Consider the following 144,179-nt stretch of genomic DNA (forward strand, 5'->3'; position numbering starts at 1 on the left):
GTGGCGATGGATTGTACATGTACGAAGTTATATTGATATCCGACCATGTCTTTCGGGTGCTTCACTTTTTAATCAGGCTGTGAATATATATATATATATATATATAGGCTTATCACTTTTTTATCCCTATAGCACATACCAATTTTTCTTAACATATCAAACGTTTCGTATCACTTCTGCACTGTCGAACACTTTCCTTCAATCAACAGATATAATGAAATTATGTGCATATTTTAGCCTAACATAAACGCGGTGGTATAGACGTTTCATCTACGTGGATGCCTTATGCACTTCCTCTGTGATGGTCGGTTTAGCTAAGAGCAACTCCATGTCGAGCAGCATTTACACTGTATGTCTTGAATTTGGATTGACATTTATTACTCATCATATTTTTATTTAGACTTGATTGCGGCATTTGTAAAACAAACAAAACTATTCGGAATGTCGGTCATAAGAAAGCAGTTATATTGCCACAAATATTTATTTTCTCAGCATAAAGCGTCTTAGGCTGTGGATATAATCGTTTCAGGAATCAGTGCTACAAAATGCTAGACCTCTTTATAGGAAGCAATGCTCCCAATAACAATACAATGGCTCTCAGGTCCATTACCAACGTTTATATTTATGATTCTAAGAGAAAAACTACACTACCAGGTGGAATTTGACGAAGTGCTGTTTTAGTGCATTTACAGGACTGCTGGCAGCGCGCCAGAAAGCCCGCTGGGGTCAGTTGGCAGAATCTCATCTCAGGGCAGCGAACATATGCAGCGGGCGTTGAGCGTCATTCGGCAGCGGCAAGAGTTGGATTTCCGGCGTGAGTGGCAGTGTTGCTCAGGTGCTGAGTCAAATGGTTCAAATGGCTCTGAGCACTTCTAAGGTCATCAGTCCCCTAGAACTTAGAAATACTTAAACCTAACTAACCTAAGGACATCACACACATCCATGCCCGAGGCAGGATTCGAACCTGCGACTGCAGCGGTCGCGCGGTTCCAGACTGTAGCGCCTAGAACGCTGAGTCAAAACAAGGCCTCATCGATGGCTTTCCTTCGCTGATTCGTACTCAAGTCTCCCACACAAGGTCCATCTCTCCTACAGCGTCCTCTACAGGTCTCTTTGTGTGTGACCATGCCAGCTCTTGTACCCTTCTGGTGTATGGGTTACATGTGAGCATTTATCCCAAATGATTCATCATGCTTGTTGACGTGTGATTTCAATGTTTTAAGAATGGATCCGCTACCGCTTACTGGTTTGACAGGCAGGTACACGGAGGGTGGGGAGTGAGTCATTGGCTTGTCCTTGAACGCCCTCTGACAGGAAACTGCGTTTTCTTTATTCAGTTTGTTGTGGCAGCTGGTTGAGTGCGGGTCTGTTAGGGCTTGTTCCCGGATTCTGTCTGCGTGAAAATGAAGGTAAGAACGGAGCGCCGGCCAGAGTGGCCAAGTGGGTCTAGGAGATACAGTCTGGAACCGCGCGACCGCTATGGTCGTAGATTCGAATCCTGCCTCAGGCATGGATGTGTGTGGTGTCCTTAGGTTAGTTAGGTTTAAGTAGTTCTAAGTTCTAGGGGACTGATGACCATAGCAGTTACGTCTCATAGTGCTCAGAGTCATTTAAAAACGGAGCGACGAGTTTGTCTGAATTTTTTTTTTTTAAACTGGGAAATCAGCTTCTGATATTTACTGTAGAAAACAGCTTTTCAAGATAATTGTACCAGCCAGTCAAATGTATTTGTCTGGTTCAACAGATTTAAAAATGGCCGGGAGTCATTTGAAGATGAACCACGTCCTAACTGTCCTTCCATCTCAAAAAGGAATGAAAATGTTGTGGAAGTTCGTCATTTAGTGCGCTCTGATCGTAGCCTTACAATTATGGAGATTGCTGATGATCTTAATTTAAGTTTCTGTGCAATTCAGTCAATTTTAACTGAAGATCAGAACATGCGTTGGCTGTCCGCAAAAGTCATTCCAACACTGTTGTTAAGTGACTAGAGACAATACTGACTTGAAGTATGCCATGAACTGATTAATCGGACTAAAAATGACCCAGATTTGTTAAATGGGGTAATTAAAGGTGATGAATCGTGGGTGTATGGATATGACCCTGAAACCAAAGTGCAGTCTTAGCAGTGGAAGACTCCAGGTTTACCACGACCGAAAACAGCACGGCAATGTCGGTCTAAGGTGAAGACAATGTTGCTTATCTCTTTTTTTTTTCAATTCTGCCGGTATTGTGCATCATGATTTTACCCCTGGAGGACAGACAATTAACCAGGAATAAATGAAACAACAAGTTCACTGTTACCAGTCACCGTTTTATTTATTTCCACGACGCGTTTCGAAGGTTTAAACCTCCATCATCGGGTGGATTTACATTAGTAAGTATTACATTTGTGTGTGTGTTGTGTTACGATTTTTGGAGGAACTTGTGGCACTGCCTAGTGGAGAAACGAAACGCTATTTCAGAATATGGTTTAGGATTACTTTTGACGAAAAATTAAACTGATATCTAATGGTAAACATTGAATAAGTAAACTACAGTACCTTCAGTGATCACAGGTTCCTTTTGCTGTCGTAACACATCACATGTATACTGCCACATTTGTAAACAAATATGGCGTCTGGAATCAGCTGGGTGCAAGGTTCGTATAGCAGAAGTGAAGACATAATCGCAAAGTGCAAAGAATATACATCATAACAATATTATTACAGAATAATTGCTTTAAGCATTTAGCGGTGTTTGTTTACGTGTGTGTACTTCAGGTGGTATATAAATCCAATTCTGACAACTTAAAACAGCAAACATTCGTACTCGTTTATACAATCACGTGAAATGTTAAAATGGCTTAAACTTCATACTTATTGATAACAATTAGGTGAAATGTTACAGACTATAATTACAATGATCATATTGGCTACAACAGTAAAATCATACATACATTACACTCTTTGATTGGGGTTAATAACAGATGTGAAGTGAGGGGCTGGAGGCAGAAGGAGAGGTAGAGAGACAGAAAAAGTGTGTGTGTGTGTGTGTGTGTGTGTGTGTGTGTGTGTGAGAGAGAGAGTGAAAGGGAGAGGGAGAGAGAGAGAGGGAGAGAGAGGGAGAGAGAGGGAGAGAGGAAAGAGTGATTATATGACAGGAAACATTTACATACTTATTGATAACAATTAGGTGAAATGTTACAGACTATAATTACAATGATCATATTGGCTACAACAGTAAAATCATACATACATTACACTCTTTGATTGGGGTTAATAAACAGATGTGAAGTGAGGGGCTGGAGGCAGAAGGAGAGGTAGAGAGACAGAAAAAGTGTGTGTGTGTGTGTGTGTGTGTGTGTGTGAGTGAAAGGGAGAGGGAGAGAGAGAGAGGGAGAGAGAGGGAGAGAGGAAAGAGTGATTATATGACAGGAAACATTTACATGGCAAGGAGTCTTAAGATTGCATGTTGCATATATTAGCTGCCTAAAGGTTGGGGTAATACATTGGTTAATGCTATAAAATATGCAGTTAGATATACATTTGTGCCAGTAGTTGGTGTACATACAGTTTTAAGCTGACAAGGGGCACAAGCTGTTGTTGTGATGAATTATCTGTGAATGAGGTCAATCTCTTGTAGTCTTGGCAGCTGTCAAAATTTATGGTAAATATTAGGTGTGTGTGTGTGTGTGTGTATAAGTCTGTGTGTCTGTCTGTGTTTGTGTGTGTGTGTGTGTGTGTGTGTGTGTGTGTGTGTGTGTGTGTGTGTGCATTTTTATGAGTGTAGGCAGTTGCTGAAAACGGAGATGATACTATTGTAAATATTGTCATTTTTGTCATTTAAGATAGATTCTGGTTGTTCCATTTGATGTTTGTATATTTGGAGTGTTTCAAGGATGTCTAGTTTTCTGCCTTTTGGTTGGATGTGTAAGATGCTAATACTTGTGTTGTCAACATGGTGTTTTGTTTCATGCAGGTGGGTAGCTATTGCTGATGTGTGATATTTTTTGTTTTTTAGTGCTGCCATGTGTTCCTTGAACCTAATCTCAAATGATCTGCCTCTCTGGCCTATGTAGAAGCAGTCACAGTCCAAACATTCAATTTTGTACACACCTGTGTGATGAAGTGGGTGTCGTGTGCCGATGTTGTGGGGTAGCTTCTGTCCAATCTTATTGTCTGTTGTAAAGGATATGCTTATGCCTTTCCATTTGAAGACATTGGCAGTCTGGTATGAAATGTTACCCAGAAAGGGGATTGTATGGAAGATGTTATTTTCTTTTTGTTTTTTGTGTTGTGATTCCTTTGCCATTATTGAGTGTTTTAGGGTGTCTACTATGGAGCTGTTATAACCTCTCCCTTTCACTCACACACACACACACACACACACACTTTTTCTGTCTCTCTACCTCTCCTTCTGCCTCCAGCCCCTCACTTCACATCTGTTTATTAACCCCAATCAAAGAGTGTAATGTATGTATGATTTTACTGTTTTAGCCAATATGATCATTGTAATTATAGTCTGTAACATTTCACCTAATTGTTATCAATAAGTATGTAAATGTTTCCTGTCATATAATCACTCTTTCCTCTCTCCCTCTCTCTCTCTCCCTCTCCCTTTCACTCTCTTACACACACACACACACACACACACACACACACACTTTTTCTGTCTCTCTACCTCTCCTTCTGCCTCCAGCCCCTCACTTCACATCTATTATTAACCCCAATCAAAGAGTGTAATGTATGTATGATTTTACTGTTGTAGCCAATATGATCATTGTAATTATAGTCTGTAACATTTCACCTAATTGTTATCAATAAGTATGAAGTTTAAGCCATTTTAACATTTCACGTGATTGTATAAACGAGTACGAATGTTTGCTGTTTTAAGTTGTCAGAATTGGATTTATATACCACCTGAAGTACACACACGTAAACAAACACCGCTAAATGCTTAAAGCAATTATTCTGTAATAATATTGTTATGATGTATATTCTTTGCACTTTGCGATTATGTCTTCACTTCTGCTATACGAACCTTGCACCCAGCTGATTCCAGACGCCATATTTGTTTACAAATGTGGCAGTATACATGTGATGTGTTACGACAGCAAAAGGAACCTGTGATCACTGAAGGTACTGTAGTTTACTTATTCAATGTTTACCATTAGATATCAGTTTAATTTTTCGTCAAAAGTAATCCTAAACCATATTCTGAAATAGCGTTTCGTTTCTCCACTAGGCAGTGCCACAAGTTCCTCCAAAAATCGTAACACAACACACACACAAATGTAATACTTACTAATGTAAATCCACCCGATGATGGAGGTTTAAACCTTCGAAACGCGTCGTGGAAATAAATAAAACGGTGACTGGTAACAGTGAACTTGTTGTTTCATTTAATGTCAGTAACAGTCACGGTAAAGCCTAACCTAAAAATGTTCGCATTTAAAGTTAACCAGGAATACTACAAATGTGTCCTTGAGCCTTTGCGCGAAAAGGTGCGGAAGAAAAGGCTCGCAGTGCGGAAAGACAGGAGTTACCTGCTACAACATTACAATGCTCCGACTCGTTGTGCCTTCTCCATCGTTGAAGTTTTGACCAAATTCAAAATTCCTGTGCTTCCCCAACCGCCATATTCCCTTGATTTGGCCCCTGTGGACTTCTACCTGTTTGCTAAACTAAACTTTTCACTGAAATGGAAGCGATTTGACTCGACTGAAGACATCCAGGCAAATACGTAGAGCGTCATTTACACACTTCAGGAAAAAATTTCCAGAAATGTTTCCAAAAGTGGAAATACCGTTGGAGTCAGGGTTTTCAGTCATAAGGGAACTGTTGTGAAGGAGATGCATCACAGTAGCATTTAAGTACCAACATTGTACAATTACAAGCCCATTCTTAAAAATTTCCAATCACATCTCGCACATAGAAGGGGGCGCTGGAAGGGTCCTGCGAAGAATTGTCTGGTGAAGTTCCCGTGTTTTTGTTCAGAGTGTAGTTCTCAGGTATATTTTCTGTAGCTAACCGCTAGAGACGTAATTATCCACAGGAATTAAGAGAACACTACATCATTATGTTCGTAATTAAACATACAAGACGTAATATTTTTCGTGAAAACTATACGAGCACTGGTGTAATTATTACTCAGATAACTGGCCTCACATGCAGCTAATTAGCATATTTTATCTGTAAATAAACAGCTCCAGTCTGCTCTCATACAGCCCCATAGTGTGTAGTTCTACTGTGACGTGTGTCCTGCTGCCCAAACTACGTGAGATTAGTGACTTGCAGTTTGTCTCCTGTCTTGTATTAGATTGTGTTCGGAACATGTACCTTCCGTTTGAAACCTAATTCAGCACCTCATTTGTATGATAATAGTAGTAATGTCATTCAGAAGAAACGATAAGGTCTATTGATTAGGAAGGTAGTGTATGTTCTCAGGAAAAACGATGATACATTAATTATCAGCAGTTTTTAACCAGTGGTGTCGTATTACAGTAAAGCAAACTGCACGTCATATTTCACCGATGACAGAATCAGTACTTCCTTATCTCCAAGGTCATATCAGAACTCGTGACATCCTGCCACATACTCACGTAGAGCAGAGTAGACTAGAGTAGTGTAGCGTAGAGGCGGGACGAGACGAGACCTACCCACTAGCAAATTTTCCATGAAGTATCCCACACTTCCGTTGTGCAACAATGTTTGCCTTAGTGACCACCAAACATTCGTTTCAGGATTATCTCACCAGTCTGCAGATTGGTAACTTTGATTAGAAGTTGCGTATCATTTGCCATGCAATACTGGAAAGAGTAGATAACATTTTTCTCAAAAATAATTAAATATCATTTTCTCTTAAAAGGTAGATAAGTAGGAATTCTTAATTGTCAATGAGTTGTTTACCTTAAATATTGTCACACAAGATTAGAAAAAGTAAATAAAAGTAAGTCCACTTTTAGATCCTGCTTGCTCCTGTTGCCAACAGATGGCAACAATGGAGATAACGAGTACATCCTGTCAGTAGCACATTGCTGCGCTGCAAAACCGATGATGTTCGACTGTCGTGAGAGAGGTTCTTACTGCCACCAGTAGATGGCTGCGCCGTTACAAAACGCAGCAGGGTCGCAAATTAATTTTTTTCAGCATCTAAGACACTAAAAAATTCTAAAACGTCTGTAAAATATGTAGGCAGCGCAACAAACTGCGTAGTTTGACACTGATTATGCAGCACCTGATACAGGTTAATGTATTAAAAAAAAAACGCTATGATACTCAAATCAAGTACTGTGACGCTATAATATTGGGAAGAAAGGCCACACCATAAGATAAAGCGTAACTTAATTTGCAATTATACGATTATTCGCCAGACCAGTGCCCAAAATATTTGGTATGTACCCCAGCACTAACAACCGCAGATATATGAGAATGTTGGCTCAATAAATCGATGTTGTAAAACTAATCTAACCAGGCTTATTACAGCAAAGAACATACACGTTAGCTAAAACAAAATTCGACGCTAAGCAGGTAAACAACCTAGATTTAGATGATTAGGTCTACTCTAGATGTAAGTCACAACACAATATTTCTGCACTGAAATTGTTCTGAAGGTACCCTTTAGGACTGATAAAGATAATACGTCATTTTATTCGCCACAAAAAAGGGCTTATAACAGAAGAAAACATACATGTTAGCTAAAAGCAGATAAATAAACCAAATTTACCGGCTGGGGTAGTCGGAACCTCGCGACCGCTACGGTCGCAGGTTCGAATCCTGCCTCGGGCATGGATGTGTGTGATGTCCTTAGGTTAGTTACGTTTAAGTAGTTCTAAGTTCTAGGGGACTGATGACCTCAGAAGTTAAATCCCATAGCGCTCAGAACCATTTTGAAACTAAATTTAGGTGATTTGGTCTGCTATTGATGTAAGTAACAATACAATATTTCTGCACTGAAATTGTTATGAAGCACCTCTTTAGAACTAATAAAGATAATACGTCATTTTATTCGCTACAAAAATATAAACGACGCTGTTGTTGTTGTGGGCTTCAGTCCAGAGACTGGTCTGATGCAGCTCTCCATGCTACTCTATCCTGTGCAAGCTTTTTCATCTCCCAGTACCTATTGCAACCTACATCCTTCTGAATCGGTTCAGTGTATTCATCTCTTGGTCTCCCTCTACGATATTTACTCTCCACGCTGCCCTCCAATACTAAATTGGTGATCCCTTGATGCCTCAGAATACGTACTACCAACCGATCCCTTCTTCTAGTCAAGTTGTGCCACAAATTTCTCTTCTCTCCAATTCTATTCAATACCTTGTCATTAGTTATGTGATCTACCCATGTAATCTTCAGCATTCATCTGTAGCACCGCATTTCGAAAGCATTTATCGTCCACGTTTCACTTCCACACCCAGCTACACTCCATACAATACTTTCAGAAACGAATTCCTGAAACTTAAATCTATACTCGATGTTAACAAATTTCTGTTCTTCAGAAACTCTTTCCTTGCCATTGCCAGTCTACATTTTATATCCTCTCTACTTCGACCATCGTCAGTTATTTTGCTTCCAAAAATAGCGAAACTCGTTTACTACTTTAAGTGTCTCATTTCATAATCTAATTCTCCCGATTTAATTGGACTACACTCCATTTTCCTCGTTTTGCTTTTGTTGACGTGCATCGTATCCAACTTTCAAGGCACTGTCCATCCCGTTTAGCTGCTCTTCCAGGTCCTTTGATGTCTGTGACAGAATTATAATCTCATCGGCGAACCTCAAAGTTTTTACTTCATCTCCGTAGATTTTAATTCCTACTCCGAATTTTTCCTTTGATTCCTTTACTGCTTGCTCACTATACAGATTGAATAACATCGGAGATAGGCTACAACCCCGTTTCACTCCCTTCTCAACCACTGCTTCCCTTTCATGCCCTTCGATTCTTATAACTGTCATTTTGTTTCTGTACAAATTGTAAATAGCCTTTCGCTCCCTGTATTTTACCCCTGCCACCTTCCGAATTTGAAAGAGAATATTCCAGTCCACATTATCAAAAGATTTCTCTAAGTCTACAAATGCTAGAATCATAGGTTTGCCTTTCCTTAATCTATTTTCTTAGATAAGTCGTAAGGTCAGTATTGCCTCAGCATTTCTACGGAACCCAAACTGATCTTCCTCGAAGTTGGCTTCTACCTGTTTTTCCATTCGTCTGTAAAGAATTCGTATTAGTATTTTGCAGCTGTGGCTTATTAAACTGATTTTCACGTCTATCAACACCTGCTTTCTTTGGGATTGGAATTTTTACATTCTTCTTGAAGTCTGAGTGTATTTCGCCTGTCTCATTCATCTTGCTCACTAGACGGTTGAGTTTTGTTAGGCCTGGCTCTCCCAAGGCTGTCAGTAGTTCTAATGGACTGTTGTCTACTCCCCGGGCCTTGTTTCCACTTAGGTCTCTCAGTGCTCTGTCAAACACTTCACGCACTATCATATCCCCTATTTCATCTTCACCTACATTTTCCTCCATTTCTATAATATTGTCCTCAAGTACACCGCCCTTGCATACACCCTCTATATACTCCTTCCACCTTTCTGCTTTCCCTTCTTTGCTTAGAACTGGGTTTCCATCTGAGCTCTTGATATTCATGCAAGTGATACTCTTTTCTCCAAAGGTCTCCTTAATTTTCCTGTAGGCAGTATCTATCTTACCCCTAGTGGTATGCGCCTCTACATCCTTACATTTGTCCTCTAGCCATCCCTGCTTAGCCAATTTGCACTCCCTGTCGATCTCATTTTTGACACGTTTGTATTCATTTTTGACTGTTTCATTTACTGCATCTTTATATTTTCTCCCTTCATCAATTACATTCAATCTCTCGTCTGTTACCCAAGGATTTCTATTAGCTCCCGTCTTTTTAGCTACTTGATCCTCTGCTACCTTCACTATTTCATCTCTCAAAGCTACCCAATCTTCTTCTACTGTATTTCCCCATTCTTGTCAATCGTTCCCTAATGCTCTCCCTGAAGCTCTCTACAATCTCTGTTTTTTTCAGTTTATCCAGGTCCCATCTCCTCAAATTCCCATCTTGTTGCAGTTTCTTCAGTTTTAATCTACAGTTCATAACTAACTGTACAGTAATGCTGCACGCCCTTGGGAAAAATTACGGCTGTAGTTTCCCCTTCGTTTCAGCCGTTTGCAGTACCAGCACAGCATGGCCGATTTGGTTAGTGTCACAAGGCCTGATCAGTCAATCACCCAGACTGTTGCCTCTGCAAGTACTGAAAAGGCTGTTGCACCTCTTCAGGAACCACACGTTTGTCTGGCCTCTCAACAGATACCCCTCCGTTGTGGTTGTACCTACGGTACGGCTCTCTGCATCGCTAAGGTACGCAAGCCTCCCTACCAACGGCAAGGTCCACGGCTCGTGGGGGGGGGGGGGTGGACGGTATTGGATGTCAAGTACTGGTATGGCTAGCTACAAATGAAGCAGACCCACTAGGGCCGTGCGGGGTAGCCGCGCAGTCTTCGGCGCCTTCCCACTGTTCGCGCAGCTCCGCCCGTCGGAGGTTCAAGTCCTTCCTCGGGCATGGGTGTATATGTTCTCCTTAGTGTAAGTTAGTTTAAGTTAGATTAAGTAGCGCTTAAGCCTAGGGATCGATGACCTCAGCAACTTGGCCCAATAGAACTTACCACAAATATCCAAATTTCCAGACCCACTAGAGGCTATGTGTAATAACAGCAGTCCGCAGTCAAACGTATGATGATAAAACACAAAAAAGTAGTAATTAATTATTTTCCACAGTATTCTAAAATGTCCGTGAACTACACAGGCAACACGAAAACTATGAAGTTTATGTACCCACTTTATGTACCCACCTTGGCCAAATTAGTGCTGAAAATTCTAAAGTATGTACCCAAATACTGATAACACCTGACATTTGAAAATACAGCTCCTAATAATTCGATGACATAAAGCGAAAATGACCACGCCTATAACAGCAAAAAGAATACGTCGCTCAGCAGGTATATACAGGGTGTTTAAAAAATGACCGGTATATTTGAAACGGCAATAAAAACTAAACGAGCAGCGATAGAAATACACTGTTTGTTGCTATATGCTTGGGACAACAGTACATTTTCAGGTGGACAAACTTTCGAAATTACAGTAGTTACAATTTTCAACAACAGATGGCGCTGCAAGTGATGTGAAAGATATAGAAGACAATGCAGTCTGTGGGTGCGCCATTCTATGCGTCGTCTTTCTGCTGTAAGCGTGTGCTGTTCACAACGTGCAAGTGTGCTGTGGACAACATGGTTTATTTCTTAGAACAGAGGATTTTTCTGGTGTTGGAATTCCACCGCCTAGAACACAGTGTTGTTGCAACAAGACGAAGTTTTCAACGGAGGTTTAATGTAACCAAAGGACCGAAAAGCGGTGCAATAAAGGATCTGTTGGAAAAATTTCAACGGACTGGGAACGTGACGGATGAACGTGCTGGAAAGGTAGGGCGACCACGTACGGCAACCACAGAGGGCAACGCGCAGCTAGTGCAGCAGGTGATCCAACAGCGGCCTCGGGTTTCCGTCCGCCGTGTTGCAGCTGCGGTCCAAATGAGGCCAACGTCCACGTATCGTCTCATGCGCCAGAGTTTACACCTCTATCCATACAAAATTCAAACGCGGCAAACCCTCAGCGCCGTGACCATTGCTGCACGAGAGACATTCGCTAACGATATAGTGCACAGGATTGATGACGGCGATATGCATGTGGGCAGCATTTGGTTTACTGACGAAGCTTATTTTTACCTGGACGGCTTCGTCAATAAACAGAACTGGCGCATATGGGGAACCGAAAAGCCCCATGTTGCAGTCCCCTCGTCCCTGCATCCTCAAAAAGTACTGGTCTGGGCCGCCATTTCTTCCAAAGGAATCATTGGCCCATTTTTCAGATCCGAAACGATTACTGCATCACGCTATCTGGACATTCTTTGTCAATTTGTGGCGGTACAAACTGCCTTAGATGACACTGCGAACACCTCGTGGTTTATGCAAGATGGTGCCCGGCCACATCGCACGGCCAACGTCTTTAATTTCCTGAATGAATATTTCGATGATCGTGTGATTGCTTTGGGCTATCCGAAACATACAGGAAGCGGCGTGGATTGGCCTCCCTATTCGCCAGACATGAACCCCTGTGACTTCTTTCTGTGGGGACACTTGAAAGACCAGGTGTACCGCCAGAATCCACAAACAAATGAACAGCTGAAGCAGTACATCTTATCTGCATGTGAAGCCATTCCGCCAGACACGTTGTCAAAGGTTTCGGGTAATTTCATTCAGAGACTACGCCATATTATTGCTACGCATGGTGGATATGTGGAAAATATCGTACTATAGAGTTTCCCAGACCGCAGCGCCATCTGTTGTTGACATTGTAACTACTGTAATTTCGAAAGTTTGTCCACCTGAAAATGTACTGTTGTCCCAAGCATATAGCAACAAACAGTGTATTTCTATCGCTGCTCGTTTAGTTTTTATTGCCGTTTCAAATATACCGGTCATTTTTGAAACACCCTGTACATAGATTGAATGTAATCTATTAGGCCTAATTCTAGTGAGTCACAACATAATATTTGCACACTAAAATTGTTCTGAAGCACCACTTTTGGAGGAGGAGAGTTAATGCATCGTGTTGATCACTAGAAAAATTATTCACGGCGTTATTGATCGAAGTAATAGCAATTGTAGCAAATGACACAAATGTACATTAGGGTGAGTAGAATAACAGAGTTTGCAATCGGAACTACGGTGGCATGGTTCTCCAAAACCTTTACGCTCGTTGTTTACTACATTGTTTTACAAATATAAGTGGTTGCATTATTCTAAAATGCGTCCTATTCACTTGCAGTTGTGAAATGCATTGCATGTGTACTCAATCCGAGCAGCAGCATTTCGGGAAACCATAGATTGCGAAAGTAATATATAATCAGGCACACCACTCCACGACAAAAACAACACAACTGACCATATTACAGAAGGAAGAAACCAGGATGTTTATTACGAAATATCAGTTAAACTGGACTGAACGAGTATATAAACAAGCAGGAAAGACGACCAAAGACGGTAGGTAGCAGAGAGATGTGACATTTCCAAAGACAACATCAAATTCGATACCTCGGGCAACAAGTATTAAGGTCTTGATGTAACGTAAAGGAGGGTAAATATGTTCTAAATCTTACAAGGGAAACTCCACATCGCATCCCCCTCAGACTTTGTGGTAAGAGGGCTCAGTGAATAGCCCGTCAGAAACTGAACACAGAGCAAGCATGAAAACAGGAAGAAGGTGTATTGGACTGTGAAAAAATTCAAAAATAGAGACAATGAACGGCCCAAGAAGAAGAACTCCAATATAGTGACGTCGTGGTGAAGTCGTTAGCATGCTGGACTGCCACAAGAGGAACGACGTCGTGGTGAAGTGGTTATCTTGTTTGGACTGCTACACGGGTGCCGGCACGGTAGCTCAGTATGTTCGGTCAGAGGGTTAGCTACCGTCTGTAATAAAAGACTGAGTGAATGGATCGACAACGAACTTGACTGGGCGCCTTCGGACGTCCACGAAGAAAAAATTCAACGAACGATAAAGCACCAAATACGATTTAAAAAAAGGAAGGGCGAGCTGGGTTCAAACATACCTCGTGCTCATTCTTCGCCCCCCCCCCCAATCCCCCCTCCCCCCACAGCTGTTCGCTTTATTCAAGTTTGTGTCCGCGTCGTTGTGTAACATCCGCGGTGTGAGGTAGGTATCTAAATGACTACTCTATTAGCAGCCGAAAGGGAGTGGCTTTCGAATGGCAAACGCAAGCATTATATGACAAGACGACAAGTCAACCGAATCCTCTACCAGAAAACACATGTAGTGTGTCATACACGGCGTTACTAACAGCACGTGAGTCATATGATGGGAATCTCTTGTCAACGCACCTAACTTGTACGGCTGGTAAGTGAGAGAGATATGCCTCCTTGCCCGATATAGGTGTTCGTATGAACGTTAATGTGATCAATCCCATGGAAATGATGGAAACATAATATTTTGTGACATAAGCTGCAACCTATGGGCGCAAAACACGTTTTTAACAAGTTGCGTTCCGTTTCGTGAGTCTTGACTCTTGAATTACGAGGGTTGACTGAAAAGTAATGCCTCCACCTTCGTAAATTTTCAACAGTTGGCAACATTGTAATGCTGCAGGTACTGGCTTGTTCCATAGCCTCTTCTCTACAGCTCGAGTTGGCGGGAAGTCTTAGTATTCAACGGTTGTGTTGTTACAGTGTAATGTATGGGACCCAGCGCAGACGGTCGGTCAATGCGATTTAACCAACGAGCAGTCATTGAACTCTTGACAGCAAAAGGTGTCACCCCAAAGGAGATTCATCACTCTGTACTGTGTAGAATTTCGAGCAATTAAATTCCGACTGGAGGTATCACTGTGAGTTGGATGGTTATTCTGTGTTTTTCGGCAACTTTTGGTTAGCGGGCGTATTAAAGTAGACCGAAGGTTGTTGGACGAGCTTGGACGTGCGTAATTCCGTCGCCATATGCTGATCCTCTGTATTTTCCTTGAGCATTCCCGTTGCGATTTTCGTATTCTTTGATTGACTTCGTGGCTGCCATTGTGCAATTTGAGTGGTTTTAAGAAATGGGCTCCTGGTGGGCGTAAGTACAAATAATTACTATTTGAATCTGGCTATGCAGGACAGAACTGATCAGTCTATAGTTGTAGAAAGGGGCCCGAATCAGTTACTGTCAGTTGCACAAAACATACAAACTTTATTTCCCTAAAACACTTAATAACATAGGCCCTTAAAAGCATTCAAATCAATACGGCTGAAGGCCCGAACACAAGTTATTAAAATTGCCTTAAGAAATGCACAAGGCTGAAGACATTAAATAAAGAAAAATTTTACGTAAGTACTCGGCTGAAGGCCACACCTTAGACATAAGAAAACTGAGGCATAAAACCTGAATAACAAGAATTTCCAATAGAGAAGAAAATTCAAAAAGTTTTTAACTTAAGACGGCTGAAGACCTTATCTTAAAAATATTTGACATGGAAGCTCGGCTGAAGGCCCCATACTGAACATAGAACAACTCAAGGCTTAAGGTCTGGATAAAAGGGATTTGCAATAGAGCAAAATATCCCCATTTTTTAAAAAACAAAATTAGTTGAAGCGAGAATCTTCAGTGTTTTAACTTAAGACTGTTAGAGGCCTTATTTTAAAATTAAAACAAACGAAATTAATAGGCGGCTGAAGGCCTTGCATAGTACTCGAGACAAAACCACAATTTAAAACAAACAGAGCAAGTGGTGCTCAGAAGTGTTCCAAGGGTCGGCCTGGGAAGGTAGCTCAAACGTAAGGTGACGTGAGACAGGCAGCAAAGAGCTGAAGTTAGGTAATCGGATGGCAACCCAAACTAGGGACCGACCAACAATTGCCTTACGTCCGACCAAAGGCACAACGAAGGAAAATATCGGCCGAGGACGAGAATAATACGAACAGCACTACGCCTCCAAAAATTGGCGTCTAAAAACAGCCAAGGGAACAATAACCACTCTAAGCAAAATATGAACCTAACAACTTAAAAGGCTGTCGAACTACAGGCCGTGCTGGCCTGGGCTCGAGCCTCGGAGACTTGCTTGCTGCTCCGTTCAAACTGACCGACTCAATCCAGCACGCAGACAGCATTAAAATAACAGCTCAGTGAAAACCACACAAGCTACACACGGTTCCGCGAAACACTTTCACAAACAGCTCGAACAAAAGTAAAACCCGTCACGTGAAACAACTAAGACGACACACAGGTCGACACACACAGGGAACCCGGAAGCGGTCGGAAGACCAGATACACGTCGCCCCATGCGACGATCGACCGAACGACCAACCAACGGTTGTACCTGCTCAAGTCTCCTTCCGTCGGACAGTGCATATGTGTTAACAGCGGTCGGGCGAGTACAGGCTGTGCACATCTCACTGGAGCTAAATCCCGACTGAACTCACCGCACACCACGAGACGGAAATACCAGCGGTCGCTCCAAAGATAGTGCTCTTATCGATAGCGCTGCTGCTTCCACTCACGGGCAGGCAGGCCAGCAACTTAGTGACGCCAGTAAGTCGAATAAGAAATGGAATGGCGGTACCGCCAAGACAAGATGTCAAGTAATGAATGGCACGAAAACATGCGGAGGACGGCTCAACTATATTTGTCCATGTTGCTTATTTTGCGGACATGTTCATATTTATGAAGTTGAACAACGAACGGATTCGTTTTCGTCGCGACTCACTTTCCTCAGTGGCACTCTTAATGTTTCATCTGCAACCTCCAACACGGGGAACTGTTCTTATTCCACAGCGATTAGACGAAGACAATATGTATCATAATGACTACCACTGTTTGGCTAGTTTTACTGTTAGATTAAGTCTGTTTAGTTATTAGGGGTTAAGTCACCGCCTTCAACTAAAGGCCTAGTTTAAGCTACGGCTAGTGCCGATCATAGTCACAGATTGTCATAATGGCCTTCTGATACACTTATAGGTGACGCCAAGCTGCGTAAAGTTGACTAAATGTGAGCGCTTAATGAATGCCCACTTCTTACCGATTGTGATTATTGTTTCTAGGTTTGATATTTATGGATGTCACAAACTTAGTTTTTATCATTGTTTTACGACAAAGCTCAATGGTTTGTTTTTTTTTCCTGGATTTAAACGTCATCAGAGAGTGGTGCTGTCGCTTACAAGGGAACCTCCCCATCGCACCCCCCTCAGATTTAGTTATAAGTTGGCACAGTGGATAAGCCTTGAAAAACTGAACACAGATCAATCGAGAAAACAGGAAGAAGTTGTGTGGAACTATGAAAAAAATAAGCAAAATATACAAACTGAGTAGTGCATGTGCAAGATAGGCAACATCAAGGATAATTTCAGCTCAGGAGCGCCGTGCTCCCGTGGTTCGCGTTAGCAGCTGAGGGGTCCTTGATTCAAGTCTTTCCTCGAGTGAAAATTTTAATTCCTTTATTCGCAAAGTTATTATCTGTCCGTTCGTTGAATGACGTCTCTGTTCACTGTAATAAGTTTAGTGGCTGTGTTTTGCGACCGCACCGCAAAACCGTGCGATTAGTAGACGAAAGGACGTGTCTCTCCAATGGGAACCGAAAACATTTGATCGCAAGGTCATAGGTCAACCGATTCCTCCACAGGAAAACAGGTCTGATATATTCTATAAGACACTGGTGACGGCATGTGCGTCACATGACAGGAATATGTTGTCGGCCCACCTAACTTGTAGACTTGGCGAATGGCTAAAAAGATTCTTCTACCTTTCCCGATTTAGGTTTTCTTGTGGATGTGATAATCACTCCCAAAAAAGTGATGAAAACATAAGGGTTTGTCACATAAACTGCAACAAATGAATGCAACAGTTTCACAGTCGCACAGTTTTCCCTGTGCTCTGTCTAAACATATGTTTTGAACGTTTTCAAATTTTTCCGTGTGTAGACCGTCAAATCCTGCATATGTCCAAGCAAACCTGAACAACTCCTGGAATTTTGGAGAGCGAAGTTGATTATGTGTGAGTGCCTGAACTTTGATAATTGTCTGAAAACAAAAAACTTAACTTCTCACTCGAGGATGGACTTGACCCAAGGACCTATCGTTTGGTAGCTGCTAACGCCAACCACGGGACCACGGCGCTTCTAAGCTCACATTATCCTTGATGTTGCCTATCCTGCGCATGGACTACTCAGTTTGTATATTTTGCTTATTTTTTTCATAGTTCCACACAATTTCTTCCTGTTTTCTCGATTGATCTGTGTTCAGTTTTTCAAGGCCTATCCACTGTGCCAACTTATAACTAAATCTGATGGGGGTGCGATGGGGAGGTTCCCTTGTTAGAACGAGACCTGGCTGTGTCGTGGCTGGACCAGTGTGTTCCGCTTTCCGTGCATGTTGCTCTCTGGTAGATGCTGGGGTGCCTGACCTCGTTGCCACACACGCCACGACAGTCCTGCCGGAACGGGTCCTCTCTTCTGGAATATGACTCGTTCAAGGAACGCAGGTCATTTCAAAAGGGCGCCGCTTATGGGATATTCTTGATGTAATTTGAGAAAAGAGGAAAGAAAATTAAAAAAGAACTGAAAAATGAGAAAGTCCCCACAAAGGAAACTCAGTGACAAGGACCCAGAGCTCCATTCCCCGTCACATACCCCCCGCCGTTTCAAATTCTTTCGGTCCATTGCTCTTGTAAGCTGCAGCACACGCGCATCGACCAGTGTGTATTCTATAAAGCACAGCAGATGAAGCGTCAACATATACCTTTCGCTATAAATTGTTTCACATAGCGCACACCATGATCCGAGGATACTTCAGTCCTGTTGAAAACCTACCAGAGCAGTCCCCATTGTCTGTTGACGTTTCTAGCCGGTACATATAAGTGACATCTAGTTTAATGGGTTTGCAGCTAAACCAAGTAGGAAATAGTCAATGGTCCTTAATGTCCTGTCAAAAGCTTTTACGACTTTTTTGTCCACTTTTTCTTAATACCAGATAAATCAAAATAGCCTACTTGAGTGGCAATACACAGAAGAAAATTCCTAAATTGACTCGCAACAGCTGTGCTTTCTTTCCTTCACGCGGGGCATCTGCGGTACTGGCAACCGCGGTATCACCTCAGCCTTGCAAGAATCTAAGTTTTGACCAGCAATACTTAAAAGCGAAGAAACCGTGTGAGACCTTAAACATCTGATTTCATGTGATATCTAGTACGTACTCGGAGCTAGTTTTTAGCATGTGGGTAATGTGTGACGTTAATTAACAGCGAACTAAAAATGAGGTTCGAATCAGGTTAAGATATGACAAAATTACAAATAACAGCTTGGTTCTCTTCGTAATGACGCGGATACGGGTCTGAGGTTCCTCGTGTCTTTCACAGATTTCTGTGTTGTGTGCTTCAATCAGCGTTATATCTGGTGTTGTGGAATTTGGGAAACTAGTTCAAATGGTTCAAATGGCTCTTAGCACTATGGGACTTAACATCTGAGGTCATCAGTCCCCTAGAACTTAGAACTACTTAAACCTAACTAACCTAAGGACATCACACACATCCATGCCCGAGGCAGGTTTCGAACCTGCGACCGTAGCAGTCGCGCGGTTCCGGACTGAAGCGCCTAGAAACGCTCGGCCACCGCGGCCGGCTTGGAGAAACTGCCTGAGCGCTGGCCACACAAGAAAATCATACAATACTAGATCAACAATAGTCGCAAATCATTTACAAAATTACACTAATAGGGTGTGTGACAAATTGAAGTGTTCTGCCATTCGGATGAATTAATAGTAAACATATTTTCGATCGAGCCCACACAAATACTCTCCTCACGAATACACAGACTTGATTCCCATCTGAGACACACGTTCAAGGCGTGAAACTTTCAGCAACTTTGCGATGGAAATTGAGAAAATAACTATGCTTGAGACATAAGCTCGCTGTGAACGATCGATAAAAGCGCAATGCGGACATCTTACCACGAAACCGTACAGCAAACAGCAACCTCGCCAGCAGACGGAAAACAAAACTCCAAGCACGCCAGGACACAAAATGCTTATTCAGTGCTTATTCAGACTCGCGACCCAACATTCCAAGCTAAGCGGGTCATGACGTGATACGTCAGCAAAACCGGAACTCAAAGAATACTTCTTGAGCACCTCATTGACTGGTCCAGAGTTGACTTAATTTCTTCGCAAACGGCAAACTAGGTACAGAATTGCATCTTTGTAGAACACCTACGATAACTAATACGCGGAAGTATTGATTAGTGAAAGTAGAGAAATACGGAACGTTTGCAAACATAAGAGCTGACGTTCGAGGTTTATTAACACAAAATCTGATGTAGTAGTAGACCTGATAAAGATTATTAAAATAGTAATGCAGGTAAGATACTGTGAGCAACATTACTGCAGCGAAAGTAGATGCAAAGACAAAGTTTACAGTAGTAGGTGTTTATGTATCGACTTGCTCTGCAGATCCAGAAGGGATTGAAGGAATCTAAGATGAGGTACAAGACGTTATTCAGATTGTTAAGTGTATGAAAACTTTCTACGGGGACTGGAATTCGATAGCAACGAAAGACGTGAACGAGAAATACTAGGAGAAAAAGGACTTGTGGAAAGAATGAAAGGGAGAACCACAGAATTTTGAATAGAACAGAATTTAATCATGATTAACATAAGGATTAAGAATCTTACAAGAATGTTATTCACGTGGACGAGACCTGCATACACAGGAAGATTTCCAATAGATTACATAATTGTAAGACCAGAATTTTAAATTGCTAAATGTTTCTAGGGTCTGTTGGGACTCTGACCACAATTGATTGGTTACGAACTGCAGATTAAACCTGAAGAAACCACTGAAAGGTTGGCAGTTAAGCATATTGGACCTTGATAAATTTAAAAGTGCCAAGGTTTTTGAGATTGTCAAAGGTAGCATCAGGCACGAGAACGTATGGTGTATAAGATGAACTGGTAGCTTTGAGAGATGAAATAGTGAAAGTAATAGAGCATCAAAGTCCAAAAAGTTAAGGCTAAAAGATGTCCCTGGAATAACACATGAGTTATTTAGTCGAGCTGTCGAAAGAAGAATAAATAAAAATGCAGCAAATGAAATAGGCTGAAGGGAATATAGACGCTTAAAAGCTGAGATTCCCAGGAAAACAAGACGGTAAAGCCAATAACTGCTAAATGAGAATTAAAACCTCCTGGCAGCTTAAAACTTGTGTGATGGACCGAGACTCGAATTCGGGAGCTTGGTCTTTCGCAGTGACGTGATCTTCCAAATGAGCTACCCAAGCACAACTTGCGACCCGTCCCCAGAATTCTAATTCCTCCAGTACCTCCTCTCCTACCTTACATGCTTGCGTAGTTCAGTTGGTAGAGCACGTGCCCGTGAAATGCGAAGCTCTCCAGTTCGAGTCTCGGGCCGGCACAGGAAGTTTCATAGCAGCGCCAATGTCGCTGCAGAGTGAAAATATCATTTTAGATGAGAATTGCTGATCTATAGATGCATGCGTGAGTAAATGAAAGACAGATGCTGCCTACAGGAAAATTAAAGAGAATATTACAGAAAGAGAAGCACGAGTTTATGAAGGACTGAGATTGCAAGCCCATACTAAACAAGGCAGGGAAGGACAATTTAGAGGATCTAAGTAACAGGAACAAAAAATGGCTCTGAGCAATACGGGACTTAATATCTGAGGTCATCAGTCCCCTAGAACTTAGAACTACTTAAACATAACTAACCTAAGGACGTCACACACATCCATGCCCGAGGCAGGATTCGAACCTGCGACCATAGTGGTCGCGCGGTTCCAGGCTGAAGCGCCTAGAACCGTTCGGCCACAACAGAAACAAACTTGAAGTTAATTTTGTAGATAGAGACGAGGAAGTAGCTAAAGAAGAGAGTTGAGATGAGATGCAGTAAACTGCTTTGAATAGAGCACTGAAAGATCTGTGTCAAAACAAGGCACCTGGAATAGACGACCTACCTTTAGATTCTAGGATGTGCCGTCCCTGGGAGAACTACTATATTAGGTTTTTAAGACTTTTCAGAGGCGAAATACCTTCAAAATTCAAGAAGAATGTATTAATTTTGATTCCTTAGAAGACAGACGCTAGCAGGTGTGCATACTCCCAAACCTTAATTCTAATAGGCCATCGCTGCAAAATACTGACAGGATATATTTACACGAAAATGGAAAAACTCGAAGAAATCGATTTCGGTGAAGATTCCGGAGAAATGTAAGAACATTTGAGGCAATACAGATGTGACGATTTTTTTTACATTCACAACTTTTGTAGATGTAGGAAACGCTTTTAACATTGTTGACTGGAACCGAATGTTTGGAATTCTTATGGGATAAGACACAGGGACAGAAAAGTTATGTATTATCAGTCTGCAGTAATAGGAGTCGAATGGCAGAAGCGAAGCGGTTGTTCAGAAGGAATGAGACAGTGTTGTAGTACCTCCTCTATGTTATTCAGTTGATCAAACAATGAAGGATATAAATTTGGAAAATTAGTCAATGTTTAGGAACAAAAAATAAAAACTTTAAGTTATGGAGGTGGCGCACTGTATTTCTGCCGTAGAAGCAAAGGACTTGAAAGATTTGTTGAACGGATCATACCGTATCTTTCAAAAGTAAAACTAGCGTAAGGGATTCTAATCGATTTCATCAGACGATACTGACATAACTGGATTCGGAAACGAGTGACTGAGTCAATGAGTTTTGTTATTTTGCCAGCAAATAGGTGGTGACGGCCTACGCAGAATGGAATATGTACAATGTAAACAAGCAGTAGCATGCCACACATTTCGAGAAAAAAGAAATTTTTCAACATCGAAAGTAAATCTACACGAACGGAAAAATGTCTCAACATCACGAAGGAGTGGTACAAGGTAAACGAAAACTGTAGTCAGGTTTCCACATCTGAAGATGACGCCTGCTCAGATTTCGCTGCAGTCGCCTAATAGCGGCGCTAGTAGCAGCACTATGAGGATGCAGACCAGTTTTGTTTAAATACGTACCGAAGCGGTCGTGAGCGTCACTTACGTTTGAGATTATACATAGGACGTAGGGCGTTCGTCTTAGTGAATAATTCTTTTAAGACGATGAACACGACGAAGACACCATTGTGTTCACCTCACTGAGTTTGAGTGAGGTCATGTAACGATGCTGCGAGAAGCTAAACGTTCCTGCCGGGGTATTGCAGAAAAACTTGGGAGGAATGTAAATGGCTCCTCTCAATGGTGGGCACGGGAAGGTACGGTCGCAAGAAGACTTTGCTCCGGACTGCCATGTGACACAGCCGAGAGGCAAAACCATCTTCTTCGGCGCATGGCTCTTGCGCATCGTACGGAATCTACAGCAGAAATCTGAACAGCGGTTGGCACCGCAGCGACACAACGAACTGTTACAAATCGGTTGCTTCACTGACAGCTCCGAGACAGACGCCCTGTACGTACATTCCACTGACCCCAAGACATTTGCGACTTCAAGTTTGTCGAGCGAGGGCTCACTGGAGGCTAGGGTGGAGGTCCGTTGTGTTTTCTGTTGAGAGCTAGTTCTGATTCGGTGCCAGTGTTGGTTGGAATATGGCAAAGTGAGCGCATGCAACCAGCCTATCTGCGGTTTAGACGCATTAGACAAACATCTGGAGTTATGGTCCGGAGTGTGATTTCCTTTTACAGCAGGGGCAATCTAGGGGTTACTCCACACACCTCGAATGCAGGTTTGTTCTTCAGTTTGGTGATTCGACCTGCTGTGTTGCCATTCACGAACAGCTTTTCAGGGTGTGTTTTCCAACAGGGCCGGCATGTGTGGCCGAGCAGTTCTAGGCGCTTCAGTCTGAATCCGCGCGACCGCTACGGTCGCTGTTCGAATCCTGCCTAGGCCATGGATGTGTGTGATGTCCTTAGGTTAGTTAGGTTTAAGTAGCTGTACGTTCTAGGGGACTGATGACCTCAGATGTTAGGTCCTATAGCGCTCAGAGCCATTTGAACCATTTTCCAACAGGATAACGCTCGCCGTTATACCGCAATTGTAGCCCAACATGGTCTACCAAGTGTCGACATGTTTCACTGGTCTGCTTGAGCACCAGATCTGTCTCCAATCGAGCACATGGTTGACATCATAGGACGACAACTATAGCGTCATCCGCAACCAGAAATACCCGTCCCTATATCGACCGACCAAGTACAACATAAATGGAACACCAATCGACAAACTGGCATCTGCTACCTATACGACATAGCGCATGCATGTTTGGCATTCAACGTTCTGCCAGTTACACCAGTTATTAATGTACCATCATTTCATATTTCCAATGGATTTCCTCGCGCTTACGTGACGTTGCAATGCTAATCACTTAAATATGCTATTCTGCTTTGGTTTTTTCTTGGTGTTGGAATTTTCTTCCCGTTAGTGCAATTGTCAGTGAGTGTATCCTGAAGGTATTTGTACGTAGTGTAGCATTGTGCGGAAGCGAAACATGATCAGTATACAGTTAAAAAAAAGTAGAGAAGCATTTGTAATGCTTTGTCACAGACGAATACAGCATATTACATGTGTAAATTGAATATCTAATGAGGGAGCAGTTAATCGAATTGGGAAAATATAAATTGATGATACAACCAACATAAAAGAAGGGATCTCTTGCAATACAGATCATCAGCCATCAGAATATGGTCAGTTTGTCAATGGACTGAAGTGCAGTGGGCAAAAGTTGTAGACGTTAACTAATGATTTAATACAGTAAGCAAGTTCGAATGACTGTAGTTGGCAGTAGTTTCGCAAAGACGAAGTAGCTTGTGCACAGGAGAGGCTAGCTACTAAACTGATGTTCGCACTGATGACTACAACACCAATGAGTGCTGGCTATTTTACATTGGCATTTGTAGGTTGTTCATCAACTGCAACTGTGCTGATGTAATATACGGAATAAAAACAGCCGTCAGTTGCGGAAGGTAGTAGTCAACAACTCTTGACCCAGGACTCAACCCGTATAAATGGGCCTTGTTGTGAAGTCTTACTACGTTTCACATGCTGATCATGATATGCCTCCAGTAGGAGTAGTCATAATTAAATCTATCTGTCGTAAAAAAAAATCCATCTGGCTTTGTCATACATACTAGATGTGGCGTGTGTGGCCAATAACGGATAAACATGCTTGTTTTTAAGACTAAGCCTATAGGCGGCACGTCATGGTCGACATGTAAAACGCAATAAAACTTCTGAAGAAGACCCTTTTATATGGGCTGAAACCTAGGCCAAGAGCGTATGACTACTGCCTTCCGCAACTGTTGACTGTTTTTATTTCATATAATGTCATTTGTATTTGCTTTCAGCTTAAATCTCACCGTTGATGAAATATTCGGACCCTCTTCTCTTCTTCTGAGATCTCTTCTGAGTTCGTTTCCTGTGCTTACAATGCATAAACGAGCTCACTTTGACCTTTTACGCGTTCGTTTCTGTTACGCGGCAAATCTTGCGATTACTTTCTTCGGACATCAGTTTTGAGAATCAGCAACGGCGTGTGGCCACCGCCGAGCTGCGTCATGAAAACCTTCACGACGGGCACTATAAAAGAAGCCCCGTTCTGCGGCGGCGCTCATCCAAGTGCCCAGCGAACACTCGTCCACACCTCGCGCAGATCATGAGCGCCGCAACGGTATGTTTTTTTCTCTCCTCACAGTCCTTGTTGCGTAAACGTGGTACCCCGCGCAGCTGAAGACTATCCGAGCTGCAGCCCGTGCCACAAAGCACGGCACATACATTTGCTTCATTTATTCTGTAGAAATTTTCAGTGGACAGCTGAAATAAGCTAGCATTCAGCACTCAAAATCGCACTCACTCTTGTAATTTCTCCGGTGGTGCCCGGTCAAAAGGTTAGCATTTATGTTCGTAATATCACTAAGATTCTTAACACAACAGCTAGCAAAATTCTTACAGCTTGAAAATATATTATAACTCGTTTTCGTTAGTTCTGAGCGCAGGTGAAAACAAAACTGAAAGTGTGATATTTTAATGCATGTTTGGGAGAGCATTGTACTTTAATTAAATATGACTAATATTTTTCCTCTTTGTTAAAATCTTTTGGTTTGTTCAGTTTGCCTAACAAACATGTTCCTTTATGTTTACAATTGTAAATCTTGAAACAGAAATACCGTTTCTTGCATCGACGTGACTTGAAAATTCTTGTTCGCTTTATGAAAATATACTTGTTGATAGCTGTCTTAATAAACCATATTGATTACCTTAACGATTTCAATTATTTTCATAAACTATAGTCACCAATTTATTAAACTAAAAATTGAATAGTTATTACTATAATTAAATAACATATCTTACATTTTTAAACATGATTGTTTCTCAGCAACCGTGTATTACATCCATTACAGGATTATACAACCAGCCGATTGCAAATAACTGTTTGGTACAGTGACCTAGGTTACGACACGTACTAAGGGTGTCTTCATACCAATGAAATTTTTAAGAATCTTTAAAATAATACATAGAAGACACCCTTAGTAAGCGTCGAAACCGACACCAATTTACCAAACAGTTATTTGCGACCGGCTGGCTGTTTAGTCCCATGTTGAAAAATATCGCAAGTGCCGTGTATGAGGGACTGAATTTGAAAATTGTTATGAAATGCTTTCTTTCTGGATTAGATATCACAGAAGTTCCCCTTCTAGTGTTCTCACCACAGGTTCAGCCGAGAGATCTGGAGATCCGAAACACGATCTTGATAGCACACACCTATGTAACCAATTTATGTCCCCTCCTAAGAAAGATGTTTAAGACTCTATGCCGAACCTGGGACCATGCATTTCATGGACACTTGCCCTAGCTTCTCAGCTATCTTTGTTTTCCTTTTTAACTTTATTTCCGAAAAATTTACGCTGTGTGACGGTGGCACTTCTCCTTTCAGTCAATAGTCTGTTAGCTTTTAGAAGTAAAAGCTATAATGGTAACTGAATATTGTAGCATATGTATATATCCCATATACAAACTGTCTTTCAAAATCGTAAACCTAACATATCTTTTGCCGAAGATGAAACTTTCTAACATTAGCAACCAGTTGGAAAGTGGTTTCCTTCAGAATTTTTGGATTACCACTGATGCAATTATGTCTACGTTCGTGATGCTACACAGCTATGTTTACATGTTATTTGTATTTTGCTCCCGATATCGAATTTGTTAGTATTGTCCACCTCTTTTTACTTATTTATTTCTTTTTGAGTGGTCTTGAAAACTTTTGAATGCTGTTTCACTATTTGTTATTAGATAGAATATCTAACTAAAATTTAACCTTGTTGCTGATCTCCATTTCGAACATGGAAAGGCTCGAATGTCTAAGAAAATCAACTTCCTGTGTGATAGGTATTGTGGTTGCTCGTGTAGCATACTTGCACATTACGTCTTCCTCCATTTCCCTACCTCTGTGGTTATCAAACATTCAACCGTCCTGTGTATGGCGGTACTTTTCATGTGGGGGTGCTGTCAGCATGATTCTGCTCAAGGTGGTTGCTGTGACGTCACTATGTGACAAGGAAAATATATAAACATCACTGTTTACATCCGAAGCTACACATCAATAGGAGAGCTTTTTCTCTATATTCTTCCTGTGAACATCCTGTATTTCAAATTACGTATGCGGTGTCACTGGTTTATTTGAAAATTAAATTTCAGTAAAGCCCGTTGTATGATGATTGCTTTCCATACCCAGATTACGTACAACACACCAGTCACACTTAGTAGGGGGGTAAATATCCATCGGTTTTGTAATAGGTGAGTTTCTCCAAGCTGCTCCATGCTTCCCTGAAGAGCTTTCTTCTATCTTTCTGTATGTGAAGTATGTTTGTCACAATTGTATGCGAAGTCTACCAGGTGTAGCCCCATACTTCCATTGGGGGCGTTAGCTATTCGCTGGTCATGCTATCGTAGCACGACTGGCAACACGCCCTCAAAGCAGTATATCCGCCAGTATCTCTCGCTCTCCTACTCTCTCTCTCTCTCTCTCTCTCTCTCTCTCTCACTGTCTCTCTCTCTCACTCTCTCTCTCTCTCTCTCTCTCTCTCTCTCTCTTACCTTTCAAACCTCTCAGAATTTCTCCTGCATAACTTTCACGACCAACACTTGTGAAAGAAAGGATTTTTCAGAGACCTGGCCTAGCCACAGAGTAGGGATACAGGTCGGGAATGAATTATCACTCTGTAATTAAGTGTGTGCTGATTTGAAACTTTCTGGAAGAGTAAAGCTGTACGCCGGATCGGAACTCCTCTGGGAACTTTTCTTTCTTTTTGGAGTGCTAGTCGCGGAAGGTATGCAGGAGATGTGAGAAGTTTCGAAGACAGCGGCGGAGCTACAGCTGTGGCAGAGATGGAGAGATGGGAGGGAAAGGGAAGCTGCGAGTCAAAGGCAAAGGTCTCAGGTTAGAGCGTTTAAAAAGTTTAAAAAGAGTGCACATTCCGTTCAAGAGTGAAAATTCATTCTGGAAACGAGTTTTTAACTTTACATTTGTTATTTTCACATTACACTTTCAACTGCCAACGTCCTTTGGCTCTTTTCTTCGCTCTTAGTTTTCAGTCCTGTCACGTCTCGAAAAACAAAGTAGCCAGTTCTACCTTAGTGGTAGTCTTGTCCTATCCTGTAGAACAGGGCTATCAACTTTTTATATTACATGTGCCATATTAGAAGAAGGCTAATCAGATCAGATAATATACTTACCATTTTACATTTCATATACGAGATTTCATAAATAATTTTATATACAAATAATTAAAAAAACTTAAATGAATGAGACATATGACTTTGAATTTAGGAAACTAGTGTATGAATATCATTCTCAAGGATTTCATCTGAGATTTTGATTCTATTTTTACTCTTTATGTGCTTTACTCCTGAAAATAATATTTCACAAACATAGATGGTTCCAAACAAAGATGAGACACGTAACGCACAACTGTGCAGCAAAGGATATTCTTCTCTATGCAGCTGTGAAATGTATGACGAGATAAAAGAAATAATTCAGGTAGTGAAGGGAGACGAAAATTTAATAGTCATGGGTGACTGGAATTCGTCAGTAGGAAAAGGGAGAGAAGGAAACATAGTAGGTGAATATGGATTGGGGGGAAGGAATGAAAGAGGAAGCCGCCTTGTAGAATTTTGCACAGAGCATAACTTAATCATAGCCAACACTTGGTTCAAGAATCATAAAAGAAGGTTGTATACCTGGAAGAATCCTGGAGATACTAAAAGGTATCAGATAGATTATATAATGGTAAGACGGAGATTTAGGAACCAGTTTTTAAATTGTAAGACATTTCCTGGGGCAAATGTGGATTCTGACCACAATCTATTGGTTATGAACTGCAGATTGAAACTGAAGAAACTGCAAAAAGGTGGGAATTTAAGGAGATGGGACCTGGATAAACTGAAAGAACCAGAGGTTGTAGAGAGTTTCAGGGAGAGCATAAGGGAACAATTGACAGGAATGGGGGAAAGAAATACAGTAGAAGAAGAATGGGTAGCTCTGAGGGATGAAGTAGTGAAGGCAGCAGAGGATCAAGTAGGTAAAAAGACGAGGGCTAATAGAAATCCTTGGGTAACAGAAGAAATATTGAATTTAATTGAAGAAAGGAGAAAATATAAAAATGCAGTAAATGAAGCAGGCAAAAAGGAATACAAACGTCTCAAAAATGATATCGACAGGAAGTGCAAAATGGCTAAGCAGGGATGGCTAGAGGACAAATGTAAGGACGTAGAGGCTTGTCTCACTAGGGGTAAGATAGATACTGCCTACAGGAAAATTAAAGAGACCTTTGGAGAGAAGAGAACCACTTGTATGAATATCAAGAGCTCAGATGGCAACCCAGTTCTAAGCAAAGAAGGGAAGGCAGAAAGGTGGAAGGAGTATATAGAGGGTTTATACAAGGGCGATGTACTTGAGGACAATATTATGGAAATGGAAGAGGATGTAGATGAAGACGAAATGGGAGATAAGATACTGCGTGAAGGGTTTGGCAGAGCACTGAAAGACCTGAGTCGAAACAAGGCCCCGGGAGTAGACAACATTCCATTTGAACTACTGATGGCCTCGGGAGAGCCAGTCATGACTAAACTCTACCATCTGGCGGACACGATGTATGAGACAGGCGAAATACCCTCAGACTTCAAGAAGAATATAATAATTCCAATCCCAAAGAAAGCAGGTGTTGACAGATGTGAAAATTACCGAACTATCAGTTTAATAAGTCACAGCTGCAAAATACTAACGCGAATTCTTTACAGACGAATGGAAAAACTGGTAGAAGCCGACCTCGGGGAAGATCAGTTTGGATTCCGTAGAAATGTTGGAACACGTGAGGCAATACTGACCTTACGACTTATCTTAGAAGAAAGATTAAGAAAAGGCAAACCTACGTTTCTAGCATTTGTAGACTTAGAGAAAGCTTTTGACAATGTTAACTGGAATACCCTCTTTCAAATTCTGTAGGTGGCAGGGGTAAAATACAGGGAGCGAAAGGCTATTTACAGTTTGTACAGAAACCAGATGGCAGTTATAAGAGTCGAGGGACATGAAAGGGAAGCAGTGGTTAAGAAGGGAGTAAGACAGGGTTGTAGCCTCTCCCCGATGTTATTCAATCTGTATATTGAGCAAGCAGTAAAGGAAACAAAAGAAAAATTCGGAGTAGGTATTAAAATTCATGGAGAAGAAGTAAAAACTTTGAGGTTCGCCGATGACATTGTAATTCTGTCAGAGACAGCAAAGGACTTGGAAGAGCAGTTGAACGGATTGGACAGTGTCTTGAAAGGAGGATATAAGATGAACATCAACAAAAGCAAAACGAGGATAATGGAATGTAGTCAAATTAAGTCGGGTGATGCTGAGGGAATTAGATTAGGAAATGAGACACTTAAAGTAGTAAAGGAGTTTTGCTATTTAGGGAGTAAAATAACCGATGATGGTCGAAGTAGAGAGGATATAAAATGTAGACTGGCAATGGCAAGGAAAGCGTTTCTCAAGAAGAGGAATTTGTTAACATCGAGTATAGATTTAGGTGTCAGGAAGTCGTTTCTGAAAGTATATGTATGGAGTGTAGCCATGTATGGAAGTGAAACATGGACGATAACTAGTTTGGACAGGAAGAGAATAGAAGCTTTCGAAATGTGGTGCTACAGAAGAATGCTGAAGATAAGGTGGGTAGATCACGTAACTAATGAGGAGGTATTGAATGGGATTGGGGAGAAGAGACGTTTGTGGCACAACTTGACTAGAAGAAGGGATCGGTTGGTAGGACATGTTTTGAGGCATCAAGGGATCACAAATTTAGCATTGGAGGGCAGTGTGGAGGGTAAAAATCGTAGAGGGAGACCAAGAGATGAATACACTAAGCAGATTCAGAAGGATGTAAGTTGCAGTAGATACTGGGAGATGAAGAAGCTTGCACAGGATAGAGTAGCATGGAGAGCTGCATCAAACCAGTCTCAGGACTGAAGACCACAACAACATGCAGCTGTGATTTGTAAAAGTCCAAGATACGTGATTAAACGGTTATTTTGTTGGATGTGGGACTGTAACTCTGTGCATTCGATCTGAAAATTTTCTGGCAACCTGGTCTCTCACCTTTATTTAAATATAAACACGTTGGGAATAATGCAGCACTATCTACTGCTTGTTAGCATCGGTTGAGTGTAGTTAGAAGACGATGACTTCCAACTTTACCGAAGATACTGACTAGAGATGGGGGCAAAGTTGTTGCGGCCAGACAGTACAGTACGACCACGCTGTTAGTATTGTACTTGCGAACAACGCATAGTTCACGAGTAAATAGAGAATACACGTCCACAAATTTCGTACATTACTAATAAGCTATAACAAAATGGAATGAAACTGCGACTGATTGAGTGATGTCTGCTATCTACTGTGGGTGGACTGGAAGGGGAAAGAGCATAGTGACCGCAGCGGTCCGCCATTAAGTGCAGCACCAACACGTTTCGATTTGTACTTAATTCCTCCTTTGTTAGAAATTTCATACGAAAGTTAAAAGATTTTGTGAAAGCCCATTATACACTGAGGGAGCAAAGAAACTGGTATAGGCATGCATATTAAAATACAGAGATGTGTAAAAAGGCAGAATACGGCGCTGCGGTCGGCAACGCTTCAATTGGATGTTATCAAGATTTAAATGAGTTTCAACGGTGTTACAATCGGCGCACAAGCGATGGGACACAGCATCTCCAAGGTAGCGATGAAGTGAGGATTTTCCCGTTCGACCATTTCTCGAGAGTATCGTGAAAATCATGAATCCGGTAAAATGTTACATCTCCGACATTTCTGCGGCCGGAAAAGTTTCTAAAAGAAAGAGACCAACGATGACTGAAGAGAATCTTTCAGAGTGACAGAAGTGCAACCCTTCCGCAAATTGCAGGAGATTTCAATGCTGGGCCATCAACATGCGTCAGCGTGCAAGCCATTCAACGAAACAACATCGATATGGGCTTTCGGAGCCGCAGGCCCACTCGTGTACCCTTGGTGACCGCACGACACAAAGTTTTACGCCTCGCCAGGGCCCTTCAATATCGACATGGACTGTTGATGTCTGGAAACATGTTGCCCGGTCGGACGAGTCTCGTTTCAAATTGTGTCCAGTGGATGGCGCGAACGGACAACCTCAAGAATACATGGACCCTGCATGTCAGCAGAAGACTGATCAAGCTGGTGAAAGCTCTGTAAAGGTGTGGTGCGTGTGCAGTTGGAGTGATTTGGGACCCCTGATACGTCTAGATACGACTTTGACACGTGACACGTGACACTGCAGCCTGTCATGTCCATTGTGCATTCCGACGGATGTGGTCATTTCCAGCAGGGCTATGCGACATCCCACACGTCCAGAATTACTACAGAATGGCTCCAGGAACACTCTTCTGAGTTTAAACACTTCCACAGGCCACCTAACTCCTCAGACATGAAGATTATTGAGCATATCTGGGATGCCTTACAGCGTGCTCTTCAGAAGAGGTCTCCATTCGCATTCCATAGATATATATATGGACTGCCATGAAGGTTTCATGGTGTCCGTTCCTTCCAGAACTACTTCACACGTTAGTCGAGTCCATACCACTTCGTGTTACGACACTTCTGACTGCTCGCGGGGACCATACACGATATTAGGCAGTTTTATCAGGTTCTTTGGCTCTTCAGTGTAGAAATGTTCATGTTCACATGTAGCAATGTATATGATGTCAAATTAAACCTGTCCTAACAGAATTACACTACTGTCAGATACGTACCGTTGGCAATAAATGTATTCAGAATTAATGTTTGCAACTTCTATCAATTAATAAAGATTAGAGCTATGGTGAAAAATGTTCTCTATGACAATTGTACAGAAATAAAGCATAATTTTCTTGTATTTCCTTAAATTATTTTCAGTATATATCCCTATATCTTTAGTTTCGCATTGAGAACTGAAATAGCTGCTAGATAACAGACCAGCACGTCTGACAGATTGGCCGAATAAGAACGAGACAGCGATTCAAGTATAGCACAGGAGACAATGTTAAGAACAGGTTGGGCCCAAGGGCGCCAGCAAGTTTTCATGTCACTAGGTGTAAAATATTTTCCCCACGTATGTATTTCAGAAATATTGACGATGTTCTTATGTGCACATCATTTTCCCCTGTTTGTTTACAAACAGTACAGTTATAGTAAAACCTGTCTGGACTTAAAAGAATTTATGTTGTTATCTGCTGATCCCGTCATAAGCCCTGATGTCTTCATTAATCGTTTTCGTGCCTTTAAACGCTTTATATGGATGACATTTCCCATTTTGCGTTTCTGAACCAGTACCACAAGATTCAACATCAGTTTCACTTGAAACAGATATTCGAAGTTATTACATAACTAATTGTAGAACATTATCTCACTTCTGACAGCTTTATCCAAAATTATTGAAAAAGTAATGTATTAAAGGGTAGCATCACACATTTGTAAAAGTGAAGTACCAACAAAATGTCAGTTTGCTTTTTTCAGAAAGGTTTTTTAACAGAAAATGCTATACATACTTTCACTAATCAAATTTGAAATGCATTGAATAAACGAACATCACCGATTGGGATATTTTCTGATCTCTCAAAGGCCTTTCACTGTGTGAATCATGAAATTCTTAGAGATATGCTTAATTATTATGGTGTGAGTGGGACAGTGCACAAAAGGTTTAATTTATATCTAATCAAATGAATGTAGAAGGTTAAAATTAACAATACAGGTCGTGTGCAAAGTTAGCAGAGTCCTCTAACTGGGGTCATATCAAGAATGGTGTCCCACAGGGTTCAGTCTTCGGCCCCTTATTGCTCTTATTATACATTAATGACTTGCCACTCTGTATTCATGAAGATGCAGAGTTAGTTCTTTTTGCTGTTGATACAATAATAGTAATCACACCCAACAAACAAGAATTAGATTAGGATAATGTAAATAATGTCTTTCAGAAAATTATTAAGTGGTTCTCTTCAAATGGGCTCTCACCAAATTTTGAGAAAACACAGTATATACAGTTTTGTACAGCAAATAGCATAATACCATTGAAAAATGTAGACTATGGAGAAGTCTGTTGCTAAAGCAGACGTTAAAAATTTCTGGGTGTGTGCATTGATGATAAATTGAATTGGAAGAAAAACATCGATGGTATGCTGAAACGATTAGGTTCAGCTGCTTACACTATTAGGATTATTGGAAGTTTGGTGATAAATATATCAGTAAATTAGCCTACTATGCTTATTTTCGTTCACTTCTTTCATATGGCAATATATTGTGGGAAATTCATCATTATGAGAAAAAGTATTCATTGCACAAACTCGTTTAATCAGAATAATAGCTGGAGCCCACCCAAGATCACCTTGCAGACATTTATTTAAGGAACTCGGGATATTCACAGTACCTTCGCAATACATATGTTCACTTATGAAATTTGTTTTTAATAGTCCATCCCAATTAAAAAATAACAGTGAAGTGCATAGCTACAACACTAGAAGAAAAGATGTTCTTCACTATACTTGGTTAAATCTGTCTTTGGCACACAAAGTGGAGAATTATGCCGCCACAACAATCTTTAGTCATTTACCAAATAGCATTAAACGTCTAACGGATAGTCAATCAACATTTAAAAACAAATTAATATAATTTCTGAATGACAACTCCTTCTACTTAATAGATGAATTTTTAGATATGAAGTAGTAACTGTAAAAAAAATTATTATTTTGTGTAAATAAAACTTATATTAAAGTAACACATCATTACAAAATGTCATAATGATGATCTATAGAACAAATATTAATGTATGTATGTATATGTATTGTTAGTTGTGTTCAACATAGCTTTCACCGCAATTAAAGTAATTTTGACCAATTTTACAGAGTTCAGCGAACCGACACTTTTTTTTAGAATTGTTTATTTTAACTCCAGTTGCATGATATCGCCAGCCAAGATATAGATGCTGCAAGTGCTACCGTATGTAGCCCTGCGGCGAGTAGTACACGCCATGCACTTCATTAGGATTACTGAGTTTCATCGCATATACATATAGCATATTCGTCACTCACTCATTCGGCAAGTTCATGTCATTTTATTAAAGCTTATTAGTAATGCACGGAGTTTGTTGACGTGTAATCTCTCTTTACTTATGAACTACGCGTTGTTCGCAAGTACAATTACGACCGTAGAAAGATCAATATAATTTTCCATTTTTCGTCATATAGATACCACACTGAATTTAATTTTTCAGGGATGAAATAATTTTTAAGATTTTGGGTCCTTTATACTTGTTTAAAGTCCATATATGACATAACGGTTCATTCTTTCAGTGTTGGCAAGAACGACCAATTGTTTAGAAAGAACCACAGAATGCTGCTGAGGAATAGTGCTCTATGAAGTTTACACAGCAATTTTCGTGCGTCTTTAGAAGAATAATACTTCTTGAATAATAGAATGACCAGGGACATTTTACTCCTAATTTTTGCAATTTCAGTTTCTACCTCCTATAAAGTTTTTCAATAATATAGTTCCTTTCATAAGTCAAGTTACATATCTATATCATTTATACGTCACTTCGTCGATATTTGGAGGTTATTTTAGTATTAATTTTACACATAAAAATTCGTAATATTCGTAAGTGACATCACGCTGGGCGCAGCTGGCACCCTCCTGCTGGCGTTCCTCTATGTATCAGTGGGACAAGATCATTTTCAAATTGAAAATTGTCAATTTTTATAGCTTTACGTAAACGGGTATTTATCTGGTCACCTGATAGATGCTCACTTCTTTGGCCCCATTGATTTTTGCTGTGGGCCGCATACAGCTCTCTGGTTCAACAAACCTGCTGTAGAATCCACAGTTACACTTCAAGGTGCAATGTACTGGAATTGTTTCTTCCGGAGATTTTGAAAATGACGTTCCGTATCAAGTCACGTTTTTCTACAAGTCCCGAAAAAGTGTTATTTAAAACTAATTTAATATTTATGGCATTGCTGTAAGTTAACATTTTTTGCACCTAAAACTGAGATCCGCTGAAGGGAAAAATATGTATAGGGAGTAGAGGAATCAAACTTATGTGCAAAACTTAACAGTGCACTCATCTAACATTTACCACTGGAGTTTACTAACGGCGTAGTCACACGTCACATTAGCTGTTGGGATCCACAATTTCATGGTTAAACTTACAGGAGTATACCATAATCTTCCTGTGCAAACGTATCCGTCGTCAGTGTGAGTTGCCTCCCTACGCTGCAACATAGATTTAACGTACGATATTGATTCACTTTGTTCACTTCTCCTGCTATAAGCTAGCTTTGTTCTCACCTAACCGCATAACGTTGATGCCAAATTTGTTTCCTCTCAGTAAATTGATTTATTGGACGTTTTACAAAATAGTCTGGAACAAGTAGTAGAACTGATGGGTTTCTACGTACATTATGACGTTATTCACCTCCGTAGCTGGGCGGTCAGCGCAACTGACTGGGATCCGTGTCCCAGTGCTGTTGCTGTCAGCGACTTCTTTTCCTTGGTGGGAGGACTGGTAAGGGATGCACTTATCCTCGTGACACCGACTGAGGACCTACTCGACCTTTCAGTAGCGGTTCCAAGGCCGAGAAACGCAGCGACCGGGAGACTGAGACAGGCTCGGTTGCTGACTCTGTGTACCGCCGTACAGCGTGCTGTGACACAATAGGCAGTGAATCACATGGCGGTCGGCTGGGTTCCATTGGGCCCTCTAAGCACACGACGTGGAATCTTTTGTCAGTGATCATATTTTTTCGGTCAGCAGTCTTCCGACAGGAATGATGCAGTCTCGGAATGAGTTCCTCTCCTGTAACAAATTCCTCATCTCGGATTACCACTTGCAAACTACGTCCTCAATTTTTTGCTGGATGTACTCCAATCTCTGTCATCTTTTACAGTTTATGCTTTCTACAAATTCTGCTAATACCTTGGAAGTAATCCCCTGATGTCTTAACAGATGTCCTATCATCCAGTGCCTTCGTTTCGTCAGCGCTTTGCTCGCCGATTCTCCGGAGAACTTTCCCACCCCTCTCCTTATCAGTCCATTTAATTATCAATATTCTTCTGTGAAACCTCGTGCCAAATGGTTAGATTGTCTTCTTTTCCCAAAGTCGATGTCTCCAAACCTTTTTATCAGAAATTTCTGAGAGAAATTGTTTTATACTAGCAGACTTGTCTTGGCAAGAAATGCCCTTTTTGGCAGTATTAGTCTGATTTTTGTGTCTTCTTGGCTCCGACCGGCATTGGTTACTTTGCTAACTAGGTAGCAAATGCCTCAACTTTATCTACTTCGTAATCATCGTTCATGGTTTTAAATTCTCGCTCTTCTCATTTTTGCTGCTTCTCATTACTTTCTCCTTTCTTAGATTTACTCCAATTCATATCCTGTACTAATTAGAGTGTGTGTTCAATATACTCAGAAGATCCTGTAATTCTTCTTCACTTTCACTGAGGTTATCCATGTCATCAGCAAATCTCGTCATCGATATCCTTTCACCTTGTGTTTTAATCCAACTCTTGAACGTTTCATTCACTTCCCGTAGTTGCTTTTTCAATGTCTGCATTGTACAGTATGGGAGAAAGACTATATCACTGTCTCATTCCCTTCTTAATCCGAGCGGTTCGTTCTTGATTTTCCACTCTTATTATTCCCTCTTGGCTTTTGTATATATTGTATTGCCCGTCTTTCCCTATAGCTTACCGCCTCAGGACTTCGACCATGTTCCATCATTTGACACTGTCGAATGCTTTACCCAGGTCGACACAACCTACGGATGTGTCTTGATTTTGCTTTAGTCTCGCTTCCATTACCAACGGCAATGTCAAAACTGCCTCTCTGGTCGCTTTACCTTTCTTAAAGGCAAACTGATCGTCATCTAACACATCCTAAATTTTCCCTTCCATTCTTCTCTATATTTTTCTTGTCAGCATTAGCTGTTAAGCTGATTGTGGGGTAATTTTCGCACTTGTCAGCTCTTGCTGTCTTCGGGACTGTATCAGTTTCTCCGAAACTTTATCGTAAGATACATTCAACAACTAACGTCAGTAGTTGTTTTGTTGTCACTTTTCCCAATGAATTTAGAAACTGGAATAGAACGTTATCCATCCCTTCTGCCTTACACGTTCTTAAGTCTTCCCAAGGTCTTTTAAATTTGGACTCTAATAATAGGTTCCCTATCTCTTCAATATTCAATCCTGTTTCTCCTGGGACAAATCTTCCACTCATAGAGATGATAAGTGTTCTCTTTCCACTTACCCGTTCTGTTCTCTGCATTTAACTGTACTAATTCAATTGAACTCTTAATTTTACCACCCTTGCCTTTAATTTCACCTAATGTTTCGACTGTCCTTCCGATGATCATTTCCTTTTCGATTTGTTTACATTTTTTATGCGATTCCCTTCAGAAGATCAGAACGGGAGACTGATCCAGAAGCCTTTTTTAATTATAGACCACATGTCCTGTGGACACATGTCATGTGTACACTGGTCCAGAAGCCTTTTTTAATTATAGACCACATGTCTTGTGGATACATATTATGTGTCTTTAATGCTGGGGTTTCCATTGCCTTCTGCATCCTCATGCAGTTCATCATTGCTGATTGTCCCACCTTTAGGGTAGTTCCGCAGTTCAAGGGCAAGAAAGTGACTTTAACCTCTGTCCGCTCTTTCACCCTCTTCGGCAAGGTCGTTGGGTGAATGAAGATGACTGCTTATGCCGGAGGTTCTCAGCTCCTATTGCTGAATATTTTTATGCAGAATTTAAGTGCTGACGGATTTAGAACCCAGGACCAAGGATGTTTTGATTACCAATCAATGACGCCACACGTACACCACTGATTAACGTAGTGTTCGATAGTACACTGTAGCCAGGTGATATACGATTTCCATTATACAGTAGTTCTAGGTCCTAGATAAAATTTTGTGTACGTTATATAATTTAACAACAGGGATTTTAATGCACTGACTCATCCTCTTCTGTAATTTTCAACCCAGGTACTATTTGTTTCGATTGCACAGTCTTTACCTAGGAGCTCAGATCTCAGAATCATTGTCCTGCTCAGGCTAACTCCAGGCAAAAAGGATTTTATAAAATGAATAACTTTAAAATGCGTAACGTTATGGTAGAAGAAACTTTCATAGCTCCTTTGAATGTGAAGGCTCGCACACAAACATGACTTCCGAAAATGAATTAAACACCATGTGAAAAGTAACCAAACAAAATAACAAGTACTGGGTCAGAAAAAAATAAAAATGACCAATAACAAGCGAATCAAAATATACTCTAAGACAGAAAAGAACATACTACTGATGTGGGTTACCAACACAAGTACAAGGATAGCGTACCAATAGGGACAAGAAAGGAGACATGAAGGGCACCAAAAACAGGAATAACAATCATCCATTTATTGCACCATTGCACACGCACATCATGATATATGAGACATTTTAATTGCCATACTCAAATCTATTATGACAAACAATATGTATCACGAAGGGCACACACAATGGAGTTTAAGAAATTACAAAGGCACAACAACTCCGCTATGACAAACAGAGTGCATAATGAAGGCCGCATAATTTTACCAATGTAAGAAATTAAAATAATACTAGCATAAAATTAACTAAAATGGCTTGAAAGAAATATTTATGAGAAGAACACGACTGGGCCGCTAGGGAGGAGGCAACGCAATACTTAACTCAGGTGCACCAAAACAAACAACCGACACCAGGCAGCGCCAACAAGGGACACGTAAGGCACGTAACTACTCTCCCCGTTGCGGTTCCGCTCGTTCCACCCAAGTAATAGCTACCTGAAACATTTTAGTACTTGGAACAGTACACCAGTGATCAGTAAATTAAAAAAAAAAACAATGACATAAAATACAATAATTTAAGTAAATCACATCATATGACTATGAGCTTAATGTCTTTCGGTAATTAACATATTACGAGACAGGTAAAGGGGCAAGTGACGCTATTACATCTTCCGTAATTAAACTACTAAATTTCTCAGTATCCAAGTTGTAATTAACGCAACAAGAATTAAATCATTTAAGTGATAATGTTACTTTAAAATAATAATACAATCATTTCATACAGCAGAGGACCAAGAATGGCCCGATCAGTACTCCCTAGTGAAGCAGTTCACACAAATGGTACTCCACGGCTCCGAGCACACAGCCCCATACAAAATGCAACACAACTACAGCGACCTGACGTACGACCAGAACCACCAGGCAGTAAACCAAAATCGTACTAAGCCAAAACAAGGACCGACTTTTAAAACAACGAGACCTAGCCCCGGCCGGACAACAGAACAAATGCCGGGAAATCCATAAGAAACCTCAGCCAACTTAATACCAAAACAACAATTTATGAACAATATGCAGAACACAAGACCTCTCAGTCCAAAGGCTTTCGTTTAGTCTTGAAGGTGGCTCCGACCTGCCTCCTGAGGTACCAAGCGTCGTACAGAGCGCCGAATCAAGCTTAACCTTCGTTAACGGAAAGCGGAAGCACCACAAGACAAAATAAACTCCAATCTAACTGCGCAAGGCAAACTCTAAGGAATGCCACTCGACGACTATCCACTTGAAGATCAAACATAAAACACCCAGCCGCTGAACGACGCACTTCCATCACCAGCGTCTAGTAGAGTACGGAGAGCAGCCTGCCCCATCTATAAACATCCATGGGACGGTAAACGAGGATAGCAATCCCTGCGACGGAGAGACAGGAGGACGAATTGACATCCCGCCGCACATAGAAGGTATTTCAAACTCAGGCTCGACAAACTACAACAGGCGAGATTTTGCTCCCCTTGCGAATCAAGTTAAACGGCACACCACGCCGCTGTCCACACTATTAACCGTAAAATCACGGTCCGGTCTTGTCTTCACGCCAAGGCAGCCACCTCTAAGCTCCTCACACGCCTCCAGCTAAGCTCCGGCCAGCGAACACACACGGAAACAACCGCCTAACGCCAAAGCGCCGTCTGAGTGAAAACTCAGCACCAAGATCGATACGGACTTGGAAATAAGCGAGCACCGTAACAACTACGAACAATTCATTCAAGTAAAACGGACTCTGGTAGACGTACATGTAAAGGCAAACAAATGATTACAATCTCTGAAGAAAACGGATGATTTATTCATGAGAAGGAGCATCACAAATTGAGCAGCTTTATATTGCGTTGATCTACCTCGTGCCCCTCAGTTATTCGGCTTGGCATTGGTCCGTGGGATTGTTGGATGTCTTCGTGAGGGATATCGTGCAAAATTTAGTCATATTGGCCAACGTCCAAATATCAAACTGGATGGAGGGCCCTGCCAAAGTGCTCCGAGATTTCTCAATTGGGGAGCGATCCGGCGACCTTGATGGTCAAGGTAGTGGTTTTCAAGCCCGAAGACAAGCAGTAGAAACTGTCGCCATGTGTGGGACGGCATTATTTTGTTGAAACACAAGCCCAGGATGACTTGCCAAGAAGAGGAACAAGACGAGGGGTAGCGCTGTGCTGGGAGGGTGCCGCGGATGACAACCAAAGGAGTCCACTATGAAATGAAATGAAATGGCACCCCAGACCATCGGACCTGGTTGTTGGGCTGTACGGCGAGCGACAGTCAGATTGGTATCGCACTACTGTGTGGGACGTCCCCAGACGCGTCTTTGGCCTGGAATCTCGTTGCTAGAGTAGAACTCTGTTCAGTGATGAGTCCCACTTCGAACTGAGGCCGACGACTAGCAAATATATATCTGGAGAAGCCCTGGTCAGCAGTGGGGTACCATCCTGACTGTCGTCGTCATACGGCTCACAGCCAGGAGTGATGGTCTAGGGACGATTCTTTTCATAACTGGACCCTCCAGATATCATCCGCTGCACTCATATACTACTCCGATACATAGACAATATTCTAAGGCCCGTTTTGTCGCTCTTCATAGCAAGGTATCCTTGACTTATATTTCAGGAACATAATGCACGTCCGTACAGGGCGAGAGTTTCAACTCTTGTCTCCTTGCCTGCCAAACTCTACATTGTCCAGCAACGGCGCCGGAAAGAGGAATGGGTTTCAGGTCCCATCGACATCGAGGTCATTAGAGGCGGAACGCAAGCTCGTATTGTATCAAGGATTAGAAAGGAAATTGGCCGTGTCCTTTCAAAGGAACCGTCCCGGAATTTGCAGAGAGCGATTCAGTGAAATAATGGAAAACCTAAGTCTGCATAGCCCGACTCGGGTTTGAACAATCGTCCTCCAGAATGTGAATCCAGTGTGGTAGCTACTGCGCCATCTGGCTCGCTAAGGTCGCCGGATCCGTTCTCAGAACGTTTGGAGCATTATGGGCAGGGCCCTCCAACCTGCTCGGAAGTTCAAAGGTTTAATGCGCCAGTTGTACTAAATTGGGCAAGATATCCCTCAGCAGGACATACAACAACTCTGTGAATTAATCCCGAGTTAATAAATGCTTGCGTAAGGCCATACGTGGACCAACGCATTATTGATTTGCTCAATTTGTGAAGCTCTTTCTCGTGAATAAACCATCCAGTTTTTCTGAAACTGTAATCATTTGTTTGTTTGTACATGTATATTACATCCATTGGTTTCCGCCCTGGTCGGATAATTTTTTCGCGGTGCGTAGATTTTCTTTTAGAGTTTTATTCAATACTGTACCGTACTATTATTAAATTTCATATCAAACCATTATTAAACTTTGTCAGGTGTCAAGGCTTTGGCTTAATCTAGTTTAATTTCTAAGTACAGTGCCTTAAGAAGAAAATCACCATGCTGTGGGTAAAGGGGTCAAATCATATCAGGGGCAGTGACGTTATCGACGCTTTCGTTAACAGTGCAGTTCGCCGTTGGAAGAAGTCATTTGAATGCGGTCCTCACACAGACCTTTTCCACACACTACAGGTATTGCTCTGTATTTTCCTTTGCCATACCCCTAGTCGATTATCGCTACTTCTCTTGTCATTGTTTCGAGCCCGTTATTTGTTACTTGCGGGTTCCATGTCTCACGAAATTGGCACATTAAATTTATGTGGATAGTCGGTTTACTGAGAAGGTAATGAGGTTTCCCGAAAACCGTGCACGTGAGGTAAATTCGCAGGGTGACTTGTGATGTCGTGTTATCTTTTCCAAATGGAATTTTGTTCCTCAGGTAAATGTTCATTTACTGCTTCCTGAACATGGTTTCCACGGAGACAATACAGCCAGTGCTGTTGTCTTTGGTCTTTTGAAGGTCAGTTCGGAGGCCAACTGCTAGGGAAGCAACTCGGATCATTTTTGGCAGTTCTACTGTGTCGTCGCTCTAGAGGATGATACCTGCAAAGTAAAGATGGTTGAGACGTTTTCCATACTGATACATTTCTGTCCCCAAATTAGACTCTTTAACACAACCTCCAAAGTCGAGATCAGTAAATTGGTGAGATTGTGTCCCCTTGCGCGATGGTTCACGCGAGCCATTCCAGTGATCCAGCCATTGTTTATTTTCCCATGCAGAAAGGAATTATCGTAAATGTAGCAGATTAAGTTGCTATATTTGTAGTCAATGCGGGCTCTACTCATCGGCATCATTACTGAGCAGTTTTCGATCGTGTAAAACTCCTTCTGGTAGTCTATGAAGATCATGTGAAGTGAGACATTATACTCACTATATTTCTCTATCAGTATGCATATTGCTTCGTACTGTCAGTTGTACTGAAACCGTTTCTGAGTCCCGCCTCTTCGACTTGCTGGCAACGGTAAATTTTCTGAGACAGGTGGTTGGTAATCATTTTTGGCTGTTGCTTGTAAAAGATTCATCCACATCTACATCTACATTTACATCTACATCTACATGACTGTTGCGCAATGTACAATCAAGAGCCTCACACAGCGTTAATCTAACCACCTCTAAGTTATTACTTTGTCGTTCTAATGTCGAAAAACGTAGGAAAAAGGAATACATAAATCATTCGGTGCGAGCTCTGGTTTCGCTTATTGTATTACGATGGTAACTTCTTGCTAAGTTGATGAAAAACAACAAACTATTTTCGCTCTGGAAGAAGAAAGTTGGTAGCTCCCTTGCATCATATCCGTGACACCACCACCCCTATTTTGAGATAGTACAAAAGGCTATGCCCTTCTTGGACGTACTCAATGTATTCCGCCGCTTTTCTCTGATACGGATCCTACACCATAAAGCAATATTCGACATCTAGGAGACAAGCGAAGAGTAAATAATCTCTCTCGTAGACCTGTAACAAATCAAATGGATTCTTTTCCTATTTTTTCCATTTTCAAGCATATTTAAAAGTATTATTTTTATGAGAAAGTGCACAGTACGAGAAATCTCAAATATTGACTCAGAGCTTAGTCATTTAGACTTTATTAGCCGTCATACTCATTTGGTTAAATAAAATTTGCTGGACCTTATTATAGTTGTTCCTGTGTAAACATACCAAAAATGTATTTAAGTAAGAAAAGTATTTACATAGGTAACGATGAAAACATGTTAAAAGAACCGGACATTCATTTAGTTTCAAAGTAATTAGCATTCATAATAAAAAAAAGTTTACTGTAATAGAATACCTTTTGTTGGCAAAATAGTCAGCTTAATTATATGGCAGTTATTGTCGTACTAAATAGTCCACATTCATAAGAATCTACCTCCACTGTTCACATAATGAGAAATGTAAATTTTTAATTGTAACTTGCAAAACTCCAGCTAACAACGATAGATAAATTCATTTTTACTTATTGCAAACTAGTAAAAGGAACATTTTGAGAGGCATTTCAGTCACTCTGTGGTGGGTTATGAAACGAGCAAGATCAGTATTCGAATATGTTCCGCAGACGAGTTATCACAAATTACAACCTGTATGGCGGGCGAACGGAGCTTTATCTACATTTCATATGCAGCAGATCATTCTGTAATTCAGTGATTGTTTTTAATGATTGATTGTGCTCTTGCAGTTAATCCAAGGAACTGTGTTAACGGTTACTTATGCATTCTGCAACTTATGATTACAGAAATGGACTATTAACTGAGTCATTTCGAAATTATGCTTACTTTGCGTATGTTTTATGGATTGGTTAGAATATTAGATTATGAGGACAGTGACTTGAGAACGTTAATCAGTGACTGTGTTAAATAACTGTGTGACACACATAAATTTAGTGTCACTTCAATGTTAGGCTACTGCACTCGGACGATCACGTTATAGAATATCAACCGACCTACATATGTGGCCAGCTATTTATCTCTGCATAAATTATATTAGCCGAATGTAGATATGGCTACATAGCGTAGGTGGTGCAGTATGGAAGTGCTGTTAATGTATTTGGACTGTAAACTCGGTATGGACCATATTATTTGGAATAGCCTATTTCAGACAACCGCTTTTGACCCAGATTCGACGGAAGTGCAATTACCAACGGCGTATTAACAGAAAAATACGGCTACGCTTCATTTATTGCCCTGTGGTTTCGGAGCAATTTACACTGAAAATATCGTTTGCAGCAGGTATTTCGGAGCAATTTACACTGAAAATATCGTTTGCAGCAGGTATTAACACTATTCAGAGCGGAATTGAATTGACTGATGGACAGTGAAAAAACATTTTCATGTAGCACAAAAACTAATCGAAATTACTGGCGAACAGTGAAAGGAACAGTGCACAGACTAATTTTACGAACTGTGGTATCTTTCATTGCATGAATTTGTGCGTGAAGGCAGGTTCCACTAAGGAGGAAAGTTTGACCTACGAGAAACACAGTACCGTGTGACGTCACCAACGTCGACTTCATCTTGAAACGACTTCATCTTGAAATGCCATCGATCAGTGGGCAACAGATGCCACAGCCTGCGGCATGGCAGCCGACCGACGGGAGGTGACGCAGGTGTAAACACGATATGGAAAACAAACGTGAAGACTAGGAGCTGCAGCAGTTACCAGATGACGCATCGGCAACCGCAACTGCCGACAAAAAATTACCAAGGTAAAATCAGTTATATCATCGAGTGACAGCTGTTCGTCCAAAATGTGTAACATACAGGTTAAGTACATTTGTTTGGTGGTTAGAAGACAAGAAGTGCAAGAAAAAGGACAAAGAGTCATTGCTGATACAGTTAATGAAACAGCAGTAATGGCTTTTTAAAGACCTTAGGAGTATCATAAAGGAATATTTTGACAGTCTGGAATCAGAATCAAACAGTAGTATTGAATGTCCAAGTAGAGAGGAAGTCCAAGAGAATCAAGGCTGCTTCTAGTTCTGGTAGAAGATTATAAGTATATCTAGAAAAAGTTTGTAATGGTAATAGGAATGGTATTGGAAATCATTTTAAACATCCCAGGACAGATCATTATTTTTCCCAAAAGAATATGTGGAAAGTATATAACAATGTAGAATCTAAATTAGTTTCAGTGCAAGATAAACTGAATAGTATTCAGAGAGTAAATAGCAATGTGTGGGCCGAGTCTTGTATGATCTTGTTTCACTGTAAGATGTTTAGTGATTTGGTAGAGTGTGATGAAATCCATACTGTTGATGTTTTTATATCTGAAAAATTCAAGTATATGCCAGAAAACTGAAACGATAAAAAAAAAAAATATTTACTTCGTGAGGGGTTAGCAGTTTCTGGGAAGAATTATTTTTCAAGGAGTGCTTGTCTACTAAAGCGCAGAGCACGGGACAAATAAACTACAAAAAAGTACAGGTATGATTACAGGAGACATACCATTAAAGAATTTTGTCGGTACTGGTGTAACAAATTAAAGTATTCAAAAATTAACTATGTAGTAAGTTTGCAGCTGCGGGACTAGAGAGGAAACTGCCTCTGGAAATTTAAGAATTTGCTTTTAGTTGCCCCCAGAAAACAAATAAATGAATTTTTTAATTATCTGGAAAGAGCAGAGCGTGTAAAACCTGTGTCTGTGGCCTTAGAACTCAACTGTGAAATGATTACACAGTACACTGAATGAGTAGATCAGATACTGGTAGGAACCAGGGTTAGTATAGAGATTACTAGTCAGGAAACAAGAAAGAGCAACAAGTAGAAAGAACCTCGTTTCTGAGAATATCAATGTAAACAGTAGTAATAATGTAAGTGAAAACATAGATCATGTAATTTGCTGAGTAAAAGTGTCTCCAGCAGCATAAATTCTTTAATACAAAACAAAGTAGGTGTAACGACAGATCTAGGAAGTGTTTCAGTTGATCAGTAAACAGATGTCTGCGGAATAAAATGTCAGAATGCCAAGAAAAAATACAGACAGATAAATGAAGTAAAGCAGATGGAATATTTTCCTTTGTGATCACAATTGGTATAAGATGTAAAACAGATCAATATTGTTGATGATAAGGTGGTTTTTTTTACAGAGAATTTGGATGTAAATATTAATACAACTAAGGATACTGAAATAGAATGTGTGCAGACAATATACGAACCTGTTTGGAAAGTTAATTATTTGGAGCTGAATACTGGTGCCAAACGAGAAGATAAGCCATTCGTAGTTAGTAAGGATGCATACGAGGAGCAGTATATTGAGGCTGATGTAAATGTTGCAATAGAAACAGAATGTTGATCAGTACTAAATGAAATGGTCAGCCAGGTTGATGAGTTTGCTTAGGAGACTGTATGTAAAGCATTGTCAGTTACCAGTAATGTGAGTGAGTTCGAAATGACTGTACTAGAAGTAAACAAAATTGACCAATAATGTATGGGCGTGTGAGAAACTGGAAATATATGTGATACCGGTATGAATGGTTTTGTTAAACAGAAATTGTTGATGTGAATGTTGGTTTCTTGGCTGATTTTGGGTTAGAATGTCAGAAAGTAGTTAATGATGGAAAACACAAAATAGATGACAGTGTACATGAATTCGAGTGGAAGAAGCTGAAACTTTGATGGTTAACAATTATGAAGTATTGTGCAACTAATGAAATCAAATTTTTGTGACAACGATAATGAACAAATACGCAGAACAGAGCTGTTGATGTACTGTATTGGGATTTGAGCAAAAAGCTGTTCATATAGAAAGTGATACTTTTGATGATATTTCAGCAGGGTTTATGCAGTTAATAAATGATATTTTGGTCAAAATGGATGACAGTGTGCATGAATGACAGGATGAAGAGGAGTGTGAATCAACAGTTAGTGAAATAAATGTAAATTGGCTCCAGATAGAAGAATCTGAAGAGTGTGTGGTTGGAATGCCGTGCATGTAGGTAGTGAATGAAACTGTTGCAGAAAAAGACGAAGGTGCAGACAAAAATAATTTATTTCTACTGAGAGTAAAAGAATATTTCAGTTACCACTGATATGTGGGAGATTTAACCAACAGGAGTACCGATATTAGATAGCCAAAAAGTGGAAGTTTTATTTGATAGTGTTGAAGACAAAGATTGGTGTCGAATTAGGAATGAAACAAGAAAGTGATCAGACAAAGTTGTTATCAGTAAATGAACGAATTATTTTGTATAGCGCCAAAAATCCTCCAGTAGAACATGAAGCTCTAGAGTAAATTAATGATCAAAGATGATACAGGTAGATGTTGACATAAATACTGATATGATAGTAATCAGGAGATGAGTGCAGAAACAATGAAAGTAAATGATGTTAATATTCTTGATCTGGGGATTAATCAGAAAAATGTTTGTGTAATTACTATCTTCTTCATGGAACAGGAGTGTGTACAGTTACTGAATGAGTGTATTGATGAAGTTAATTATCATAATGATAGAAAATGTAAATCTACAGAAATCAATAGCAAAGTATGTAATATGCAATTAGTTAAAGTCAATGTAGATAGTGTTGTATTGAAGTGTCCTGCTGTTGAAAACAGAAAGGTTGTTGAAGCAAAGAAGTAGCTGCTATTTTCCAAATATTGCAAGTTGATGCTGAGGTAAACAGTATGATGAGTGTAGTATGACCATGAAGAAGACAGATTTCAGAAAAGATTTTCATTGTAAATGGACAAAAATTTTTTTCGGTACATTAGTAACTGTTATTACTCTTCTATTTACTGGATGCAAAATAGTCAGTGGATTTGTGTGAAATGAGAACAGAGTGAATGGAAACTTTGTTTTTTGCACTGTTCTGGCAAATGATGTGAAATGTGAACTTTGGTTTTCAACTAATTATATAAAATTAGATGGTAGAGCTGGGGGTTCAATTTTCATATTTACTTCTGTTTTGCAGTGGTTTGGTGGATGTTCTGCAAGACAGATGTTGTTCTGAAGCCCAAAATGTAAAATTAGGTAGAAGACTGTGTAGAAAATTAATAATTAATAGTAATAAATGAGTATGGGATTCAGTGTTCTGTACTGAATTTACTATGTGTCGATAATGCTTATTGCAGCTGTTTGTTTCATCCTTCCTGAATCACTCAATTTCTTCTGTTATTTTGTGTGTAAGCAGAAAGTTAGTTAGTAATTGCCTTCACTTTTGTGTGCTTTATAGTATAGTAGATATTTGAGTAGTTTGTACTGTTAGTTTATATTTGACTAGTGAGTATACATAATGGAGCAGTAGGAGAACAGAAGGGAGGACAGCATACAATTCATCTATGGTACCAGTACTTGGTAAAATTGGTGAGGTGTTGTATTTATTTTGATTTAAAGGTGAGGATAATTTTGTTTCATCATTCATAAAATTTTGTCAGCCAGAAGGTAAGATGAATAGAAAAGAGAGTTATGTCAAAATATGTGAAAAATGTGAAAGTATCTGAAAATTGTAACCAAAATAACAATCCTATGTATTAGGAATTTGGGCAGTAGTAGAAGGAAAGAAAAGGAATATATCTGAAATATGTGGCTTCATACTATTTGTGATAACATACATATTTTGGTGATTAAGGAAGTTATTTATGGAGAGGTTTGTCCAATTGTGTGAAAAAGTCATGATACAGCCCTTCTGGCTTGGTATAGTGGAATAAACTCAATATGCAGTTGCCAACAGTAATGCTTGTGGACTGGAGAAGGAAGATTTATATCTGTATTACGCTACAGGTTTCAGAAATTAAACTTACATGATGCAATGTACTGAAGTAATTATCTTTGAAATTGACATTTTTTCTTTCATGAGAGTAAAGTCTGGATATAATATCAGGATTTGTTAGTGTGGAGTGTGGTTCTGTAGATTAAATTTTGGCGTTTGAGAAGCAAATCAGGTGTTTAATATTAGAGAATTGAATAGTGAGGTAATAATGAAGATATAATGATGCATCAACAAAATAACGAAGTGATGGTGAAAATTAATGTGAAATGTGTTATGGTATTAATGGTTAAAGAGACTCTCTTTACAGTATGGTAATAATTGGGAATGCATTCCTCTAGATATCAATGTCAGGATTGGAAGTGACAATGCAACTAACAGGCATTAGTGAGCAATGTAATTATACTTCTAAACTGGCAGGTATAGTCTTCTTATAATGAAAACCTATTTGATCTAGGTAACTTTTGGTACTATTTATATGTGCAGGTTATGACACTGAAAATGGAATCTTGAGAGAAAGAATAATATTTTGCTGAAGTACTGGTTGTATACTGATGCATATTAGGATTTACATGTTTTTAAAAATTTATATTTCTTTTCTGGATAATGACTCACTTATATTTTGCTCATTAACTGATGACAATATTTCAGGAGTTATGTGAATATTTTGACAAGAGTAAGTAATTTAATAACATTTTATCAATACCATGAAGATTTAAGTTTCAGGAAGGTGGTGTTAAATTTGAGGTAGTTAGTATCGTGTTTGACACAGTGTCAATCCTATGAACTTAATTTTGCTACCAATTATGTAATTTTATTTTGGTTATGGTTATGTTCAACTTGTAATGTGGAAAACATGTGCTTCATCATTTGAAACATAATTTCAGAACAGTAAGACAAGTGCTGGAATGTATGGAACAGATTCATTCTCTTTATACGGTATTATTTTTGTAAGTAAACTATTGTAACATTGTGGTACAAAATGAATATGTTTTTCAAAAAAGAAACATTCTCTTATGGGTATACTTATGATTATTATTGGTGCATCAAAGTTGTATACTTGGATTTTGCTTTCTCTATACAATGATGGGGGATAACCACCACCAAGAACACTCACGAAACTGGAAACTGGGAGGCAACCATTTGCACATGTGAAACGTGTGAACCCAACTTCATCTAAGCATAACAGTGACAAGAGTAACAGGTGTAAAAACAATCAGCAAAAGGACAGGAAGCTGAGGAATTTCTTCCTTGGGTAAAACACAAAATGTGTTACATTTTCTAGTTGTTTCTTATTTTCTTCGTTTTCCTCTGTACTATGTAGCTTCTGCATGACAGGAACAAACTTTTGACATTGAAATATATTTTTCTATATGGTATATAACTTTGAAGCTGCTTGTAATGCGTAGGATTTGAACATCTTTTAATTTCTTGTATTAGTGGTTTATGGTTGATTTAGGTAACCAAATTATTTTTGAATCTGTATGGCTGAATTATTTAGCAAAATTTTGTGGGTTTTTGTTTAAACATTAGGTTATACAGTCAGCTATTTCGCAAATATCTGTCTTATCTAATGTTAAGCAGGTGAATTCTTTAGAGCTGTTATGTTTTTCTCCAATCCCCCAACAAAATATTGTTCAATTATTTTCAAAAGTTATTTTTGTGACGAAACAAGCAGAACCAAAAATCTGAGAAATGAACTTGATTTTGTTGTCCATCACATTCATTTGGTGTCATTACACAAACTAGAAACTGTGTTAATTAGAAAATACTAGTAATATAAAACTTCATTTTCTCTGTTCCTATGTAAACATGTGTCCAGATGCAAGCTTCCAGAAGAAGCAGGTCAGAAATACACGCACACACAAACACAAACACCCACACACACACTCACACAAACAAACACACATACACAACCACATGGGATTAGCCTAGCGGTCTAAGGCGCTGCAGTCATGGACTGTGTGGCTGGTCCTGGCGGAGGTTCGAGTCCTCTCTCGGGCATGGGTGTGTGTGTTTGTAATTACGGCCTGATGTTGGACCTCCCAACTACCAGTAAGCCCACCATCTGCGACTGCCCGGATCTTACAGACTGAGGGGCAACCTCTGGAACAGGACAAGCAGCCATGTCCGGCCTGTCACACCTCGAGACTACCTCCCACTCTACCACGGGTGAGGGGTCAGCCTCAGTGTGGGCAGTATGCCGGGAAGCCACAGTCGTAGTATGATCGGGGGATGTGTGGGACGAGCTGGCTGTCCCCGACAAACTCCCATCCGGACCCCCACAGTGATGCCCATTGGCAATAGCCACAAGCTGTGTGACCGAAACCAACACTGCCTGAAGCTGGCAGCATAGGGATGCCAACTCAGCCCGCATCCGAACACAGCAGTTGCATTCCCTATCCATTCCAAAACTGTTGTGCAAAGAACGTCTGAACTAATCTACTGAGAGCACAAACAATTCCACACAAAATTTAAACAGTTATTAAAATACAAGATATCCTAGTAAATGCAGTAATGCTGCTACTTGCGCACTGCTGACACACTGCTTGGCGGCGGATGGAGACTACGCTATTTTACACTATTCAGGTACTAAAACGCGATGCTGCAACTCTCAAATACTATAATACTCGACAAATGTTTGAATTAAACAATGCAAGTACCCAAAAACACGCAAAGAAATTAAGAATTAAACTATGTAACAAATAAGTCAGCTAAGGGTATACGACTTGCTGCTGGCAGCTGCTTATCCAACAGTGGCAGGGAGCTATCTGATTTGGTGAAGACTGCCAGTCTCGCTAGTGGGATGAAAGCAGAGCTCACCATTTGCAGCATCGTCGACAGGACTGACTGCGGGCCTTTGGTACAGAGCCGAGTGGAGGGTCTGAATCAGAGGCTGAGACGGTTCTGCGACCGTGTGGGCTGCCGATTCCTCGACTTACGCCATAGGGTGGGGGTGGGGGGTTCGGATTCCGCTGGATAGGTCAGGAGTCCACTACGCGCAGCAGGCGGTTACACGGGTAGCAGGGGCTGTGTGGCGTGGACTGGGCGGTTTTTTAGGTTAGATGGCCTCGGGCAAGTACAGAAAGGCCAACAGCCTCAAAGGGTGCGGGGCAAAGTCAGGACATGCGGGGACCAAGCAGCAATCGGTATTGTAATTGTAAACTGTCGAAGCTGCATTGGTAAAGTACCGGAACTTCAAGCGCTGATAGAAAGCCCAGAAGCTGAAATCGTTATAGGTACGGAAAACTGGCTGAAGCCAGAGATAAATTCTGCCGAAATTTTTACAAAGGCACAGACGATGTTTAGAAAGGATAGATTGCATGCAACCGGTGGTGGCGTGTTTGTCACTGTTAGTAGTAGTTTATCCTGTAGTGAAGTAGAAGTGGATAGTTCCTGTGAATTATTATTGGTGGAGGTTACACTCAACAACTAAGCTACGTTAATAAATGGCTCCTTTTACCGACTTCCCGACTCAGCAGCATTAGTGGCAGAACAACTGAGAGAATATCTGGAATTCATTTCACATAAATTTTCTCAGCATGTTATAGTCTTAGGTGGAGATTTCAATTTACCAGATATAGACTGGGACACTCAGATGTTTAGGACGGGTGGTAGGGACAGAGCATCGGATGACATTATACTGAGGGCACTATCCGAAAATTACATCGAGCAATTACACAGAGAACCGACTCATGGAGATAACAACTTGGACCTACTGATAACAAACAGACGCGAACTTTTCGACTCTGTAAGCGCAGAACAGGGAATCAGTGATCATAAGGCCGTTGCAGCATCCCTGAATATGGAAGTAAATAGGAATATAAAAAAAGGGAGGAAGGATTATCTGTTTAGCAAGAGTAGTAGAAGGAAGATTTCAGACTACCTAACAGATCAAAACTAAAATTTCTGTTCCGACACTGACAATGTTCAGTGTTTATGGAGAAAGCTCAAGGCAATCGTAAAAGGCGTTTTAGACAGGTACGTGCTCAGTAAAACTGTGAGGGACGGGAAAAACCCACCGTGTTTCAACAAAAAAAGTTAGGAAACTACTTCGAAAGCAAAGAGGGCTTCACTGCAAGTTTAAACGCAGCCAAAACCTCTCAGACAAACAGAAGCTAAACGATGTCAAAGTTAGCGTAAGGAGGGCAATGCGTGAAGCGTTCAGTGAATTCGAAAGTGAAATTCTATGTACCGACTAGACAGAAAATCCTAGGAAGTTCTGGTATTACGTTAAATCAGTAAGTGGCTCGAAACAGCATATCCAGACACTCCAGGATGATGATGGCATTGAAACAGAGGATGACACGCGTAAAGCTGAAATACTAAACACCTTTTTCCAAACCTGTTTCACAGAGGAAGGCCGCACTGCAGTTCCTTCTCTAAATCCTCGCACAAACGAAATAATTGCTGACATCGAAATAAGTGTCCAAGGAATAGAAAAGCAACTGGAATCACTCAGCAGAGGAAAGTCCACTGGACCTGACGGGATGCCAATTCGGTTCTACACCAAGTACGCAAAGAACTTGCCCCCCCCCCCCCCCCCCTCTAACAGGCGTGTACCGCAAGTCTCTAGAGGAACCGAAGGTTCCAAATGATTGGAAAAGAGCACAGGTAGTCCCAGTTTTCAAGAAGGGTCGTCGAGCAGATGCGCAAAACTATAGACCTATATCTCTGACATCGATCTGTTGTAGAATTGTAGAACGTGTTTTTTGCTCACGTATCATGTGGATTCTGGAAACCCAGATTCTACTCTGTAGAAATCAACATGGATTCCGGAGATAGCGATCGTGTGAGATCCAACTCGCTTTATTTGTTCATGAGACCCAGAAAATATTAGATACGGGCTCCCCGGTAGATGCTATTTTCCTTGACTTCCGGAAGGCGTTCGATACAGTTCCGCACTGTCGCCTGATAAAGTAAGAGCCTACGGAATATCAGACCAGCAGTGTGGCTGAATTGAAGAGTTTTTAGCAAACAGAACACAGCATGTTGTTCTCAATGGAGAGACGTCTACAGACGTTAAAGTAACCTCTGGCGTGCCACAGGGGAATGTTATGGGTCCATTGCTTCTCACAATAGTTCCGTAAAATATCTAGGAGTATGCGATTTGAAGTGGAATGATGATATAAAATTAATTGTTGGTAAGGCGGGTACCAGGTTGAGAAAATGTAGTACATCAACAAAGGAGGTGGCTTTCAAAACACTCGTTCAACCTATACTTGAATATTGCTCATCAGTGTGGGATCCGTACCAGGTCGGTTGACGGAGGAGATAGAGAAGATCCAAAGAAGAGCGGCGCGTTTCGTCACAGGGTTATTTGGTAAGCGTGATAGCGTTACGGAGATGTTTAGCAAACTCCAGTGGAAGACTCTGCAAGAGAGGCGCTCTGCATCGCGGTGTAGCTTGCTGTCCAGGTTTCGAGACGGTGCGTTTCTGGATGAGATATCGAATATATTGCTTCCCCCTACTTATACCTCCCGAGGAGATCACGAATGTAAAATCAGAGAGATTCGAGCGCGCACGGAGGCTTTCCGGCAGTCGTTCTTCCCGCAAACCGACTGGAACCGGAAAGGGAGGTAATGACAGTGGCAAGTAAAGTGCCCTCCGCCACACACCGTTGGGTGGCTTGCGGAGTATAAATGTAGATGTAGATATGTGTATATGTCAGTGAAGTAGAGGAAATATTTTAACAGGCCTGACACTCTCTTGGTACTAGAGTAATTATCATTCTTAACTAAAACATTCTTACTGGAATAGAGTACCACATTTTGGCAAAATAGACAGCGTTGTAATACTGTTGTTTTCAAAACTCCACAGCCATAAGATTCCACTATTCACTTAATCATGACTGTAAACCTTTAATTGTAACTTGTAAAACTCCAGCAATCAAAATAGATAAATACATTTTTAATTATTCCAAACAAATAAAAGAAACATTTTGTGAGCAATTTCCGAAAGTCTGTAGAAGGTTTGGAAATGAGCAAGATCCGTACTTGAACATGTACTGGAGACGAATTAGCACAAACTACAACAATGGGCGGACAGAGCTGTGTCTACATTTTGCATTTGTCACATGAGTTTGTAATTCAGTGCATGTTTTAATGATTCACTGTGCACTTGCAATTAATCTCAGGATCTGTGTTAATCTTCAGTATTGCATTCCGCAAATTGAGACTATAGCATAGGACTGTGGACTGTAAGTTCCAAATTATACTTACTGTGCACATAGTTTTGGGCGTGGTTTGATTGTTAGCTTTCAAGGACAGTGATTTAAGAAGGTGAATAAGTGACTGTTTTAAAGAAATGTCTGCTACACTCTAACTTAAAAGTCACTTTAGTTTTGGACTACTGCACTCGAACAGTTGCGTGATAGGATATCAGTTGAGTGTTGTAAGTAGCTAGTTTCATTTCCTAACTATTTTGCCAATAAGTCACAGTCTTTGGTTTGCTTTCCCCACTATATTGTCACTATCTATCTGATCGTTCCAGTCTAAGTTACTGATAATTATATCCCCTTAGCATAATTTCGTGTGATTTATCGTGTAACTGAAATTTAAAGTGTTCCTTTCAGTGAACAGTGCCACACCTTCCATTAGTTAAATTCAATTACAATTTTCGCACAACGTAGATATCTTGTCTAAATCATTTTACAATTTGATTTGTTCTTCTGATGATTTTACAAGACAGTAAAACAACCAAAGAGGGCAGCTCGAATTGACTTCTATATCGTTTATGTATATTAGACACAGCAGAGGGCCAACCACTTTCTCTTCCACCGCTAGATATCGCATTTGTTATACTCGGTGACTTTTCGTCATACATTTGAGTCGATACTCCATAGGCACGCGGTTTGTTTAGAAGTCGCTTGCAGGTAACGGTGCCAAAGATTTCTGGAGAACTAGAAGTATGAAACCAGTTTGTGATCTATCGATAGCATTAAATACTTGGCGTGAATAAAGAACATCTACATCTGTGCTGAAAGTTTGTAGATAGATCGTATTCCTCAAGGTAATTCATAGTTTTCGAACACAGTACAAGTTCAAAAATCTGTACAACTTTATAGTCTTTAGGTACGCATCTTTCGTCGAGAGAGAGCGGTTGTAATGATTCCTAAGTGCGAAGGTATTGTACCAGCAGACTATGAAAGTAATCTAACTGACATCGGTCTGGACCGATGTTGTCTACTTCGAAGTTACTTCTACTGGCTGCTGTTCTTCATTTGAATTGTGGGTGGATAAAAGAGTGATAGCCCTGCCGATCACGATGTCCACGTTGTCAAAATGTTTCAAGAGGAGAACGACTCCAGCATTTTTCCTTGACTCTGGAATCTTCTTTTCCTCGAGGCATTTATTTAAAAGAATTATGATTGTTTCCTTAAGTCTCTGTCGTCCAGTTTCAAGTATTGTGCTTGTGACCAGGTCTTCTCCTGGCGCTTTACAGTTCTTGAGTTGATTCAGAGATGTTTTTTTTATTTTCAATTGATTTGTGCCAGTGGTAGCGATGCTGAATTCAAAACAGATCTTCGAGTTCATCATCCAAGCTTTTATGTGTCACTGACTGGCTGTAGAGTTTCCGATGAAGGTCCTGACGTATTTCATAGTTTGGTCTCTTCCAGTAACAGCTTCTCCTTGTTCATTCAAAATCAAAAGGCGAAGTGGCTGCTACATGTCTGGCCCACTCGTATTTCAGAATAGCTTGGATGTAAATTCTTGTATTGATATCGCAGCTTACAGCCCCGGCTGCTACTCATTCAGCTCCTTGTTGGATTCTAGCTGATGTGTGTCCATTCAGCTCAAATATTGCTTGCCCAGCGACCTCAGGGCCACGGCGGGTTGCCAGCTAGCAGGCGCGGTCATTGCAGAGCGTGAAGAGGTCTCCTACTGGCTGCTGGTGTGTCCACAGTCCCATTCCGAAATCTACGATGACCCTTGATGACCCATCCGCAATGTACCTGTTGCCGGTAGTTGTGTGGTCGCTTCATCTCCTCTGACATCTGGATAAGGCTGAGTGTTGGATAGAAATGTGGACCCCAGGAAGCCCTGCCGCTGTCTTCTGCACTGACGTTCACTACGGGAAGCGCTCTCTGATGTTGTGTTGTCGGGAGATATTTTCCCCATTAGTAGATGGTAGGTGGCGAGTTGCAAGAAGTTCATTAGGTAAAGGCCATCATCAAGTTCATAGATTCAATACAGTATCATAATCATGAAATTGAGTGCTGTTACTGTAAGTTTCGTTGACCCCAACGAACAACTCATGACGATAGCTGGAACGCTGGAATATTTAAATTGAGCAAGGGGGCGGCTATGACACGAGGCTCAATTCGTAAATACTGCATGCGTCCTCATTCTGCTATATTCTCTTAAGGAGCTGTTAACAGCATTTTCACTTCCTCACTACGTGCTCTTATGTAAGAGACAGAGCTCCTTGGAATATGTCGTACGAGCTAATGAATATGCTTCTCTCGCTTCCTTTGGTTTTCTGACACAGTCTCCTTTCTGCTGAATGTGTAGCCTCACGTGGCGGGCGTCGTCGTAATTTATTGTTGACCTGACCTACTTTAAACATAACAGTCCACTTTCTGCTCCTGACTATATCTCTGCCCGTGCTATTCAGTGCCATGACATTCATCTTCGTTTTGCTTAACCGGTAGAAAATACTGCAACTGTATTTCATGGAGGACCTTGTTTTAACTAAAATGATGGAAAAAAATCGGTGCACAAAATATATTTAATGTTAAGTAATGGAATTTCGGGAATACATTTGCCTACAAAGGATATATAAGTGATTAATACTGCAAGACGACAGATTAATGTAAGAGTGAGATAAGAGGTTGAAAATGTGAAATGCTGGTACGTTAAAACCGCTCTATCTCCCAGAAAGTTGAATGCAGTCATGCAAACGTTCTTGCAGTGTGTTGTACAGTTTCCAGATGTCAGTTTCTGAGGTGCCTGTTACACTTGATCGGTCAATATAGGGATGGTTAATGCTGCTTGTGGATGATACTGGATTTGTCGTCCGATGATGTCCCACACGTGCTTGATTGAAGACTGAGCTGTTGATCGAGCGGGCCATGGAAACGTGTAAACTCTTCGTAGAGCAAGTTGGGTTATAACAGCGGTATGTGCAGTAAATGAAGCAGGCAAAAAGGAATACAAACGTCTCAAAAATGATATCGACAGGAAGTGCAAAATGGCTAAGCAGGGATGGCTAGAGGACAAATGTAAGGATGTAGAGGCTTGTCTCACTAGGGGTAAGATAGATGCTGCCTACAGGAAAATTAAAGAGACCTTTGGAGAGAAGAGAACCACTTGTATGAATATCAAGAGCTCAGATGGCAACCCAGTTCTAAGCAAAGAAGGGAGGGCGGAAAGGTGGAAGGAGTATATAGAGGGTTTATACAAGGGCGATGTACTTGAGGACAATATTATGGAAATGGAAGAGGATGTAGATGAAGACGAAATGGGAGATAAGATACTGCGTGAAGAGTTTGACAGAGCACTGAAAGACCTGAGTCGAAACAAGGCCCCGGGAGTAGACAACATTCCATTTGAACTACTGATGGCCTCGGGAGAGCCAGTCATGACAAAACTCTACCATCTGGTGAGCACGATGTATGAGACAGGAGAAATACCCTCAGACTTCAAGAAGAATATAATAATTCCAATCCCAAAGAAAGCAGGTGTTGACAGATGTGAAAATTACCGAACTATCAGTTTAATAAGTCACAGTTGCAAAATACTAACGCGAATTCTTTACAGACGAATGGAAAAACTGGTAGAAGCCGACCTTGGGGAAGATCAGTTTGGATTCCGTAGAAATGTTGGAACACGTGAGGCAATACTGACCTTACGACTTATCTTAGAAGAAAGATTAAGAAAAGGCAAACGTACGTTTCTAGCATTTGTAGACTTAGAGAAAGCTTTTGACAATGTTAACTGGAATACTCTCTTTCAAATTCTGAAGGTGGCAGGGGTAAAATACAGGGAGCGAAAGGCTATTTACAGTTTGTGCAGAAACCAGATGGCAGTTGTAAGAGTCGAGGGGCATGAAAGGGAAGCAGTGGTTGGGAAAGGAGTAAGACAGGGTTGTAGCCTCTCCCCGATGTTATTCAATCTGTATAATGAGCAAGCAGTAAAGGAAACAAAAGAAAAATTCGGAGTAGGTATTAAAATTCATGGAGAAGAAGTAAAAACTTTGAGGTTCGCCGATGACATTGTAATTCTGTCAGAGACAGCAAAGGACTTGGAAGAGCAGTTGAACGGAATGGACAGTGTCTAGAAAGGAGGATATAAGATGAACATCAACAAAAGCAAAACGAGGATAATGGAATGTAGTCAAATTAAGTCGGGTGATGCGGAGGGAATTAGATTAGGAAATGAGACACTTAAAGTAGTAAAGGAGTTTTGTTATTTAGGGAGTAAAATAACCGATGATGGTCGAAGTAGAGAGGATATAAAATGTAGACTGGCAATGGCAAGGAAAGCGTTTCTCAAGAAGAGGAATTTGTTAACATCGAGAATAGATTTAAGTGTCAGGAAGTCATTTCTGAAAGTATTTGTATGGAGTGTAGCCATGTATGGAAGTGAAACATGGACGATAACTAGTTTGGACAAGAAGAGAATAGAAGCTTTCGAAATGTGGTGCTACAGAAGAATGCTGAAGATAAGGTGGGTAGATCACGTAACTAATGAGGAGGTATTGAATAGAATTGGGGAGAAGAGGAGTTTGTGGCACAACTTGACTAGAAGAAGGGATCGGTTGGTAGGACATGTTTTGAGGCATCAAGGGATCACAAATTTAGCATTCGAGGGCAGTGTGGAGGGTAAAAATCGTAGAGGGAGACCAAGAGATGAATACACTATGCAGATTCAAAAGGATGTAGGTTGCAGTAGATACTGGGAGATGAAGAAGCTTGCACAGGATAGAGTAGCATGGAGAGCTGCATCAAACCAGTCTCAGGACTGAAGACCACAACAACAACAACATGTGGGTGAGCGTTATCCTGTTGGAAAGCTGGAATGCTCTAAATGATTGGCAGCACAGCTCGTCGAATCGCCAGATTCACGTACAAATTTGCGTTGATAGTGCGTGGGATAGCCAGCTTTCATCAGAAAAACAACAGAACTCCGCCTTCCCCTCCAATGGGCTCTCGTTTGACACGACTCAAGTCACAAGCCTGGTGACAGTGGAACGCACGCTACATGACATCTGGCTCAAAGCTGTCCTTGAATTAACCGACTTGTAACCGTTTATAGTGTCGTCATGGTGGCAACTGCTGCTCAAGTTGATGCTGCAGATGCTGTACGATGCGCCAGAGCGCAATGCCATTGTCGTCCCTCTTTGTAGTGGGACAATGCCGTCTGGAGTCCGGTCTTCCTGCAACTGTACATTCTCGTGACAACTGCTGTCAGCATTCGTATGGCGTGGCTACATCCCTGCCAAGTCTCTCTGTATTATGGCAGAAGGAACATTCTGCTTCTCGTAGCTCTATTACATTTATCACGTACAAATTTGCATTTATGGTGCTCCTGCCGCAATATGAAGTCGTACATCTACATCTACATCAATATCTACATTTATACTCCGCAAGCCACCCAACGGTGTGTGGCGGAGGGCACTTTACGTGCCACTGTCATTATCTCCCTTTCCTGTTCTAGTCGCGTATGGTTCGCGGGAAGAACGACTGTCTGAAAGCCTCTGTGCGCGCTCTAATCTCTCTAATTTTACATTCGTGACCTCCTCGGGAGGTATAAGTAGGGGGAAGCAATATATTCGATACCTCATCCAGAAACGCACCCTCTCGAAACCTGGCGAGCAAGCTACACCGCGATGCAGAGCGCCTCTCTTGCAGAGTCTGCCACTTGAGTTTGTTAAACATCTCCGTAACGCTATCACGGTTACCAAATAACCCTGTGACGAAACGCGCCGCTCTTCTTTGGATCTTCTCTATCTCCTCCGTCAACCCGATCTGGTACGGATCCCACACTGATGAGCAATACTCAAGTATAGGTCGAACGAGTGTTTTGTAAGCCACCTCCTTTGTTGATGGACTACATTTTCTAAGGACTCTCCCAATGAATCTCAACCTGGTACCCGCCTTACCAACAATTAATTTTATATGATCATTCCACTTCAAATCGTTCCGCACGCATACTCCCAGATATTTTACAGAAGTAACTGCTACCAGTGTTTGTTCCGCTATCATATAATCATACAATAAAGGATCCTTCTTTCTATGTATTCGCAATACATTACATTTGTCTATATTAAGGGTCAGTTGCCACTCCCTGCACCAAGTGCCTATCCGCTGCAGATCTTCCTGCATTTCGCTACAATTTTCTAATGCTGCAACTTCTCTGTATACTACAGCATCATCCGCGAAAAGCCGCATGGAACTTCCGACACTATCTACCCCGGGCCATAGCTCCAGGTGTAGAGCCAGTGTGTCTAGCACACAGACAGATAGGTTGCTGGCCTTCATCTGGCTTCATTCTAACCAATACAAGACCATCACTGGCACTGAGGAAGAAGGCAGAAACATCTTTCATCATAAAAAGCAACAGACCTCCACCCTGCACTCCAATGGCCTCTCGTTTGACACAACTGAAGTCACAAATAGCGGTGGCTTGGTTGATAATGGCGTTTTGGTCTCCTTAAAGGCAATCTTGTCTAACATAAAATTACCACGTCTAGTCTCAAAAGCAACGACCGCCAACGACCGTTGGAAGAAGTGTTTAAAGCAAACCTTATTTGCATCCTCATAGGGCGCTACTAACGCCACACTTACACCTAGTGTGAAAATTGAGTAGACATCATAGTTCAGATGTAGAAACACATCTCCCAACTTGCTTTTATGCCGCACAACTGCTTCTTGGTGGTTCGATATTTTCGTCAGCGTATACTGGCTTTTACTTTGAATTTCATTGGTTTCCTCTTTTGAAGAATAACTTAATTTAGGCCCAGTGGTAACAGATAGGCAGAAGTCGTTGCTGCGCTGAAGTAGACTGTCTATCATGCCTTGGAGGGCAAGTAGCTTGTTTACAGTAATAACGATATCGTCCTCGTATGTGATGTTAAAAATAACCTCATCATTTGCTATGGACCCTCCACAACACTTTAGCAACGCTTCCTTGACGTCTGAAGCACAGCCTTGACGAACACCTTTCGTGACTGAGATCGTTCGTGCACTTCCTTGATGAGAATGAACATCTGCAGTTTGGTTATATATAAATTCTAGCGGTCTACATTCCCATACAACAACATCAATAATGAAATATATTTTAATTCATGCATTTCTTTCGATTTTTTACAAAGCTAACGTTGTCGAAGTAGCAAATAGTTTTCGGAACCAAAGGAAAAAATATACCGCTTTTACTTTGTAAAGATCCGAAGATATTGCGGGATGGCCGATAGATGTTATAGTTACTAATTCAACTATTACTTGCACTATTCCAGTACAAGATAGTGCTCATCGTCTACGCCTCCATACGTACTCCACAAACACATTGTATTTAAATAAACAAAATGTTATGTATCTTTTACAATATTAATTTAGCGTACAGGTTTTCCATTATAATACCATCATGATAATGGCACTATCAGTCTCAAACTGGTCCACTAAAAATATTAATCCTGTACAAAACCACTACATAGCTATTGTAACTTTTAATTTGACTGAAGTCAAGACCACATCTACAACATTTGCAGCACTGTAGCTAATGAACGTGGGAGATACATCCAAGTAAACATATCACCATAGTTACATACTAGTTGGGCCAGAACAGTTTCCTCTTTGGTGCCAACTAGTCATCAAAGATCATCACAGGCATATGATCAGAACAGGCAAATAATTAACACACTATAATTAAAGCCGTGACGACGTTTTCAAATGTCTACAAAAGTAAAATTAAGAAATATTTTGCAATCGACTTTAGTTTACCTTGTACGTACTTCAAAATGCTCATAAATTGAGGATAATGCTGATACGTGATGAAAAAACGTTCTGGTGGGCGGTTTGCGGGTTTAAATCACCTCAGGGTATGACTGTACGGTGCATTTGACCTGCGGTCGTCGCACGGTGGCGCTGGCATCTGTTCACATACGCAAAGGTGTGTTGGTGCATGTCAGAGTACGGCGCAGCGAATAAGTGTGCGGACGTTTTCACATGTGCTAATGGTGACTGTGTGTGGAAAATGACTCAAAGAACACATATTGATGACGTCATGAGGGGTAGAATATTAGGGCGACTAGAGGCTGGTCAAGCACAGCAGGTCGTAGCACTGGGTCTCTGTGTGCCACAAAGTATGATCTCAGGATTATGGCAACGATTCCAGCAGACCGAAAACGAGTCCAGGCGCTACAGTACGGGACGTCTACAGTGTACAGCACCATAAGAAGGCCGATATCTCACCATCAGTGCCCGCAGACGGCCACGGATTACTGCAGATAGCCTTGCTCGGGACCTTACCGCAGCCACTGGAATAGTTGTCTCCAGACACACAATCTACAGACGACTAATCGGACATGGTTTATTCGCCCGGAGACCTGCAAGGTGCATTCCACTGACCCCTGGTCACAGGAGAGCCCGTAAAGCCTGGTGTCAAGAACACAATACATGGTCATTGAAATAATGGTTCCAGGTTATGTTCATGGACGAGTCCACGTATAGTGTGAACAGCGATTCTCGCCGGGTTTGCATCTGGAGTGCACCAGGAACCAGATACCAACCCCTTAATGTCCTTGAAAGGGACCTGTATGTAGGCCATGGTTTGATGGTGTCGGTTGGAATTATGATTGATGCACGTACACCCCTGCATGTCCTTGACAGAGGAACTGTAACAGGTCAGGTGTATCGGGACGTCATTTTGCACCAGTATGTCCGCCTTTTCAGGGGTGCAGTGGGTCTCACCTTCCTCCTGATGGATAATAACGCACGGCTACACCGAGCTGCAATCGTGAAGGAGTACCTTGAAACAAAAGATATCATGCGAATGGAGTGGCCTGCCTGTTCTCCAAACCTAAACCCCATCGAGCACGTCTGGGATGCTCTCGGTCGGCGTATCGCTGCACGTCTTCAAACCCTTAGGACACTTCAGGAGCTCCGACAGGCACTGGTCGAGAATGGGAGGCTGTACCCCAGCAGCTGCTCGACCACCTGATCCAGAGTATGCCAACCCGTTGTCCGGCCTGTGTACGTGTGCATGATGATCATATCCCATATTGAAGTCGGGGTATATGCACAGGAAACATGGCAGTTTGTAGCATATGTGTATCGGGACGGTTTTCTCAACTTATCACCAATACTGTGGACTTGCAGATCTGTGTCGTGTGTGTTTCCTATGTGCCTATGCTATAAGCGTCAGTTTTGTGTAGTGCCACGCTGTGTGGCACCACATTTTAGAATTATCCTTAATTTATGAGCATGAGTGTAGTAAGTTGTAGTTTCAATTTGTTTCTTTTGTTTCAGCTGTTCCTGGTAGCTATTACGCTCCACACGGTATTATCGGCACCACAGCAGGACGGATCGAAACAAGCTACCGTTGTAGAGCAGTTCAACAACTTTAACGGCATCGACCCATGGCGCTGGAGGTATTCCTACGTTTATAATAAGATTTACTGATAGCCCGCCAAACTTAAGAGCGAAGATAACTTTCGCATGATGTCTCATGTGAAGTAGTCCAGTAGCTCGATTAATCTTGACCATACATAGAAAAAACGACCACAGTACAGTACAGTACAGTGTAGAAAGTAAGTGAAACAAATACGCAATGTGGCAAACGGTAATCACAGTTTTATTCAGAATAATTGCAGCAAAGTCGCCGGGATATAAGACGGATTCCTGAAGATTGCAATAGGCGGGATATGGTTATTAATAAGGTGTATGATCGCTACGGTTGGCAGTGGGTGCTCTGCAACGATCTCCCGTGGTGGCCACGAGGTTGGTAAGCAATTTCTATGATGGCGTCCCATTACTAGTGTTGTACGGTTGCCGGCGTAGGTGAATGTGCTGTAATACGTCTTTCAACGCATCCGTCATGGACGGGATTTAAGTCGGGGGAATGAGTCGGAGAAATGGACTGACCAGTATATTCGCTAAGTTCCCTCTCGTTCCGAGAGCTTCTCCATCCGTACAGTTCGATGTGGTCTCGTATGTTCATCCATAAAAATGAAGTTAGGTGTGAAGACGCGCGTGGGGAACGAGTACAGCGATCAAATAAACGACTGGTGGGTGGACCGATCCAAAGATCTGGAGCTTGGGACGCCCCCATACCATAACATGTGTACCACCAAAATGAATGTGGGAACACATAATGCACCCAGGAAAAGTGTCAAACATGATCGTTTTGAACATCTGTGTACGAACGCTGTACAGAACATGGTCGAAGATACTATGTAAAATTATTACGACTTCCCTGTCGTATCCTATTTCTGTGCGGAGCCTGGGTAGATAATCTTTCTGAAACACATTGCCTAACAAATGAACTAAAACATACAGAAGACATGGTCGGACATCAGTGTAACTTCGTCAGCTGATGTGTAAATGATTAGACCACAGTTCTCTATGACAGGTTTCGGCCACCGAAGTGGGTTAGTGTTGCGTGTGTTTACTGTTGTGTTTACTGTTGTAAAGGAATTTTGATATTTGGGGAGCAAAATAACTGATGATGGACGGAGTAGAGAGGATATAGAATGTAGACTTGCAATGGCAAGGAAAGCATTTCTGAAGAACAGAAATTTGTTAACATCGAGTTTAGATTTAAGTGTCAGCAAGTCGTTTCTGAAAGTATTTGTATGGAGTGTAGCCATGTATGAAAGTGAAACATACACGATAAATAGTTTGGACAAGAAGAGCATAGAAACTTTCGAAATGTGGTGCTACAGAAGAATGCTGAAAATTAGATGGGTAGATCACATAACTAATGAGGAGGTATTGAATAGAATTGGGGAGAAGAGAAATTTGTGGCACAACTTGACTAGAAGAAGGGATCGGTTGGTAGGACATATTCTGAGGCATCAAGGGATCACCAATTTAGTATTGGAGGGCATAGTGGAGGGTAAAAATCGTAGAGAGAGACCAAGAGATGAATACACTAAGCAGATTCAGAAGGATGTAGGTTGTAGTAGGTACTGGGAGATGAAGAAGCTTGCACAGGATAGAGTAGCACGGAGAGCTGCGTCAAATCAGTTTCTGGACTGAAGACCACAACAACAACAACAACAATTCCCGGTAGGGTATATAATGGGCATCAGCAGTGTCATATACTGAATGATGCGATGTGACATCTTCTTGTGAGATAGTTTTATCAGCACCCGACAGAGTTTAAAAGGGTCCGCACTGTTGGTATCTCCATTTGGCTGCTTGGTTGAATCGTGCAATATCCACATTTTTGGGGCATTCTGATGCGACAGCTGGACTGAATGTGAGCATGAGACCATGTATACTAAGATCAGGTATACTAACGTCAACGCCCTAACGGGTGACTAGGCACCAGAACCGAGAAAGTGTCATTTATTAGTAGGTTGAGTGTACCTAGGTTCCTCCTGGAGGGGCTGGAACAGAAAAATTCCCCACCCCTATCTGAGATTGTTCCAATAACTCCAGGGCCAGAATCTAGACATCTGCCCAATAGACCACCATGGCAGCGACAAGATGCACTATTATTAGCCCAATAAACAGAACTTGGACTAATTTATATTTTCCAGTGAAGTCTACTGAGACCTCGTGTCGAGAGAGACTGTATTGCCATCAGTTCACAACTTGAACCGACGTGTACTTTCCTAAGCAGATAGTGCACAGGAAAGTCCCATTCTGTAAGCTGAACAGCCAGAACAGTACCTGAAGCGAAAGGTAGGGGAGGAAAAGACAGCGCTATTTGTCCGTTTTTAACAATAAGTCATTTAGTTTTGAAAATTCTCTTTCCTCTTTTCCATAGTGGCTAGAGATACGTTTTATTTGCAATGTGTTCCCGTGTTTTTGCACATTCGCTTTTAGCAGACACCACTATTCCTCCTTCTGCCTCTCAGATTTATACAACATAAAATCACAGTCACATAAAAATACGTAATGTAAACAACTAACTACACAAAGTGAAGCGAAATTCGCGCACACGGGCTTCGCAATGCGATTCCTGGCGTACCAGCGATAAAAAAATATATGTCACAAAGTTTCGTCCGGCGAGTACATCCGCAGAAAAAGGACGTTAAAGGGTGCCAATCTGGCAACAGTGTAACCAAATGTATGGTAACTATCTCTGTCAGCACATCTTAACCTGCTGTACAGTTGGTGCAGTGGACAGAGTTTTGTGTTATCATGCAGGAGGTCGATGGTTCGATCCTGTGTTAATGTATATGTTTCATATTTGGTGAATGTAGTCCAGGTCGTACGGTATCTGATGTGGCATCTTAATGGTCAACAGCGATTGCAGGGGCTCCTCTGGAAAACATTTTCACTTACATACTACAATCGTAGAAATGGAAGAGTGGTCAGCTGTGAAAGAAGCCCTTTCCACGTCGTGGGCGTGAATTTATTCGCACCACATCATCTGCTAGATGCGAAACCTGTTTTCCTTGTACCCTCCTCCAATGGTCCCATACATTAGTACCAACTATTATTCTTGCGTCATTCAGGTCCATTATATTTCGTTAGTGCCTTACGTTACCAGTAGGACTGGGTACGAGCTTTGTGAATCATGTCGAAACTCGGTTACTAGTAGTATGTGTTTCCACCATGGTCCCACTAATTATGTCTTTCATCATTGAGTCTGGCAACCGCATGTTGTTTAGTATGTATCTCAATGTATTATTTTTCCTTTTTCAGACGTTATGTCTGGTTAAAAATGGAAAGTGATGCGGACTTTGATCAAGCGTGGCTTCCTTTTAACTGTACGGTATATGTTACGTTCCATTTAGGAACTTTCGGGTAATTGAACATGTATCAATAATTACAGATTTCTGTAGTTGTATATATATGTTTGGATGTAGCTGTATTGCATTGATGTACTGGTGGATATTCTGTGGTATGACTCCTGTAGTTGGTAGTATAATTCGTATAATGTCAACTTTATCCTGAAGCCACATGTCCTTGACTTCCTCAGCCAGTTGGATGTATTTTTTCAATTTTTTCTCCTGTTTTCTTCTGTATATTTGTTGTATTGGGTATGGATATTTCGAACAGTTGTGTTAATTTCTTCTTTTTATTGGTGAGTATGATGTCAGGTTGGTTATGTGGTGTTCTTTTACCTGATATAATGGTTCTGTGCCAGTATAATTTGTATTCATCATTCACCAGTACATTTTTTCGTGCATACTTGTAAGTGGGAACGTGTTGTTTTATTAGTTTATATTGTATGGCAAGTTGTTGATGTATTATTTTTGCTACATTGTCATGTCTTCTGGGGTATTCTGTATTTGCTAGTATTGTACATCCGCTTGTGATGTGATCTACTGTTTCTATTTGTTGTTTGCAAAGTCTGCATTTATCTGTTGTGGTATTGGTATCTTTAATAATATGCTTGCTGTAATATCTGGTGTCTATTGTTTGATCCTGTATTGCAATCATGAATCCTTCCATCTCACTGTATATATCGCCTTTTCTTAGCCATGTGTTGGATGCGTCTTGATCGATGTGTGGCTGTGTTAGATGATACGAGTGCTGGCCATGTAGAGTTCTCTTTTTCCAATGCATTATTATTATTATTATCGTACCGATGGGATAATGGAAACATCCCATCTTTTACCGTTAGTGAAACACTGTAAATCAAAACCGAATATTTCAGAATTAGCGGTGTCGGGATGAATCATGCAGAGCAATATCTGTCAAAGGTGTAATGCATGTGAGGTGGAACAGCGCGCAGGACTGACTGGGTGTTTATACTGTATGTGCTGTCCGCCAGACAGGGACTAGTTGCGAGCGGAGTAACCCACCCGGGACAGACTCCTATGTACACTCTTTGACATAAAACTCGACCGGCGGCCGGCCGCTTCAGAAGCTAAGTCCGCGCCGATCGCGACATGGGACAAAAAAACTGGCCAACTCGCTAATTCTCTAAGTCCGGTTATCTGCACAATCTGGCAACACTGTAGACTGCGGCACTTCCTGGAGGAAAACTTGTCCCAAGATAGAGAGACTCTAGGCTGATTACGCCTGTGGTCTAGCGGTAGCGTGCGTTGTTTCTGTTCATAATATCAGTAGATCGAGAGCAGCTAGCATAAAATATTTTTATAGCCTCTTCTATCTGAATGCTGAAGACGTGAATGTAATGGTAGCGCAGATTCAATCTATTTCGCTTTGTGACACACCGATATCAAAATTTTATCTAGTAACGATTTTGCGGCAGATTTCCTGCAGACTGTCCTCCTCTGGACGCCGTATGCGGCAAAGCTCCGGGATCCATCTGCTGGCTACTGGCAGCGGCCTTGGCGACAGCAGCGGCGCTGCACTCCACTGTTCTTTATCGAAAGCGCCTGCTACCGCTCATCGCTTTTGATGATTTAAAACGCTTTATTATTAAATGTTTCTCCACAGAAAATTTCTACAATTTCCATTCACGCTCAAAAGCAACGGAGACAGACGCCCTGATTAGTAGGCGGGTAATCGGCAAGAGCTGAGTATGGCCCGAAATTAATTTTATAGACTGGGACGAAATTAAACCACCTCACTAAATTCGATGAATTTATAAATGCATCATACTTCGTTTCTTTTCCTTTCAAACTTAATTATTTGTGCAACTTTTGGTCAATGTTTGGATGTTTTCGTCAAGCCAGAGTGAGCGTCTGTGGTGTAAAGTGTATTACAGTTTTTGTTTCATTTCTTATGGTAAGTCTATGCGATAAACTGTGTGAATACCTTGCAATGCATGCTCTGTAGCAGTGCAGGCACACTGCACATTTGGAGTTCCATGTATGGGTTCATGAAGTATTTATTGTTGATCGGAAGTGATAGTTAAGGTCATCAGATTTAAACCAGAAAAATTTGTCGTTTTGAAGGTTTCAGAGAACGGAAAGGAATTGCTAACGCCGGTGTTAGAAAACGTCTACAGTTAAATGCTATTGCAAAAATTTAGAAGATGGGAACTATATTAATGAACATGTGCACTTCATAAACAACCTTCTGACATGTTAGACCTATATGACGAACAAAGCTCAAATTTATATCGTTGACAGTCGGTTTGAATCTTTTCAGGACCTATTTTACAGTGAAGCACCTTGGAATTTGCAAAGCAGAAATCCATGATATTAACTTAATTTACTAAGTCGAAATCGGACTAAGATTGATGTTTAAAGGCATTCTTCAGATTTCGCATAAGAAATTTTTACTAGCAGTTTGCAACTCCATTAATTAAAGTGGAAAATAAATGGTTGTAGTCAGCGGCTTCTACCGTGATTCGAACTTATAGTACAAGCACTGCAACGCACAAGGGAACCTCTGAGCTAACGACACACTGGCGGCCAGAGGCGGACTATAGTCACTGCGATGTTGCCTGAGCCTCAAAACGCAACCTTAAACACACAAACAGAGGAGGTGGAGATTACTGTTTTAACGTCCAGTCGACAACGATGTCATTAGAGACGGAGCACAAGCTCGGATTAGGGAAGGATGGGGAAGGAAATCGGCCGTGCCCTTCCTAAGGAACCATCCCGGCTTTGCCTGAAGCGATTTAGGGAAATCATTGAAAACCTAAATCAGGATAGCCGGGCGCGGGATTGCACCGTCGTCCTCCCGAATGCACACACAAACAGGTGTTACTTATGTGAAGAACGCCGTTCTTGGAGTCCAGAAATTAAATATACTTTCTAATTGTGTCATCTTGCAGTGGATTATATCGTACGAGTCTTCGATGTGGAAAACGAATGTCAAGTGAATTTAGCGAGGTAACGCCGACATACACCCGGAAGTAAATGCACTATCAGAGTGTTGACAAATACTTGCTACGACGCTGCCATTTCTCGGCTCTCTGACGAGGCAGCTCTTCAGCGAAATGCTTGCCGTGATTCTCCGATACGGTTCTTCAGAGTGGAGACGCGCGCGCACGTTTGGTTTTTATGCGGCGTTCTCCCCTGATGGTTTCTGACGTCGCCTTGTGGGCTATGTATACATATGAGACATTCAATTATCATTAATCCAGAATGATACAAGTTTCAGCTTCCGGCGTGGAAGAAGGCTGTTGACGCCGACATTATATCATTTCAACGTAGGGAAAGCAAAACGGATCATTCAATGTTTCTCATTCAATATAAGGCATGTGAGATAAATTTCCGTAACGTTCATAATCATCTAAAAATACAAACGAAGTAAAAATACACCGGAAGCTTATTCGAATTGAATATAATGTAAGATACCAAACGCTTTGCACCTCGATGTCGAATTTGTCCACTTGGCAATCGTTTGCAGCATGCACATAGAATGTCATGATTACCACGAGAATGAAGAAATATGTTGGTAAGGATGGAAGCAAGAAGAGACGCAGTCAACAAATATTCTATTCCTCATGGCATTCATTTCATATGACACGTAAGAAGAGGTAAAGCGGGAATTTACTTTCGTTAACACGAAAGATATGCCGCACATATTGATAACGAGGAAGTCTGCGTCTTCATACGTTTCCTCCTTGAAATCTGTATGCTCTATTATATACTAAGTAGCCCGATCATTGTTTCAGTAATGTTACCTTCTTGTTTGACCCCGTAACGATGAACAGATTCCAAATGCATGTCTCAGCGTGAAAGTAGCTGTTCGAACCCTTCCTGGGTTGTTTTTTGTGTTTTATTGCTTGGAATTCCTGAAGCAGACCACTGTGCCTTCCCCCCTCGTGGGTTAGGTATCAAAACTAAACCGCTTTGTATCCAATGGCATAATTTATTCATACAGCATCAGCATAAGACTCTTGCGAGTGAGAGAATGACAATAACAATCGTAACAAGAACAAGCAAATAATGAATGATGTTTATTCCAACGCAGAACGAGAATGGCTTTAAATATAAAGATCTATATCTATATCCATATCTATTGATCTTTGAGTTGGCACAATGCAAATATATTCTTAGCATTTAGTTACTGAATTTAGTTCTGGATGTTTGCAGAGAAAAGGAAAAGTCGGTACTCCTCGCTAGTGTAATATAATGTGAACCAGCAACTACCCTTTCCTTAGAACACGACTCAAGCAGGTCCTCAAGTAGGCACTGCTGCATTCTGTTCCCTGACATTGCTCTGATGACGGTTAGTGCAGATAGTTCCGATTATGAAATACAAAACGTATTGCAGGTTAGTTCCTAGGATAGTAACATTAAATTTTCGTTGTAGACGGCACATGAACGTGACGACTATCCATATTACTCATCGATATAAAAAGACAATATTTTGGGAATTTAGCAGGATTACTCAAAATGAATTCTGAAATTGGGTGACTGACCGCACAGGTGCTAAACGTCGTCAAGAGTATACGATGTCCTAATCGCATTAGGAATATGAAGATCGTCTTCGACAGCTCGCAACTTTCACATTGCTATCTCCACCCTACTCCAGACAGCTGTCGGTGGAGTTGCACTACGTTGCCGATGTTATGGAAGGCCTTCAAACCGACAACAGACCACATATTGAAAAATACAAGCGAATTCTCTTGCAGCGTAAGCTTATTGTAACTAATCTAAAAATTATTGGAGAGGAACATTGTCCTATTCAAAAGAAGTAAAATGTTACACACTGTTGACGTCAAACGGACATTATCTATGTCCTGTCTTGTGTCCTACTCATCTATAATATCAAGTGTACTATGAAAATGAATATATATAATGGATTATAAGGTAATGCATTGATACCAGATGGTGGGGGCCGGCCGATGTGGCCGTGCGGTTCTAGGCGCTTCAGTCTGGAACCGCGTGACCGCTACGGTCGCAGGTTCGAATCCTGCCTCGGGCATGGATGTGTGTGATGTCCTTAGGTTAGTTAGGTTTAAGTAGTTCTAAGTTCTAGGGGACTGATGACCTTAGAAGTTAAGTCCCATAGTGCTCAGAGCCATTTGAAACATTTGAACTATTTAACACAAAATGACATTAAAAATTTAAGTTATTCACGAGCAGCTAGTTTAGAATATGTATGAACATTAAATGACACGACGAACCGTCTTGTTCTGCATATGGATTCAAACCCAGCTCATGCAGACTAAGCAAAGATTTCGTGACTGACGGAAACTAACAGTCATTCCTGATTAGGCATACAGAGAGTGATATACCTCGATTTTAGACAGTATCAGTTAGCAAATATCAACTTTAAATTGCATAACGCAAACATTTTTAACAGACGCGAATTCCTACCCAGCATCTATTGTCGCTGTTAACGAACTACGAGAGATGTTAAATATTGCTTCTTCACAAGTAACTTACTTGAAATGCCGTGAGGTAAAGCTGTGTGTTGGACACGGATTCGAACCCGGAACCTAATCGGATTGCTATCGAAGCACAGTCAAATGTGACATATCGGAATTTCGCGGCAGTAACTAGATGTTTTAACTGAAATGACGAGACGAAACATTAATTTTTTCCTTTCCAGGACTCCAACCCGGCACCTATCGCTGTTATATTCTAGAGAAAACTAACGTTAAATATGGGTTTGTTGCACCAGCAGTGACATGTGAGCATGTTTGAACTGAAATAATATGACGAAGAGTTCAGCGCTCACTGGGAATAGAGTCCCACACATATCGTTGTTGACTACACGCAAAGAGACGTCAGCTACCGAAGTTTTCTCCACCAGCTGCTCAGAATAGCATCTTGAACTTACAGTCATCTCGCAAATAGTTCTGTGTCTCACTGGGAGTTAAAAACGTCGGATATCGTTAGTGTTGACAGCGAATGAAAATACATTAAAAATCAAAATTATTATCCACCAGCAGATAGGTGTTCTCATGCTAGAGCTTGATAATACATAATTAAATCTTTAGTGCCGGGCCAGGATTCGATCCCATTCACGCATAACATGTGAAGGTGTTGAGGAATCTGCAGTTTTGAACAAACAACAAATTGTAGCCGAGCTGTATTGCCACGAAGGGATGAAATTCCGCGTTAAGGGCGGTCTGAGTTGCATTCCCAGTTCAGAACCAATTTTATCGACATACAGAAGCTCAAATAAAAGATGGAATAAGTGTCCTGTGACCATACATAGCGTTTGTGTCATCACTTGAAATAAATAACTAGTATAAGAAAGGTTACTGGTGATAGAGTTTCTACATGTCGCCACTCCAGACTGTATTGTGGTTCAACCTACCGTCTACTTGGTAAAGAAGGAATATCATCTCTAATGTGAATTTTCAGACCACGCAGCCATTATATCTCCTTCACTTGGTGTAGCCAGGAGAGAATGGAATCTGTCTCTCCCTATCTAAAATCATTGACAGAAGTGGGAATCGAACCCAGACCATAGGTATAACAACCTACCATCCGTCCAACAGACCACGAAATCCTCTTCTCTGCGAGTCATTTTTCTATCGTAACGCAGTTGCGCCACACTGGATGAGAATTCTGACACACAGGCTCCCTGTAGTAATTTGCAGCATGTTCAGTAAATTCATTTACTTGGTTGACCGAATCACCATGAACTAGCTGCCTCGGCAACCCAGTGCATACATTCGACTGTTTTGTAATCACAGAAATAAAATCACGTTACTGCCACCTACACACAACTGCCAACATTGTAGGATGCAGAAGTTTAAATAGGAAGTGTTCCTTTCCACTTGAGCTATTCTATTGCGCTATCTGTTACTAGAAAACGTCGTTCAGTCCAAACAAAAGCTGTAACTGTTGGTCTCTCAGAAGTCAAGACCTGGCCATATGCATAATCTCACAGTGCTGTGGAATCCAAAAGTTCTGGAGGAATAGTTGCCGAGCTCTGGAGCTGTTGTAGCTACGTGTCAGCTTGTAGTATAGATAAGATGTCGCGAGTTCGAATACATTCAGTGCTACATTTTTTAAAACGCAATTCTGCTCTCTGCTGAAGTTATCAATCTAATGGAACTTTGAACATAATTCCCTTCACTTCTCAATCCAAAGTAGTCGCATGTGGAAAAAGGACAAACTACTGTGACATTTTGTTCTATTCAGGTTTAATAGACAGCAGGCAGCAGATGCATCTCGAAGATGTGCAGGGAGAGCGCATCGTGCCATAATATGTCAGAAAAGTATTTTCTACATTAGCCGTCGTGTGGTAGTGATATTTTATTCTTCTTCAAACTTTGATTGACAGCTTTAACTCAGAACAAATTTTCTACATGCATGTAATCAATAAACTGCATGTGCGTTGTCAGACTGTCATAGGTAACATCAGAGAATTCGCATATATCGTTGATGATTAATTTCTCTCTCATGTTTACTATTGTTTTAACAACACTAAAGGAAACCTTACGAAAATTGTGCACTGTATTATAAGAAATGAAATAAAACTAACCATGATAACCTTACGACGAAAGTATCTGTACACAAGCATGCCTCCATCGACACGAATTAGTAAAATACTACTCACTTAGATTTTGATTGGGTCTGTGTTTAATTGGTATGCTGTTTCATACTCAAGAGGTATGCAAATGTGGCATTTCATAAATATAGTTACGTATTCCTAGAAACCCAAAATTCGCTTGTCAGCAGCGGAAACAGGCGTTACCTGTTGTGCAGCATTGTAGGTTTTTCAACATTGCACTATGAGCTGAAAGCATTTTCTTGCGATTTCCTTATTGATGTTTGATCTGACTGCTTGTAGCTCTTTCACAGAAGGGATAAAAACGTTTCAGTCAGTGAGACTGGAACTGCAAACCATAACAGACGCTGTTTCACAGATCAGCACGTTACCACTGAGCTGGCGAGGAGGCATGGGTCTCAGCTTCCAATTACGACGGCAATAGTAACTAGAACTCGTAAACCGCTATTTAAAGGTCGAGATTAGTTGCGATTTCCACCTGCAACGACTTTCCTGGGCTGAAAACCGTAAATTTTCAATCTTTTGTTACCCTTCAAGCTATAATAGCGCAGATTATTCAATGGAAATGACAGGTAAAATCAAGTGAACTTTGAGGCTTAATTCCGTGCACACCAGGAAGTAACTCGTGGATCACAGAGTTGCCAAACATACGTTGCCTTGTTGCCAAATCTCAGTTACAGTACCAGCAGGAAGAAGACGAACCGATGTGATCCTACAGCGGTCTGGGAAGTGACCATAGCTGGTGTCTCCAAGTCGCGGCTGCTACGGCCTGGAATACGTAATGCGTCTGATTCGCTTTCTGTAACTAGGTTTAGGGACTGGAGCGTAGTTACTAATAATACTCAGAACTGACTGCAATCTGAGCATCATAAATCAGTAACTCTCATTGTTGTTTTTATATTTCTTTCGTAAGTGCACTCAAAACTAAGAAAATCATTCACAGGCGTTTTCTTGCCTCGCCGATAGTCGAGCACAACATACAAATAAAAATAAAAAAGAATGTGTGTGTGTGTGTGTGAGAGAGAGAGAGAGAGAGAGAGAGAGAGAGAGAGAGAGAGAGAGAGAGAGAGAGAGAGAGAGAGAGAAATAAAAAGCAATGGGAGAGAGTGTAAAAAATTGTTGTAAAGAAATTGAATCATGGTATTTAAAGAAATCTTTCATTAAAATGACACGTTCCACATCATTACGAAATGTCGTATTCATGATCTATGGAACAAGAGTTAATCTAATGTAATCTAATCTAATCTAATCACATCATATTGATGATTAGCCATGAAGAGTCATGAATTACCGAAAGTTTTGCCAATACCAGTAACCAAATCTAAACTTGAAAATAAAAGACGACAATTTTTGTAATAAACCGTGCCTCCTATCAAGACCCTTTCATCCCTGTTATCTAACCACGAAAGATGTCTGAAATACCTCCATTCTGAAGTAACAAAGTGTGCGTGCATTTAAAGATGAAGTGCATGATGTGAAGTTCTGTGACGGAGATACGAACCCAACACGTAATCCGATTGTTAACTAAGAAAAATCAAATGTTACGTATCGGTTTTTCTTACGAGCCGCTAGGTGTCTGAATCTAAAATAAGGATACAAACTTTTGTGCCTAAGCGACAATCGAACTGCACACCTACCGTGCATCCACGAATATAGCTTAAGTATCAGTTGCTTACTCATGAACAGTAAGCTGTGTGCGTGTTTGACCAGAAATAACGACACCTGTTGCGACTGTTGGCAACACATGAACAGACATTGAAATTGCGCGTTAATTTTCACTAGCAGGTGGGTGTGCACTTGATAAAGCTAGAAATGAAATTATTAATATTTTTGTACTGGATCAGGTTTCAGACCCACATACTTACCTTTGGAGGAGACCTAGAGAAGATTGCAGTCTTGGGAAAAGGAACGAAATGACTGAACTATACTGTTCCGAGAGATTCAGATCCTCGAAAGAGGAGATACGAATTCGAATCACAGTCCAGCAACAAACGTCTCTAGTTCAATAAAGTACAAGTAAAATAAGAGCCCTGTCCCTTTAAATGGCTATCGGTTCATCAAATAAAATAAAATTTTCTAATGTAAGTAAGCTTACTGGGGACTGTATTTCTTTTTACCATGACTTCCGCTGTGTCATTTCCCACCGTAAACCGGCTCTGCCCAGTTGGTAAAGAAGGAACGTGATGTTTAATGCGGATTCTGGATTATAACGTCTTTCTCTTGAGGTTACCAGAGGTAAAATAAATCTGTTTGTGCCTCTTAAAAGTAAATGCCTGAACCGACGCATTGCACCTGTGATAGCTCGTTCCACCAGACCATTGTGGCCACATTACCCAGCCCCAGGAGTGTGCTGTAACGGATGATGTGCTTAGCTTACAAAATTAGTCACGGTGGAAAAAATGCGAGTCTATTAAATGGTCAAGTAGAAGCAAGCTTCTGACGCAGAGATTATGCAATTCTCATGTCAGCGGGATGTAAAGACTCTTCTAGGCATCATAGGCTGGATGTGAAGCCATTTCGATTTTTCACAAATTCAGCAAATTTCTTAGTTTGAGAAAATCCACTGTGAAGTGTGAAGTTGCCGGATAATTCGATTATTACTGTTATTATTAATATCATTTTATTCATACTGCTGCTGTAACACAAGTGCTTGAACATCATTTAGTGCCTTTTGGTCACTATAGAAGTAGTTTCCCAAGAACAGGTTCTTTCCCTGTCTACGGAATCCTTTTCATGTTAATATCAAACACCAGCAATTACTCGTAGATTACATTAAAACTAAAGTAATTGACGAAGACGTTACTTGGTAACAAAAACGCACTGCCTTTCTTCATTTACTTTCGCCTAGAAATGGCTATCGAGTACTGACAAACCAAAAGGCAAGAGATCTTACTGCCTTCCGATATACGTTGCTGTTAGTTCTTCCACATGATTTGGTCGACATGACCTGTTTCAAGTAGTGTATGACAGATAGTGTTTTAGAAATTCTATTGTTTCCCTTTGCAATAAACAGAAGTATTTTCATTCTAAGCTGTCCATGTACAAAATTTTCGCAATATTAGTGCAAATTTAATATTCGCTTCTATAATGTATAAAAGTATTTCACAGTCGCAAAACTCGCATCCGAAACGTTGACCTTACACTTAGTCGCTGACCACAAATTCTAGCTCAGAGTGACACCAGTTTAATTAGCCTAATGTAGCGAAGACTGTTTGCCAGTGCTCTTTCTCACCGGAAAATACGCAATTGACTCATTTGGCTCCATAAGTACACTGTAACAGTAATTTCTGTGTGAAATTTGTCAGTAAGCTTTCGCCTTCCAACCGGCAAAATACGGAAGAGTACGGCCGGTAAACAATTCACAAACCACGATTTAGTGCCGATAAGATGATTTCTTTAAACATTGTCGAAGCTGAGGGAATTTAGTTTCTGCTTAAATCGTCTTAAGCAGCAACGTTCACAGATATCTCAAATAGGAAAAAGCTGAATATCCAGGTACGAAGGTTGTAAAACAAACTTCCCACAGTTTGTGTCAGGTTGATCTTTTCGTCTGACAACACTGCTTAAGCATTTTGTCTAAGAGGTATCACAAGTAGTATCCCTGTAGCTGTGGGAATCATTGGTTGAAAACGAGTTTAACACCAATGGGTACAGTGCTGCTATATTTTCAAAATTATTATCAACCTAAGTCTGAGTTCATCCACAAACTGAGAATAATTTATAATATTGAAGCTAGACTGTGTATCCTTGTCTTTCTTGAGTGGTCATTGGAAGGCGTTTACACACACGTATACAATACTATGAATACTTCGAACGCTATGGTTAACGTTGCTCTCATAAACTACTTTTTTTTAAAATTCTTCTGGGTCTTAAGCGTGCAATATGTGTTGTAGATACAGTCGCAGACCAAAAAATTGACCGCCGAGTCGTTCACGTAAGGTAGACAATACAGTCTCCTCTCAGAATTCTATGTCTGGCAATATGCTCGATGTAGCAACATGTAGACTGCGGCACTTCCCAGAGGAAGTCTTGACTCCAGTCTTAGTACATTACTCTTGACTACGACCGTAGTCTTGAGGTTAAACGAGAGACCAGCTAATATGATATTGTAGATTCGCTTGAATTACACTCATAGCTTCAGCACCGAGAGGAAAGGCTATAAAAATGTTGTCGATATGTGCTTTCGGTCGCCAGACGTCATATTAGCTGGTCTCGCGTTTTACCTCAAGACTAGGGTCATGTTCCATCAGCGGTATGAATAAAATGATATTAATAATAACAGTAATAATCGAATTATCCGGCAACTTCACACTTCACAGTGGATTTTCTCGAACTAAGAAATTTGCTGAATTTGTGAAAAATCAAAATGGCTTCACATCCAACCTATGATGCCTAGAAGAGTCTTTACATCCTGCTGACATGAGAATAGCATAATCTCTGCTTCAGAAGCTTGCTTCTACTTGACCATTTAATAGACTCGCATTTTTTCCACCGTGACTAATTTTGTAAGCTAAGCACATCATCCGTTACAGCACACTCCTGGGGCTGGGTAATGTGGCCACAATGGTCTGGTGGAACAGCTATCACAGGTGCAATGCGTCGGTTCAGGCATTTACTTTTAAGAGGCACAAACAGATTTATTTTACCTCTGGTAACCTCAAGAGAAAGACGTTATAATCCAGAATCCGCATTAAACATCACGTTCCTTCTTTACCAACTGGGCAGAGCCGGTTTACGGTGGGAAATGACACAGCGGAAGTCATGGTAAAAAGAAATACAGTGCCCAGTAAGCTTACTTACATTAGAAAATTTTATTTTATTTGATGAACCGATAGCCATTTAAAGGGACAGGGCTCTTATTTTACTTGTACTTTATTGAACTAGAGACGTTTGTTGCTGGACTGTGATTCGAATTCGTATCTCCTCTTTCGAGGATCTGAATCTCTCGGAACAGTATAGTTCAGTCATTTCGTTCCTTTTCCCAAGACTGCAATCTTCTCTAGGTCTCCTCCAAAGGTAAGTATGTGGGTCTGAAACCTGATCCAGTACAAAAATATTAATAATTTCATTTCTAGCTTTATCAAGTGCACACCCACCTGCTAGTGAAAATTAACGCGCAATTTCAATGTCTGTTCATGTGTTGCCAACAATCGTAACAGGTGTCGTTATTTCTGGTCAAACACGCACACAGCTTACTGTTCATGAGTAAGCAACTGATACTTAAGCTATATTCGTGGATGCACGGTAGGTGTGCAGTTCGATTGTCGCTTAGGCACAAAAGTTTGTATCCTTATTTTAGATTCAGACACCTAGCGGCTCGTAAGAAAAACCGATACGTAACATTTGATTTTTCTTAGTTAACAATCGGATTACGTGTTGGGTTCGTATCTCCATCACAGAACTTCACATCATGCACTTCATCTTTAAATGCACGCACACTTTGTTACTTCAGAATGGAGGTATTTCAGACATCTTTCGTGGTTAGATAACAGGGATGAAAGGGTCTTGATAGGAGGCACGGTTTATTACAAAAATTGTCGTCTTTTATTTTCAAGTTTAGATTTGGTTACTGGTATTGGCAAAACTTTCGGTAATTCATGACTCTTCATGGCTAATCATCAATATGATGTGATTAGATTAGATTAGATTACATTAGATTAACTCTTGTTCCATAGATCATGAATACGACATTTCGTAATGATGTGGAACGTGTCATTTTAATGAAAGATTTCTTTAAATACCATGATTCAATTTCTTTACAACAATTTTTTACACTCTCTCCCATTGCTTTTTATTTCTCTCTCTCTCTCTCTCTCTCTCTCTCTCTCTCTCTCTCTCTCTCTCTCTCTCTCACACACACACACACACACACATTCTTTTTTATTTTTATTTGTATGTTGTGCTCGACTATCGGCGAGGCAAGAAAACGCCTGTGAATGATTTTCTTAGTTTTGAGTGCACTTACGAAAGAAATATAAAAACAACAATGAGAGTTACTGATTTATGATGCTCAGATTGCAGTCAGTTCTGAGTATTATTAGTAACTACGCTCCAGTCCCTAAACCTAGTTACAGAAAGCGAATCAGACGCATTACGTATTCCAGGCCGTAGCAGCCGCGACTTGGAGACACCAGCTATGGTCACTTCCCAGACCGCTGTAGGATCACATCGGTTCGTCTTCTTCCTGCTGGTACTGTAACTGAGATTTGGCAACAAGGCAACGTATGTTTGGCAACTCTGTGATCCACGAGTTACTTCCTGGTGTGCACGGAATTAAGCCTCAAAGTTCACTTGATTTTACCTGTCATTTCCATTGAATAATCTGCGCTATTATAGCTTGAAGGGTAACAAAAGATTGAAAATTTACGGTTTTCAGCCCAGGAAAGTCGTTGCAGGTGGAAATCGCAACTAATCTCGACCTTTAAATAGCGGTTTACGAGTTCTAGTTACTATTGCCGTCGTAATTGGAAGCTGAGACCCATGCCTCCTCGCCAGCTCAGTGGTAACGTGCTGATCTGTGAAACAGCGTCTGTTATGGTTTGCAGTTCCAGTCTCACTGACTGAAACGTTTTTATCCCTTCTGTGAAAGAGCTACAAGCAGTCAGATCAAACATCAATAAGGAAATCGCAAGAAAATGCTTTCAGCTCATAGTGCAATGTTGAAAAACCTACAATGCTGCACAACAGGTAACGCCTGTTTCCGCTGCTGACAAGCGAATTTTGGGTTTCTAGGAATACGTAACTATATTTATGAAATGCCACATTTGCATACCTCTTGAGTATGAAACAGCATACCAATTAAACACAGACCCAATCAAAATCTAAGTGAGTAGTATTTTACTAATTCGTGTCGATGGAGGCATGCTTGTGTACAGATACTTTCGTCGTAAGGTTATCATGGTTAGTTTTATTTCATTTCTTATAATACAGTGCACAATTTTCGTAAGGTTTCCTTTAGTGTTGTTAAAACAATAGTAAACATGAGAGAGAAATTAATCATCAACGATATATGCGAATTCTCTGATGTTACCTATGACAGTCTGACAACGCACATGCAGTTTATTGATTACATGCATGTAGAAAATTTGTTCTGAGTTAAAGCTGTCAATCAAAGTTTGAAGAAGAATAAAATATCACTACCACACGACGGCTAATGTAGAAAATACTTTTCTGACATATTATGGCACGATGCGCTCTCCCTGCACATCTTCGAGATGCATCTGCTGCCTGCTGTCTATTAAACCTGAATAGAACAAAATGTCACAGTAGTTTGTCCTTTTTCCACATGCGACTACTTTGGATTGAGAAGTGAAGGGAATTATGTTCAAAGTTCCATTAGATTGATAACTTCAGCAGAGAGCAGAATTGCGTTTTAAAAAATGTAGCACTGAATGTATTCGAACTCGCGACATCTTATCTATACTACAAGCTGACACGTAGCTACAACAGCTCCAGAGCTCGGCAACTATTCCTCCAGAACTTTTGGATTCCACAGCACTGTGAGATTATGCATATGGCCAGGTCTTGACTTCTGAGAGACCAACAGTTACAGCTTTTGTTTGGACTGAACGACGTTTTCTAGTAACAGATAGCGCAATAGAATAGCTCAAGTGGAAAGGAACACTTCCTATTTAAACTTCTGCATCCTACAATGTTGGCAGTTGTGTGTAGGTGGCAGTAACGTGATTTTATTTCTGTGATTACAAAACAGTCGAATGTATGCACTGGGTTGCCGAGGCAGCTAGTTCATGGTGATTCGGTCAACCAAGTAAATGAATTTACTGAACATGCTGCAAATTACTACAGGGAGCCTGTGTGTCAGAATTCTCATCCAGTGTGGCGCAACTGCGTTACGATAGAAAAATGACTCGCAGAGAAGAGGATTTCGTGGTCTGTTGGACGGATGGTAGGTTGTTATACCTATGGTCTGGGTTCGATTCCCACTTCTGTCAATGATTTTAGATAGGGAGAGACAGATTCCATTCTCTCCTGGCTACACCAAGTGAAGGAGATATAATGGCTGCGTGGTCTGAAAATTCACATTAGAGATGATATTCCTTCTTTACCAAGTAGACGGTAGGTTGAACCACAATACAGTCTGGAGTGGCGACATGTAGAAACTCTATCACCAGTAACCTTTCTTATACTAGTTATTTATTTCAAGTGATGACACAAACGCTATGTATGGTCACAGGACACTTATTCCATCTTTTATTTGAGCTTCTGTATGTCGATAAAATTGGTTCTGAACTGGGAATGCAACTCAGACCGCCCTTAACGCGGAATTTCATCCCTTCGTGGCAATACAGCTCGGCTACAATTTGTTGTTTGTTCAAAACTGCAGATTCCTCAACACCTTCACATGTTATGCGTGAATGGGATCGAATCCTGGCCCGGCACTAAAGATTTAATTATGTATTATCAAGCTCTAGCATGAGAACACCTATCTGCTGGTGGATAATAATTTTGATTTTTAATGTATTTTCATTCGCTGTCAACACTAACGATATCCGACGTTTTTAACTCCCAGTGAGACACAGAACTATTTGCGAGATGACTGTAAGTTCAAGATGCTATTCTGAGCAGCTGGTGGAGAAAACTTCGGTAGCTGACGTCTCTTTGCGTGTAGTCAACAACGATATGTGTGGGGCTCTATTCCCAGTGAGCGCTGAACTCTTCGTCATATTATTTCAGTTCAAACATGCTCACATGTCACTGCTGGTGCAACAAACCCATATTTAACGTTAGTTTTCTCTAGAATATAACAGCGATAGGTGCCGGGTTGGAGTCCTGGAAAGGAAAAAATTAATGTTTCGTCTCGTCATTTCAGTTAAAACATCTAGTTACTGCCGCGAAATTCCGATATGTCACATTTGACTGTGCTTCGATAGCAATCCGATTAGGTTCCGGGTTCGAATCCGTGTCCAACACACAGCTTTACCTCACGGCATTTCAAGTAAGTTACTTGTGAAGAAGCAATATTTACCATCTCTCGTAGTTCGTTAACAGCGACAATAGATGCTGGGTAGGAATTCGCGTCTGTTAAAAATGTTTGCGTTATGCAATTTAAAGTTGATATTTGCTAACTGATACTGTCTAAAATCGAGGTATATCACTCTCTGTATGCCTAATCAGGAATGACTGTTAGTTTCCGTCAGTCACGAAATCTTTGCTTAGTCTGCATGAGCTGGGTTTGAATCCATATGCAGAACAAGACGGTTCGTCGTGTCATTTAATGTTCATACATATTCTAAACTAGCTGCTCGTGAATAACTTAAATTTTTAATGTCATTTTGTGTTAAATAGTTCAAATGTTTCAAATGGCTCTGAGCACTATGGGACTTAACTTCTAAGGTCATCAGTCCCCTAGAACTTAGAACTACTTAAACCTAACTAACCTAAGGACATCACACACATCCATGCCCGAGGCAGGATTCGAACCTGCGACCGTAGCGGTCACGCGGTTCCAGACTGAAGCGCCTAGAACCGCACGGCCACATCGGCCGGCCCCCACCATCTGGTATCAATGCATTACCTTATAATCCATTATATATATTCATTTTCATAGTACACTTGATATTATAGATGAGTAGGACACAAGACAGGACATAGATAATGTCCGTTTGACGTCAACAGTGTGTAACATTTTACTTCTTTTGAATAGGACAATGTTCCTCTCCAATAATTTTTAGATTAGTTACAATAAGCTTACGCTGCAAGAGAATTCGCTTGTATTTTTCAATATGTGGTCTGTTGTCGGTTTGAAGGCCTTCCATAACATCGGCAACGTAGTGCAACTCCACCGACAGCTGTCTGGAGTAGGGTGGAGATAGCAATGTGAAAGTTGCGAGCTGTCGAAGACGATCTTCATATTCCTAATGCGATTAGGACATCGTATACTCTTGACGACGTTTAGCACCTGTGCGGTCAGTCACCCAATTTCAGAATTCATTTTGAGTAATCCTGCTAAATTCCCAAAATATTGTCTTTTTATATTGATGAGTAATACGGATAGTCGTCACGTTCATGTGCCGTCTACAACGAAAATTTAATGTTACTATCCTAGGAACTAACCTGCAATACGTTTTGTATTTCATAATCGGAACTATCTGCATTAACCGTCATCAGAGCAATGTCAGGGAACAGAATGCAGCAGTGCCTACTTGAGGACCTGCTTGAGTCGTGTTCTAAGGAAAGGGTAGTTGCTGGTTCACATTATATTACACTAGCGAGGAGTACCGACTTTTCCTTTTCTCTGCAAACATCCAGAACTAAATTCAGTAACTAAATGCTAAGAATATATTTGCATTGTGCCAACTCAAAGATCAATAGATATGGATATAGATATAGATCTTTATATTTAAAGCCATTCTCGTTCTGCGTTGGAATAAACATCATTCATTATTTGCTTGTTCTTGTTACGATTGTTATTATCATTCTCTCACTCGCAAGAGTCTTATGCTGATGCTGTATGAATAAATTATGCCATTGGATACAAAGCGGTTTAGTTTTGAGACCTAACCCACGAGGGGGGAAGGCACAGTGGTCTGCTTCAGGAATTCCAAGCAATAAAACACAAAAAACAACCCAGGAAGGGTTCGAACAGCTACTTTCACGCTGAGACATGCATTTGGAATCTGTTCATCGTTACGGGGTCAAACAAGAGGGTAACATTACTGAAACAATGATCGGGCTACTTAGTATATAATAGAGCATACAGATTTCAAGGAGGAAACGTATGAAGACGCAGACTTCCTCGTTATCAATATGTGCGGCATATCTTTCGTGTTAACGAAAGTAAATTCCCGCTTTACCTCTTCTTACGTGTCATATGAAATGAATGCCATGAGGAATAGAATATTTGTTGACTGCGTCTCTTCTTGCCTCCATCCTTACCAACATATTTCTTCATTCTCGTGGTAATCATGACATTCTATGTGCATGCTGCAAACGATTGCCAAGTGGACAAATTCGACATCGAGGTGCAAAGCGTTTGGTATCTTACATTATATTCAATTCGAATAAGCTTCCGGTGTATTTTTACTTCGTTTGTATTTTTAGATGATTATGAACGTTACGGAAATTTATCTCACATGCTTTATGTTGAATGAGAAACATTGAATGATCCGTTTTGCTTTCCCTACGTTGAAAAGATATAATGTCGGCGTCAACAGCCTTCTTCCACGCCGGAAGCTGAAACTTGTATCATTCTGGATTAATGATAACTGAATGTCTCATATGTATACATAGCCCACAAGGCGACGTCAGAAACCATCAGGGGAGAACGCCGCATAAAAACCAAACGTGCGCGCGCGTCTCCACTCTGAAGAACCGTATCGGAGAATCACGGAAAGCATTTCGCTGAAGAGCTGCCTCGTCAGAGAGCCGAGAAATGGCAGCGTCGTAGCAAGTATTTGTCAACACTCTGATAGTGCATTTACTTCCGGGTGTATGTCGGCGTTACCTCGCTAAATTCACTTGACATTCGTTTTCCACATCGAAGACTCGTACGATATAATCCACTGCAAGATGACACAATTAGAAAGTATATTTAATTTCTGGACTCCAAGAACGGCGTTCTTCACATAAGTAACACCTGTTTGTGTGTGCATTCGGGAGGACGACGGTGCAATCCCGCGCCCGGCCATCCTGATTTAGGTTTTCAATGATTTCCCTAAATCGCTTCAGGCAAATGCCGGGATGGTTCCTTAGGAAAGGCACGGCCGATTTCCTTCCCTATCCTTCCCTAATCCGAGCTTGTGCTCCGTCTCTAATGACATCGTTGTCGACTGGACGTTAAAACAGTAATCTCCACCTCCTCTGTTTGTGTGTTTAAGGTTGCGTTTTGAGGCTCAGGCAACATCGCAGTGACTATAGTCCGCCTCTGGCCGCCAGTGTGTCGTTAGCTCAGAGGTTCCCTTGTGCGTTGCAGTGCTTGTACTATAAGTTTGAATCACGGTAGACCCGTTGACTACAACCATTTATTTTCCACTTTAATTAATGGATTTGCAAACTGCTAGTAAAAATTTCTTATGCGAAATCTGAAGAATGCCTTTAAACATCAATCTTAGTCCGATTTCGACTTAGTAAATTAAGTTAATATCATGGATTTCTGCTTTGCAAATTCCAAGGTGCTTCACTGTAAAATAGGTCCTGAAAAGATTCAAACCGACTGTCAACGATATAAATTTGAGCTTTGTTCGTCATATAGGTCTAACATGTCAGAAGGTTGTTTATGAAGTGCACATGTTCATTAATATAGTTCCCATCTTCTAAATATTTGCAATAGAATTTAACTGTAGACGTTTTCTAACACCGGCGTTAACAATTCCTTTCCGTTCTCTGAAACCTTCAAAACGACAAATTTTTCTGGTTTAAATCTGATGACCTTAACTATCACTTCCGATCAACAATAAATACTTCATGAACCCATACATGGAACTCCAAATGTGCAGTGTGCCTGCACTGCTACAGAGCATGCATTGCAAGGTATTCACACAGTTTATCGCATAGACTTACCATAAGAAATGAAACAAGAACTGTAATACACTTTACACCACAGACGCTCACTCTGGCTTGACGAAAACATCCAAACATTGACCAAACGTTGCACAAATAATTAAGTTTGAAAGGAAAAGAAACGAGGTATGAAGCATTTATAAATTCATCTAATTTAGTGAGGTGGTTTAATTTTGTCCCAGTCTATAAAATTAATTTCGGGCCATACTCAGCTCTTGCCGATTACCCGCCTACTAATCAGGGCGTCTGTCTCCGTTGCTTTTGAGCGTGAATGGAAATTGTAGAAATTTTCTGTGGAGAAACATTTAATAATAAAGCGTTTTAAATCATCAAAAGCGATGAGCGGTAGCAGGCGCTTTCGATAAAGAACAGTGGAGTGCAGCGCCGCTGCTGTCGCCAAGGCCGCTGCCAGTAGCCAGCAGATGGATCCCGGAGCTTTGCCGCATACGGCGTCCAGAGGAGGACAGTCTGCAGGAAATCTGCCGCAAAATCGTTACTAGATAAAATTTTGATATCGGTGTGTCACAAAGCGAAATAGATTGAATCTGCGCTACCATTACATTCACGTCTTCAGCATTCAGATAGAAGAGGCTATAAAAATATTTTATGCTAGCTGCTCTCGATCTACTGATATTATGAACAGAAACAACGCACGCTACCGCTAGACCACAGGCGTAATCAGCCTAGAGTCTCTCTATCTTGGGACAAGTTTTCCTCCAGGAAATGCCGCAGTCTACAGTGTTGCCAGATTGTGCAGATAACCGGACTTAGAGAATTAGCGAGTTGGCCAGTTTTTTTGTCCCTTGTCGCGATCGGCGCGGACTTAGCCTCTGAAGCGGCCGGCCGCCGGTCGAGTTTTATGTCAAAGAGTGTACATGTATAGACGTATAGAATTTTCTCATTGTGAACCTCTAAACCACTGTGGCAGATGTATGGCATACACAAACGATGAGTATGTGGAAGGAGCTGCCCCGTCGGGAGTCACGGTCTCTCCTTCCACCATGGCATGACCGACGTCATCCACGAACTCGCCGTACTCTAGCTACTGAGGAAGATATTCTCAGCCAAGTAGACGTAGCGTAGCAAAGCAGCTGCGTGTCTCGCAACACACGGTCGTTAACGTGGTGCCCGAGCATGGGCTGCACCCCTATCGTTATGCTTTCACATAACACCTACATCCTGCAGATCGTCATTAGCGGCTACTGTTGTGGATGCAACATGCAAGTCCGGAGGTATTGAATGCTCTATCCTCAGCAACGGGCAAACGGGACAACGCATCGTCGTTTCCGTGCTTAGCAGTGGACCGATATCGTAGCGGTACTGCGAGAGGAAAATAGACCAGCGAATGAATTTCTGCGCTGTGGAGGTACAGGCTGGATCGGATGAAAAAGCGATGTAAAAGGTATGTGGTCTGTGACGATGGTAAAGTGACGACCATACAAGAAATCATGAAACATTGTAACACCAAATACGAGAGCCAATGCTTCTGAGATTGGCTAAATGTTCTTCTTCCGTCTGTCCAGAGATCACAATATCGTCCAGATAGTTTGCTGCAGTAGGGACCGACGCACAAACAGTTTGTAGATATTGCTGAAACAATGCAGGGGCTGATGCACACCCGAATGGCAGTCGTTTGAATCGATACAAACCAAGATGCGTTTTAACCACCAAAACGCGCTGGGATTCTTCGTCCACCGGTATTTGCAAGTACGCATCTGCTAGGTCCAACTTCGAAAAATATTTACCCAGGCATAGTTTGTCTAAAAGATCTTATGGGCGTGGTGAAGAAAAAGTTGCAGTCACTAGTTGTGGATGCGCTGTTGCCTTGAAGTCCACACAAAGTCTCAATTTTCCGGAAGGTTTTTGCAAAATTGCTAAGGGTGATGCCCAGAGAGAAGCCTGCACACGTTCAATTACACCTTGTGATTCCAAATCGTGTAATGTATTTGCGACCTCATCACGCAATACATGGGGAACATTGCGCGCTCTGAAAAATTTTGGTTGCGCGTTGACTTTCAGTTCCCAATGTGCTTTATAGTCCGTAGCGCAACCGAGGCCCGGTGCAAAAATGTCTGCAAATTCGTCACATAGACGGGAAACACTGTCTGAAGGTACAGTCTCGTTCACTGATAGGACCTGATTTACTATAGACAAGTTAAACAACTGAAATAAATCGAAACCAAACAAGTTCACTGCAGCAGAACAACGAAGGATGTAAAATGACACAAGTTTTGTTTGCCCTTTGTATGTTGCAAGAAGGCTGCACTGTCCTAACACAGGGATCGCTTGTTCTGAATAACTACTTAACTTAACATTTGCAGCATGCAACGGAGGTTTGCCCAGCTGTTTGTAAGTGTCTTGATTGATCAGTGAAACTGCAGCTCCGGTATCGAGCTGGAATGGTATCACTTTGCCGTTAATGTCTAAGTCCACAAAAAGTTTATTGTCCTGCTGACGACAAGAGCGACTGTCTCGTGCAATGTGAACTGACACTGGTACAAAGTCTCTTGCGACTTGACGGGATTTCCGGCGATGTCGACACACACTATTTTTGGGACGAACACAGCCACTGTTAGAGAGAGTGGCACTGGGCGGAGTGGCATGAACTATATGAATTTCCATGGGTGAAGTGTCACGAGCCTGAGTATCCTTGGTTCGATTCCAATTCCGGCGTGAAGCAAAGGGCCTGAAATGGTTTTGAGCTTCCGAGCTGAGCTTTTTCCGCCAAATTCTTTGAACATGTCCTTTTCTATTACAGAAAAAGCAAATATCTTGGCGTGACGGGCAATTCTCACGCAAATATCTAGTAGCACACCGCGGGCATTATTTTAGCACTGCATTAGCTTGCTGGCGCGGTACACGTGGCTGAGAGCCAGGCGGCCGCGGCGCGGTCGGGCGCGAGGACTGTTTACCGTTCCGTGCAGCTCGCCCGGCGGGCTGGTTAACCTCACACACAGGTGGCGAAGTTTCAAATGATTCCTGAGCAAAGTCAAGTGTGTCCTGCCGATCCAATATGTCCATCACTTGTTGATGGGAGGGATTGACTAGTTTCAAAATCTGTTCCCGGATACGAACATCAGAAACGTTCTGTGCAATTGCATCACACACCATCGTTTCTGAATAAGGGAGTCCACATTGAAACTGAAAAGCACATTCCTAGTAAGGCCTTGCATGGTTGCAACCCACTTCCTATTAGTCTGACCTGTCGTACGTTTTGTACGAATGAACTGATTCTTTGAAACATGTATCTAATGCAGACAAAATTTCGTCGTAGGACAGAGTTGCTACGTCGCGTCGAGGAAATAATAATATCACGGTAGGAGTGCACACTGACGGACAATAAAAGAAAAGGCTGCCACTCGTTACCTTGAATTCTGTAGGCGGTGAGATGGAATCCAAATTGGCTTGACCACTCCATGCAACTTTCCAGTGCCGCATCAAAAGGACGAAAAGGTGGTGCAACTGCGTAATGTGGCTGCGTGAGCGGTGGAGCGGCGGCTGCCACATCGTTTTGCATTGCACGTTGACCCTGGACGAGCTATCCAAGGGCATCCAATAAGGCCTGCGTCTGCTGATTCTGGAAGCGATAAAATTCGGACAGTACATCTGGAGATTGTGGCGAAGCAATTACACAAGTAAATCAGGGCAGTATAGTTACGAACGTGAAGTGGTCTCGTCGCCAAATGTTGTGGATTGGCAAGAGAGCCAACCCACTATGAGAGGAAGCCGAAAGGCACGCGTTTTAGCTCACGCAGGCTGGCGTGAGGTCTGGAACAGGTCAAGGAAATGAGACTAGCAAAAAACGACGTAGCTGTGGAATACTTAACTTTAATCCATAAATGGTGAACATCGCTCTTGACCGGTACATTTTTTACAGCATCAATCGTAACTGGTAATGGCGCCTTGCTAGGTCGTAGCAAATGTCGTAGCTGAAGGCTATGCTAACTATCGTCTCGGCAAATGAGAGCGTAATTTGTCAGTGAGCCATCGCTAGCAAAGTCGGGTGTACAACTGGGGCTAGTGCTAGGAAGTGTCTCTAGACCTGCCGTGTGGCAGCGGTCGGTCTGCAATCACTGATAGTGGAGACACGCGGGTCCGACGTGTACTAACGGACCGTGGCCGATTTAAAGGCTATCACCTAGCAAGTGTGGTGTCTAGCGGTGACACCACAGATACAAATCTGTGAATCTTTCCAACAACAACGGGAAGGCAACGATAACTTTGTAAACACCATAATATGGTCGGATGAAGCGGCATTCAATCGTAAGGGTGTCGTCAGCTTGCGCAATGCTCACCATTGGTGTGAGGTTAACCCACAAGTCACCTGCGATAGTGGATATCAACTTCGCTTTGGTATCAACATCTGGGCCGGAATATTGGGCGACGAATGTTTGGGCATTTACATGTTGCCTGACAGATTGCCTGCAGGAAGGTATCAAGCATTCCTATCAAAATATCTGCCTGACGCGCTGGAGGACATTCCACTACATGTTCGGCATAGAATATGGTTCCAACATGATGGTGCACCCTCACACTCTGGAATTAATGTGAGACAGTATTTGGACGGATCATTTCCAGAAAGATAGTTCGGACATGGAGGTCCAGTTGTATGGCCACCGCGTTCACCTGACCTAAATCCCCTAGATTTCTTTCTTTGGGGGCACCTGCAGGAGGACGTGTACTCTACTCCGCCGACGAATGTGGAAGAATTGGTGGCGCGTGATCATGCTGCTCTTGTTACTGTGGACTGAGCTTTGCTGAGAAGGGTCCAGAGCTGTAACATGCGGCGAGTTGCGCAATGTTTGGACGTGCAGGGAGGTTACTTTCAGCATCTGTTGTTCTGAGGACAAGATAATCTGTTGTGAAGGTCATGCGATCATTAATATGGGCATTATTATTGTCACTGGTTGCTAATATCCGGTATCTGAGTGCTCATATTACATGTAGTATAAATGACAAGAAGATGTAGCGTTATTGTACTGCGCTTTAGCATCTCGAAATTGATATTGGTTTTGTAGTTATTCTGTCCTATAACAGGACATTTGTTTCAACTGTCTATTTCCTATTTGTCTAAGCACGTATTTGTAATGTTGTAACTTTAGGATACAGAATGAATTTAGCAAATAAAAAATTGTGCCCTAGCCCCGGACCGAACCATCTATCTCCTGCATACGAACCCAAAAATTTGTCCAATGTACCAAAGGCACAGCCCAACTGACTAGTGCTGAAAGCGATACCTACCACCCATTTGGTTGCAATGTTACCATTCTTTAACGTCCGTTTTTTCCAGATGTACTCACCAGACGAAATTTTGTGAGAGACATTTTTTTATTGTTGGCGCGTGAGGAGTCACGCTGCGATGCACGAGTGCGCGAATTTCCCTTCACCCTGTATATTACATTATTTCCAAAAACTTTTAGTTAGAATGTAAATGGTCGGGTACACAAGGTAGTTGGATACTTCAAGATGTGGCCCATCCGTATTCAGTCTGTGTAGGTCATTATTGATACTTATATAACACTTGGTCATATATCCTTATTAGTGATCTCTGAAAAGGGAGCCTTAAAAGTGGCATTAATATTCTGGGTGAAAACCTACCAACGATAAGATCCACTGATGACATTCTTATCCTCAGTGAAGGTGAAGTGGAATTAATGGATATGCTGAATGGAATATACAGTGTAATGAGTACGGAATATGGATTGAGAGTAAACGGAAAAAGGACAAAATCTGTAAGGAGTGGTACGATTGAGACTAGCAAGAACTGCACGAAGCTAAGGAACACTGCTGCTTTGGAGGCAAAATGATCCATGGCCGACGAAGCACACTACAGCAGGTAGAGACAAGTCTACTAGCAACGAACATAGGCCCTAATTTCAGAAACAAGTTTCTCAGAGTATACGCTACTGGCCATTATAATTGCTACACCAAGAAGAAATGCAGATGACAAACAGGTATTCATTCGACAAATATGTTATACTAGAACTAACATGTTACTACATTTTCACGCAGTTTGGGTGCATACATCCTGAGAAATCAGTACCCAGAACAACCACCTCTGGCCGTAATAACGACCTTGATACGCCTGAGCATTGAGTCAAACAGAGCTTGGATGGCGTGTACAGGTACAGCTGTCCATGCAGCTTCAACACGATACCACAGTTCATCAAGAGTAGTGACTGGCGTATTGTGACGAGCCAGTTGCTCGACCACCATTGACCAGACGTTTTCAATTTGTGAGAGAGCTGGAGAATGTGCTGGTTAGGGCAGCAGTCGAACATTTCTGTATCCAGAAAGGCCCGTACAGGACCTGCAACACGCGGTCCTGCATTATCCTGCTGAAATGTAGGGTTTCGCAGGGATCGTATGAAGGCTAGAGCCACGGGTCGTAACATATCTGAAACGTCACTGTTCAAAATGCCGTCAATGCGAACAAGAGGTGACACAGACGTGTAACCAATGGCAACCCATACCATCACGCCGGGTGATACGCCAGTATGGCGATGACGAATACACGCTTCCAATGTGCGTTCACCGCGATGTCGCCAAACACGGATGCGACCAACTTGATGCTGTAAACAGAACCTGGATTCATCGGAAAAAATGACATTTTGCCATTCGTGCACTCAGGTTCGTCATTGAGCACACCATCGCAGGCGCTCCTGTTTGATGCAGCGTCAACAGTAACCGCAGCCATGGGTTCCGAGTCGATAGTCCATGCTGCTGCAAACGTCGTCGAACTGTTCGTGCAGATGGTTGTTGTCTTGCAAACGTCCCCATCTGTTGACTCAGGGATCGAGACGTGGCTGCACGATCCGTTACAGCCATGCGGATAAGATGCCTGTCATCTCGACTGCTAGTGGTACGAGGCCGTTGGGATCCAGCACGGCGTTCCGTACTACCCTCCTGAACCCACCGATTCCATATTCTGCTAACAGTCATTGTATCTCGACCAACGCGAGCAGCAATGTCGAGATACGATAAACCGCAATCGCGATAGGCTACAATCTGACCTTTATCAAAGTCGGAAACGTGATGGTACGCATGTCTCCTCCTTACACGTGGCATCACAACAACTTTTCACCAGGCAACGCCGGTCAACTGCTGTTTGTGTATGAGAAATCGGTTGGAAACTTTCCTCATGTCAGCACGTTGTAGGTGTCGCCACCGGCGCCAACCTTATGTGAATGCTCTGAAAAGCTAATCATTTGCACATCACAGCATGTTCTTCCGGTCGGTTAAATTTCGCGTCTGTAGCAAGTCATCTTCGTAGTGTAGCAATTTTAATGCCCAGTAGTGTACATTTAGAGCAGAGCATTTTATGGTAGTTAATCATTGACTGTCTGAAAACCAGGACAGAAAAGAGTCGGGGTATCTGAAATGTGGTACTACAGACCAAAGTAGGCGGCCTGATGAGGTAAGGAATGAGGAGGTTCTTCTATGATAGTTAATCATGGTCTGTCGGAAAACCAGAAGAGAAAAGAATCGATGTATCTTAGATGCGGCACTACAGACCAAACCAGGCGGACTGATGAAGTAAGGAATAAGGAGGTTCTCTGCAGAATTCGCGATAAAAGAACATATGAAAAAGACTGAAGAAGATGGGAAATGATTATAGGAAATGTAGGATACATCAGGGAAGACCTCCTATGACTGAGGACAAAAATAGGAAAAGGAAGTGACTTTATATGACGATTCTGGACGAGAGAATCTTTTGAAAGTTTGTTGTTACTTTATATTGGGTTGCCTATATAATTGTGCGACGCACTGACTGCATCTTTGAGTGTTTACTAAACTGATTCCAGCGCAAATAGGTTGTTTCCCTTTATTTCGCAGCTCTACAAGTGGACTCGTTTCCTTTTCAGCTAGCCGGCCGCGGTGGTCCAGCGGTTCTGGCGCTGCAGTCCGGAACCGCGGGACTGCTACGGTCGCAGGTTCGAATCCTGCCTCGGGCATGGGTGTGTGTGATGTCCTTAGGTTAATTAGGTTTAAGTAGTTCTAAGTTCTAGGGGACTTATGACCTAAGATGTTGAGTCCCATAGTGCTCAGAGCCATTTGAACCATTTTGAACCTTTTCAGCTACACTCTGAGTGATGGTAGCAGTCGCGTGGAGGAAGGGGAAGTGGTGAACGGAGAGCTGACGTTGAGTGGTACGTACACGTGGAAGGACCCGGAAGGTTCCGTTCACGAGATGACCTACATTGCTGATAAACAAGGCTACAGGATGACCCCGCAAAACCGCCTGGGCACGAACGCGGGACTCTCGCTAATTGGAAGATGATCGCCAACTCATCACTGCAGAAACCTCTCAGGCACACATCTCCTAGTGTGACTTACAGTGTCTCTGGACAACAGCTGCAGAAGAGGCCAGTGTCGTATACCTGCGCTAAGATATTAACTGGGACTTTCCACTCACTGGTTGTATGTAATATGAGAACAATAAACAACGATTATTAACAGTTTTTCTTGCAGTTAACCACAATTTGGCTGATCTCAAGTACCACATGATCTTCTTCCTTATATCTTCCCTTATTCATTCATCAAGTTTCCCTTTTGGACATAGAGTGTAGGTGTACATGAGACCTGGGACAGTTAAGAATTCAGCACATGTGAAGTGCTTTGGCTCAGGTGTGCTTTGTCACCTGGCTGCACGCATCCTGCATTGCCACGCCATGCTGTCTGAGCGGAAAGAGGTGGAGAAGGTGGAAACTGCGAATTTACCACAATCAAATGTCAAAGCAATAGCGCAAGGAATGCTGAACTCCTTGCATAGAGGTTGGTTTGATATTTCATAACAACAAAGATCAAAAAACAAACTAACATTCACTATTTCTTACTTAGGTGCACTGAAGACATGTCATATATGTCATACTATCAAGACAACTGCATCTTTACACTTCGCTGGACACATCAGAATTTCATGTAATAATATTATAAATTCAAGTTGTAATATTTTTACATATTTTTGCACAAATTTTCGGATAGTAAACATAATTCATCGCATTTCATTTATAATACTTCCTCATAAGTATACATGGTATCTGGTAGCAACTGTAGGCATACAGACAGACGAAATTAACCACCATTTTGTGGGTATCGAAATGGATACTTGCTCCTTTTCTAGGTTCGTATTTTGCGGTGTATACAATTCACTGCAAGTGGTCTCGATCTGAAAGAAAGTTTGGGCTCTTTCTGATGTTGTGATCGGCACATTAGTGTAATCAAATGAAGTAAATGATGTGGCTGAAATGTCAATGTACTTACTGACCTGTTCATCTGTACCACAAAATGACGTAACACTAACCTTACCAAAATCTAAAATAACACTGTGTAAGTAGGCTGTTTAGGTTTTTTATTGGTAACGCCACATAGCGCTCTGTATGAAAATCACTGAATGTGCTGTGTGCAGTCTGTGGCTGGTTTGCATTGTTGGAATAGTCGCCATTGTAATGTTGGGCGGTTGGAAGTTAATAGCGCGTAGCGCTGCGCGGTTGGAGGTGAGCTGCCAGCAGTGGTGGATGTTGGGAGTGAGATGGCGGAGTTTTGAGAGCGGATGATCTGGACGTGTGTCCATCAGAGAGAGTAAATTTGTAAGACTGGATGTCATGAACTGATATATATATATATATATATATATATATATATATATATATATATATATATAATGACTTTTGAGCACTATTAAGGTAAATACATTGTCAGTTCTCTATCAAAATCTTTCATTTGCTAACTATGCCTGTCAGTAGTTAGTGCCTTCAGTAGTTAGAATATTTTATTTAGCTGGCAGTATTGGCGCACGCTATATTGGAATAGTTTGAGTAACGAAGATTTTTGTGAGGTAAGTGATTCACGAAAGGTATAGGTTATTGTTAGTAAGGGCAATTCTTTTGTAGGGATTTTTGAAAGTCAGATTGCATTCCGCTAAAAATATTGTGTGTCATCTTAGTGTTGATCAGAATAGGTAAAGAGCGAAATGTCTGAGTACGTTCAGTTCTGATCAGTTGTTTGAAAATCAAACAATGTAAGAGAGCACAGTAATTCATTAAATTTTTCTAAAGGGACGTTTCATATGTCGACCCTTAGCCGAGGATACCTCACTGGAAACTTTTGATTTTTTCTTGTAGTTTGTGTAATTAGTGTAGCTATTGTTTATTGCTAGCGCATAATTATTGAATTTCCTTTGTAGTTGTAGTTTTTCATTGTTGTACAATAAAACAGTTTTGGCACGCTTGTAGATATGCACCAAGTTTCTCACAGCTGCTCTTGCAATTAATGAGATATTATTTTCAATGCTATGTTAATGTGTTTTCTTATTTTGCTCTTCAAATTGTGCTTTTCAGTGTTTGTGTGAAATATTGTGACAATGATGGCGAGCGAAAAACGTAATACTAGGCTCCAAAGTAAACTGAGAAATGACAGTGAAGACGAAAGCAGTGTATTAGCGCCACCGTGTAATGAATTCACTAATGTTAAAAGTAGTAATTTGGTAATTCTGCATAGGGAAATGAAGCGGGCTGCAAATAATGGTGTAGACAGTGAAACAATTAGTGAACAGGGAAGCATTATCGATCGATCGGTCGGCATCAGCTCGCCTAAGGAATCCGAAATGACAGGACACAATCTCGGAAATAATGCAGATTCAGGTTTTGGGTCCTCACCGTTTTCTCAAATAAGTCAAGGCACATTTTCTGCTTGTCAAAATGTGAATGCTGCCGGTGCAAACGCACTGCCGAAAAGCACTGAGGAACATATTTCAGACACCAGTGCATTGTTATTACAATTAATACAACAAATGGGACAAAATCTTCAAACATTAGACACGATGGAACAAAATCAGAGACAAACACAGCAAAAGGTTCAAACGTTAGACACAATGGAACAAAATCTTAAAAAGTTAGACACCACGTTTGAACAAACACGTGAATATTTAACTACTGAGTTACATAACATCGAATCGAAATGTTAAAAAGTCTGTAATAACGTAATAACACAAATTTGTGAGCATTTTCAACCTATTTTTTCACGGCATGAAAATGCATTACAGAATCACGAAGCAGCCATAAAACAACTGCAGACTATTGTTCATGAAAATCATGAGACCTTCCGGGCTAAAAGTGACTCAGTTGCATCTATCGATTCGGTTACGCTACTTGGAGAAACTCAGGAAAACTTAAAGGACACAGTAGATACTCTGAAAATTGGTTCAGAAAGACACATGGAGGACATTAGTTCCAGAATGAGATTTTCACTCTGCAGCGGAGTGTGCACTGATATGAAACTTCCGGTCAGATTAAAATTGTGTGCCCGACCGAGACTCGAACTCGGGACCTTTGCCTTTCGTGGGCAAGTGCTCTACCAACTGAGCTACCAAAGCACGACTCACAGCCGGTCCTCACAGCTTTACTTCTGCCAGTATCTCGTCTCCTACCTTCCAAACTTTACAGAAGCTCTCCTGTGAACCTTGCAGAACTAGCACTCCTGAAAGAAAGGATACTGCGGAGACATGGCTTAGCCACAGACTCGGGGATGTTTCCAGAACGAGATTGCAGGGAAAGATCACCTCTCTGCGGTAATGATTATCACAGAGACAATCAGAGAAACAGACAATATGGGAACCAAAATAATCATTATCAAGAGAGACAGAATAACGTCAGACGCAACAGTCCACCGCGCAGTTACGATTACAGGAGACATTCTCCACCACATGACCGACAAAAAAGAAACTATGTAAACTGCCAACAAAGCGACAGACCTGAATTTCATCAGAACTGGTGGGATTCAAACAGGGCAGGGCCCTCTCGACAAGGTGAATTTGTAGAAGCTAGGTCTCCAAATCATAATAACGACGCGCGCCAACAAAGAAACAGACAATGACTCCGCAGGCAGCAATGTGCACCAGCTGGCTCAGGGAAAAATACCATACACGCTAACCTTGAGAGAAATTTTAGCATTCCTTACCGACGTACACAACCTGATAATTGCTTTGAAGTTGAAAGTCTGCACACTATAAAGGGTAAAATATTGCACCACGTTTAACATGTAAAACCGTTTATTGAAAGATAATCTGCTTCTTAACTTTGTCTTTGCCATAAAACTTTTCACTTCACGTTACTAGTATGCTTTGTCAGACTTAGAAACTTTTAACATGCAACAATGTTTGAAGTTAAATATCCAGTCTAGAACCTAGGGACCATATTTACACAGTAATTACCACTGCATTGTGATAGTGAACAGAGGACACAGTGTTACTGTGTGTGTGCATTCTTACTTGTTCGTTGCACGATTATGTAACGACTATAAGGCTTACATACTTAGAACATATACTGCTAATGAGATTTAACGCAACAATTTGGTTTACTTGAAAATACGTTCTTTATTTGAAGTACTTTCTGTGGTATTAAAGATGACTTAGTATTTGGTTTCCTTGACAGCTACATGATTATATCACGATGCTACTAATGTGTGACACAATTTGCATTGTTGCTTTCATGCTGTATCTGCTTTATATCTGCACAGTTTTTCTGAATTCTTTTTGAAAGTAAAACATGTTTTAGTAATAACTTTTGTGATATAGCTACAATGAGACAGCCTTTTTTGTAGCACAACAATACGTTACAGTGTAGTACTTTCTTGATCACGGTTCTGTACATAATAACTACGATATCTATACGCATAGCATTTCGCTTTTGTTTATTATGAGGTAAGTACACTGACTTCCACAGAACTTTGCTTATGGACGACGATAATTACGACAGTTGGCACATTTTTTACCCTTAAGTAATGACAGAGATTATGTTACAACAAGACGCACAATTTAGCGCGGCAGTACACATATTTGAGTGATTAATTTTTTACTTAAAACATTTATTTTTAAAGATTTTAGAATTACAAAGAAAATTTTCCGTGATACATTTGATTCCATTGCTGTAACCTGTAACACCTGAGGGTATAATTACATTAATCCTCAGGGGGATACACGCTTACTTTGTGTACCATTTGTTTGGCAAGCACAAGGAGCCCTAGCTAATATGGTATTTGCTTATACAACTTTACACATCAGTACCATATTTCTCTAACACATAAATTACACAGCTATCTGATCATTTATGTGAGAGAGACAAACATTTATTTTACTACATCAGTGACACATGTTTACACAATTACACAGTTGGATAACTTCACACTTAAGAAATTGTTTTTTGTCTGTACTGTGTAAACGATTCATATTTTTTCAGAACCACCGTGATACTATGAGAGCTTTGAATGATGTGTTTGGTATGGGATCATGATTTCAAAGTACGTTTGAGGTAGATGACACTACTGAAATGAGCAGAGAATTTTTTTAGGTTTTGACATTATTGGAGAAATCTACGACATTCTTGAGATTTGATTGAGGTGCTATGATATTATTACGATGACTATGTGTATTATACTGTTGAAGTATGTTTATGATCAATAAGCTGATGACATATGAGGAATTTGATTATGCTACATATTTATTATGATGAAATATTGAAGAAGTGTCGACGAATATGTGTATGAGTGATGTTTAAAGCTTTCCCGGCGTACTGATTGTTCCATAAAAACACGGGAGAACTGCCGGATATCAGTAACTTCCTGCCACGATATTTCGGCGCAGAGTCTTCTGGCCATCTTCAGGTGAATGCCACTGTAGTAGTACTGGCGAGTACGCGCTGAGCTCCGCTATTTAAAGCCTTCTGAGGTGACATTGCGCATGCGCTGCTCAGTGTGCGCGTTCATAACGGCTCCGTGCGCTGCGCCTCGCGCCCTCCACTGCGAAAGCCTGGCGTATCGGTGTCAGGTCGATTTCCATCTTTATGCAGATAACTACGTCGACTACGAAGTTTCTCTATAACAGGATTCCAAGCAGAGTTCAGCTGATAACCGCTATCTCGATTGATGAGATTCTCGTTGTCAGACAATCTTATTTCCACAGATTCATTGATAATCGAGCTCCAAAAGTTTGATGTATGGGCCAAAATTTTTGTGTCGTTGTAATTCATGGAATGGTCTGTGGAAATACAATGTTCGGCGATTGCGGACTTGGTGGGTTGGAGAAGGCGAGTATGCCGTTGGTGTTCCACAATGCGTTCCTGCACAGTTCGTCTTGTTTGCCCTATATATGATTTGCCGCATTCACACGGAATTTTGTAAACACCTGGTTTACGCAGGCCCAAGTCGTCTTTAACGGATCCCACCAGTGATGAAATTTTGGAAGGAGGGCGAAAGATGACTCTCACTTGATACTTTCTCAATATTCTGCCTATCTGTGAAGAAATATTCCCAATAAATGGTAGATAAACAGTCGACCTGAAGGCCTCTTCCTTTTCCTTGTTCCGTCGTTTGTAGGTATTCATCACTCTGTTCACTTGCCTAGGTGAAAAGCCATTTTCCAAAAATACTTTTTGCAGCTGTTCCAGTTCCGCTTGAAGACTGTCGGCGTCAGAGATAGTATGGGCACGGTGGACCAAGGTTTTGAGAACGCCCATTGTTTGTGCTGGATGGTGGCAACTAGTAGCTTGTAGATACAGGTCTGTATGAGTGGGCTTTCTGTACACCGAGTGGTTTCACTGTTTACAAAGGTGCCTCTGGTGGACTCACTACACCTCATAAGCAATATGTTTAGTGCAGACATTACAGCGTTGTTTGAGCACACTCTCTCCTCTACATATTTTATATTTAACAACGAATTTTACGAACAATCTGATGGTGTCGCCATGGGGAGTCCTTTGTCTCCCCTGGTGGCCAATCTTTTTATGGAGGATTTTGAGGAGAGAGCACTCGACTCTGCCACTTTTAAACCGACAGTATTTTGGCGGTACGTTGACGACACTTTTATAGTGTGGCCTCATGGTCTAGACCGTCTCCAAGAATTTTTACGTCACATGAACTCCGTACATGAAAACATAAAATTTACCATGGAGATAGAGAGAGATGGTTGTCTGCCGTTTTTAGACGTCCTGGTACGACGGAAGAGTGATGGCACACTTGGTCACTCGGTGTGGATCCGTTAAAGACGACTTGGGCCTGCGTAAACCAGGTGTTTACAAAATTCCGTGTGAATGCGGCAAATCATATATAGGGCAAACAAGACGAACTGTGCAGGAACGCATTGTGGAACACCAACGGCATACTCGCCTTCTCCAACCCACCAAGTCCGCAATCGCCGAACATTGTATTTCCACAGACCATTCCATGAATTACAACGACACAAAAATTTTGTCCCATACAGCAAACTTTTGGAGCTCGATTATCAATGAATCTGTGGAAATAAGATTGTCTGACAACGAGACTCTCATCAATCGAGATAGCGGTTATCAGCTGAACTCCGCTTGGAATCCTGTTATAGAGAAACTTCGTAGTCGACGTAGTTATCTGCATAAAGATGGAAATCGACCTGACACCGATACGCCAGGCTTTCGCAGTGGAGGGCGCGAGGCGCAGCGCACGGAGCCGTTATGAACGCGCACACTGAGCAGCGCATGCGCAATGTCACCTCAGAAGGCTTTAAATAGCGGAGCTCAGCGCGTACTCGCCAGTACTACTACAGTGGCATTCACCTGAAGATGGCCAGAAGACTCTGCGCCGAAATATCGTGGCAGAAAGTTACTGATATCCGGCAGTTCTCCCGTGTTTTTATGGAACATGTGTATGAGTAATAAGGTAAGGAATAATGAGTAGTGGTTAGGGACTCTGATTTGTGAAAAAGGATGTTGGAAACCAAGAATCGTACTTTATCAGTTATGAAATGTGTGTAATTGCGTGAATGTATCACAATGCCCCACAAAAAATTTTTAGACTCTGTTATATTGATAGGATTTTGTTTCTACACATTTGTAACTCAAATTCTCGACCTGTCAAATTTTTTTTATAAGACTGTCACTGTAGCGCAAACTGCTGTTGTAAATATTTCGGTAAGAAAGCTAAGCGACCTTGACGTAATTCACTCCTTTCAGAGGCACAACAAAAAAAAAGGAGACGCCATTAACCTCGCTATTGACATTCCTTTGTAGAAAGCATCGCAAATACAACACGCTCAAACTTGAAAACATATCATTACACTGTGGAGCTCTTAATTTATGATATTTACTAAAATGCCTAATGAAATGATGAGAAACATTTTACATCTATTGTCATTCTTGTTGAGAAATTTTTTTACTGCCTTTGGAGGCGCCATTTGCCTAGTGAATGACATTTCATTCTTTGCATTATATGTATATTTGCTCATTTTGTTTAATATATAGATTCTAGCTGCATTGCAGCCTTGGTTAAAATAAAATTTAATAGATGTTCTAATATAGATATTTTATGCCTAAAGATCCAGTAAATAATTATTTTATGATCTACTTCCAAAAAAAAGGGGAGCACAATAAGACATTTCCCTTCACAGGAATTACATACATAATTTTTCTCAATGATTGGATACATTGTTTCGTAGAATAAGTCAAGGTGAGGCATCACTCTAGTATGAAGATCTGACATAGGTATTAGACATTTCCTATCTTTACTGTAATATTTTTCTCCTTGAGCTTTGTCATGTTTAGGTATAAGTTACTGCATTTGCTGCTGCTGTTTGTCAGGCATTGTCCTACTGAATTTTACCTTGTGTTAAGTCAGTTTTACTACTTATTCATTTTTCTTGTTTGCTGCATATTGCCTTATATTAGTTGTAATGTTGCATTTACTCTGCTAATTTAGATATATTGCTGCTTGCTTTGCCAATTTGCATTTTTTTGCCATTGCTGTTTGTGTTTATTGTTTTGTGCTGCTGCATTGCCTCATCCCTTAGTTTATGCATCTGAGCTCAGTAGATTTAAGTTACCTTAAGATGGGGTAGGCCATATAAGAGAAAGAGTTGTGATGAATTGGAAGAAATGCATTGAGAAGTTATAAGAAAATGGTTTGGCCAAAAAAGTAGTGTACAGTGGAGTAAAACCAATTTTTGAAAGAGGATATGAACAGAATACAGAAAGCATGCTTGGATAGGATTTTTTTGGTGGAAAAAAGTGTAGAAATAAGAGGAGAGATCTAGGTAGTGAAGTTTCGGGTTGGACTGCAGTACCAGATGTTACACTGAAAACAAACCCTGTCCTTTCCTTTTGTGTTATTCCGCTATGTGTTTGTGTACTCTTGTGTATTAGTGTTTTTCCTGTCTTAATGTGTTTATCTGATAAGAGTTATATTGTAGAATTTTTCTAGTAATATGTTATTTACTTTGTAAAGGTGTTTAGACATTATTTATTCTGTTTTGTTTTAATTCTCATATGTAACATCAATGTTTAAAAAACTATTCTCATTATATTATTTATTTACTTATGTCATAATTCCTGTAACACTCATGTATATGTCTATTATTATTCTTATCTAAAGCCTGTTCTACTACAAATGTTATCTGTATTGTTATGTTCTTTAATGATGTATTTTGTACCTTTGTAATTATATTATTATGTTGAAATTTATAATTGTATAGGCACCAGTTCTTCAAATTAAGTTTCATTTCAGTGCACACATTTCTGTTGTTCATAGTATATACACAATATGTAAAAAAAAGCACTGTTAGTGTTTGCACGTGTGTTAATAATTCAGCAAGGGACTGGTTAACAGCATTGCTGGTTCTAAGGTCAACTCCAAAAACTTTGTGAGTGCACAAGTGGTGGTTTATGGGCTTGCTATATTGTCCACAAAACTCTTTGGTAGAGATTCTACACCTGTAGAGTCACAACAGATGGCTGCTGGCCATCTCTACAAGGACTGCAGTGGGTCTGAGTTTTGAGAGCAGATGATCTGGACGTGTGTCCATCAGAGAGAGTAAATTTGTGAGACTGGATGACATGAACTGATATATATATATATATATATATATATATATATATATATATATATATATATATATATATATATATATTGACTTTTGAAGACTATTAAGGTAAATACATTGTTTGTTCTCTATCAATATCTTTCATTTGCTAACTGTGCCCATCAGTAGTTAGTGCCTTCAGTAGTTAGAATGTTTTATTCAGCTGGCAGAATTGGAGCACACTGTATTGCAGTAGTTTGAGTAATGAAGATTTTTGTGAGGTAAGTGATTCATGAAAGATATAGGTTATTGTTAGTCAGGGCCATTCTTTTGTAGGGATTTTTGAAAGGCAGATTGCATTGCGCTAAAAATATTGTGTGTCAGCTTAGTGTTGATCAGAATAGGCAAAGAGCGAAATGTCTGAGGACGTTCAGTTCTGCTTAACTGTTTGAAAATCAAATAATAAAAAGGTTTATAAGCACAGTAATTCATTACGTTTTTCTAAGGGGACGTTTCATAACTGGACCATGCCGCAGCTTCTGTTAGTGGTCCTTGTATATGTTTTTAGCAACTGGAATATGAAAGCATTCATTGCTTCAAATAGAAATGCTAATATTTATTTTTAAAATTTGACTGGTTTTCTAAAACTACTTACAGGACTTAGAATTGCAATTTGTTGCAATCTTTCCAGAATAATTCACGTGTGGAGGTACTACAGCTAACATTGTAAATTGCATGGAATGTATTTTTACAATAATTTTTTTAGAAACTTTAATAACTTTTGAAATATAAGTTTGGTTTGTATAATAACAAGACAAATGCATCTTTACACTTCGCTGCACATATCACAATTTCATGTAATAATTTTATAAATTCAGGTTTTAATATTTTTACATATTTCTTGCACAAATTTTCGGTTAGTTGCCATATATCGTGGCATTTTTATTATAGTTCCTCATAATTAGGTCCCAAGTATTCTAATTAGAAGAATGTATTGAATTTAAGTGTCACAGTGCACGTTCATGTTTTAGTACTACTTCATATAAACATCACAATATAGCATTTGGTACGCCGATATACTCATAATAGGCGTTTTTCTTAACCGTCATCTCATTTGTGACTTTACACTACTGTTCCCATGCTCAACGTATCGCACGTAAAAACAGTGGGCATGAAATTGCCAAAGTACGTATGTCATACAATAATTTGGACGTCTACATCTGTTCACGTTGTATGTTGGTGGTAAGTAGATTATGTAAACATATTAGGCAAAGAACTTTTTTAACAAGGATGTACACAATGTCATTACATGTATTGTTAACGGTGTCTTCAGTTTACTAAGTGTTTTCTTTTCACAATATAATCAATATAATCATTAGTAAAATGGGAACTCATATTCATCATGTAATCGGAAGGCATTTGATATCTGCTTGAGTCTTTCCATACATTTTGTTTTATATCTGTCAAGTAGTACAGGTGTATGGCAAAATAATGTTAGATATGCAGGATGCCATGGGTACCGTATAGCGGCTGACACTTTTATTATTTTTATACCACTTACCACACTCCGCCCCCCCCCCTCATGAACCACAGACCTCGTCGTTTGTATGGAGGCTTGTGTGCCTCAGCGACACAGATAGCCATACTGTAGGTGCAACCACAATGAAGGGGTTTCTTTTGAGAGGCCAGACAAACGTGTGGTTCCTGAAGAGGGACAGCAGCCTTTTCAGTAGGTGCAGCAGCAACAGTCTGGATGATTGACTGATCTGGCCTTGTCACATTAACCAAAACGGCCTCCCTGTGCTGGTACTGTGAATGGCTGAAAGCAAGGGGAAACTAGAGCCATAATTTTTCCCGAGGACATGCAGCTTTACTGTATGATTAAATGATGATGGCGTCCTCTTGGGTAAAATATTCCGGATGTAAAATACTCTCCCTTTCGGATCTCCGGGCGGGGACTACTCAAGGGGATGTCGTTATCATGAGAAAGAAAACTGGCGCTCTACGGAGCGTGGATTGTCAAATCCCTTAATCGGAATGGTCGTTAGAAAATTTAAAAAGGGAAATGGATAGCTTAAAGTTAGATATAGCGGGAAATAGCGAAGTTCGATGGCAGGAGGAACAAGACATTTGGTCATGTGAATACAGGGTTATAAATACAAAATCAAATAGGAGTAATGCAGGAGTAGGTTTAATAATGAATAAAGAAATAGGAGTGCATTACTATGGCCAACATAGACACGAAGCCCATGCCTACTACATTAGTACAAGTTTATATGCAAACTAGCTCTGCAGATGACGAAGAAATTGATGAAGTGTATGATGAAATAAAAGAAATTACTCAGATAGTGAAGGGAGACGAAAATTTAATAGTCATGGGTGACTGGAATTCGGCAGTAGGATAAGGGAGAGAAGGAAATGTAGGTGAATATGGATTGGGAATAAGAAATGAAAGAGGAAGCCGCCTGGTAGAATTCTGTGCAGATAATAACTTACTCTTAGCTAACACTCGGTTCAAGAATCGTGAAAGAAGACTGTATACATGGGAGAAGCATGGAGATACTGATAGGTTTCAGATAGATTATGTAGTGGTAAGACAGAGATTTAGGAACCAGGTTTTAAATTGTAAGACATTTCCAGGGGTAGATGTGGACTCTGACCACAATCTATTGGTTATGAACTGTAGATTAAAACTGAAGAAACTGCCAAAAGGTGGGAATTTAAGGAGATGGGAACTGGATAAACTGACTAAACCAGAGGTTGTACAGAGTTTCAGGGAGAGCATAAGGGAACAAGTGACAAGAACATGAGGAAGAAAACAGTAGAAGAAGAATGGGTAGCTTTGAGGGATGAAGTAGTGAAGGCAGCAGAGGATGAAGTAGGTAAAAAGACGAGGGCTAGTAGAACTCCTTGGGTAACAGAAGAAATATTGAATTTAATTGATGAAAGGAGAAAATACAAAAATATGGTAAATGAAGCAGGCAAACAGAAATACAAGCATCTCAAAAATGAGATCGGCAGGAAGGGCAAAATGGCTAAGCTGGCATGGCTAGAGGACAAATGTAATGATGTTGAGGCATATATCACTAGGGGTAAGATAGATAATGCCCACAGGAAAATTAAAGAGTCCCTTGGAGAAAAGGGAACTACTTGTATGAATATCAAGAGCTCAGATGGAAACCCAGTTCTAAGCAAAGAAGGGAGAGCAGACAGGTGGAAGGAGTATATAGAGGGTCTACACGAGGGCGATGTACTTGAGGGCAATATTATGGAAATGGAAGAAGATGTAGATGAAGATGAAATGGGAGATATGATACTGCGTGAAGAGTTTGACAGAGCACTGAAATACCTAAGTTGAAACAAGGCCCCGGGAGTAGACAACATTCCATTATAACTACTGACAGCCTTGAGAGAGCCAGTCCTGACAAAACTATAACATCTGATGAGCAAAATGTATGTGACAGGCGAAATAAGCTCAGACATCAAGAAGAATATAACACTTCCAATCCCAAAGAAAGCTGGTGTTGACAGATGTGAAAATTACCGAACTACCAGGTTAATAAGTCACGGCTGCATAATACTAACGCGAATTCTTTACAGATGAATGGAAAAACTGGTAGAAGCCGTCCTCGGGAAAGATCAGTTTGGATACCGTCGAAATGTTGGAACACGTGAGGCAATACTGACCCGACTACTTATCTTAGAAGCTAGGTTAAGAAAAGGCAAACCTAAGTTTCTCGCATTTGTAGACATAGAGTGAGCTTTTGACAATGTTGACTGGAATACTCTCTTTCAAATTCTGAAGGTAGCAGGGGTAAAACACAGGGAGTGAAAGGCTATTTACAATTTTTACAGAAATCAGATGGCAGTTAAAAGAATCGAGGGACATGAAAGGGAAGCAGTGGTTGAGAAGGGAGTGAGACAGGGTTGTTGCCTCACCCCGATGTTATTCAATCTGTATATTGAGCGAGCAGTAAAGGAAGCAAAAGGAAAATTCGGAGTAGGTATTAGAATGCATGGAGAAGAAATAAAAACTTTAAGGTTCGCCGATGACATTGTAATTCTCTCAGATACAGCAAAGGACTTGGAAGAGCAGTTGAACGGAATGGGCAGTGTCTTGAAAGGTGGATATAAGATGAACATCAACAAAAGCAAAACTAGGATAATGGAACGTAGTCGAGATAACTCGGGTGATTCTGATGGAATTAGATAATGAAATGAAACACTTAATGTATTAAAGGAGTTTTGCTATTAGGGGAGCAAAATAACTGATGATGGTTCAAGTAGAGAGGATAAAAACGTATCCTGGCAATGGCAAGGAAAGCGTTTCTGAAGAAGAGAAATTTGTTAACATCGAGTATACATTTAAGTGGCCGGAAGTCGTTTCTGAAAGTATTTGTATGTAGTCATGTATGGAAGTGAAACATGGACGATAAATAGTTTGGACAAGAAGAGAATAGCAGCTTTCGAAATGTGGTGCTACAGAAGAATGCTGAAGATTAGATGGGTAGATCACATAACTAATGAGGGGGTATTGAATAGAATTGGGGAGAAGAGGAGTTTGTAGTAAAACTTGACTAGAAGTAGGCATCGGTATGTAGGACATGTTCTGAGGCATCAAGGGATCACTAATTTAGTATTGGAGGGCAGTGTGGAGTGTAAAAATCGTAGAATGATGTAACGCCGGAAATTCATATCCTCCAATTTCCATCTATTGTACTATAATTTTTTTCCTTGTTTTGTTACCTCAAGATATGACATTTCTGTCTCTTTATATAATGTAATTGTTTTATTGTTTGTATATATGTATTTATGCATTTATGTTGGTTTGTTTTATGAATATTATTTGTATTTATATGCTGGGTCTGGCCTAGGGAAAACTATGCTATTGAACGAATACATCGATAGGTCGTGTGGAGAACCAAAGTGTTTAGGATCTTTGGTAGGGTTAACTCTGTAACATGGAGCGCGGGCAGAGGGGGAGTCTGGCTGGGGTGGTGTAGTGGAGCAGGTGTGTTGTGTGAAGCTCCCGCAAGTTGCCGCGCTTTCGGGGTTTGGCAGCATGTAATTGCGCTCGACTTGCGATGATAGTTTCTGACATGGTGTCGCGGATGGGAAGCATTAGCTGGCGCACATCAAGAGCCCGTTTCGTCTGGTGACCGTGTCGAGAAGAAGGCGCGCCAACATCCAGCTTCTGCAACAGCGATGGCTGACAATGAGTGACTGTCGCCACCTCCTCGATCGACGGCTTCAAACCTTCAATCAACCAACAAGGAAGACTGGAAGCACGTAAAGTTTTAGAAATGTACGGCAGATCTCAGCTTTTCAAACTTTTAGAATTGTTGCATCACAAAATTACAGCTACTTAGCATGAACCTTTGTTGCTCATTGTCCCAATTGCATTATCAAGCAGGGTCCCTTCCCTTTCCGGAATGAACCCGAGTGTCGTTGAAATTCAAACGCCAGCATCATTCGATTTCACTGCTTTAATTTCAAAGTTCAGTTAAGGTATTCATAGCTGGCTACAATATTTAGATTACACAAGCACAAATTAAGAGTGCGAGTTTTGTTACCGTATTTTAGCTTACCTGTGACTGCAGCTCAGCTTGGTACGTACTAAATTTTACTATTGTTAATTGTTCAGAATCATTTAATTCAAGTTCAAAGTTAAATCTCTTATTTCTAAATTGCGTAGATTCAAGTAGCTTTTGAAATGATTGTTGAGGTAGTCCAAGACTAAAACGTATCTTACTGAATTTCGATGTGCTTCAGAAAGAAAGCTCACTATTAACTTTAGTCACTAAAATAACTTTCGGTTTTCCGGTTTTATTAATTCTTTTGCTAAATTAAGTCAGAGTGTAGCGAAATTTATTAGTTCTGACAAACTTTCTGTTTTCACACTACACGTGTCAACCTTCAGTTGCCACGCTTCTAGTTATAATTATATGTGTAATAACCTTTCTTTTTCAGTTACTATAGTAATTGTCCTTAGGACTGGCGACCATAATTTCCCCCAAATCTCAAATATCTAATTACAGCTAGTTAATTGTTAACGTAATGGCCGCACATTTACTTTCTTTATTAACTTTACCCCTTTTCATAATTAATTTCCACCAGTTTCATTAGCATTTTTCCTTTCATTTAGATGTAACCCTTTCCTCCCTCTTTACCGACAAATTAACTTCGGTGACGATTTCTTTTCCCAAATTTCCATTACGTACACGCGGTTTAATTTTTCACTGTCATTAAGGTCGATAAGTGAGGGGGAGGTTACAGGGAGGCCAAGGGATGAGTACACTAAGTAGATTCAGAAGGATGTAGGCTGCTGTACATACTAGGAGATGAAGGAGCTTGCACAGGATAGAGAAGCATGTAGAGCTGAATCAAACCAGTCTCAGGACTGAAGATCACAACAACAACAACCTTTTACCTTAACATGTACACACGTTAGTGAGTCGTTGTTTTTCCTCGACTTTCAACAGTCTTCCCACAAAAATGTCGCAAACTCCACGACCTTACGTTTTGTGTATGCCATAACTGCACCACTAAGTGGACTATGCCGGTCAGTATAGACTAACCGTTCTCTATCCATGCATTGACGATTCAACGTCTGACCTGCTGCTCAGGGGAAAATAAACATTAATGGCTTGCTCTTGCCACATGTACTTGGAGGTGCTAATAAATCTTAAATAACGCGACTTGTATTAGCTGTAATTATTAGTCTACAAGTAATGTAAGTACTAATGTAATTTATTTGGTTTAGTACACCGTCTTCAGTCGCCAATACAAATATGTACACAAGAAAAGTACCCATTTCCAATACTGTAAAAAGAGAACCACTTCTCAGAATGACGTTAAATTGGCACAGCATGGCATGGACGCACGGTTAAACGTCGTGGAAAAAAATAATGAAAATTTTGCCAATAGAAGGCGCTGTAACCGTTTTAACGTAAATGGGGTCGGCTATAAATTACACATGGACCGCAGTACGATGGTTATGGTTTTAGTCGGACATTACAACATCCATACAATTAAATGTATATGACTGCACAAGTTAGCCTCGTATTGAGCTAGGTTCGTAATACCGAACATAACGTGTTTCATATAACCCACAACCTGAAATAAAGCCACGTAAGGATCGATAAGGTCATGATGTAGGGATATGACAGTTGATATTCTAGCATTTCCAAAATGCCTGTGCAGCAGGAACTTCACTGGCCGTGGAATGTGCGGAGGAGCGCCATCTTGCAGCAAAAGGGTCCCACCCACACATATGCGCTCCTGAAGTATTGGAATGACATTGGTGCACAAAACACTCTCATAGCGTTTACCAGCGTCGATACAGGTGACAGGACTCACATCTCCACGAAAAAAATACGGCCCTGATGCCGACAACCGGCTCCACACACCTCTGCAGATTTAAGTGGATCTGGTTGATGTGCATGCGGATTTTCTGTTGGCCATATTCTCCAATTTTGCGTATTCGCATGTCCTTGGAGATGGAAATGAGTTTCTTCCGTCCTCAGAATGTTCTATCGTCTTTCATTGTACACTTGTATGTGAACAAGAAATTCCAGAGTTAACGTTTATTTTTCTGGCAAGTCAGCAGGAATCAAATCCTGAGGATAACTGATTTTGTATGGATAGCAGTGTAAGATGTTTCCTAGAATTTCAGACACTGTGCTCGCAGGCATATCAAATGTTCAGACAGTTCCACACGTACAGCATGTGTGTACACCACCGCTCACCTCCTCCTGCACGTCTGCAGCCGAATCTTCGACGGGCATCCGATCAACCGCTTTTCTGCCTACGCCACATTGTACTTCAAAAGAAATCTTTAAGAATTAGCTAATCATTTTTTACAGGCACTTAGCAGACATCACACAAATTCCTGTTTTCATAGCCTTCAGCTTATGGAACTTCTACAGGGCTGCCAGCACACAGTCACCATTATTGTAAAAAGGCTTTACCAGTTGCGCACAATCCTTCATGGAGACAGCCATGTTGTGGGCCGTGAACGTAAATTGAGGAACGGCCATCTGCCATGCATCTGTTGGTGTATTTTATTCTGACGCTCACAGCGCTTTTTATTGTTGAAATTTTCGTTCATATTTTGTTCCATGAAGTTTTCCTCTGCGTCATTAATATACTGCTTAAACCTGAAGTCATTCTGAGAAGTGGTTCTCTTCCTACAGAGTTTTGAAACTTGGGTTTTGTGTGGCGAGGTAAGGTTTGATATTTCGTTACAAAACAATGGATGTAATATTTTCCGCTTATAAGCCGCCATCAGGAATACCATGCATCAAGTGTCATTGCAACGAAACTGTTCGGTATACTATCAGACTGCCGGCCGGAGTGGCCGAGAGGTTCTAGGCGCTACAGTCTGGAACCGTGCGACCGCTACGGTCGCAGGTTCGAATCCTGCCTCGGGCATGGATGTGTGTGATGTCCTTAGGTTTAAGTAGTTCTAAGTTCTAGGGGACTGATGACCTCAGAAGTTAAGTCCCACAGTGCTGAGAGCCATTTGAACCATTTGAACTCTCAGACAACAGAACCCCCACACCTTTTCCATGTGATTCACAGTTTTCTCGCTTCATTACAGAATAACAATCCTCACGGACTGCTTTAAGGATTTCTCAGTTGATATAAAATACTAGTCAGCAACATTACTTTATCTTAGGTGTTTTCCAGAAATTAATGTTTCATTACATACTTTCGTCACCTCAACTTACATTGTATTATAAACTAATCAAATATTTTTAGTATACTTATTCGTTCTAACAAGAAACTCATAGTAAACACGGTGCAAATCTTCATCTTATTTCTGTGTACCAACATATACCGTACTACATAATACAAGTGAGCATCATATACCACACTACAGATTTAAGTTCTCTAACACATAGCAACCTAATCATAATTTTCAAAATACCATAACATACCACATATTATATCAATATTTCTTAAAACCACAAAAAAATTCCTGCACATCGTCGTCACAGTATGGGCATAATCTTACCAAAACATATAATAAATAACTTCTCACATTTCGCCACTCTAATCATCACTCACCGTGAGAATCAGCTGAGATAATATATGTCTCTTCTCCTGGTCTGAAACTTTCAGCTTAGTATTCACTTCTTATAAAAAATTTTCGTCAGTAGTGTAACAGCTGTATTCAGTGGCTGACTATAGATATTTCAAACAATGATAGTAAACTAACAAGTCTGACTTCCTTCCTTTCCAATTACAAATACAGTACAAAATTTTCCCACATAATCCCAAATCCGCGTTTATTCAATTTCTATGAAACCAAAGAGCACAGTAACTCACTGTATAGCAAAAGTAAGAAAATCTGTCTCTGCAAAAAGAGCCAAAACGTACCTTCTCAAAAAGTAAAACAATTTCTTCGCTATACGGGCTTTCGGTTATAACAAGGTAAATACTTCTAAGTGTAATCATGTGTCAAATTTACTGTCTTTACCAAGTGTATTCAGACTTTATTTCAAAAACGTACATGAATTTAGAAGAAATAATGAATAAAATTCACGACATTAATTTTGCCATTTCACTTGAAATACCGTTTTTTGTACACACCTAAACCTTTTGAAGATGGATAGCATGACAGGGGAAGATAACCCAATAGATTCACAGGATAGGATGTATGTGGTTCTGGAAATCGAAATCCACATCAGCTAGCGGCTATGCATTCTTCATGCACATTACAAACAAGACTCGCTTGGAGCTTTTAAAATTATGATGAATAGAAATCATTATTACGTCCAAAACGAATTTCTTTGAATGGACTTGTTTTGACTTGACATCGCATATAATAATGGAGAAATGTAAAATTCGTTTCTAATATGGTTTTGAGTTAAAGTATTTGTTAGCATCCAATACATTTCATAGTTACTATTCATTTTTTCATCATGTAAATTTATGTTTTACAAAACTCTGAGAGAATTACCCATGAAGAGTGAAATAAGACATCAGGATGATAGTGGATTTGTTCAATTAATTTCTTTACTTGGACACTCAGCGAAGAGCCTCAGGAAGAGCTTGGTGAAGGCGTCCAGTAGTCTCTCATGCAAAACAGTTGACATCTGAGATTCATGACAGCGCAAAAAGGGGGCTGAGCGTTGTGTCAATTGAATGCCACCGGCAGTGACACCTCCACCTTCGACCGTGGTGACAGCGTGGGGGTGCATTTGTCGATGGCTGTGAATTTCCTCCAGCGAGCAAGTGGCTTGCTTGTGACTCAGGGCAGGCTGCACTATTTTGTGGTGGAACAGCGGCCTCCCCATACTGCATTCCCGTATGTCGCTAAAGGTGTCACTGGTTCTTAGGATAGGCTGTGACACTGAGAAGACAATGATTTAGTACACGAATGGCCGAGAACTTATACACTCCAGACATTGTACGTTTAGGGCTTGAGACCCTGGCATTCTAAACATTTCTGTGGTGCAAGTGAGGAATGGCTTCCGTCCTTCCCCTAGCATATTGCAGCATCTGCTGCTGCTGTACCACATTCTAACAACCCTACCACAACAAAATTCAAAATTTTATAATGACTGTGGTGTTGCTCACGCTGCTAAATACTGCATTTTCGGGCAACAACAATGTTATTATGTGGCAGGTGTCATTAGAGCACAGTTAATAAAGTCATTTCATGTAATAATGAATAAACTAGGCACTCATCTTTTCGTGTTTCCCACGCTGGTCTCATTATAAAATCATGGCTCAATCGTCGAAAATCTAGGTGGTGTTGATTCCAAGCTCAGATGCAAAGAGGCCTAGGTTTTATTCTGCTATATTCAAAAGTTTCACAAACCATTCTTGAAGATTAAACCTTTCAAAGTTAGCTCAATAGTGATGTAAAAAAAATAGTCAGCACACCGAATTTAAGTTACACTTCCTTTTAATTGCTTTTATTGCAGTATCATGTGACACACAAACATTACTTCAAAATACAAAACATACTTGAAAACATCTTCCTCACAGTCACTGTTAAAGTTCAAATTTTATAAACTGGCTACAATATGCGTCTTTCCAACATAACGTCCAAGACTTGACTTTCATCAAGGTCCGACTCTCTAACAACTAAGTAATCGCTTACGCGCCCAAAAATCAGAGTTACAAGTATGTCAAAGAAAATAGTGACAAAAGAAAGAATAGACATAAGAATAATATCATTGCAATATAAACATATCGATGTATCAGAAACACAGTAAAATATCGCTGGTATCGAGAGGTTGAGTTGAAGTGCCGTAATGGTTAGGTAATTCAAGTACCATTAAAAAACCCTCCCCCCCCCCACACACACACACAATTCCATGCACAAGCTGCATGGGATTGGGTGTCCCAAAAGAGCAAGACAGCAATGTAGTAAGTTACAGTAATCATTATATAAAATAATAGTATCTTTGAAACAGTACAGAGAGATTACTGATTCTCATGGTATAATATTAAGGAAATGTTATGTAATAGATTAAAAATTGCTTTAGCAATATCTTTTCAAACTTGCAAAAATTACTAAATTTTACAACAGGCCTCCCTTCACTCTCTTTACAACAGTATACATAAATATCAAAATGTAATCTGTTAATCTGTAACATATTGTATGCAAAGAAAAACTCATAAAATTTTTGAATCTTAGTTACAACTACGTACATGAGCACTGAATATGACTCCTGGAAATATAATAAGAAAAGTATTAAAATTTTTTCAAACAAGAGTCCAATTGTTATTTTCAGTCCATCATTTATATATAACTCACTGTCCATTTCACAACTGTAGTTCCTGTTCTCCTAGTTACATTTTTCCTCTAATGACAGGTCTATAGGTATTCCCTTTACATAGTTCCTTTTAGCTGGTGGGTTGTTTATCTACACAGGTAGTTAATCTGAAATTATTACATAGGCTTTAGTCTTCAGTTTAGTATATGTTCCTACACAAATATTCAGTGTTATATTGTGTCACCAAGAATGATCAAACACTAGTAGAATGACGTCAAAGAAATAATATGAAAAATTATAATAGTCTAACAATTATTATTCATATTCAATAAAAATTCTATATATTACAACACACATTAAATTTCTCATTTTCTAACATAACTAAAAAAATTCTTGTTTATGACATGTCTTTAGCAAGCTTTTATCATCCATAGCCCTTCAACATTCTGGAGTGAAAGTAAATGGAATTTTTACTCTACTATAATACAGTATAATAATGTATAAATAAATTTGGAAATTAAATTCAAAGTTATTCAATCAGATACAGTTTACTACATTAACATGGAAATTTGTGACAAAGAAAAGTATTACCAGAAAACATTTAAGAAAACATTTGCTGGTTGATCTGCATTGAAGAGCATGAGGACATGGTACAATTATAGACACTGCAACAAGGGAGGAGCGATACCTCAAAATATGTGGATGGAAAAGAAAGATAGAAATAGGTACTACTGGAGAGTTCAGCCTGCCCCCCCCCCCCTCATCAGCACAAGAAGAAAAATAGAATAGAATCAGTGACAGGCAGTAGGATAAGAAATAAAAGGGGAGTGCTCAAAAAATATAACTGAGAGTAGAATATCAACAGCCGCCTACCAATATAAAATACAATGTAGACATGGAAGAATGGACAACTGTGATAATCCCCTTACAGTAGCTTAAGAAACCCATCACTGATATATATTGTCTATCCCAATATTCACCCCCCTCCCCCAGATCCAATCTAACTGTAGCATAAAAACCTACAATTTGACATGTACAAAGGAAGAAAAGTGCTCAGGGCTACACTGAGTCTTACAAAAACAGAAAAAATATTATCAAAATGACAGAAGTAGAGGTTGGCTTTTACAACAAGCATCCTCTTAATTTCATCAACATAATATGCAAAATATCAAAAGGTATCACGCTAATCCTAAACATGTTATATAAACAGACAAAATTAAGAAAAATGACACTTGTTAGTAACTGTGTGTTGCCTCCATGGGCAGACAGAATGGTTCAGCAATAATACACAAAAGAATGATTTAATTCCACAGTGTGGAAAGCCCTCGATTTCATACATCCCAACTGTCAAGTGGGCAAATAAGCCGGCATAGCCTTTTCACGATATTCCAATTTCAGTATTTTCCAACATATAGGCTCAGAAAATATAATAACAGCAATAAAGTACTTTCAGCATAAATGACATCAGCACATGAAGAAAATTTAAGCATCTATACATAATAGGCTCATCCACAAACATTATGTTACCAAAACGAGTAATTGTTCATGACTCCACTACTCACCACACAACTTCCTTAACAGGTCACACTACTAATACTTCAAGAGTATTTTTAAACAATAGTAAGCACAAAATATGAATGTCAAAATGTTCACCAAAATGTCTAATAACTAACCTGAGTAAACTATAACTAAAATAGCACATGTCCTACCACACAAATAAAATAAAATGCAGAAGCAACCATCAAAATATTTTCTTACATCTACGCATATATTCAATGAATAGTATATATATTACATGTGTATGTGGTTCATCAAGAAAAACGATTTTACACTTCCTTTCAGCAATAAGTAAGCTTCAGTACCACATATAGTTTTCATATCACATGATAGGAAACAAACTTTATAAACAATATAAGATGTGAAAAATTTTCCTATTATTCCAGGTTATTGAGATTTGCAAATTTCGTTCTAGGTATCAGTCTCATAAGGTTTCAATTAAGTTGAATTTTTCAAACCAAATAATTTCCTAGTTTTTGGATAGATCAATCTGTAAGCATTTGGGTGAGGATTTTCTTTCATCTCAGATGGTCCTATATAAATGTCAAAAAATTTCTTTAGTTCTGAAGTTTTAAGTTTAGATTTTTCTTTCATTTTAACCAAAACCAAATCACGAATGTTAAAGTGTGAAAACCTGCCTTTTGCAGTGTGTCTTCTCCTTCTGTAATCTGCTTGTTTTTTCATGGTGGCTTTTACAGTTTGTTCTCTCTCCTGAGGTGACAAAATTGGACAAACTGGAAAATCTATGTGTTCACTAATAAAGCTAGTAGGTCTTGTGTTAAATATAATTTCGAATGGTGAAAAGCTAGTGGATGTATGTTGCAAATTGTTCATTATATCTTCGAAATCATTTACATACTGAATCCAATTAACATGGTTCTTACTACAATATGTTCTGCACAACCTCCCTATCTCTTTCATGTACCTCTCAGCCCGATTACTGGACAGTTGACAAACTGATATCAAAATATTTTTTATGTTTGCATTTTGAATAAAATCTTTCCATACTTTTGATGTAAATTGTGAGCCATTGTCTGACAAGAGTGCTTGTAGAGTACCTACCTTATTCAAATAATCACTGGTTAATTTAGATGTAATCTGTTTCCTTGTGGCTTTCCTTAATGGATACAATTTGATGAATTTTGAGAATATGTCAACAATCACAAAGATAAAACTGTAACCTCCTTTTGACTTGGGGAGTGGTCTATAATTGTCGCAACCTGTCAGCTCTAAATTTTTGCTGGGCAAAATATTTTGCATCATCCCTCTGCATGTTTGATTACTCACCTTTACTCTTTGGCATCAGTCACAGGCTGCTGAATTTTTCTTCGCTCTTCTGGCAATATTATAAAAATAGACGTTTTCCTGAATCTTTTGTATGCATTTGGCAGAACCACAATCTCCAAAGCTCTCATATATATACTTAACTAATGCGTCTATGTGCTACTCAGGCCAACATAATTTCCAGTCACCCAAATCAGGTCTTAATCTGAACAGAATCCCTTTGTGTACCTTATAATAATCATCTACCTTTTGCTTAACTCCTAAATAACTTTTTACAAATTTCCAATTTTCATCATGATTTTGGGGTCTCCTAATCTCATTACAGATTTTTAAGATTTCTCCTTCCCTTTTATACCCTTCAGATACATGATTATGAACTTTTTGTCATCAATACCTGTTTCATTATCAAAATTTAGCCCAATATGTGACTTAGAAAGTGCATCAGCAATAAAATTTTCCTTCCCCTTAGTATATTAAATTTCATAATCAAATTGTTGTAAAAATAGTGCCCATCTGGTGATTCTACTATGATAACGCCTACACTCCTGTAAGTAACTTACTGCTTTGTGGTCAGAGTAAACAATTACTTTGTGTCCAAGAAGATCATTTTTAAATTTGTTGAAAGCCCGATGTATAGCCAAAAGTTCTTTTTCAGTCATAGTGTAAGTCTTTTCATACTTTTGTAATACTCTACTAGAAAATGCAATGAAATGGTGTTCAGTATGATCTCTTACTACTTTTTCCTGAAATAAGTGTGCTCCTAATCCTGTATCACTGCCGTCAGTCATCAAACAGAAGTGAAAAGACATGTCAGGCCTATATAGGATTCTGCTCTGTGAAAGTTGTTTCTTTATCTCATCAAATGCTTTTTTACAATCACATGACCAATTCCAGACAGTATTTTTCTTTAATAGATCACATAAACAAGAAGCATTCATAGCTTGAGTGCTGACATACTTTCAGTAAAATCCAGCAAGACCAAAAAAAGATTTTAATTGTTTCTATTATTAGGAACAGGAAAATTCTCTATAGCTTCAATTTTTTCTCTGTCAGGTTCAATCCCCTTTTCCGAAACAATGTGTCCCAAAAATTTTGATTCACTTACTCCAAATTTATATTTTTCTAACTTTAATGTCATACCCCCTTCCCTTAATTTTGTACACACCTGTGTTAGCAATTCTAATTGTTCTTCCCATGTATTTCAAGAAATCAAAATATCATCTACATATACAATAAGTTTAGACAGTAGTCCATCCCCCAAAACAAGATCTAATGCTCTAATAAACTCAGCAACAGAAACAGTTAGTCCACATGGTACAACACAGTAATGATAACTTTTACCCCCATACAAAATGCAGTGTACTTTCTAGAATTTAATTGTAAAGAAATTTGGTGAAAGCCTGAAGTTAAGTCTAAGTTACTCATGAATTTAACACATTCAAATTTATGTAACAGTTCATCTATGTTTTCTAGATTATCATTTTTTCTTTCCAAAAATTTGTTAAGGTGCCTAGAATCAAGTACAAGTCTAACACCACCTCCACGTTAGGAAACCACCACCAAAGGATTATTATAATAATTGTTACTTCTTTCGATTATACCCCATGCTTCCATTTTTTGTATCTCACTCTCTACTTCTTTTCTTTTTGCAAATATATAAGGCTTGAGGAAAAAAGGTTCATGATTTTTATGGTGTAAAGTGCATTGATAACTCCTGACTCATCCAGGTTTTTCATAGAAAACATCTTGAAATTTCCACAATAAATTTTCCCACTGTCTCTTTTGATTACTGTCCAAATTAATTGCTTCCTCTACTCTGCTTTTAACTAGGTTTTCATAATGTTGACAGAAAAATTTTGCTCAGGTTTGTCATCAAAACAGTAAAAATTCTCTATATAGTCTATGATTTTCCTGACATGATTGCAACCTTCTCCACAGTGTATAATAAACAGTTGTGTACACACAATAATACTACTTTTGAGTTCATACACAATTAACTTCATCTCACTCCAGCTAAATGCAGCACTTAGCTTTCACACCCAGTCCATGCCAAAAAATATGTTCTCTTCTAAGCTTGGAATAACAAGACAACCCTGCTCAAATTTTACATCTTCTATTTAAAATTATAGAAATACTTGACTTTTGATGACTTTACTGTGTTTGCCTGTAGCTCCTCTTATTTTTACTCCCATCACAAGGGCCTCAACAAAATCAAAACTGTCTTTAATTTTATTTCCAAATTTTTCTGAAATAGCTGAAATAGGACTCCCTGTATCAATGAGACATTTACCCTCCCAGTTTTTTACTTTAGCTTTAATGTAAGGACACCCTAATTCACATTCTTCTACTTTTTCTTTTAATGGTTCATGTAACAGGTCATTTTCAATTTCTCTAAAATTACCCTAGTTATTTTCCTGATCAGTTTTTAACGGCTTCACACACACATTGACACTTTCATTATCATCATCTATGGATACAACAGGTTGAGCATACAACAGATATTCATTACATTTTACACTTTGCCACCAGTGAGGATATAACCTTCTACAAATCTGAGCTAAATAGTTCCACAACTCTTCCCTATCTGTTTCGTAATTGCAACTTTTCCACAATACTTTTAAAAAATGTTCACATTTTCCTTCAGAACTTGTAAGTAGGTTTAAATACTTCATATTATTAACTGGCACAACATTACAGTCCTCTGCTACATTAAATTGGTTACACTGACTTCACTGTACCTGTTCTTTACATGCATGAGTGTCTCTTCCTCATTACTAACCACCCTTACCTCATCATAATGCTCACAATTATAAACTTCATTATCACATAGCTTCACTACTTCACTTGAAATATTCTCAACGAATACCTGATAATCACCCACAGCATTAATCTCACCATTACTTACTCCGTACAACTCTCAACAACATCATTAGCTTCCATATTTTCATCAAAATCAAAACTTTCCTCATCATTCATCCTATCGACAGTCACATTAAGTTCCATCTCTCTCTCTTCACATAACTTTTCATTTTCATTAAATAACTTATTCAAATCAGAGCTGCAATGTTTGTCAGATACTTCAGAATTACATAGATTATTATTCTCTACCCAATTATAAAATTCTGGCACAATTGTAATCTCCTCATCTGGCTTCTTCTCAAAAGTAGTTACCTTATTGCTTTCAACATGATTATTTTCTCTTTGTGTATCCCAAAAGTTCTGATCAAAATTTAAACTATTAATTTAGTGTTGAGCACGAGTGTCTGTTATGTGTGGTGTGTATTTGTTTTGTCTTCCACTGGTTTTATTATAATAATAAGTTACTTTTCTCATTCTTCCTATGTCTGTAAATTCCCAGATGCTATTGTAGGTCCTATTGTGATTAAATTTTCTCGCCCCAAAACTGCGGACCCTCATTGAGGCACTCCGGAGTTTTCCTGCCTGTTTTCTCTGTTTGTCTCCAATTTTGTTCCCCCTGTTTCTGTCATCCCATGTGTTTCTATTTCCAAAATTTCTATCCCTGTCTCTGTCATTACCATTATGATCCCTATTGTTTCCCTTGTGTCATTCATATGTATTGTCTCTGTATTCTCTCCTCTCTCCATACCTGTGTTCACCATTGTTAAAATTTTGCATATTCCGTCTTTCTAATTTATCCACATATTTTAAAAATTCTTCCACAGAATCATCAGACCCATGAACTAAATCCCATTGCAATTTTTCAGGCAGCCTTCTTTTCAGTGCATCTATTTGTGTCATTTCATCAAAAGGTTTATCTAAATGTATTAATTTTCTCAATTGATCTTTACAAAATGCTTCCATGGAGCCCACACTCCCTCTGAAAATAGGTCGATTAAAATATTCAGATTTAATCCTCCCCTGTTCAAATTCTCACCAAAATTAGTTTAAGAAGCTTTTCTCAAAATTTGCAAAAGTTTCCCACTGATCGAAATTTTGGTTACTCCAGGATTGGGACTCCCCTTCAAGAAAATATTTGACGAATTTAATTTTTCAATAATCAGACATTCTTGGCACAAAATTGTCCTTGCAATGGTACAAACAATCAACTGGGTGCAAATTATCACAAGGAAAACTAACAGGTTCGACCATGCTGGTCCATGACTGTACAAATTCTTGTTAACAACATATTCTTCAACTTGATTTATTTTATTTTTTAATGTGTCTAATTTATTGGTAAGATTTGATTCTAAACTGTCAACCTTTTTCTCAACACTACTGATTGCGTTAACATTGTTTACTTTCAAGTCATTTAATTTTTCATCTAGTGATTCATTTTCATTTTGAAGCTCCTGAACTTCCCTGGTTCTGTTACTATTTTCAGGAATGAATTCATTTTCATAAACAATTACTTTTTTCTCCATATTGTCTACACTCGATTCTATCACATTTAAGTTACCTTCCAGTGTATTTTTGACCTCAGTTAGCTCAGTTTTTATTGCATTTAATTGCTTATTCGAATTCTCCCCTAACCTTTCGTCAACTTCAGCCCTCATTTCCGATTTTTAATTATTTATGTTTTCATTCTGCTTACTCAGAAGCTGCATAATTAATTCTAACCTATCAATTTTTGGCCCCCTCCTACTATTTCTTCCCCTGCATTAATTTCATCCATTGTTAACTATTAACAGAAAATGAACCACTGGAAATGACAATACCAAATTACAAAATTCGTTAGAATTTTTAGTTAACTTATAGCTGAAGTCTTCTCCATCCAAACACAGTCGTAGTGTTTATTTTAAATCCTTGACGGTCCCATTGATTTTCGCGTCCATTTTTCGTCCTGTGGTTGTCTCCTTTTGATTGTCAGGTTTTTGTCGATATTTTTCATAACAGATTCACTGTGTACTTTTCCTGAAATACATCTGCAGTTAATTTTTGAATATTTGGTGCTGCCTATACTGGCTAGAGCACCCACGTTCTAACAATCCTACCGCAACAAAGTTCAAAATTTAATAATGATTGTGGTGTTGCTCACGCTGCTAAATACTGCACTTCCGGGCAACAACAAAGTTATCATGTGGCAGGTGTCATTAGAGCACAGTTAACAAAGTCATTTCATGTAATAATGCGTTCTCGCTTCCCACGCCCTGGTTTGATTCTGGCGGGGTCAGGGATTTTCTCTGCCTCGTGATGACTGGGTGTTGTGTGATGTCCTTAGTTTAGTTAGGTTTAGGTAGTTCTAAGTTCTAGGGGACTGAAGACCGTAGATGTTAAGTCCCATAGTGCTCAGAGCCATTTGAACCATTTTTTTGTAATAATGAATAAACTAGACACTCATCTTTTTGTGTTTCCCACGCTGATCTCGTTGTAAAATCATGGCTCAATCGCCGAAAATCTAGGTGGTGATGATTCCAAGCTCAGATGCAAAGAGGCCTAGGTTTTATTCTGCTATATTCGAAAGTTTTGTAGATGCGTTTCACAAACCATTCTTGAAGATTAAACCTTTCAAAGTTAGCACAATAGTGATGTTAAAAAAAACCAATCAGCACTCCGAGTTTAAGTCACACTTCCTTTTAATTACTTTTACTGCAGTATCACGTGACACACAAACATCACTTCACAATACAAAACATACTTGAAAACATCTTCCTCACAGTCTCTGTTAAAGTTCACATTTTATAAACTGGCTACAATATGCGTCTTTCCAACATGACGTCCAAGACTTGACCTTCTTCAAGGTCCGACTCTCTAACAACTTAGTAATCGCTTACGCGCCCAAAAATCAGAGTTACAAGTACGTCAAAGATCGTAGTGACAAAAGAAAGAATACATATAACAAAAATATCATTGCAATATAAACATATCGATGTATCACAAATGAAATCAAATCTGAATGTTGTCTCAGAAATACGTTAAGTAGTCAACAGAAACACAGAAAAGTATCGCTGGTATCGAGAGGTTGAGTTGAGGCGCCGTAATGGTTACGTAATTCAAGTACCATTACAATATCCAGGAGGCTCCACTTCGCAACCGCATTGGACGGTGTTTTGCTTTGCAAAGTATAACACCTGCAGCTGGCTCTATGGAACTCACTTCCACTCTGACGTATTTTTCGAAAGAATACAGTCGATAAGATGCATTTAACAATTTTTTTGTTATCTAGATCCGGTCCTTCCGGACGAAGAAACTAGATTAACCGAGATTTTCTGGCGACTGGCTCTTCTGGCCATGTTTCGCCTCTTAAGAATTATTCTAACAGTGGGTTCCCTTAATTCAATAATTTCTTCTTATAAACTTATGCAGGCCACTTTTCATGCTTCTTAACTCAAACACCGTGGAAATTATATCATTACTAGACTGCCGGCCCGGTTAGCCGTATGGTCTAACGCGCTAATTCCCGAGCGGGAAGACGTGCCAAGCCCCGGTACGAATCCGCCAGGCGGATTAGTGTCGAGGTCTGGTGTGACAGTCAGCCGGTGGATGGTTTTTAAGGCGGTTTTCCATCTGCCCAGGCGAATGAGGGCCGGTTCCCTTATTCCATCTCAGTTACACTATGTCGGCGATTGTTGCGCAAACACTGTTTCCACGTACGCATACGCCATAATTACACTACCGCGCAAACATTTGGGGTTACACTCGTCTGGTATGAGACGGAGGGGGTTGGGGGTCCACTACGGGCCGAGCTGCACAATAACCCTGGGTTCGGTGTGCGGCGGTGATGGGGTGGGTGGATTGCTATGGCCCGTTGTGGGGTTGTGAACCACTGAAGGCAAAGGCGCGACGAAGACTCTCCGTAATTTCTAGGTCCCCGGTTCAATACACAATTCACATAAATACACAGTTACTAGGCTTCTTACACAATCACTTCGAACACTATATTCCCATTTAATAAGCCAAAATAAATCAGTTAATCTTAATACCACCCCTTGTGCGTTAAGCTTCCTTCTGATGCTTTCATGCTCAGGTTATCCATTGCACTGGAATCTGAACAACGAGTAGGTCCGAGCTCAGTCTTGTGCTTCATCTTCTACACACCAAAACAAGGACTACAGCTCCGTACAACAATAGCTGTTGCAGTGGTTTGCATAGTAAATGTTGTCTCTTTCTGGCACTGATATTCCCGATATGAATTTACGTGCTTCAATCTGGTTATCAGGGAGACTCGTCCCTCCTGTTGGTTCAGAATTGTGTTCATAGACTTCAGTAGCTCCGGTCCTAGTGTTTGATTGAAGTTGGTTAGATGTGTGGCAGATAGCACTTCCATGGGATCCTGTGGCCAATACAAAGACAGCTCATGTGAGTTATCTCTGAAAACGTGGTGGGCAGATGGAAAGTAGCCCCCATTATCTTGCACGATGTTCCATTTAACAGCAAATCACTTCCGTTTAATTCTAGCCTCTTTGCTAACTTAAGCTTCCCCTGTTTGAAACAACTAGCCACTACTACCATCTTGTCAAATTCAAAGTACGACTCTTACTCGATCACTTCTTTATTTCCTTCGCTTACCTCTTTTCATCCCATTAGCAATTTCACTGTACACTGTTCACTGTACGCTATGCTCTTTTCTTATTACCATATTCGGACAGACTGTGATTGACCTTCGGTGACGTTTTTGTAATTCTGCTGCTCCATTTCTACATTTCTTCACTCGTCTTTAGCAATTAATAGCAATCACTGCGTTTTTACTCTTACATATTTCTTCAATGTCCTCCACTTCACATGATATACATGAACTTCGTAACACTCACAACGTGCTTATTTCCCTGCTACCTACATAGAAACGGGAATGTTAACTTTCATTTCATCCGTTCTCATATCTACTGTGGCTACCTTGAAATAAAAGAATAAGTCTTTGTGCTCGGGTTCGCCGGCCAGGTGGCCGAGCGGTTCTACGCGCTACAGTCTGGAACCGCGCAACCGCTACGGTCGCTGGTTCGAATCCTGCCTCGGGCATGGATGTGTGTGATGTCCTTAGGTTAGTTAGTTTTAAGTAGTTCCAAGTTCTGGGGGACTGATGACCTCAGAAGTTAAGTCCCATAGTGCTCAGAGCCATTTGAACCATTTTTTGTGCTCGGGTTCTAAACCCATTCTGAACTCCAGCGGTAGTTCCTTCTGCACTTTCCGTAGACTCTCTAAATATTGCTCTGACGGCAACAAGTTTACCTCTAGCTGACCTCTTACAGCCTGCTGCATATCCTCCCATAATTCTGTTACTTTCCCTCGTTCTTCGCAAGCACTTTCTTCTACGGGCTGCGACCATTTTTTCATTACTTCTTCCCTCTTGAAAACGTCAGTGTGGGTTTGTAGTTACCTGCAATTCTGATTTACTGTCTCTTCTGCGGCTCTGGCATACCGCATTATCTCGCCTTTTCTGCGCCTCACTTATTACTGTCCTTCTCCTGTCCCGCAGGTACTTATACTAATTACACTAAATCTATATCTAATCTAAAAAAGATCCATACGTGTTCCTCATTACTATTTCTTTCACAAGCTCTTGTTTATCTTCCTACACTTTTCTCCTCACTCTGCCTTTCTGGTCCGCATCTCCTATGACTGGAATAAGTCCTGGAATCACTTGAAAAGGTTACAACGGACATACACGCACAGTTATCGTTCTCATCGCAAACTGAATCTTGACTTTTACCGACGAAATAGTCTGTACCACTCGATGTGCCCCATGATACTTTGCAAAAAACTTCATTGTCTTTCCCTTCGGCGTACACAAAGTTGATAGCATCACGCATTGACCAGCCTTATACTTACAGTACAGCTCACTGCTTCGTCCTGCTCCTCCACTGCTCATGTATTTGCCCTCCATACTCAGTTCGAACTTTCCCTAATCACTTTTGTAAATTCCTTAACAGACTCTCCAGTCTGGACTCTCTTCGCTTTCAATACATCGAGCGCCGATGGCCTTCTACGACCATACACTACTTCATTTGGCGATATATCTGTGTTCGCATGTTGCCTTGAGTTGTAGGAGGAGACGGCATACTTCATATAGACATCCCAGTTGTGTCATGAGAGTCAATGTAATATCCAAGCTTCTTCTCAATTGTCCTATGCACTCTTCCAGTTCTTTCACTGGCTTGTGGATGGAGAGAACTCGTTGTTAGCTTCTTCACATTCAGTAACTCATAAACTTCCTCGAATAGATCTGACAAGAATTTCGTTCCCTGGTCTGTTATTATTATTTCAGGCACTCCAATATCCAATTATTCACAAGCACTTGTGCCACTGTTGCTGCCTGCTGGTTTCTCATCGCGAACATTTCTACATTTCGTGAAAAAGTATCTATGATTGTGAGAACATACTTATTCCCTGCAGGTGTTTTATTAAATGGACCTAAAACAACAATCCCCAGAAATTCGAATGGTGCTTATGCTTCAGGTAACCTCTGTAATGGTATCCTTGTTCGACAGAAATCCGCTCTCTATGTGCACTGTATATAGTTACGTCTCTCTGCCTTTTCCTCCACAAATATCTTTCCACTACTGTTCTGTTGGAAGATCCGCAACCTCAATGACCTGTTAATGTGTGATCATGAGCATCTTGTAACACTCTGTTCGCTGGTAGCACTACACATGTTTCCGACTTGGTTTCTCTGCATGGCAACCCATCCTGCTACAACGTCTTCACAGATTCTGGTACAGGAAATTCACGTACATCTTTAATTAATTTTGTGCCTGTCTTAATCCCACTTTTACTTATTATATGACCTATTTATGGTTTCTCTTCCATCACCAAATTACACTATTCTGTGCTCAGTATTAACTTCATTACCTTTAACCTTAGGAGTACTTCCTTTAATCACTGCACATGCTGTTCCATATCACTCTCATAGACAATTATGTCATCGAGATACACGAAGTATTGACGTTGTTTCAAGCCTGTGAGTACTACGTCCAACAATCTCTGTGACGTTGCAAGTGTTTTTTTTTTTTAAATTCAGATGGCATTTTTCTGAATTGATAGTGTCCGCAGAGTGCCACAAACACTGTTTTCTGTCCAACCTGTTTGTGACCATAACAACGTTTCAAGTCAATTGTAGAAAAGTATTTGCATTGCCCTAAATTGCAAGGTTTCTGTGAAGTTTTGTAAAGGTTAGGCGTTCATTACGGTTTTCGCATTTAGCTGTCTGTAATCACAACAAATATTTTTGTGTTCCATCCATTGATTTTTTCTGCTCGACGACTCTTCCTGCACCACAAGGACTATTATTTCCTTTAGTTATTCCATTTCACAGCTGTTGATCGGTAAATTCCTTCAAAATTTGCTGAAAATACCTAGGCATTTGTATGACTTGCAGGAAACGGGTGATTCATTTCCCGTTCGTATGTGGTGCTATGTAATATGCATAGCGGTAATGACCCATTTGCATAAATTAGATCCTCAATTTCCAAAAGTAACTTTTCCGTCCATTCCCTATTGCCTTCCTCTAGGCGCTTCCTTTTCTCTCGTACCGTAGTTTCAATGGCGTCTGGCGCTTGTCTGTGGCTGACACCATTCTTTTTCCTTAATGAGACCCATATTAGAGATTAACAACCCCTTTGTTAACATTATGTCCTCTGTGCTAAAATTATCTACAGAAACACGCACCTCCCTTTCACCCTTTATTTCTTGTACGCATACAATACCTCTTTTAACTAGGCAAACTACCTGATCTAATACTTCATTCTCCTATAACACATAGTTTATACTGACAAGCTAGAACCTACACTGACACAATGTCACTTCAAAGTACCCTTAGGTAGACAACCAAATCTCAGCGTGGTCGTTCACGGTGTAATCAGTTCACCTTTCATGAGAGACTCCCCTCGCGGTATCTCGACACTGGCAATTTCTTCACCTAACTGAAGCATTTTTCTATGACACAATGGTGACATAAGAAATCTAATCCCAGAATGACGTCATAGCACTAACTGACATGGGGCATAATCTCTACACATTGCTTAAATTGAAGCTTATCCAGGCAAAAGTCTACGTCCGCATATCCTAATGGTGTGACATCTTTATCCATCAATCCACGCAATCCGTACCATGATGGGTCCCATTGCTTACGTTTCACTAGATCACAATTGCACCCCTGTGTCCATGAATATCCTGTAGCCTTTTTATCCTACTATTCCTCTTATCGCGCAGTCCACCTCTGTATACGATTTCGTAGCATTTAATCTTACTGGGAAAGTCCATAGGTGGACCTGAGGATCTCGAGAGTGTTTAACACCTTATCCCTTCCCGCTCCTCTACTTCTAAAATCACTGTAAAACTATTGCTTCCTCTTACTTTATTCAACTCATCCTGAAGTTGGCGACACTGCATCCTTACATGACCTATTCGTCCACAGCTGTAACGTTTTATACGAGCTGCAAACACTGTCCATTTACCCTGCATTCCAGCCGACCAATCGATCTCCTCACACTCTACAGCTAACCACACCACTGTGTGTAAATCTGCTTGACCCCAGGTCAGCACATGTATTGACACTTCTGCATGCAATCATCTTAAAACGCATCAAGGACCATCTGCTCTTCTTCTTGCAAAATAATTTCATTGACTGCAGTATTCTGTTCAAATGGTTCAAATGGCGTGAATTCCTAAGGGAGCCAACTGCCGAAGTTCAAATGGTTCAAATGGCTCTACGCTCTATGGGACTTAACAGCTGAGGTCATAATTCCCCTATAACTTATAAGTACTTAAACCTACCTAACCTAAGGACATCACACACATCCATGCCCGAGGCAGGATTCGAACCTGCGACCGTAGCAGGCGCGCGGTTCCGGACTGAAGCACCTAGAACCGCTCGGCCACCTCCGCCGGCTGTATTCTGTCCTATTTCATAGATACATCCAGTAATTTTCCCTGTCTTGTCTGCAACTTGCTCCCCAGTTCCCGTATTTTTCTTAGTTATTACTCGTAATGGTTCCCTATGGTGTTTGCCACTATTTAGTTTCGTCCATCTCCTGAACGTTGTGGCTCCCTACACAATTTTTCGGTTCCCCTGTTAGTCTCAGTTTTGCAACACTCAGTAGTTCCTTATCAGATCTGAGCCTGATTTCCAAGGTCTCCCACAAAGGCCTGCTCAGCAGTACCAGAAAAAGTAGCAGTTTAACTTGCGACTGGCAGATGTACACCCCACTGTGATAACTGCTATTCTACGAAGCCACACAGCTATCTATTATATGCTGTTTGTTGTGCTACCTTTTCTAAAAACATGCATACTACTTCTGGTTCTGACATACCTTCGACCTAAGGTTCTGTCGAAGCTTTGTCCTTGACAACTCCCATTTTGAGAATTAACATTCCCAAGAGAAAAAAGAAATACACATTAACTTAATTCTTGTATTTAATCATGAGCCGACTCCCAGCATTGCTCAGCCACATGCCCTAATGATTACACATGTAACATTTTACTGGAACTGATTTCGCACATAGAGCTGAGTGACCCTCAAGGTTCCACTGGGCACATTTAACAGCCATTAACCAATACTGGCTTTCATTCCCTGTAAAACTAGACAAATACAATGGTTCTCTACTTCCAATAAAATCTACTTCATAAAATGCATGAACATCAAACTTCTTCTCTATGACTAAATTGCAATTAATTTTTATTTTTGACTCCCTGTACTGTAGGCTGTAGGTTCGGACATTTCCTAAGAAGGCGACGTCAATGTTCCGATGCGGGCATTAAGTGGCCCTTGGGTTGTCACCCGTGGAATTCAGGAACAGCTTGGTGGAGGTGGCCAGTTACCTCTTACATGGAACAATACACGTTCCGCATTGCTGACACCGCAAAGAGCAGGACCGAGAGTGACGTCAGTTGAATGCCACTGTCAGCGATATCTCCCGCTGCGACCGCGATGACAGCGAAGCGGCGCAGCTGACAACGTCTGTGAACTTCCTCCAGCAAGCGGACGGCTCACTTTGTGGCTCAGGGCAGGCTTTCCTGTTTCGTGGTCGAACAGCAGACCCTGTACTGCATTCTCGGATGCATTCAGTGGATGAATCACTGAGTACAATACACTCCAGATTATGTACATTTAGGGCTTAACGCTCATTCTCTGTTTCCGTCGTGGCAAGTAGGGAAAGACTTTCGTTCTTCCTCTATTGTACTACAGCGCCGACTGTTGCTAAACGTCACCCAGGTGGCTCTGCTTTGCAATGCCATTCGATCATGTTTTGCTTTGCCACACAGAACACTCTCACCTACCTTTGGCTGCTCTGTTGCAACTAACTTCAGCTATCGTTTGGATTTCCCTGGTATCATTACTGTTTTTATCACTCTCTTAAGCAAATGTACATTTTCACTGCCATTTGCATTTGAAATAACATTGTGTTTTAAAATTCAAGCTAACCCTACGAGTTCCACAGCGTCTTGACTCGAGAACTACTTTATAAGCCTATTAGAAAGTACTCTGAGTTTACTTAAAACATTCTTTTTACTTCTGTTTTCGGATATTTACTTTTTATTTTAATGAAAAAATGAAATCAATACAATTATCTGCTGATGGTCGTTGATATACAGGGTTATTACAAATGACTGAAGCGATTTCACAGCTGTACAATAACTTTATTATTTGAGATATTTTCACAATGCTTTGCACACACATGACATGAATTACTGATCATGATCTCCACCACGACAGATCCATCGGTTTTCCAATCTCCTGTTTAAGATATGCCAACATCATGATGGAAGTGCGGTGGAGCACCATCCTGTTGAAAGATGAAGTAGGCGCTGTCGGTCTCCAGTTGTGGCATGAGCCAATTTTCCAGCAAGTCCAGATACACGTGTCCTGTAACGTTTTTTTCGCAGAAGAATAAGGGGCCGTAAACTTTAAACCGTGAGATTGCACAAAACACGTTAACTTTTGGTGAATTGCGAATTTGCTGCACGAATGCGTAAGGATTCTCTACCGCCCAGATTCGCACATTGTGTCTGTTCACTTCACCATTAAGAAAAAATGTTGCTTCATCACTGAAAACAAGTTTCGCACTGAACGCATCCTCTTCCATGAGCTGTTGCAACCGCACCGAAAATTCAAAGCGTTTGACTTTGACATCGGGTGTCAGGGCTCGTAGCAATTGTAAACAGTAAGGCTTCTGCTTTAGCCTTATCCGTAAGATTTTCCAAACCATTGGCTGTGGTACGTTAGCTCCCTGCTTGCTTTATTCGTCGACTTCCGCGGGCTACGCGTGAAACTTGCCCGCACGCGTTCAACCGTTTCTTCGCTCACTGCAGGCCGACCCATTGATTTTCCCTTTACAGAGGCTTCCAGAAGCTTTAAACTGCACATACCATCACCGAGTGGAGTTAGCAGTTGGTGGATCTTTGTTGAACTCTCGAGCGCTCTGGCGGCAGAAACCTCAAGTGCGACTTCAGCCGAAATAACTTTATGAGTTTTTCTACGTATCTGTAGTGTGTCGTGACCATATGTCAATGAATGGAGCTACAGTGAATTTATGAAATTGCTTCAATCATTTGTAATAGCCCTGTACATCAACGGGGACAGTTAAAAATGTATTCCCCGACCGGGAATCGAACCCGGTATATCCTGCACATATAGCAAACGCTCTATCCATCAGAGCCACCGAGGGCACCAAGGATAGAGCGACTGCAGGGATTTTTCGCCGGCACGCTGCCCGTGAGACCCACATTCTCAACTTACAGTCCACACACTACATTCGTAGTGACCCTGCCATTATGCCCATTACTCGCGACAGACAATCCACCGAGTCCCGTAAGAGTTCAGGCAAATCGTGTGCTTCCGCACTGAAGGTCGTCAGTCGGTTAGCTTTAAACGATATGAAAATGGTGGATTGTCTGCCGCGAGTAATGGGTATAATGGCAGGGGCACTACGAATGTAGTGAGTGGACTATAAGTTGAGAATGTGGGTCTCACGGGCAGCGTGCCGGTAATAAATCCCTGCAGTCGCACTATCGTCTGTGCCCTCGGTGGCTCAGATGGATAGTCTGTTTTAGGCGGTGGCGCGGCGCGGACCTGTTGTCCCGGCCGCGTGTGGACGAGGAAGTGTTTATATCGCCGGTACTCGCGCGTGTTGTTGTTTGACTAGATCGCCATGGCACACAATTTTCGAAAGACTACGCTCCAGTTTACGTTCGACAACGAATATGCCAGACCCAAAGCTTTCGACATAGAGCGTTTTTTGAGGGAAGAAGTTCGTTTACCTGCTGCAGACATAATTGGAATACACCTGTCCATTACAAGCAGTACAATGTACGTAAAGATGACCGATGAAGCTGCGTGTGAAAGAACTCTCTCTGCTGCTCAAAGAGGATTTAAATTTCGACACTCTGATGGCCATGTCGGCGATGTAACAGTAGCTCCTTCTGGCTTGGGTGTGAGGGTCATTCGGATCTTTGAATTGCCGTTTGAGGTGGCGGAATCGATGGTTACTAAGTCGCTGCGACCATATGCAACGGTACTTAGTCATACGCCTGAGCGCTGGCCAAGTTTTAGCACCTATCCTGTGCTAAACGGTGTCCGACAGGTGCGGATCGTCCTTAATAAACATATCCCTTCTTATTTATACATTGGAGAATGTCGAGCTATTGTGATTTACGGTGGCCAGCCACGCACGTGTTCTGGCTGTGATGGAGAAGGACATATCCGCTCGGAGTGCATACAACGCCGCGTCGTGCAACTGCCACATGGAGAAGCGTCACAGCGAGAAGCTCCCACGCAACTGCCGATGACCAGTGAGCGATCGACGAACACAGTGAGGCAGCAGAGGGCAGGGCACGCCAACAGCGATCGCCGAAGCGTCGCGAAAAGCGTCGCCATTGTTCGGGTGACACGTTCGCCCCTAGCCTAGGGGACTCGGAAGTTATCCTAGCCGAAGAACTGTCTGACACGGAACATGTGCCTTTAGAGGACGCTGACAGGATTCCGTCAGATGGTGACCGCATGTCCTGCATTTCAGATGGTCCCTCTTCATTGACACCGACTGACCCAGCGCTGCCGACGAAGGAGTCAGGGACACCAATATCCCGGCAGCCACATCGAAATACATCAGAGGACGTTTCTCGGATTGAAGACCACTGCGACTGGGCGGAACCAGTCGAAGACATATAGGAATTGCCACCCCCAAATGATGACAACTCACTTAGAGGATACACACCACGGAACGACAACAACGGAGGGCAACCCGTTGGCGGGCACTCCTATGAGCACGAATAGTGGACTAAAGCCCTTGGAGTTCTCAATGACATGACACGAGCGTGACAACGACGGACCAAGCATATAAGGTGGGAACAGTGAACATTCACACCGCACGTTCTCTTGCAGAGATGCAACTTCTCCGGGACATGATTTACGCCACAGACGTTGATGTTCTGCTGATGCAGGAAACCTACAGTGCTGCTTTTTCCGACGTGCATGGATACAACACTTATCTAGCGCCGACTCCAGATGGAGGGCGTGGCACAGCGATACTAGTCCGGGAAGGGATTCTGATGTGTGAATTCGATTACCTTCCTTCGGCTCGGGGTTTGGTTATGACCGTGAACGGCATTCGTATCGTCAACATCTATGCACCCTCCAAATCTGACAATGGACAGGCGCGTGCACGCTTGTACTCGGAGAAGATTGCCTCCCTATTCCATGGGAGGTATGACCACATCTTGGCAGGGGGGGATTTTAACTGTGTACTCACACCGAAGGATCAAACTCCTAATTTCAGCTCCTGCCACACATTGAACACGATCTGCCGGGACATGGCCCTAATGGACACGTGGGAAAAGATCCATGGGCAGCGAGAGACACGTATTTTACTATCCACTCGGCGAGCAGGCTTGATCGGATTTATGTTTCAGACAGATTAAGGGATCACGTGTTGGGTGCTGAACGTTGGCCCACAGCTTTTATTGATCACCTTGCATATTTATGCACGTTAACCCTCCCACGGCAGCGGTCTGGCGGAGTCGTAGATCCTGGAAACTTAATTCATCCTTATTGATGGATCTCGAATGTCGTACGGTTCTTTCATGGTGGCTGCAATGTGCAAAACCGGCGATACGAAGAGCTCTCATAATGTATGGCAAGGAAAAAGCAAAATACAATTGATTATTACTACATGGTGCTCCGCGACCTGTTCTCCAGGGCCCCATCGCCCGAACGTCAAGCGGAAGTCCATCGCATTCAGGCCTGCATTTTATCGATCACGAGACGTCGACTGGAGGGACTTTCGATCCGTGCTCGGTGCTTGGACAACGTCGATGGAGAACGCATTATCATGCGTCATGGGTCCACGGGACGTGCGCGTAATCGCCTACCCTTGACCACATGAAGACCATGGTCAGCTCTTGACGTCACAACACGACATTGTTGCTGAGTTTCTGGAGCATTACCGCTTCATTTTCACTGGGACGCCGACGGACAATCGGACAGGAGAAGAAATTTAGCGACAGATGCAAACGGAGGTGGATGGTCCGGATGCAGAGGCGCTATTGGAACCCCTAACGGAAGGTGACATCTTGGACGCTCTCACGAAGGGTGCGGTGCATAAATCCCCTGGGCCAGATGGGTTGACACTCGAATTTTAGCGGGCATTTGCGGATTTAATGATGTCCCAGTTGGTGTTGATGTATAATGAGTTCCATCGCAGTTCATGGCGGGACTGCTTATACCAATACCGAAATCGACAACGAGTGTCAGCGCCCATCAATTTAGACCACTCACGATGCTCATTACTGACTATAAGATCTTTGCGCGAATGTTGGCGGCAAGGCTCAAGACTATAATATCCAGGACAATACCACGAGACCAGGCTTGTCTAGGGGTTCGGAGCAACATCCATTCTATCCTAGGCGAATACCGTGACGTAATTTCCCTGACGGAAGCTTGTCGCATGCGAGTGGCGTTCGTACCGGTGGATTTTGATCGTGCCTTTGACAGGATCAACCGTGATTTCCTTGACTCGACCACGCGACCCATGGCGATACCACAGGATTTTATTACCGCCCTCAAGCGCCTCCTTCGCGGCGCTTCATCGACCGTAAGAGTCAATGGCAGGGAGGTAGGAACGATTCCTGTTTGCAGCTCAGTTAGGCAAGGATGTCCCATGTCGATGATACCGTTTACAGTAGCGCTCGAACCATTGATGCAGACTCTTAGATTAACAGGTGTCCGACTCCGTACGAGCTCCTTCGCGTGTCGTGCATATGCCGACGACTTGATGATACTCGTCCGTTCGGAGAACGAAGTAAGTGGTTACCCTTCTTACTACGTACGGAGTAGCTGCTGCCGAGTCAACATGATAAAACCAAGACCATGCACATCGGTCAAGGGCTTGACGCTCTGCACGGTCCGTTTACGACGGTGGACATCTTGGCGATGCTTAGGTGTATTGTTCACCCGATCGCTACGGTAATCAGCGGCGGCGAGCTATCGACGTCTCCTCCAGCACGTCCGACTGCATGCGCAACAATTCACTCCGAACGCACGACCTGATCCAAAGGGTGGACTACACTGATGTTCACATGGCCTCGCGACTGCCGCACCTGGTACAGGTACAGCCAATGCCACATGGTATTGCTGATAGATTAATGGCGGCCTATGGATACTACGTCAGCGAAGGAACGTGGTTTAAGATCAAATATGAGACCTTAACTCTTTTACACCTTTCTGGGGAACTTAACCTCACGGATGTGCGGAACAAGGTTCTAGCTCTATACCTGTGAGCGACGCTACGAACTTGGAACCAACGGCAACACGCCATCACGTTGGCCATCCTGAATGTGCTTCTTCCCACGTCCTTTGAACCGCCGGTGGCGGTAGGCACAATATCACCCTCTTTTTCTCACGTCGCACGATTCTTTGTTGATTTTAGTTATGTTCAGTTAGAGATACCTTCTACAAGAATCCCCACTACTCGTGAGATATATAGATACTTGCGGCGTCATTATGGCAGCAATGTTGTCGAACTTAAATACCCAACGCGAAACTGGCGACAGATTTGGCGAGCTGTCAATACGCCTCTCCTCACCACAGCAGCGATATCGTCATGGTATACATTAATCAACCGCAAGACAGTCAACCGCCAACGATTGTACGACATTCGCATGGTAGATTCCCCGCTCTGCCTTTTATGTGGCGTGCAGGACACCGACGAACATTCTCTGTAGTGCGGTGTGGCAAAGGATGTTTGGCGACTGACGCAACGCATCATGGCCCTCCTCCGACGCACCGTCGAATCCACGATCACGACGGACGCTTTATTTTTCCCTGACGCTGTCTTTTTCCCCTCACAAAAAACATCGGCAATCCGCTGGATTGGAGGACACGCATCGCACTACATGCTCTCGCGGACCTTGATATCGTGCATGGACTATTGGCATTATCTAGTAGAACAACACGAAATCATCCGACGCCACTCTAAACATAAAACGCATTTTGCGAACTTTCTAGGCAGCATGTTTCATAACCCCCCCGAAGCGGTGGGGAGTCCCAGGTTTACGTTGTTTCAAGGGATAGGATTTACTGCCAGCGAAGTGACGAGGATGTCACTTCGGGCCTATATTTCTTTCCCTTCTTATTCATATATGATTTTTCTTTTGGGACATTAAAATTAAATGAATAAGTAAAATAATATTGTTAATAATAAAAAAAGCTACATCAAAGTACAATGTATCCTTCCCGCTGCCTCTCCCTTATCCTGTCAGGAGACGGGGACATCGTGGCCAGGCCTCCAACTACGATTCCTGCCCACTCTGCCCCCTGACCTACTAAACATAAAGAAAAAAAAAAGATGGATAGAGCGTCTGCCATATAAGCAGGAGATCCAGAGTTAGAATCTCGGTCGGGACACACATTTTCACCTCTTCCCCCATTGACGTATATCAACGACGATCAGTAGCTAATGGTATTGACTTCATTGTAACTTCCTTCTAGAGTGCTGCACGTTCACCAATTGCATCTGTTCTTTCGGACATGTCCGAAAGAACAGATGATATCTTCATATTTTATTTTAAGGCTTTTGCTTCTGTTTCCGTTAATATTTGCGTAACTATTGGGTGTAGCATTGTTACAATTAGCAGTATGATTTGTGACATATTTATCAGTTCACTGCTGCCAATTTATCTTCATCAAAATTTATATTTTCGGTTTCATTTCACAAAACCATATTTTAATCAGTGTTAGTGTTTTTGTCATTAGGTATGTCACCTAATTCTATGTTTAGAGCATTTTTTCACTCAGTATCCAACAGTGCATCTGATAGTTTGTGTACTGGCTCTGATGTAAGTATCTTTCTTAGTTCCATCATTGAATTTTTGAAGTCTGTAACCTCGATTCTCAAATTTTCACTTCATCGTTTACAGAGCCAGTGTCCCCCCCCCCCCCCCCCTCCAATGACTCGAGTTCACCTGCCACTCTGTATTCTCATGCCTCAGTTATACCTTCTAAACTGGTACTTAGACAAATTATAATTGTGCTGGTTTTGTAATTTAGTTCCCCGAATTCTCACATCAAATATGTTAATAAATGTTCAAGAAAATTTTCATAATCAGTGAGTAAAAACTTACTGGCATCTTCTTTTTAGTTTTACCTGTTTTCAGTCACCCTTTTTACCGCATTGTTTCTCCATCCAACCAGTTTATTTTTTGTCTGTATTATTTTCAGTACTATCTTAACTTTTACTGCGGGGTTCTTTTTTGTTTTGAATTTCGTTTTCGTGGTGCATAGTTATCTGAAACTTACAAATGATTAATATGACTGTCCTAACGATTACATATATATCCCATATCAATCCACCAAATTAAAATGTAGCCACCCACCATTCTGTCAAGTTGCGGGCTTTCAAATAATAGAATGAATGAAATTAGGTGGCGCCCCAACTACGTACCCTCAGACTCAGAGTTACATTAATAGTTTTGGCTGGATTCGTTATCTACGGGCTGGGATACGTAGTTGCCGCATTACAGGCCAAATACTGCTGAATCTACAGTATACGATAAATACACACATGAATCGAATGGTCGAAGGTTTCTATAACTCAGCAATTGTGAAATATGAATGTAAGATATAAATTTATAGATGAAAGATTGCAAATAAATAAAATCTACATGTACTATCTTAACGACTTTAAATGATGAGTGCGATAGTAGAAGTACACTTGAGAATGTGGTATATTTCTGCAAAACACTTATAGGTGTCGATGGTCGAGCAATTAAATAAAATATAAGTTGAATAACAGGGAAACAATAGATGCCTATTGCACGTAATTAGGTATGAACAACAACATAGCTCACGTGATATTCACTTCTAAACACACACTATGTCTTCACTGAAGAAGCCACGGGAACCCTACAAGTGCACAAGTCGACACTCCGAAGTATTTCTATCTGCCGAGACCACGCGCAAACCGCTCCACTCTCCAAGTCCTTCCCGCGAACGTGCGTCCTTCACGTCGTCGCATCGAGCACTCCCCGTGTCCAGCGCCGTACCCTCCCTCGCGCCGCATTCCCATACTGCCAGCACTGTCCCCTTTCGAAACGATCGTCCTTCCCCACTAATGTACATTAACGAGCGCTCTGGTTGGCTTGAGCGCTCCCTCCATGTCTTCAAGGGAACGTACACTCACAAACATTTTTAAGCACATACCAAATACTGGATTTACGTTTAAATAACTTGAAATTAAATAAATATTCCTACAGCTGGGACCATAAACACGCTCTAACACACATTATTAAACACATAAACAATTAAATAAACATACATCAAAAGAAAAGAAGCAAAATGTAGGCAAGGAGCCTAATGTCTCAGTGCTTTCTAACACACAGTAAATATTTAACCAATTTCTTCATGAATAGTATATATAGGATATAAAAAAAGACATAGACAAATAAATATATCTATAAGCATGGTGCTACCGTTTTTTAATGTAACTGTGGAGTAATTATGGCCTGACGCTATCGATAGTAATAAGCCACTTTAACCTCAACAATAACTCATGTACTATTCAAGTTACATGCCTGTAATTCATACCAATTTAGGTTTACACTTACAGAGTTCTAAAGACATGGCGATCGACAAAACTGGATGAAACCTTAATATTTTGGAAATTCGTTGCTGTGTGTTACTTGTATAAACTACCGTCAGATAATAAACTTTAAACTAATAAAGTTATCGAAAATCTGATTAGACCATCAGAATCGTCGTGCAAATAATAGTAATGTACATGTTTCTTTTTGAGGTATCATGATTCATCTGGCTACTATTAATTTCTATACGAACTGTGGATTGTCTGCCATGATGGTTTCACAAAGTCAGCCATCTTTGGCACTCTCGGCATACAAGTCTCTTTCACGTACACAAAACACAGTCGTCGTCACAGCGGAATTCCCAGCCACGCGGCTGGACCATGCGCTGGGGCTACCCCTCTCGTCCGGCTAACGTTCGCCACCATGTGTTTGGTGCCAGGCCCCGGCTGTCCCAGCGGCCTGTGCGGCCACGCCGACTAACAATATTTTCAGCGCTCCACAATTCGCCCGTTACGTCACAAAGTTACTTAAATCTAGTTAATGACCTGCCCAAAACATAAATGTGTTTAATAAAGGGTTTCTTTTCCACAAAAAAATGGTCATGTAGAACTGACCTGCCCCAAATCTGAGATGATACTAGGTCATGACGTGGCTCTTGGACATTGGTTCTTATATAACTAGTAACAATCAAAATGTGAAAGCATTCATTGTTTCAAACA

The 144,179-nt window shown here is 40.9% G+C and overlaps 1 protein-coding gene across 1 annotated transcript; it reads left to right on the forward strand.

Moving 5' to 3' along the window:
• The first annotated feature begins 25,194 nt into the window (after nt 1-25,194).
• LOC126100196 (endocuticle structural protein SgAbd-6-like) lies at nt 25,195-97,564 on the forward strand. Its single transcript, XM_049910758.1, has 3 exons — nt 25,195-25,248; nt 65,589-65,710; nt 97,182-97,564. The coding sequence occupies exons 1-3, from the start codon at nt 25,234-25,236 to the stop codon at nt 97,381-97,383; spliced, it is 339 nt and encodes a 112-aa protein (XP_049766715.1). The 5' UTR covers nt 25,195-25,233; the 3' UTR covers nt 97,384-97,564.
• The last annotated feature ends 46,615 nt before the right edge of the window (nt 97,565-144,179 follow it).

This window comes from Schistocerca cancellata, chromosome 9, assembly GCF_023864275.1.
Source record: "Schistocerca cancellata isolate TAMUIC-IGC-003103 chromosome 9, iqSchCanc2.1, whole genome shotgun sequence".
In the NCBI taxonomy this organism is placed as follows: Eukaryota; Metazoa; Arthropoda; class Insecta; order Orthoptera; family Acrididae; genus Schistocerca; species Schistocerca cancellata.

Bases quoted from the DNA above. Each gene is read 5' to 3' on its own strand.
- LOC126100196 (XM_049910758.1), top strand. The intron at 65,711-97,181 runs GTATTCCTACGT...GAACCTTTTCAG, and splicing joins ATCGACCCATGGCGCTGGAG to CTACACTCTGAGTGATGGTA.